General features: G+C 44.0%; 1 protein-coding gene across 1 annotated transcript; it reads right to left on the minus strand.

Annotated features, from left to right (window-relative positions):
- Positions 1-22,744: 22,744 nt before the first annotated feature.
- LOC139312110 (regulator of G-protein signaling 2-like) lies at positions 22,745-70,188 on the minus strand. Its single transcript, XM_070936649.1, has 7 exons — positions 70,010-70,188; positions 51,255-51,671; positions 42,948-43,033; positions 37,977-38,042; positions 33,409-33,470; positions 29,224-29,390; positions 22,745-25,216 (listed from the first exon to the last, which is right to left on the minus strand). Exons 2-7 carry the CDS (start codon positions 51,669-51,671, stop codon positions 25,025-25,027), a joined length of 990 nt encoding a protein of 329 aa, XP_070792750.1. The 5' UTR covers positions 70,010-70,188; the 3' UTR covers positions 22,745-25,024.
- Positions 70,189-144,179: the final 73,991 nt, after the last annotated feature.

A 144,179-nucleotide genomic window follows, 5' to 3' on the forward strand; every position in this document is an offset into this window, starting at 1 on the left:
GACTGACTGACTGACCGACCGACCAATTGACTGACTGAATGACTGACTGAATGACTGTCTGAATGACTGATTGAATGACTGACTGTCGGAATGACTGACTGACTGTCTGAATGACTGACTGAATGACTGACTGTCGGACTGACTGACTGACTGTCTGAATGACTGACTGAATGACTGTCTGAATGACTGACTGAATGACTGACTGTCGGACTGACTGACTGACTGTCTGAATGACTGACTGAATGACTGTCTGAATGACTGACTGAATGACTGACTGTCGGAATGACTGACTGACTGTCGGAATGACTGACGGATGGAATGACTAACCAACCAACCAACTGACTTACCGACTGACTGACTGACTGACTGACTGACTGACTGACTGACCGACCAATTGACTGACTGAATGACTGTCTGAATGACTGACTGAATGACTGTCTGAATGACTGATTGAATGACTGACTGTCGGAATGACTGACTGACTGTCTGAATGACTGACTGAATGACTGACTGTCGGACTGACTGACTGACTGTCTGAATGACTGACTGAATGACTGTCTGAATGACTGACTGAATGACTGACTGTCGGACTGACTGACTGACTGTCTGAATGACTGACTGAATGACTGACTGTCGGACTGACTGACTGACTGTCTGAATGACTGACTGAATGACTGTCTGAATGACTGTCTGAATGACTGACTGTCGGACTGACTGACTGACTGTCTGAATGACTGACTGAATGACTGTCTGAATGACTGACTGAATGACTGACTGTCGGACTGACTGAATGACTGTCTGAATGACTGACTGAATGACTGACTGTCTGAATGACTGACTGACTGACCATATGACTGACCGACTGACTGACTGACTACTGACTGACTGAATTGGTTACAATAGACATAGTGATGGAGACAAAGGGGCCAGATTGCTCATTGAAGTCTTTCCTGATAAATCTTCTTGTAGGATGTTTGATTCCAGTCTGGGCAGTGCTTGTAACAGCTGCTGTTGCCGTCTTGTTGCTGCTGGCAATTGTGGTCCTCTCCATATGCCTTTGCCGGGTCTATAAAAGAGGTGAGTATCTCTTTTATTGGGGGGGGACTCTTTAAATATGGCCCCACAAAAGATGGGCATAAAATCTTTTGAAACACAGAACACTTAATTTTTCACTGCTCAGTGACCACAATGAAACCTTTTCTGTTCTTTTCTGTTCTGAAGTCCCTTTTTAAAAATTTTGTTAAAAAGAAAAGGAATCAGAGTTTTTTTCATTGAGTCCTCAACAGGGGTGGGCTTCAGATCCTTTAGCAACAGGTTTGCTGCTCCGTTGCTGGCTGGCTGGGTGTGGCCTAGTCAGCCGCCTGCACCACAGTGGTGGTGGGGACATGTTTTTTGCCCTCCCCAGGCTCCGGAGGCTTTCCTTGAGCCTCCGGGAGGGCGAAAACTCCTTCCCCTGGCCTCCGGATGCTGGAAACAGGCCCATTTCCAGACTTCTGGAACCAGACCCTTCATGCGGCCCCTGCACTTACCTGGAATGATGAACAGGCTGCGTGGGGACTCCTGGGAGGGGCAGGGTGGGGTGGGAGGTGCGGGGTGGGGTGGGGCAGGGTGGAAGGGGCCAGCCAGGGGTGGCATCTGGGGGTTCGCTGAACCCCGGCGATCCTTGGCTAGAGGATCGCCCGAACCCTGCCGAACCCCTAGGAGCCCATCCCTAGTCCTCAGTGAAAAAACAGGAGCCCAAATTGGAAAAGTTTTCTTTCGTGCGGATACTTTGGAATCAGAAAACGGATGTGCATCAGATAAAAAGATTTCTAGCACCATGGAGGTAAATGTGTGATTCTCACGTGAAAGATTTGTAATAAGAGAAAAAAATTGAGAAAAATGATTGGGAAACACTAAAGATGGAAGTTCTCAACATCTGAACTGCACTCAGTTGGGCTTGGTGATCTAGATCAGGTGTGTCTAACGAATGACCCAAGGGCCGCATGCAGCCCTGGACAACTAGTGTTGGAAGAAATATCCATCTGGTTTAGTTCCAGGTGGGGAGAAAGACACTGGAAATATGGAGGCTGATTGGAAAGATGGTTTTTAATGAAGCAGAACCATCAAGCACATTGTTCTGGTGCAGCTGAACACATGGAGTGGAGAGTGAGGTAGTGGCACTGGATCTATCCAGCTTGCGTGATCCGGTAGGGCCGGCAGTGGGAGGCTCCACCCACCCACCCGGACGTCATCATGTCCCATTTTTGACCCTCTGCACATGCACAGAAGACTCTGTGCATGTGCAGAAGAGGTGCACACTCACATTTCTGATCCGGTAGCGAAGGTAAGTGCATTTTACCCCTGGAGTGAGGGTTATTTATACCCTCTCCTGGACCTTGCCCTTGAGCTTCCTGTTCCTGTGGCAAGGGCATGTATTCTACTGGTTGCTGTCAGACTCCCATGGGGCTATGCAGGGGTCATAGCTGATTTTGTAGGTTATCTGATGCAATGAAGGGGCTTGTTGTGCAAGTCCTATTGTGACTGAATGGCTTTGCTTGAAGGATAATCCCATCATCCTGGAATTGAAGGTCTTTTGTTTTGTAGATACGCTGGCCCAGTCTTTCTTTTTTTCTTTTTTTTTTCTTTAAAATTTTTTATTATTAAAAAATACAAACAAACATACAAACGATAATAAAACATACAAAACAAATAGACATAAATCAAATCTTTACATCTTCATTTTAGACTTATCACATCAGTAATCTGTATTTATATTTATACTTTTTTCCTATCTTTTCCTAATATATCTTTTGTATCTATATTCTTAATAGGTCATCTCTTTACATTTCCTTACATATTTAATTTACTATGTTCCTTAATTAGTATTTTATCTATAATTTTTATCTTCTCGTTTATATCCTTATCCTTATTCTCCTTTTTTCTTCTCCAACCAGTTATACCATTTCTGCCATACTAAATAATAGTCCGTTTCCTCCTTTTCTTGCATTTCCTTTGTAAGTTTGTCCATTTCTGCACATTCCATGATTTTACTGATTATTTTATCTTCTATTGTATATCCACATTCTTCCAATGATGGGCAAAAACTATTCGTGCTGCCGTTAGTATATGAATAATTAGGTATTTTATTTCTCTTTCGTGTTGTCCTGTGATTATTCCTAATAAAAAGGTTTCTGGCCTCATCTCTATTTTCTGGTGTATGATTTCCTCTATTTGTATCTTGATTGCTTGCCAAAACTGTTTTGCTTTCTGACAGGACCACCACATGTGGTAGTAGGTTCCTTTTTGACGTTTGCACTTCCAACATATTGGGGAGGTGTTCGGGAACATTCTGGCCAATTGAGCGGGCAGGAGGTGCCACCTATAGAACATTTTGTACATATTCTCTTTGTAGAATATAGACATTGTTATCTTATAATTTACATTGCATAATTTTTCCCATTTTTCCAATTCAATATTATATCCGAATTTTTTTGCCCAAGTTATCATATTTTCTTTAACCACTTCTTCTTCTAATTTATATCTTAATAAATAATTATAGGTTTTGGTTATCAATTTATCATCTGCCACTTGTAAAATTTTATCTAATTCATATGGCTCTTTTTGGAATCCAAATTGTACCGAATCTGTCTTATACCTAGATTTTATTTGTAAATATGGCCATCAATCAATGTCTATACCCTGTTCTTTCAGTTCTTGTCTTGGTCTTAATTCTCCTTGGCTATTTAACAAATCTTTATATGTTCTCATTTTATCAATATACATAGCATTGGGGTAGATCTGTGCCTTCATGGCTGATAGCCATTCTGGAATTTTGTCATAATGTACTTTTTTTATCTCCTGCCAAGTTTGGAACAATGCTTCTCTAATAATGTGTCGTTGAAAGTATCCGTGTTGTTGTGTTTTCCCTCCCACAGAAATGCATGCCAGCCTCTTTGTAAATCAAAACCTTCTAATGTCAGTATTCTTTTGTTTTTGAGTTCTATCCAGTCCTTAATCCAAATCAATGATGCTGCCTTGCAGTACGTTTCCCAATCCGGTAATCCTAATCCTCCTCTCTCTCTTGTATCTTGTAAGTGTTTTATTTTGATCCTTGCTTTCTTCCCCTGCCAGATGTAATTTGCAATCATTTTGTTAAAATCTTTAAAGAAGTCTTTCTCCGGTTTTATCGGAATTACTTGAAACAGATAAAGGATTTTGTAGATAGGCTGGCCCAGTCTTTCTTAATGGGCACCAAATATCTGCTGGGGGCAGGGAGCTGTTTTCATGCGCAGGGCTTTCCATGCATGTGCAGAGTGTCAAAAACACGGATAAATGGGATGTGATTACGTCCAGGCATGTGGGAGGAGCCACCTGCAGCCACCGCTAGTGGTTCTCCCGAATACAACCACTGGATTTACGACTGTTTTTCACACTTTAGGACCATTGTAAGATCTCCATGATCATGTGATCAAAATTCAGATGCTTGGCCACTGACTCACAGTTATGACAGTTGCAGTGGCCCAGAATCATGTGATCCCCTTTTACGACCTTCTGATAAGCAAAGTCAATGGGGAAGTCAGATTCACTTTACAACCATGTTACTTAACAATTGCAGCGATTCACTTAACAACGGTGGCAAGAAAGGTTGTCAAATGGAGCAAAACCAGGGGTGAAATGCTCCCGGTTTGGACCGGATCACCTGATCCGGTAGCAATGGTGGCGGGTGGTTCGGAGAACCGGTAGCAAAAATCCCTGCCCCCCTTCCCCCTGCCCAGCTGAGCTGCGCGATCATCAGAGGCTTTTTTTTTTTTTTACTTTTAAAAGCATTTTTTCTACAACCTCTTCGGCCCAAAAAATGCTTTTAAAAGTAAAAAAAAACCCCTCTGATGATCGTGCAGCTCAGCTGGGATTGTCAGAGGCTTTTAAAAGCTTTTTTTTCCTGCAACCTCTTTGGCTGAAGAGATTGTAGAAAAAAAAATGCTTTTAAAAGCCTCTGACGATCCCAGCTGAGTTGCCTGATTGTCAGAGGCTTTTAAAAGTATTTTTTAACAACCTCTTCAGCCGAAGAGATTGTAGAAAAAATGCTTTTAAAAGTAAAAAAATAAAATAAAATTGGCCACGCCCACTCAGTCACATTAACCCCCCCCTCCCCAAGCCATGCCCACAGAACCGGTAGTAACAAATTTTACATTTCACCACTGGGCAAAACCCAGTTAACAACTATCTCACTTAGCATCAGAAATGCTGAGTTCAATTGTGGCCATACATTGAAGACTACCTGTATTGCTGAGAATTGGAAATAGATGTAATAAGTGATGGCAGGAAATTATATTGGGGAAGTTTTATTTTTATATTAGATTTAAAATTGTATAAAAGAAGAGAAGTTGATATTGCTCTAGATTTGAAGGCAACTAGATGGAAGTTAGGGACCCCGTGGTTCAGTGGCTAAGATGCTGAGCTTGTCGATTGAAAGGTCGGCAGTTCAGCGGTTCGAATCCCTAACGCCGCATAATGGGGTGAGCTCCCGTTTCTTGTCCCAGCTTCTGCTTCTACAGTTCAAAAGCACGTAAAAAATGCAAGTAGAAAAACAGGGGCCACCTTTGATGGGAAGGTAACAGCGTTCTGTGCGCCTTTGGTGTTTAGTCATACCGGCCACATGACCACGGAGACGTCTTTGGACAGCGCTGGCTCTTCAGCTTTGAAACGGAGATGAGCACCGCCCCCTAGAGTCGGGACGACTAGCACATATGTGCGAGGGGAACCTTTACCTTTAGATGGAAGTTATACAAATGGAAATCACTTCAATATCTAATTTTCATACTAGATGGAAGTCACTTCAATATCTCATTTTTTTAAAAAAAAATACTAGATATGGCAGATTGCACTCTTTTATTTATCTAAAAATTTTCACATATACAAGTAAATATCTGATAAATTTTGATAACACAACAGCTTTGTTGTCCGTAGCTGAAAGACATCAGAATTCTAATCAGAATAATATTGTTTTTCCCACCACTTTTTTGTCTTTGCAGTGAAGAAGCTAAGACTGTCACAGGTACGTATAATGAGATTTAAGAGCTGGGTGGGCAGAATAGGGAGGTGGAATTGGACAGATTTTGAAAACTTCCTGATATCCCACTTCTCTGAAGTTAATGAAAAAATATGAGGAATGCACTTTATCCCTGTCAGTGGTGGCTGATGAGAATTGTTGGGAGTTGGGTGGCATATAAATTTAATAAATGTTGATGAAGTTGGTGATGATGAAAACAGGAGATCTTTGAGGAAACCTAAGGTTGGATTTTTCCCCAGCTTTGACATCGCCCAAGGGTTTCTGGTCTTCCTGTTCTGTACCTTGTGCTAGTTGATGGATGCAGATGCCTGAAGTCCCAGATTAAATTCAACTTTCAGTTGTGGAAACTCACTGGGTGACTTTAAGCACTGGCCTCAGCCAAGCAATCCACAGGGCTTCTGTTGTAATAATAAAAAGAAGGGAGAGTTAAACCTAACTGCATCAGATCCTTTGATCCATGCCGGATTTAGAGCAATGATCAGAAAAACCTTTCCAAGCAGAAAGTTGCATGTTGCAGTGTATGAAAAAATTTTTTTTTAAATAAAATGAAATGCATGAAGCTTTGCAAGATAATCTTCCCAACTCCGTTCAAGATCTCACAGAAAAATAAATCTCACAGAAATTCCCATGGAGAATGACAAAATTCTCATGCTCAAGAGAACATCCTATTCTTTGAGAACTTCTAAATGCTAGCAGGAATTATCTGTAGGTTGAGTTCTCTCAAGCATTTAGTTGGGATTGTGAAAGATAAGATAGAATAGAATAAAATAACAGAGTTGGAAAGGACCTTGGAGGTCTTCTAGTCCAACCCCCTGCTTAGGCAGGAAACCCTACACCACTTCAGACCAGGCTCAAGGTTGACTCAGCCTTCCATCCTTTCTAAGGTAGGTAAATTGAGGACCCAGTTTGTGGGGGCAATAAGCTGACTTTGTATAAATATACAAAAGTATGAAGGCTATTGCTTAACGCATTGTAAGCCGCCCTGAGTCTCCGGAGAAGGGCGGCATATAAATCAATTTAAAAAAAAAAAAATGGTTATCCAACATCTTCTTAAAAACTTCCAATGTTGGAGCATTCACAACTTCTGGAGGCAAGTTGTTCCACTGATTTATTGTTCTCACTGTCAGGAAATTTCTCCTTAGTTCTACTGTAAGTTGCTTCTCTCCTTGATTAGTTTCCATCCATTGCTTCTTGTCCTGCCCTCAGGTGCTTTGGAGAATAGCTTGACACTCTCTTCTTTGTGGCAGCCCCTGAGATATTGGAACACTGCTATCATGTCTCCCCTAGATGATATCCCTCTTATTCATGTACTGTACCAAACATATTACAACTGTGGTGTGAGGGGACAACATCTTCCAGTACACCTGGAAGAAAGACCCTTCAGAAATGCAAGGCAGTCTACATAGCAGAGATAATTCTGTCCACCAGAAGGAAATGGATAAATAGAAGTTGTTTCTATTGTCCTTATATATAGCTTCTATTGTCATAGCAATAATACTCGCACTAGCATTTACATATACCTCCCCATAGTGCTTCACAGCACTCCCTGGATAGCTTGTCAGCATATTGTCCCCAACAATCTGGGTCCTCATATTACTGACCTTGGAAGGATGGAAGACTGAGTCAACCTTGAGCCAGTCAGCATCGAACTCGTGGCTGTGAGCAGAGTTAGCCTGCAATACTGCATTCTAACCACTGCATCACCACAGGTCATGGATACACCAGCAACCATCTCAGCTAGCCAAATGGTTGAGAAGACTCTATCTCGGTGCCATTTCAGTAAGGGGTGTATAAGGTGAAAAAAGACCATGGAAAGGGGGACAAAGAATGCCAGGAGCTGAAAAGGGCTGAAGGTAAGAAGAGTGGAGGTCTTTGCATCAACAGTTTGGGTTTAACCAGGAGAAAGGAGTCAGCCAACAGTGTAGCAGGGGAAATTTGGAAGTTGGAGTTGTCCTCCTTGTTCGAAGAGTTCAAACAGACGTAAGAACGGGAGCATAAGAGCAGGAGAATCAACCAAGGGGTAGCTGGCTCAGAAAAGTCAAATTGGTAACCACAATTAGCAGAGTAACAGAGTTGGAAGGGACCTTTTTTTTTTAAAAAAAAAAAGATTTATATGCTGCCCTTCTCCGGAGACTCAGGGTGGCTTACAATGCGTTAAGCAATAGCTTTCATACTTTTGTATATTTATACAAAGTCAGTTTATTGCCCCCATAATCTGGGTCCTCATTTCACCTACCTTAGAAAGGATGGAAGGCTGAGTCAACCTTGAGCCTGGTGAGATTTGAACTTGCAGTAATTGCAGGCAGCAGATGTACATGGATGTTAATTAGTCTGCTGAGCCACCAGAGCTCCTTGGAGGTCTTCTAGTCCAAATCCCTGCTCCAGCAGACAACGCTATACCATGTCAGACAAATGGTTGTCCCATCTCAAAAGCCTTCAACGATGGAGCTTTTCCACACAGCTTCTGAAGGGAAGCCGTTCCTTCATCAGAGCCTTGGTAGTACAGGGGTTTAAGGCACCCTGTTATTAAGCTGGTTATTAAGACCAGCTGCCTGCAATTACTGCAGAGTTCGAATCTCGCCAAGGCTCAAGGTTGACTCAGCCTTCCATCCTTTCTAAGGTAGGTGAAATGAGGACCCAGTTTGTGGGGGCAATAAGCTGACTTTGTATAAATATACAAAAGGATGAAGGCTATTGCTAAGCACATTGTAAGCCGCCCTGAGTCTTCGGAGAAGGGCGGCATATAAATCAAATTAAAAAAAAAAATCCCTTCTGTGATCAAAGCCCCACCTCATTTGATGTGTGTGAAGAGGCAGATAGCGAAAACAAACAGCTTCAATCGTACAGCTTGGCTTGCCATTTTGACTTTTCCCGCCATCCCTTTGAAAGCCCCTGCATGGAGCAGAGAGGAAATCAACAAACTCAGCTGAAATAATCTTCTAAAGGTGCTTTTTTTTTTTCAAGAGGCAACTAGACTTTCTGGCCAGACAGTCCAGTTGCCTCTTGAAAAAAAGCACCTTTGGGACAACCATGACCTAGATGACTGAGAATCTCCATAGACAATAATCTTCTAGCACCAACCTGTCGCTCCATCCTTTCCCAATTCCTCAGAGCGTGTCGGAAAACACCTATGAAGCTGATGTGCATTACGCCGAATTACAGAACCTCCCTGCCTCTGGCAGGGGCCAATGTGATGGCGGAACCAACCCGGATGCTCAGAACAGTGACTACGCAACGGTGGCTGTGCTGAAAGAAGATGCCAGAGAGGAAGATTTTGGCAGTCACCAGCAAACAGAGGACAGCGGGGTAGAGGATGGGGTGAGGGAGGAGCAGATATCTGTAGAACCAGAGTCAGCTTCATGTGACTTGGAATAAGGGGGTCAACCAAGGGACAGAAGCTTTGGGTGTTCCAAATGGATGGTAAGTCTCTTCTTGAGAAGCCCAATTCTACAGCTCTACAGGTAGCTCTTGACTTACAACTATTTGTTTAGTGACCGTTCGAAGTTACAACGGCACTGAAAAAATGTGACTTATCCCCTTCCCCCCACCCCCACACTTATGACCGTTGCAGCATCTCCATGTTCATGTGATGATCAAAGTTCAAATGCTTGGCAACTCGAGAGCAGGCCAGGGATGCTTTGCGAGTTGACATCATATTTATGACAGTGGCAGGAACCCAGGGGTTATGTGATCCCCTTTTGTGAACTTCTGACAAGCGAAGGGAATGGGGAAACCAGATTCACTGAACAACCGTGTTACTGACTTAACAGCTGCAGGGATTCACTTAACAACGGTGGTGAGACAAGTGGTAAAATGGGGCGTAACCCACTTAACAACCCTCTCGCTTAGCGACAGGAATTTTGGCCTCAGTTGTGGCCGTAAGTCGAGGACTATCTGTATTGTTTATGCACTTTGAGTATATATTCCTACGTCTTCTGGAGGTTCTCTCCCTTCTGGTCTCCAGCCATGATTGACAAATGGGATCAGTTTGGATGTTTGCAGGGAAAACAAGAGAGGGAGGAATAGAGATTTTTTTTCCCTCACAATACGTAGAATCATAGAGTCATCGAATCATGATGCTAGAGAGGACCACAGAAGGCTTCTAGCCCCAAACCATTTGCCCAAGACAAGAAACCAAATGCCATTTCAGACAAATGATTGTCTAATCTTTGTTTTAAAGCCTTGTGTGATGGAGCCCCCAGAAGACAGGCTGTTCTACTGGTTAATGTCTCTCAGGGTCAAGAAATTCCTTCTTATTTCAAGTTTGGATTTTCCTCTTATAAAGCTTCCACGCATTGTTTTTGTCCTATTCTGGGGGAGCGATGGAGAAGAAATCCTCCCCGCCTTTTGTCTGCGTCAACCCTCAAATACAATATTGGAAATATCTCTCCTTATCTTTTTCTTTAGCCTAAACATACCCAGTTCCTTTAGTTATTCTTATGATTTAGTCCAGGGGTGGCCTTTTTATCATATGTGGACGTCAACTCCCAGAATTCCTGAGCCAGCATGATCACTTTTGTGTACTCTTCAGAGCATTTTTGTGCAAATATGGTAGAAAAGGAGTAGAAAAGCACTTTGTGGAAAGATACTGCTGGAATTCATTCTGTACTAGTGCTGTAATTAGTGGCTTTTTCTAGCAGACCACTGATTAAGAAAGGGACAATCTCCAGAATTCAGAACTACCTAATAATAATACCCAACACACTTTTGTCATTCCTTGGACAACAACTGGCTGTATTTATTTTTATTTCATTAGTGCCTGAAAGGACATTTGGAGTTTAAGTGATAAGAGAATCTGAGAAGATACTGCAACCATCTAAAAGCAAAAGAGCTGGACTCGATCAGATTATAGCTCATCTAGTTTAGATTTCTTTTCATAGTTTCTGGTTTCCTGGTTCCTAATGCTTTAGAAGGCCTCACGAACAAGACATGGAAGCAGTATTGAAAAATATACTACAGTAGGCCTCTAATCTTAAAATATTAGATAGTGCATTGTGGTTCATAGGTATTGATAGCGTTATCTTTCTAAATTTGTTCAAGTGCTTTTCTAAACCATTGACATTGAAAACTGCTGTTCCAGCTTTCTGACTTTTGATATCAAAATGTTGATCTGGTAGGGAACCTGTATCCCAAGAAACATCACTGATGAGATGCCTGTGGAATTTTCGAACAAAGATTTAAAAATAAACTTGACTGCTTATGGGAATTGTGGATCTTAATTTATGGAAGTGGGGGGGAAAGGATTTTCACTCAAGTAGCAGAATAGTTTGGGACCAGTTTTACTTCCAATTTCCTCCTAAACATTTATAAAATTAAAAGGATGTCTTCTATCATCTACCAAAGATTAAGTTTATTAAAGTACTGATAAAATGGGTTTAGAATACTATTTCCAGGTAAAAATGTTTTAAAACAGTCCACCCCCAATAGATACCTCTGAAAACAGTAGAAAAGAGGTAACCTGGAATCTTGCTAAAGCTCCAAAGTGCCTATTCCTTGAAGGTTTTCCTAAGAAGGTATCTATATATATAAAAATGCCGCTTGTGTGTGTGTGTCTATATGTTCCAGCATAACTCTGGAATGCCTCAAGCAATTTCAACCAAATTTGGTACACAGATGACTTATTCTCTGTAAAAAGAAGTACTGTGGGGGCTAAGACACCCCTAACACCCCTTGAGATGTGTGTTCTGTTAAGATACAGCCTGTTGTGCCTTAAAATGGCTTCTACTGTACTGCCTTAAAATGGCTTCTACTGTACAGCACAGTGGAGTTGCCATGGTAACAGCTTCACAGTACTTCACAAGGGAGCTCCCTCTGGTAAGGGGGAAAATCCAACATTAGACATTATGTTTGGTCCGGACATTTTCAACAAGGCTTTGATTATTCTTGAGGACAAATGTATGGCCATGATACCACTACGAGACCGACACAACATACTTCACGTAGATTACCTACGCGAAAAGAACTACAATGTTGAACAGCTCAGTGCATATATCGCGGACAAGAAGCCACTTCTAAATCAGGATCAGAAAAAAGCATGCCAAATGATCATGGAAAACAACAAGGTGGTATCATTTTACTTGATGCTTCTGGGGGCACAGGGAAAACATTTTTAACTAATTTAATTCTTGCCGAAATCAGGGCTCAGGGTGAAGTTGCTCTCCCTGTCTAATGCAGGATTGGTATAAATAAATACCTGGGCAATGCCAGGTTATCAGCGTGTATTTATAAAAATTGGGATGAAGGTTAAGCAGAGCTGATGGGAACCACTGTAACATACATCCACGCAATGGTGGGATTCAGCCAGTTCGCACCACTTCGGGAGAACCAGTTGTTAACTTTCTGAGCTGCTTGGTGAACTAGTTGTTGGAAGAAATCATTAGGGCAGAGAACCGGTTGTTAAATTATTTGAATCCCACCACTGCATCCACGTTTATGCTGGAAGAGGTTGTACTGCATTTGCTTCCTTAATGGTATCAAATTATTCTTAGAAAAAAAGAAAAAGGTAAGTTTTGAGGAAAAGAAAGAAGCGCAAAACCCATTATTGGTGCATCTCTGTAGCGAAGAGTTAAAAAAAAAAAGATTACAACACTATTCAAAGCAACTTACTAGCAAAAACAAAGGAAGTGACATCTCACTGGTTTGAGAAAGTTATTCTCCCATTTCTTCCTCAAACAGAGAAGACAATGCAAAAATAGGAAATGGTCACAGTTCCTCTCTGTTTCTCTGTATGGTTTTAAAATGCAGAAGAAGAAAAAATATCGACACTTCCCCCTCATTGTTTCCTTCCTTCCTATCTCTTCTCTTACGCAAACAGACATGGTTGCACCCACATGTGTTCTGAAGATAAAGCCAGGTCTTCTTCATGAGCTGCTCCACACAAGCCTGCAGCAATAGGAGGCTGAACAAGTTTTCCCAAAGGCGCTTTTTCAAGAGGAGCTGGGTTTTCCTTTGTTTTTCCTTGAAGAGGTTTCACTTCTCATCCAAGAAGCTTCTTCAGTTGAATTGAACTGAACTGAATGAACTGAAGAAGCTTCTTGGATGAGAAGCGAAACCTCTTCAAGGAAAAACAAAGACTATCCTGTTGCCTCCTGAAAAAGCACCTTTGGGACAACTCTGACTGACTGATGACTGAGAATTTCCATAGTTATTTAGCTGAAAATGTTTCTTTGGCTTAATGCAGTGTCCACATATTAGCTATGGACAATGCAGTTAAGTACACATATAATTCTTTGAACTGACCTTCTCTTGTGTCTAGGGCAGTGGTTCCCAACGTGGGGCCATGCCCCACAGTGGGGCAATTTGATTTTTAATGGGGGCAATTTGGAACTTTGTTTAAACCAAGTTTAAACTTGTTTAAACTTCTGCTGCACCAGTGCGCCTACCGTCCCTGTCCTAATATTCCTTTTTACTTCTCTTTTCATGTATTCAAATTATGTTCATACTTTTACCTGTTATCTTAGTTACACTTGATAAATAAACTTATGATTATATGATTATGATTAAGTTAATGGCCTTTTAGACTTTCTCCGTGTGAATAGGAGTTCACTTTTTGAATAGTAAGAATTATATGTCACGGGGTGGTGGGGGGCATCAGGATTTTAGAGATGCTTAGGTGGGGCATGGCCAAAAAAAGGTTGGGAATCACTGGTCTAGGGATTGTGATCACACATTGTGCTAAATTTATGATTTTTTAAAAATCCTAACTTTGTTTAATTTTGGTTTATAAAATTTATAAGGTGCTCATCTTACCTCAAGATAACCCCAGGCAGCTTACAATCATAATAATAAAGATCAGTTGGTGAAATTTGTGCATTAAAATCTAAATCATGATTCACGAACATAGGAGGACTAGCTTGACACAACAGGCTAAGCCAAGATCCAGGGAAGCCATAATTCTTTGTGTGTATTGATCATCTCAAGAAGAATGCAGAGCAAGCCACCTGATGCTACCTACCGGTAGGTAGTTTGAACTGCAACAGACATGGAGTCCAGGTGTGATGGAGCTTGAAAATATCAATTGAGCATCAAATTGCAGAATTGTCTTGAGGAATTTTTTTAACTATCTATCTATCTATCTATCTATCTATCTATCTATCTATCTATCTATCTATCATCTATCCAACCATTTATTTATTTATCTCTTTTTTATTTGTTTATTTGTTTCGTGTGTATGTATGTATGTATGTATGTATGTATGTATGTATGTATGTACGTATGTATTCTCAGGGAATTGTGCAGCAGGTGTCCAACTGAAGTCAGAGGCGCTGACAGGAACTTATAGTTTTATATTAATAAATATATTTTATATCAATATATACAGCAAATTAGATAGTCAGGCAAACAGGAACATCAAGAGGTAATTCACAGAGCGTACAGGACACACAGAAGAAAAAGGGAATCTCCCCCTCCACACCAGTGGTGGGTTGCCTCCGGTTCGCACCAGTTCTATACAACCTGTAGTAAAACCGGCGGGAGGCTCCGTCCACTGACCCCGACATCATCAGAATGCTTCTGCGCATGCGGCCCCATTGTAAACCAGTAGTTAAGGTAAGTAGAACCCACCCCTGCTCCACACCCATAACAACCAATCACAGCGCAGACTGCCTCACGCAGGAGCCAGCACTTTCCAACCAATCAACCGCAACTCGGTGTTCTGGCTCACTGCAAAACCCCATTGCTCCAGCTGCTAAATTCAACTATCTTAACATTATAGAGACTAAATTTTGGGTAATCAATGGTCATGATCAATCAGGTAGCGCTGCAATCCTTTCATTCCCGAAAGCTGCACCATAAGAGAAAGCAAAGAGGATAAACACACATCTCTGTCATGTCCAGTTTTATTGTGAGGTTAAAAAAATACTACGCCCTCGATTGTTATTCAGTCGATGCAAACTTTTCATTGAGCTGTGGACATAAGAAGGCCTTCTTTTTGGCACAGAATAGTGCTCAGATCAGATTGCCTAGGATAGAAAATTGCTTGGTTTGTTCCAGGGGTGAAATGCTCCCGGTTCGGACTGGATCGCCTGATCCAATAGCAATGGCGGCGGGTGATTCGGAGAACCACTAGCAAAAATCCCTGGCCCCCCCACCCCCCATGCCCAGCTGAGCCACACGATCATCAGAGGCTTTTTTTTTTTACTTTTAAAAGCATTTTTTTGGCCGAAGAGGTTGTAGAAAAAATGCTTTTAAAAATAAAAAAAAGCCTCTGAGGATTGCACGGCTCAGCTGGGATCGTCAGAGGCTTTTAAAAACATTTTTTTAACAACCTCTTCAGCCGAAGAGGTTGTAGAAAAAATGTTTTTAAAAGAAAAAAAAGCCTCTGATGATCAGGCAACTCAGCTGGGATCGTCAGAGGCTTTTAAAAGCTTTTTTTAACAACCTCTTCGATCGAAGAGGTTGTAGAAAAAATGGTTTTAAAAGTTTATTTTAAAAAACAGTTGGCCATGCCCACTCAGTCACATTACCCCACCACCACCAAGCCACGCCCACAGAACTGGTAGTAACAAATTTTACATTTCACCACTGGTTTGTTCAGCTCTTCAAACAAGGGAAGAAAAAAACCCCTGCTCTACAATTATTCTTTTAGGAAATTCAGTTGCACTGAAAAACGTCGGTTTCAACTGGAGCTTAACATCAAACAACATGTTACAGGTAGACCTCAACTTATGACCACAATGGAGCCCAAAATGTAGGTTGTTCAGTGAGAAATTTGTGAGGGGAGTTTTGTCCCATTTTACAACATTCCTTGCCACATTTGTTAAGTGAATCACTGAAGTTGTTAAATTAGTAGCACGGTTGCTCAGTCAATCTGGCTTCCCCATTGATTTGGCTTGTTAGGCGGTTGCAAAAGGTAATCATGTGACCCCGGGACACTGCAACCCGTCATAAATTCGAGTCAGTTGTCAAGCATCCAAATGTAAATCGCGTGATCATACGGATGATGCAATGGTCATAAGTGTGAAAAATGGCCATGTCACTTTTTTTAGTGCCGTTATAACTTTGAACAGTCACTAAATGAACTGTTTTAAGTTGAGGACTACCTGTACTGTATACAGGAACAGAAAACCACAACTGTTGGAGCAATGTCTGAATTGTTTTGTTGCTGTCCATGGTCCTGCAGAACGTCCAAATATCTCAATTTCTTATTCCAAGATGGATCCTTCATGTATCTATGGCAGAAGGAACCAACTTTTCAAGAGGGCAGAATTAACTTCTTCAAAGATTATTTGACTGATTTTTTTAAAAAATGCAGATACACTCATTTCTAACAACCGCAACTTTGATGTGACACTTTCTGAAGTCTTTGAAATAAACAAACTGGCTTAATTTCCACACAAAGGCCATGTTCCTGCAATAGGGTCTCAACTTGAATCTAGCCAGAGTGAATAGTATAGGTTTCCATACATTGTACAATTCCAGAAAATGCATTTAATGAGATAAACCATAATGAACCCTAGAGCTATATATAGGAAAGCTGTCAAATAACATAGAGTTAAATACAAAAACAAATACAGTAGTAAAGTTGTCCAAATAAGTTATTAGGAACATCATGACAACTGGAGTGAGTAAGATGGATTAATAGACATATTTCACCCTAAACATGAAACTCAAATACTTTGGCCACCTAATGAGAAGGAAGGACTCCCTGGAGAAGAGCCTAATGCTGGAGAAGATTGAGGGCAAAAGAAGAAGAGGACGGCAGAGAACGAGGTGGTTGGATGGAGTCACTGAAGCAGTAGGCGTGAGCTTAAATGTGCTTGAGAGGATGGTAGAGGACAGGAAGGCCTGGAGGAACGTTGTCCATGGGGTCGCGATGGGTCGGACATGACTTAGCAACTAACAACAACAAAATCCTAAACATTTTTAATTGAGGGTTACCATTTGGAGAATGAAGATTTGCGATAAAATGATTTTTTTTTAAAGAGAAGGTGTTTTTTTCTTTCTCTTTTAACCTTACTCTGATGCCAAATAGTTCTCCAAAATTGTAGACTCCAGAACTCCAGAGAGTTTCTGCCCACCCCAAATTCCCACTCTATTATTTTCTTTGTAAGACTATTATTTGCCTCTGAGTAAGTTTTCATCAGCTTGGGGTAAAAGACCTTTTTGCAATTATGACTATGAGCTCAGCAGCCTCTGAGAGATATAATAAGCCAAGCAAGGAAGGAAGGTAGAACTTACTTAAAGAAAGGAAAACACTAAAACATTTGCATCGAAAAATGACTATCATTATGCAAATTATACATTTTTGATGCCAAAAGTGGAGGGGGAAATTTCTCAACTAACCGTAATTATTCAAATTATATACATATTTAAAGCTGACTAATCAAAATGACTAATCATTTGGACTCAGCAAGAAGTTTGCAGACATTTCTATTGGCTACGAAATAACTAGGTTTGTATTAATTTAGAGGAATGGGAAAAGGGTCATATTCCTGGATGAAGTTGACTGCATTAGACCTCGGGAGATCTCCAATACTTTTAGGCACATCATTTCAAGATCTATGAAGGACACTCTTGAATGGCTAGAAACCCCCATCCATAAGCCAGTGTAGCTATTTTCATCGTTAATGCTAAATCATTGTTTTGGTTAGTTTGTTGGACAATCTACATTGAGTCTCACAGACAGCTCAATTGCTCTATTGTGGCATGGCACCTGGAAAAAGGCCACGGTCAAGCCGAGTGCTACAATTACGATGTGTGATTAGGGCTTTGAGTTTGATTAGCTCACCTTAATCGCAGTCCACGGTATCATTCAAATCTAAACTAAGGGTGACTTTGTCATTCTTAAGCCTCCAGGAAAGTGACGTGGGGTACAAGAATAGGTGCAACGTGGAGCTGCTCCTCCACCAACAACATCTTCCCTGCCCCTATTTTCTTCTTACTCCCAAGGAGTATATGAAATACACAAAAGACATTTACTCTTCTGACTGAACATCATGGGCTTCTGTTCTTGTGGGGAAGCAAGCAAGCAAGCAAGCAAGTAAGCAGGAAGCACTGCAAATGTTGCTGAGATATTGTCCAAAGAGAAGGGAATTGATCCATATGTGTGGGTTAAGATTTCATGTTGGATCCTGTTTGGCATTATGCTCCCCCGACACACTCACAGAGCCTTTGTGGCTTGTTGGATTAATTCAAGATTGTTTTCCCTGATATTTAACAGTAGCAATAGCAATATTTAGCAATACTGATATTTACAATAGAATAGAGCTGGAAGGGACCTTGGAGGTCTTCTAGTCCAGTCCCTTACTCTAGCAGGCCCTATACCATTTCAGATAAGTGACTGTCCAGTCTCTTCTTAAAAACTTCCAGTGATGAAGCACCCACAACTTCTGAAGGTAAAGCTGTTCCACTGATTAATTGTCCTCACTGTTAGGAAGTGTCTCCATAATTCCAGGTTGCTCCTCTCCTTGATTAGTTTCCAACTATATTTAGCAATAGCAATTAGTCTTGTATACCACTTCATAGTACTTTACAGCCCTCTCTTAAGCAGTTTACAGAATCAGCCTATTGCCCCCCACAATCGGGGTCCTCATTTTATTTTATTGACTTCGAAAGAATGGAAAGTTGAGTCAACCTTGAGCCGGTGAGAATCGAACTGCTGGCAATCGGCAGAATTAGCCTGCAATGCTGCATTCTAACCACTGCGCCACCACGGCTCTAAATCATATCGAAATTTATTCACTGACTCTCATCCGCAGAAAAAGCCTAGCCAAAAGTAATATTGCACCGAGATGAATCTAGGCCACAGTTTGGAACATGTTGTGTGAATTAAAGAGGTTAATTAATTAATTAATTAATTAATTAATTAATTAATTTCCATTTCATATTAGAAACTGCCCAGCTCCTCCCAACAGAGCAACTCTGGGCCGTTTATGATTTATTGTTGATGCAAGTTAAAAGTAACACAGCTTGGGATGCTGTGTGAATGCAGCCAGCATGGTGGAATATAAATGCTAAACTGAAAGAACCATGTTCAGATACCCTGTTTCCCCAAAAATAAAACCCAACCTTAAAATAAGTCCTAGCATGATTTTTCAGGATGCTCGTAATATAAGTCCTACGCCCAAAATAAGCCCCAGTTAAGATTGTCAGCCAGATGGGTGCATTTGGTTCCGTATTTTCCCCAAAATAAGACCTAACCAGAAAATAAGCTCTTATGTGTCTTTTTGAGCACATAACCTCAAACCTTGGGGAAACACGGTATCTTCTTATAGAGGTAGTCCTCAACTTATGACCACAATTGAGCCAAGAGTCGCGGATCACCTGTATTATTATTATTATATTATTATATTATAATTATTAATTATTATTATTATTAAGAGCCTTAGTGGCGCAGCAGACTAAAGTGCTGTTAAATAGCACCAGCTGCCTGCAATTACTACAAGTTCAAATCTCACCAGGCTCAAGGTTGACTCAGCCTTCCATCCTTCCGAGGTAGGTAAAATGAGGACCCGGATTGTGGGGGCAATAAACTAATTTTGTATAAAAAAAGAACACCGCTTAGGGGGGACCGAAAACCCTACTAAGTAGGTATATACAAAAGTATGAAGGCTATTGCTTAACGCATTGTAAGCCGCCCTGAGTCTCCGGAGAAGGGCAGCATATAAATCGAACCAATAAATAAATAAATAAATAAGTATGTCCATTTAAAAATAAATACCACCACCCTTGTAATTGTACAGGTAACCACTGTGTTTCTGATGTGAAATGAAACACTCAGTGAAGTAACCTGCACGCAGAAATGCTGAGAAATTATTCCAGCTAAACATGTAGCGATAGCACTTAGACTGATATACCACTTCATAGTACCTTAAAGCCCTAAACGGTTTACAGAGTCAGCATATTGCCCCCAAGAATCTGGATCCTCATTTTACTGACCTCAGGAGGATGGAAGGCTGAGCCAACCTTGAGCCAGTCAGAATTGAACTGCTGGCAGTGGGCAGAATTAGCCTGCCGTACTGCATTCTAACCACTGCGCCACCAAGGCGCATGGACACACCAAGCTGCATGTCCCAGCACAAACATAATTCACCCTACAGGAAGAAACCATTGGCCAACCATCACCTGATTGGTGGGAGAGCTACCGATACCAAATCTGCAATATCCAATTATAATGTAATTCTCGGATCACTGTATTTCTGCTTGGCTTGTTGCTGTTGTGGCTTCTGGAAACTTTTAAGACTGAGGTAGTGTTAAAAAAAATATTTCAACACATAAACATCCTCCCCAATCTGTGCCACAACATAAGACAACAGCCCCTGGGAATGACTGGAGCTGTTGCTCAATATATCTGGCAGGCAGGTTGGGGAATAGGCCACCAGGTGTCATCTGTGATTGCAAGCAAAATAAGAGGACACTCATCACCCCCTACTGGCTTTCTGAGTAATGATATTCCCATTAAAGGACTTTAATAAGTACAACAGCAAGTGACATCTTTGAAACTCTGGCAAAAAATAAACCTTAGCAGAGTTTACCTTTGTAACTGAGTTCATTGCAAACCTGGATGTAGACCATGCAGGACCGTACTCAAAGACCGTACTCAAACGGAGATTGGGCTGGAATGTCTCTTATTCAACTGGATCATGAAGTGGCACTGGAATTGGTTGTATCTGGAGAAAACCAGGCTGTTCCTGGGGTGTCCAATGATTATTTAAGGTTCAGCTAGCTTCCTGACTGACGTAACCCACTGTCAGTTTTGGAAGACAATTTTCTTTTTTGCTTCTAAACTGCCACATATTTTAGCTGGGGAAGTTGGGAGGGGGTTGTTGTTGGAGCGGTAGAAAGTTAGTCATAACAACATTCCGTATTCAAGGACTTTTGCCTCCATCTGATGGAGACTGCCTGAAGATTCTATCCAGTTGAGTGTGAAGAGTTGATTGGACAACGTGATGAACTTGTGGGTGTGGGACAGGGCTGTGAACTGTTAGCTGGGTGGAGAAAACCTGGAAGCTTTCAGATTCGGGTTTTCCCAGATGTGCCAACATGACATCTCTAATAAATTGGAGCTTTGAGGAACCTCAGGCCTCAGAGCTTTATTTCGTTGGGGATGTTCCTTGGAACCCTGACACCCACATTTCCCTCCTGCCATCTCTGAGCTCATTTGAGTAAGCTAGCATCTTGCATTGAAAGCCAAAGTGAAATTAACATTGAGTTGGAAGGTATTTTTAAAGGTCTGTAATGGTGCATGAGAAAGGCCTTGGGAGACAGGGTGGGAGGAAGAGATGCTGCCTAGAGAATGGTCAGAGAAGAGAGGGCATAACCAGCAGCTGCATAATGGACAGAGAAAGAGGCTCAGAAGGGAACCTCCCTAATTTCTCAGACTGTAAAGGAGAGAGGGGGGTGGGAGATGTGTATTTTCAGACTTGCAAGATTCTGTTAATGTAGCATTGCAATAAATAGCTCATCCGGTTGTTTCTGGTGTACTTTATCTGGGAAGGCTGATGAGGTCATTTAATACAATTCTCTACCAATGGAAGAGAGGTCCATGATTACATTGCTTGCTTATCCTGCTCTAGCTGGCTCAGAAGATTACTAAATTTAGTAGACCTACTAAATTTGGCCCACCTCAGACTCTAACCTTCTTGCCAATTACTGTGTTTGAGAGCTTATTCATCCGGGTGGGAACTGAATCCAAGTTAACAAACTAGATTTAGTCCTCCGCAGTTCTTACACGTTAGATGCTACTGGAAGGCAGGACTTTCGGAGAAGAAATACCATGGCTGTTTCAGCTGTTACTGCAGTATCAAGAGAGAAGCAAATGTTTCTTCAGCTTAGCTAAAAAAGCGGAACACTATTCATTTTTATCTGACAGGCAAAACGAGGCATGAATTGTGAACCAGCAAATGTAGCGCATCTTGAAAGAGAAGAAGGTGGCCTGTCTTGAGGTACCTCAAAAACAGAGAATAACAATCTCAGATCTTCTTCAAGATAGCTTAGGCTCACATACTGGAAGGCCGCCATCCTTTTTTGTTCCGTTTTGGTGCTTCAGGAAGCTTCTGAGGTCCAAATGCAGGGGTGGGTTGCTGGGGGTTTGCAAGGGTTCAGGAGAACCTCTAGCTAAGATTCTGTGTAGTTTGGAGAACCTCCAAATCCCACTCCTGGCTGGCCCCGCCCACCCCATCCCTCCCCTCCCAGGAGTCCCCACGTGGTCCATTTTGGATGCAGGTAAGTGCAGGGCATGCGTGGCGGCTCGGGGAGGGAAAAAAAACAGGCCTACTGGAAGTTTGGGAAGGCCGGAAACGGGCTTGTTTCTGGCCTCTGGAGCCTGCGGAGGCAGTTTTTGCCCTCCCAGAGGCTCGAGGAAAGCCTCTGGAGCCTGGGGAGGGCAAAAACACACACACCCCGCCGTGGTGCAGGAGGCCAACTAGGCCACGCCCACCCAGTAACCAGGCAGAGATTCCCTTGCTAAAATTTTTGAAGCCCACCCTTGTCCAAATGCATACAGAAAGTCTGACCACGGAGTCCCTAGGCCAGTGTGAGGGGTTGTGTAAAGGCCGGGGAAGCAGTGGAAGATTTCAACGGGTGAATCAGTTGAAACCTTATCTCATCATCGGCAACTCAGTCCAGGTGAGGAGAAGGATGGCAGGAAAAGCATCTTCAGAGAGACTGATAATCAACGAGGCTGGAAAATTCCTAACACACTTTCCAAGGTTCCCTATTTACGCCAAACAATAAAGAGACTTTACTGAACCGTTTTTAATTCTTTGGTCGTGCCCAGCTAGGGCAGACTTGACAGCTACAGAGTCATGCTTCCAGCTTCTATTCACCTGGAAATTTGAAAAGAATCATGTACTGCATTCTTATGACATTCCTGCCATTCCTTCTTGAGGAATGTTCGATTGTCAATGCCAGACACCCCACCAAATTCCACACGGGCACAGTATGAACTTGGGGAGGGAACGGAGGCAGAATTTCCTTGGGAAGATGTTAACCGGCAATGTGCGAAAAGTTGGCATTGTATATAGAGTGCCGAGGAAATCTATAGAACGCATGACGTTTTCAGGCAAAGGATGAAAATGTCTGTGTTACTTTAAATATTCTATTCAGGTAGTCCTCTACTTATGACCAAAATGGACCCCCTGTTGTTGAGACAGTTGTTAAGCGAATGTTGCCTCATTTTATGACCTTTCTTGCCACGGTTGTTAAGTGAATCACTGAAGTTGTTAAATTACTAACGTGGTTGTTAAGTGAATTCATCTTCCCCATTGACTTTGCTCTGGAGAAGACTGCAAAAGGTAATCACATGATCTCGGGACACTGCAACTGTCATAAATATGAGTCAATTGCCAAATGTCTAAATTTTGATCATGTGATCGTAGGGGTGTTGCAACAGACACAAGTGTAAAAAATGGCCATGTCGCTTTTTTCAGTGCTGTTAATTTCTAGTGGTCGCTAAACAGCAATAGTACTTAGACTTATATACCGCTTCACAGTGCTTTACAGCCCTCTCTAAGCGGTTTACACAGTCAGCATATTTGCCCCCCAACAATCTGGGTCCTCATTTTACCGACCTTGGAAGGATGGAAAGCTGAGTCAACCTTGAGCCTGGTGAGATTTGAACTGCCAAATTTCAGGCAGCCGGCAGTCAGCAGAAGTAGCCTGCAGTACTGCATTCTAACCACTGCGCTGCCACGGCTCTTAAATGAAGTGTTGTACGTCAAGGATTACCAGTATAAATTTCCCAGGCATTGTATATAATACCTAGGCATTATGCAGACTGACAAAAACTATTTAGGCAAAGGATGAAAAAGAGAGTCACGAAAAGTCATGACTCTCCTTTCATACTTAACCCTAATCCTAACCCTTTACTGAAAAGACGTAGATCAAAATGATAGAAGACATGCAATGTACAACAGGACTTTTCCTACTGAAAAAACATAAATAAGAGAAGAATACCATTTCTGACCTACATGTTGCAATAAGGAATCCTAGAATGCCTTTTCAGTGGGAGTATTTTATCCTTTGCCTGTTTGCCTTTTGGCATTGCATTGAGTGCCCAGGAAATCTGTGAAACATTAAGCGTTTCATGCTTCGACGTCCCATTTTTGGCTTTCTATACATTTCCTAGGCCAGAATTCGCCAATGTTTCCAGCTTTGCTGACCGACAGGAGGGAGGGGGAGAAGGGATGTTTCCGTGTGAGCGGCTAGCAAGCGCGCATGTGAGCAGCTCCATTTGTATGAGTGGCATGCACACACACCTGCCGCTCAGGAGTGCACGCGCATTGGCCGTTTCGACAGCCCGGTTACAAACCCCTCACGGCCCATTAGTGGTCCGCGGCCTGCAGGTGGGAGAGACCCTGTTCTAGGCAGTCTATAAAATGCCTAATTTCACACACCGAGGGTGACAAACACACGAAGGTCCCAACCTCAATCCCAAATTATTTCTATAACGACAGGGTACGGAAAACACTCTTCTCTAAGACATTGGAGAAATTCTGCCCGTCGGAGGAGAAACAAGCTGAAACAGACTTATAAATACACTAGGCAGCTAACAATTTCATTTTTCCAACCTGAGCAATATCATCCCAGCAGCAGTGCAGGCATCACCCAGCTTTATAGGCCCTGACATAAAGTTGCTTTCGTTCGTTTTGGTACGAACAAAACGGGCACGATTTCCGCTTGTCCTTCTAGAATTCTAATATTTTACTGAAGTCCCCAAAAAAGCCACTTGTACTAGCACTGATGATGTTACCTAGTTTGGGGAATTAAAGGTCTACAAGAAAACAAGCAAGCTCAGAGAGCACCAAGGACCCCTCAAAGCCACTTATCCAGTGCCAAATGAGCAAGAGTCCATCATCTCTTTTATCCTCTATAATGTTTATGAACGGGGCACGTTCGCCATCTCAACAGAATAGGCAGTCCATTTCTCCCAAACTTCCTTGGCTTGTCCGTATCCAGAACAGCAAAGCCGTCTCCAAGTGTCTCCTTTGTTAGGTGGGCTTGAAAAGAAGAGGAAGGGCGAATACGGCAGGTTTACAAGGGGCCATTCGGCTGCTCTTTATCAGGCTGTACCAGATCTTGATAGACGAAAGAACGAAGGAATCTAGGATAAGAATCTTTCTCCATCAACCCGAAGATCCTCCTTTGGGCTTGGTCAAAGCAAGACCGGGTGGGGAGCAAAATGTTCCGATTGGTGACATCTCTGGTCTGGGAATCAAGGTTCACCTGAAATTAAATGCAAATGATTATCCACACGATACAAAGTGGCTGCAGCTGTGATTTGTTTAAACACGAATAAAACTTATTTGCAGGAGCCGGGGGGAAAAAAAATCCCCTCAGGGACTGGAAACTAAAGATGTTGTGAGTTCAAAATTTAGAAACCTGCAGATAAAGATTATTAATCAATAAATGCTGATCCAGAACACGTGTTGACTCAGCTGGCATGTTAGTGGGCCTCCCTCCCTTCAATTGCATCTGGTTGAAGAAATTCATTATTATTATTATTATTATTATTATTATTATTATTATTATTATTATTATTATTATTATTACCCTGTTTCCCCCAAAATAAGACATCCCCTGATAATAAGCCCAATTGGGCTTTTGAGCGCATGGAAATAAGGCCAAGTGCTTATTTCAGGGTTCAAAAAAATATAAGACAAGGTCTTATTTTTGGGGAAACACAATATTTATTTTTTATTTTATTTTATTTTATTTTATTTTATTTTATTTTATTTTATTTTATTTTATTTTATTTTATTTTATTTTATTTTATTTTCCATACTTCTAAACCTTAAAAATTTACAACATTTTTGCCAGAAATCGGTGTTTAATTCCAGTTTCTGCCAAACTTCATGATTGCCAAGTTTGCTTAATGACCGCTACAAAAAAGGTTGTAAAATGAGGCATGATTGTGTGGTGTGACCTTCTTATCAACTGTCTTGACACTGGTACAATAGGACTGAGTGTTTTGTTAATATGATTTATTGGGTTAGGGATTTTCTGTCTTCACTGTGAGTGGTATTGTGTTGGGGTGGGTGCACTGAGGGAGCTCAACCAATCTCATTGTACATATGTTGAATAAAGATTTGAATTGACTTAGGACCAAAATTGAAGTCATAAATCCAAGGAAAGCTGGATGTTTCCAAGTTAGATGTCCTGCAACTTTCAGTGACATACAGTATAGTCCTAAAATTAGCTGAGCAGTAGGAGGAACAGGTGCAATGATATGGCACTGTACTGTCCTCGACAACCCTGTCTGAGTATTAACGTCATTCTCTGACTTCCTCTTTGCTAATCTCTTGAAAACAACAGCAGAGCCCAGGGACTCTCTGGTTCAGAAAAACAACTGGAGAAATGCATTCACCTCCTCCATCATATCTGTCAGCGTTTCAAGTAATGCACCCATAGAAATCAGAACTCCGAGATAGGCAGGTTCCTCAAGGAACAGTTTATTGGACACTTCATATTGGCACAATTGGTGAAAGCCGACTCTGAATTTTCTCGTGGCTTTCACCTGATTAAAAGTAAAAGTTTCCCCTTTCCCCCCCAAGTCACTGGTCACGCTGTCCAATCTGGGTGCTGGCTGGTTGCTTGGTTACTTGCTCCTCCTCTGGCCAGCCACCTGTGAGAATGTCCTTGGTTCCCACAGGAAAACTTTATTGTTCAGGCTACAAAACCCCATCTAACTATTTCTCCCCTCCCACCGTTGCGTGGCAACCCTGAAGCCTCCAAGATGGCTTCAGCCAGGTTCACTTCAGGGTTGACAATGCCACTGTGAAGCACTGTTTTGAATCTTTCATTTCATTGGCATCCCTTCCTTTCTAGCTTTCCAAAGGACACACGGATCATGACAAAGCACTACAAAAAAGCAAGGTCAATATGAAAAGAAGGACTAGGGGAGACATGATAGCAGTGTTCCAATATCTCAGGGGCTGCCACAAAGAAGAGGGAGTCAAACTATTCTCCAAAGCACCTGAAGGTAGGACAAGAAGCAATGGGTGGAAACTAATCAAGGAGAGAAGCAACTTAGAACTAAGGAGAAATTTCCTGACAGTTAGAACAATGAATCAGTGGAACCACTTGCCTCCAGAAGTTGTGAATGCTCCAACACTGGAAGTTTTAAAGAAGAGATTGGATAACCATTTGTCTGAAGTGGTGTAGGGTTTCCTGCCTGGGCATGGGGTTGGACTAGAAGACCTCTAAGGTCCCTTCCAACTCTGTTATTCTATTCTATTCTATTCTATTCTATTCTATTCTATTCTATTCTATTCTATTCTATTCTATTCTATTCTATTCTATTCTATTCTATTCTATTCTATTCTATTTTCTATTCTATTTGATTGGCCACCAGCATGAATATATGAGATTTGTTCTGTGTGGCTTGGTACAGAGACACCCGTTTGTCTGGATTAGTACAAAGAAAAAAAAACTTTGTAAGAAAGGAATAAGAAAAAAAAATCTATTCAAATGATGAAATACAAAAATTTGAAATGCCTATATATCATGGGTGAAATGCTCCCGGTTCGGACCAGTAGCGATGGTGGCGGGTGGTTTGGAGAACTGGTAGCAAAAATCCCTGCCGCCCCCCCCCCCCCAATGGCCAGCTGAGCCACACAATCATCAGAGGCTTTTTATTTTTTTTACTTTTAAAAGCATTTTTTCTATAACCTCTTCGGCCGAAAAAATGCTTTTAAAAGTAAAAAAAAAAGCCTCTGATGATCGCGCGGCTCAGGTGGGATTGTCAGAGGCTTTTTAAAAGCATTTTTTCTACAACCTCTTCGGCCGAAGAGATTATAGGAAAAAAAATGCCTTTAAAAGCCTCTGACGATCCCAGCTGAGTTGCCTGATCATCAGAGGCTTTTAAAAGCATTTTTTTCTGCAACCTCTTAAGGTCGTAGAAAAAATGCTTTAAAAAAAAAAGGAAGTTGGCCATACTCAACCAGTCTCATTACACACACACACACACACACACACACCGCCATCAAGCCATTCCCACAGAACCGGTAGTAACAAATTTTACATTTCACCACTGCTATATATGCGGCAATACGTATGCAGGCATGCAGAGAAGAGCAACAAAGATGATTAGGGGGCTGCTGGAGGCTAAAACACGAAGAACGATTGCAGGAATTGGGATATGCATAGTCTGGTGAAAAGAAGAACTATGGGTGACATGATAGCAGTGTCCCAATATTTGAGGGGCTGCCACAGAGAAGAGGGAATCAAGCTATTCTCCAAAACACCAGAAGGCCAGGCAAGAAGCAATGGATGGAAACTAACTAAGGAGAGAAACAACCTAGAACTAAGGAGAAACTTCCTGACAGTGGGAACAATGAACCAGTGGAATTGCTTCCCTTCAGAAGTTGTGGGTGCTCCACAGCGGTGGGTTTCACATTTTGTTACCACCGGTTCACTGCACACACGTGCCTTCCACGTATGCGCCCAGCCTTCCACTCATGTGCTTTGCTTGTGTGTGCATCTTCTGCACACGCACCCGACTTAAAAAATGTGCCTAAATGGGACAGCATAGAGTGAGCGATTTCCGCTACCGGTTCGCCTGAACCCGTATGAACCGGCTGAATACGACCTCTGGTGCTTCATCACTGGAGGTTTTTAAGAAGAGATTGCACAGCCACTTGTCTGGAATGGTATAGGGTCTCCTGCTTGAGCAGGGGGTTGGACTAGAAGACCTCCAAGGTCCCTTCCAACTCTGTTGTTCTGTTATGAACTCTGTTGCAACATACCGTATTTTTCAGAGTATAAGAAGCACCTTAGTTTTTGGGGAGGAAAATAAGAAAAAAGCTGATTGGCAGGTGGATCGGAATACCCCCAATCAGCTGTTCCCAGAGGTGAACTTTAGCAACAGGTTCCTTGGTTGTGAGCTCTGCACCTTGCTTTTTTTTCTGCCTCTGAAACTTCTGAAACAGAGCTTCAGAAAAAAAGCCTCTGAAGCTCTGTTTTGGGGGCTTCTTTTCTGAAGCTTCTTTTCTGATGCTTTTTACAGCCTCTGAAACCTCCCTTTGAGAAGCTGGGTGGGGCTACATTCAGAGTATAAGACGCACCCAGATTTTCATCCTCCTTTTTGGGGGAAAAAGGTGCGTCTTATACTCCGAAAAATACGGTATGTGTATTGATAAAATGCAAAGCATGGAATAATGGTTTTCTCTAACAAGTCCATACCATTTCACACCGAGTCTATAAATTCAAAGGAAACTTTAATATTCCCCTACCTCTTTTGGAGCTTGGATGGTGATATATTGGTCAAAAATCTTTTTTGCACTCTCCTGGAGTTTGTCACACCCTCGGAGTTTTCGATAATCTTCACAGGCCATCCAGAAGTCCAGGTTCTCTTCGCTGAATTCTGATTTCAAGAAAGCATGGAAGGCAGCTCGACCATCTATAATGTGGAGATGAACAGACCAAAACGATCTATTGAAATCTTCCCCTCTTTTTCTTTTTTTTTTTATGTAAAATATTTAGAAATTCTATTAATTCCACTTGGAATAAATTCTGCATTTTATTGCATGGATTTTTTTCCCCCCTACTTCAGGTTACCAAGCGATAGTGGATGTTTTATGACAAGAGAAGATGTTAGTAGGTCGTCCTTGATTTACCGCAGTTTGTTTAGTGATGGCTCAAAGTTACAATGGAACTGAAAAAAGTGACTTATGACAGTTTTTCATACTTACGACCATTGCAACATTCCCATGGTCACGTGATTCAGATCTTGGCAACTGACTCATATTTGTGACGGTTGCAGTGTCCTGGGGTCATGTCATCCCTTTTTGCGAACTTCTGACAAGCAAAGCCAGATTCACTTAATAACCCTGTTACTGACTTAACAACTGCAGTGATTCACTTAACAACAGTGGCAAGAAAGGTTGTAAAATGGGGCAAAACTCACTGAATAACTGTCTCACTTACCAACAAAATTTTTTGGGCGCAGTTGTGGTCGTAAGTCGAGGACTACCTGTAGACTTTTTTTAAAATAAAACCTCTCTTGTCTCAAAGACACAAAACTTTTAAGAAATGAGTGGCGACATTCCGGAAGCATCAAATCCACATGAAACCCCCCTCTGAATTTTGGGAAGCTTACTACAGCGCAGTCTAGGGATAGGCATAGCAGATTGCTATCTAAATATTTGATTCTCTATAATTGTTGAAAATTATGCATTGCTCTGTGGATGATGAGCTCTTAAAAATCTGATCTGCAGAGGCTGCCCTTGAATACCTACTTAACACAGAGAGAATGATACTTAATAATGAGCCTCTTTATATAGATTTTTATGCTGTGTTTTTTTTCAATAAGAGTTATGATTTTTTTTTATTAGTGAACACTTGTGTGGTTTGGAGTTTCATATTGTAACCACCAGAAGGGAAAAAAAAATGAAATAAAAACAATGTATGAGGATAGCTATTAGCTGTAATAGCTTTTGTTAACCTCGCTACATGTAGTCCTCGACTTACGATCACAATTGAGCCCCAAATTCCTCTTGCTAAGCAAGACTGTCGTTAAAGTAAATTTTGCCCCATTTTATGACTTTCCTTGCCACAGTTGTTAAGCGAATTGATGCAGCTGTTAAGTTAGTAATGTGGTTGTTAAGTGAATCTGGCTTCCTCGTTGACTTTGCCGATTGGAAGGTCACAAAAGGAGGCCTCCCTGCAGCCTCCTGGGAGCAAAAATGTATCGCGGGGGGAATGCGCCGCACCCGCGTGCCCTGTTTTGGGCCTAGTAGGCCTCCCAGGAGCCAAAACGGGGCGCGGGGGGGACTCCTGGAAGGGGCAGGGCAGAGAGGGACGGCGCCAGCCAGCAATTTAACAATCGGTTTACCCGAATGAGCCTGAATTGGCTGAATCCCACCACTGGAGATGCCTCAATGGTTTACAACAATGGTTGTAAAAAGGTGAAAAAATGGTCATGAGACGCTTTCTTCAGTGTTGTTGTAACTTTAATGGTCGCTAAATGAACTGTTGCAAGTCAAGGACGACCTGTAGTTATGTTCGACTACAATGATCTCCAACCATAGCCAAAAGCACTGTGGGATGGGAATAATGGGAGGTACAGTATAGTTCAATCCAGAGAAGGAAGATTTTCTTCTAGCTCTGCTATGTATTAATGCCAAAGAGGGGGCATTCTCACCTATTCCTAGATCATAGCCAAAACATGTCCTGTTCAAGAAAATCATAACAGTATATTATTTAATCTAGAGCCCTAAATGAATAGAATAGAATAGAATAGAATAGAATAGAATAGAATAGAATAGAATAGAATAGAATAACAGTTGGAAGGGACCTTGAAGGTCTTCTAGTCCAACCCCCTGCTTAGACAGAAAACCGTACACCACTTTAGACAAATGGTTATCCAATCTGTTCTTAAAAACTTCCAGTGTTGGAGCATTTAAAACTTCTGGAGTCAAGTTGTTCCACTGATTAATTATTCTAACTGTCAGGAACAATTAAATGATTTCATTCCCCACTTCCAGGCCCCTCATGATGGTCTGCAGATCCCCTGAGAATTACAATAGTGGCCAAAATTGTGGAAACCTTTTGGGAAAAGTGTATTTTCTAAAACTAGCTAATAACGCCATTTTTTTTGGAGTAGTAGTACCATAAAATATATATCAATGGAAAGATAATTTAATCAAGAATGTAATGCAATAACATTTATGAAGGATTTGCTATTAGAATAGCAGTTATAAAGAAGAAAAGTGAAACACGTAGAAAAAATGAGATATACAAAAATTATCACCATAGAAAAAATGAGATATACAAAAATTATCACCATGTCATCTTTAGCATGAATGACGGCCTTACAACGTCTTCCCATGGAGTGAACCAAATCTTTTAGTTCTGCAGCTGTTCTAATGTGAAACCAAGATTGAAGGATTGCTTCTGTTAACTGGGTTTTACTGCTGGGTCACTTCTGACTAACAAGTTTCGTTAGCCGGCTCAATCGGGACTCGTTACGCACGGTCACTCACGCCCTTGTCACCTCACGCCTGGATTATTGTAATGCTCTCTACATGGGGCTCCCCTTGAGAAGCACCCGAAGGCTCCAACTGGTCCAGAATGCGGCCGCGCGGGTGGTAATGGGAGCAATGTGGCGCTCTCATGTAACCCCCCTCCTGCGCGAGCTGCACTGGCTCCCAGTGGTCTTCCGGGTGCGCTTCAAGGTTTTGGTTACTATCTTTAGAGCGCTCCATGGCTCAGGACCAGGGTACTTACGAGACCGCCTCCTGCCACCAATAGCCTCTCACCGACCAGTTCGCTCCCATAGAGAGGGACTCCTCAGGGTGCCGTCGGCCAAACAATGTCGACTGACGGTCCCCAGGGGGAGAGCCTTTTCTGTGGGGGCACCTACCATCTGGAACGGGCTTCCCCCGGAGTTACGAAACATCCAAGACTTACGCATATTCCGCCGTGCCCTGAAAACATTTCTATTCCAACAAGCTGGTCTGGCCTAACTCTCCCTTTTTAATTGGCTTTTAAACTGGCTTTTAAATTGGGTTTTAAACCTCTTTAGATAAATTTGGATGTTTTTTAATCTTTGAGCCTAAATTACTTAATCTGTTTCTTAATAGTTTTTAACTTCTATATGTATTTGTATTTATTATGGCTGTTCACCGCCCTGAGTCCTTCGGGAGTAGGGCGGTATACAAATATGAAAAATAAATAAATAAATAAATAAATAAATTGGGTTAAGTTAAGGTCTGGGCTATTCCCAGGCCATTCCAGCAGTGGAATATGATTATCTTGAAACTCCCCCCCAAAAAAGTGGAGTTATTAGCCACCAAACCTCAAAAATACACTTTTCCCAAAAAGGTTCCCACAATTTTGGCCACTACTGTAAAGCTCACATCACATCCGGACCTGAAAACAAAGAATTCGTAAAGCGACATGTCTTTTGGCCATCAGTCCTGTTCCTAGGAATGCGGAAGTTGCTGAATCTTGACCTAAAGAGGATGCCAGGTGGATATCCTGCCAAATAAGCCAGTTCATCGGAATTCAGCCATTCCAATTACTTTTTGCTCTGCTGTATGCTGGATTGTTCCTCTACTAATTTGGACTTTTCTTCATGTCCCACAGGATTTCTGAGAAAGCTTGATTCTGAGGAAAACAGGATTAAACTCATTTGGCAAGGGCCGGGCAATTGTTATGAACAAGGCTGTTATTTACATATTGGCCTTTGCTCTCTAGCAGTTGGAATTCTGGGAATCAACGTTAATGATTATGATTACGAAGCGGGCTGCATTGGTGCCAAGAAACCATCTGAAATAAACAAAGCTTCTCGGGATGACTAACTAACCTCCAAATTTTCGAACACCAGTCTGTGAAAAAGACACCCGCGAAATCTGTAAAAACTGTCTGTCAAACAATCCCTTTAAAAGGGTGACGAACCGCTTGTGTAAACTTACATGGGTGTAGTAGCAGTTTTTCTAAAGATTCTGCCCATTCTTGGGCTTCCTCGGGAGTTGGCCTGAAAAGAGAACAAACATGAGTGACTGGAAAACAGATGTGACAGATGAGAGAGATCTTTGCCCAAAGAATGTTAGTAAGAGTTATCCTATTGCAGGCAGTCCTCAACTTACAACAGTTCATTTAGTGACCGTTCAAAGTTACGACATCGCTGAATGGACTTATGGACGCTGAATGGACTTATGACCATTTTTCCCACACTTATGACTGTGACAGCATCCCCATGGTCACATGATCAAAATTCATGCTTCATGCTAGCAAGTTCTTCCAGCATCTTTCTGGAAATGACATAGGGTTTCCTGCTTGAGCAGGGGTTGGACTAGAAGACCTCCAAGGTCCCTTCCAACCTATTCTATTCTATTCTATTCTATTCTATTCTATTCTATTCTATTCTATTCTATTCTATTCTATTCTATTCTATTCTATTCTATTCTATTCCATTCCACTCCACTCCCATTCCATTCCATCCCATCCCATCCCATCCCATCCCATCCCATCCCATCCCATCCCATCCCATCCCATCCCGCTCCGCTCCACTCCATTCCATTCCATTCTTTTACTCCTCCTTTTCCCTCTTATCATTGGTCAGCTGATAGATATGCAGAGCTTTTGATTTCACTTTCTGTGGTTGAAAGACTTCCTGCTTCGGTCACAGTAACTTAATCATCCACTCCACAGCTATTCTTAGAGAATACCCTATCTGGTTCTTCTGCAGCCAAACATCCAGGTTATTCTTGACATCAAGTGAGGCGATCCGTGGATGAGGTGCAACCCATACAACCTCTTTTCTGGTAGACCTTGTGACCCCCGACCCCACCCCCCCTCAAAATCATGACCCAGAAAACCGATTGCAAACTTTGAAAAGCAGCAGAACAATTTCTGGTTAGTTCTCTCCAAACAGGAAAATCAGGTAGAATGCCATTACTGTCACCCTCTAGTAATGCCAAGAATTCACTGTCCTGTCTCTAGCCCCATATAGCCCTTAGCAATAAAGAGAAATTATTTGCAGGCCTCTGGATACAATAGTATTCCAGGGGTTGCCACAAAGAAGAGGGAGTCAAACTATTTTCCAAAGCACCTGAGGGCAGGACAAGAAGCAATGGGTGGAAATTAATCAAGGAGAGAAGCAATTTAGAACTAAGGAGAAATTTCCTGAGAGTTAGAACAATTAATCAGTGGAACAACTTTTCCTTCAGAAGTTGTGAATGCTCCAACACTGGAGGTTTTTAAGAAGATGTTGGATAACCATTTGTCTGAAGTGGTGTAGGGTGTTAGATAGAGGGGGCGCAATGAAGAGGCAGGATGCGAACAGTCTTTCAGCACCTTTATTATGGACTCGCGATCCCAGTAGATTCGCCGGCAGGCTGCCGGAGATCTCTTTTTAAAAAGTTCCATCAGCCTAGCCGGCCACTGACAGTGGTTTATTTTTTCCGCCACTAGATAGATAGATTGATTGATTGATTGATTGATTGATTTATTTATTTATTTATTTATTTATTTATTTATTTATTTATTTATTTATTTATTTATTTATTTATTTATTTATTTATTTTCAATTTATATACCGCCCTTCTCCCTCAGGACTCAGGGCGGTGCACAGCCAGAATTAAAAACATGAAATACAAATATTAAAAACAATTAAAATCTATATAAATTTGGCCCAAAATTTAAAAAACCACAAACCAATTAAACATTTAAAGATTTAAAAAATTTCTTCCTAAGCCAGCCCGGCTTGCTGGAAAAAGTGGGTTTTAAGGGCACGGCGGAAGGCACTGAGGTCTTGAATTCTCCTTATCTCTGGGGGGAGCTGATTCCAGAGGGTGGGAGCCCCCACAGAGAAGGCCCTCCCCCTGGGGGTCACCAGCCTACATTATTTGGCTGATGGCACCCTGAGGAGGCCCTCTCTGTGGGAGCGCACGGGTCGCTGGGAGGTCGTCGGTAGCAGCAGGCGGTCTCGAAGATAGCTAGGCCCTATGCCATGGAGCGCTTTAAAGGTGATAACCAACACCTTGAAGCGCACCCGGAAGACCACCGGGAGCCAGTGCAGCTCGCGCAGGAATGGTGTTACATGGGAGAGCCATGCTGCTCCCATCACTACCCGCGCTGCTGCGTTCTGGACCAGCTGGAGCCTCCGGGTGCCCCTCAAGGGGAGCCCCATGTAGAGAGCATTGGATGGACCAATCAGCGTCCAGTATGCAAATACGGTACTCCGTACGTGCGTACATAACACCGGGCATCCTGCCTAAGCAGAGGGTTGGACTAGAAGACCTCCAAGGTCCCTTCCAACTCTGTTATTATTATTATTATTATTATAGGTTGCTGGTTCCTTTTGCCTCTGCTACAGTTGCTGGCTGAATGAGGATCTGTCTTATTCTTTACAGCCCTCAGACTCATTGTGGATCTGGTGCTGCGAGGCTTCCCTCTGCTCACCTGTGGCTGTGGATGATGGAGAGTTTTAGTCCCACAATTTGGATGCTAGCAAAGTGGAGAAGGCTGGCAGAGATAGTACGTTATCTCAGGCTCTCCTCTAAATTGAGATCCATTCAGGAGACCATCTGTAGCCTCTAAAAGGTTGTTTCAACATACCGGACATTCAAACCACAGGTAATAAAATTACAGTAAATGTAGGCCCATTAGAATCATAATGTTGCCAGCTTATAACCTATCAAGCTTTCTAGGCTAGGGCACTCTCTTCCTCTCCATCTATCTGTTTATCATCGTAAGGGCCTTCCACTTGCTGCCCTGAGGCTCTATGAGCTCTTGGCATCCTTTCAACAGCACTCTGCAAGGAATCTAGCCCTGGAGAAAAAGCAATTTCCCCCTAGCCTCCCCTGTTCCTGGATATAAATAAAGGGAGATAGATGGAGGCACTGCCTCTTTTATGGGATGTCTCCTCTAAAAATCAGATTCTGCTGAGGGGGGGAAAAATGAACATTTGGTTTGGTAGCCTATCAATAGACCGGCATATATTTCCAAAATACATTTAACTAAGCTAGTTAATGACCCAGTGCAGTGATGGCAAACCTTTTTGCTGTCGTGTGCCAAAAGTGGGCGCAGCGTGGAGGGGGAGTGTTGCGTGTGCCCACATCCATAATGCAATGCCCCCTGTGCTGCTGCCCGACCCCCCGCACATGCGTGCTGTTTTCACCTAATTAAAAGAATAAAACTCCCCACTTCCTGGTGTCACTGATCACATTGTCCAATGAAAATGGAAGGCAGGCTCCTCTCATTTTCTAACAGCCACCTGTTTCAATGACCTTGGTTCCCATGGGAAAACTTTTCTGTTTTGACTATAGCCAGGCTATCTATTTCCGGCTTCCCTTCCCCTTCTCTGGCTTCGTGGCAACTATGAGGCAGCACAAGATGGCTTCAGCCAGGTTCGCTTCAGAGTTGACATAGTGGTTAGCAATGGTCTATTGCAGCAGCCCCCAACCTTTGGGGCACCAGGGACCAGTTCCATGGAGAGAGTTTTTCCATGGACCAGAGGGGTCAAGGTTTCATGTGCTACCTGCATCCCACAAATGGGGAATAGCTGGTTTGCTCGGCCCTGTTTCTGGCATGCTGCAGCCCAGTGTCGGTCCATGGACCGGGGATTGTTTCTAGAAAGCAATTGGTCTGGAGTCACAGAGACAATGGCTACAGATAGTTCTCCGCTTACAACAATTCGTTTAATGACCATTCAAAGTTACAACGGCACTGAAAAGAGTGGCTGACAACCGTTTTTCATACTTAACAACCGTTGCAGCGTCCCCATGCTCCAAGGAACAAAATTTGGATGCTTGACAACAGGCTCATAATTATGACGGTCATAGTGTCCTGGTAGTGTCCACGTGATCAACTTTTGCAACTTTCTGACAAGCAAAGTCAACGGGGAAGCCAGACTTGCTTAATAACCATGTTACTAATTGAACAAGTGCAGTGAGTCACTTAACAACTGTGGCAAGAAAGGCTGAAAAATGACGCAGAACTCACTTAACTGTCTCGTTTAGCAACAGAAATTTTGGGCTTAATTGTGGTCATAATTCGAGGACTACCTTTTTTTTTCTTTTTTTTTTTTTAATTTGATTTATATGCTGCCCTTCTCCGGAGACTCAGGGCGGCTTACAATGCGTTAAGCAATAGCCTTCATACTTTTGTATATTTATACAAAGTCAGCTTATTGCCCCCACAAACTGGGTCTTCAATTTACCCACCTTAGAAAGGATGGAAGGCTGAGTCAACCTTGAGCCTGGTAAGAATTGAACTCGCAGTAATTGCAGGCAGCTGGATGTTAAATGCTGCCTTAGGAGGCATTAGCCTCCTACGCCACTCAGGGTCCTGAACATAAATGTTCATAAACATAGTCTCTTATGTTCATAAACATAGTCTCTTAGCACTAATGCCAGCGTTTTCAGGAACGTGAAAAGTTTCTGACATAGTTATCTTTATATCTTTATTGCAGCTTGTCCCAACCACGATCTCTTGGTTCCCATTCCCAGTTGGGAAATCTGGTTTCAAGTGAGGTTACCTTAGCGACTGGAGGTCCTGATTTCCTGAGCTCCACAACCTTAGGAAATTTTTTTTGTTCTTCTTTCTAAGAAACAGAAATGAAATATGGGGAATCAGGGATACAGTCAAACTATGCACTAATTCAGGGCATGAAAGTTAAGCAACGGGGGAAGCCGGGGAGATGAATATGAAGGCCAGTTGGCCAGATGGATATGGCCAGTTTGGAAAAAGGGCCTCCAAAGTTGGGTTTAGCTGCTGCCCCAATCTATCCCCAGCACCAAGCCCAGTGGGGAAATTCAAATTTTTTTACTACTAATCTCCATTCCCACCCCACTCCAGGGGAAGATTACTGCAAAATCTCCATTCCTGCCCCACTTTAGGGGAAGGTTACTGCTCACCTGCCTGGAACCCTCAGTGTATTTCAGACATCAATACATTAGAGATATTTTACTAGAAGAGTACTCAAATCTTCTGCTCGAAATAAAATTCCCTATACCACCAGGCTTGAAATTTTAGGTCTGGATAACCTCAAACTACGCCGTCTACTTTCCGACCTATACTTAGTTCATAAGATTATTTACCAAAATGTCCTACCTGTAAATAAGTACTTTAATTTCAACTGTAATAACACAAGGGCTATCAATAGATTCAAACTGAAATGTAATTTGCTCTAATCTTGATTGTAGGAAATATGACTTCTGCAATAAGAGTAGTAAATGTCTGGAACACTCTACCTGATCCTGTTGTTAGTCTCGCTAATCCCCATACCTTTTACCTTAAACTGTCTACCGTGGTCCTTTCATGTTTCCTAAAAAGTCCCTAAGGGGGTGTCCAAACCACAATTTAACCATTTCTGCTTTCAACACAATATACAATTAATAGTATCTCAATAATTACAATTCCCTATTTAAATAGAGCTTTTTTTCTTTTGTGTTTTAAAATCTTGAACTCTCCTCTTTTTCCCTAAAGAGGAACTACCTCTTTAGGGAAAACTACCTTTCCACTAAAGGTAGTTTGCACCTACCTTTTTTGGTGAGGAAAAAGAAAAGAAATCTGCCTGCCTAATTTTCCAATGTTGCAGCAACAGTAAAGTAGGCTTTTACTTTCAGTTTCATTTTTCAGCATAGATAGGGGGAAAAAAATCTGCACTCTTTGCAAGCAAGCAGCAGAGCCCTGAGCAAAACAGCTGAGAGCAAATCAGCTGAGAGTCAGGAGGCCGATAGAATCAAGGGGCTAATTAGCCTATGCTGAAGCTCCGCGGGCCAATAAAATTACAAAAAAACACCGAACCGTTCGTTAAATTGCTGGCTCGCCCGCCCCTCGCCCACCACTATTTATTGGCAATAAATAGTGGTGCGGAGGGGCGGGGCAAGGGGCGGGGTGAGCCAGCAATTTAACAAAGGATTCGGCCGAACCCCCTAGAACCGGCAGAATCCCACCACTGGGTGTGCCTAAGCACACCAGCGTGCCTACCGTCCCTGTCCTACTGTCCCCATTTATATGTAAGCATTCTATGTGTTTATGGCTATGCTTTGCCTATTTATATCCTTTTATTTGTGCCAATTTTTTTCATGTGTCCATGTCTGTGTCTATACAGTTACTTGTTTCCTTGTACTTGTTGACAAAACAAACAAACAAACAAATAATAAAATCTCCATTCCCACCCCACTCCAGGGGAAGGATATTGCAAAATCCCCATTCCCTCCCCACTCTGGGGCCAACCAGAGGTAGCATTTGCCAGTTTTCCAAACTACTCAAAATTTCTGCTACCGGTTCTCCAGAACCTGCTGGATTTCACCCCTGACCAAGCCCTATTAAAGGAGACGCTTTTCAAAAGGCAAGTGGACTTTCTTGAATTTTTTTTTTCCTTACAAATGTTTTGTTTCTCATCCAACAAGCTTCTTCACTTCTTGGATGAGAAGCGAAACCATTTTCAAGAGGAAAAAAACCCCAAGAAAGTCCAGTTGCCTTTTTAAAAGCCCCGTTGGGACAACCATGACTTCGATGAGGGATGGGGAATCTTGGCTCCTTTATGACTTGTAAAAATCAACTCCCAGAATTCTTGAGTCAGCCATGCTCCGGGAGTTGAAGTCCACAATTGTTGAAGTCCACAAGTCATAAAGGGACCATATTTCCCAACCTCTGGCCTAGAGGATTTCAGAATTTCCATCCTTGTGGTCGTCAGCCATTCAGTCATATCAGACCAGGGGTGGGATCCTCCTGGTTTAAAAACCGGTTCGGTGATCGCACGCTTCGCTGTGTGCGTGTGCGCAGTTTGAAGAAATCTTCACTTCTGGGTTTCTTCGGAGGAGAAACACAGCTGATTCGCATGGCAATCGGCTTTGCCACGCAAATCAGCTGAGGAGATAAAGGTAGGAAAATAGCGTGGGCGGGCGGGCCCATCTGATCGTCAGGATGAACTGGTTGCTCCCAGCTGACTGTCAGAGCTACCGGTTCGCCTTAACCGGTTCGAACCGGTAGAATCCCACCATTGTATCAGACCCTCCATAGCCATTAAAATAGAGTTACACATTTGCGTATCAACCCTTAGTTGTTCCTCACAGGCCTGTGAGGTATAACAAGGATTGGCCACAGAAGATTAGATGACGAGAATGTCATTTCCTATCTGTAAGATTGTATTACCCTAGCAGTTATTGACTTAGTAATTTATCTACTTCCTCTTTCTTAGAAGCCACAAAGATGATAACCCGAATTACATTTATTTGTCCCAGTGTTTGATTTATATATCAGTTATCTACTCCTGAAGCACTCAAGGGCAAGGGCAGGGCTTCTATGTATCCAAAGTGCTTTGGTTTTGTTTTCCTAAAGCAACTTAAGATACCTAGAGTTTGTAAATCAATATCCAGGGTCACAGGTCAGATTGGGTTAAACACACACATCTAATATAGCTCCACATTGTTGCAAGATTGTTCTTTTAATGCATTGAAAGATTAAGGGGGAAAAAAATCCACACACAGAGCTCTAGATGTATTGTCTGCAGGTATATACAGGTATAAAGGTAAAGGTAAAGGTTCCCCTCGCACATATGTGCCAGTCGTTCCTGACTCTAGGGGGCGGTGATCAAAAGAGACAAAGGTTATTTGAGGTTGCAGAGAGCACTCCTGCAGCTGTTCAGGGTGGCAATAAGCAACTTCACAGGGTAAGGTAAAGGTAAAGATTCCCCTCGCATATATATGCTACTCATTCCTGACTCTAGGGGGCGGTGCTCATCTCTGTTTCAAAGCCGAAGAGCCAGCGCTGTCCGAAGACGTCTCCGTGGTCATGTGGCCGGCATGGCTAAACGCCAAAGGCGCACGGAACGCTGTTACCTTCCCACCAAAGGTGGTCCCTATTTCTCTACTTGCATTTTCTACATGCTTTCGAACTGCTAGGTTGGCAGAAGCTGAGACAAGTAACGGGAGCTCACCCTGTTACGCGGCACTAGGGATTCGAACCGCTGAACTGCCGAGCTTTCGATTGACAAGCTCAGCGTCTTAGCCACTGAGCCACCGCGTCCCTATATACACAGGTATATGTATGCATAATTTTCTATTTTTAAAAAGCAGAACTGAGAGGATTTAGGCTTTTCCTAGCAATGGGGAATGGTGGTCCTATGGTGGACGGAACCATCATTCTGTCGCAATCTCAAATAAAGTACTGTATGGTGAAATGATTCATTTGAGATATCTTCTATATCAGGAGGATTAATATTAGATATTCCAGGGCTGTTAGGAGATGGAGAGATAAACACTCATTTATCAAGCTGAAGGAAAATCTGCACTGAGGCCATTCACAGCAGGACGAAATGAGATATATTTACATTATCTTCCCCCTCCTCCCCAAAAAAAGAACATTCAAACTACTTTATCTACATCAGCCTTTCCTAAACTGGTGAATTCCAGGTTGTTTGGACGATAGTTCCCTTCAATCACATTAATGGGCATATCTGGCATAACCTAGTTGGACTAGAGGAGGTGTTTTTTTTCCCCACCCAGGTTTACAATCAGGTATAGCTTGGCCAGAACTGATGATTTCTGTTTTTACAGATACAGAATTTACAACTTGGAGGCTCAGAGATAAGAGGTGTAGCGGATATTTACAGGTATTCACCAGGCTAGGAACTAGGAGACTGGGAGTTCTAGACCTGCCTTAGGCCCAAAGCCAGCTGGGTGACCTTGGGCCAGTCCCTCTCTCTAAACTCTAGGGCAAAGTAATGTTGAAATTTTAGCAAGAAAAGAGAGAGGGGGAGGGAGGGAGGGAGGGAGGGAGATATGACAGAGAGAGAGAGGGAAAGAGATGAGAGAGAGACAGACAAAGAGAGGGGGGAGAGAGATGAGAGAGAGAGATGGGGGAAGAGAGATATGAGAGAGAGAGAGGTGAGAGAGAGAAAAAAAGAGAGAGGAGGGAGGCAAGGGGGAGGGAGGGAGAGAGATATGACAGAGACAGAGAGAAAGAGATGAGAGAGAAACAGATAAAGAGAGGGGGAGAGAGATGAGAGAGAGAGATGAGGGGGGAGAGAGAGGAGAGAGAGGGGGGAGAGAAAAAGAGAGAGGAGAGAAAGAGAGAGAGGGAGTTATGACAGAGACAGAGAGAGAAAGAGATGAGAGAGAGATAAAGAGAGGGGGGAGAGATGAAAGAGAGAGATGAGAGGGGGGAGAGAGATGAGAGAGAGAGGGCTGAGAGAAAAAGAGAGGAGAGAAAGAGAGAGGGGGGAAGGGAGGGAGATATGACAGACAGAGAGAGAAAGAGATGAGAGAGAGACAGATAAAGAGAGGGGGGAGAGAAATGACAGAGAGAGATGAGAGGGGGGAGAGAGATGACAGAGAGAGAGGGGTGAGAGAGAGAGAGAAAAAGAGAGAGAGGAGAGAGGAGAGAGAGAGGGAGGGAGGGGGGGAGAGAACACGCCCAGGAAGAAGACATAGTTTTAAAGGCTATTTTGAGGTTTATAGCTTGAAATCCAGCAATTAAATCCAGCTCCACTGACACTCACCGGGGACGTTTTTGCTTCTGCTGTGCGTTCTGATGGCTGCCATCGCAGTCTGACCCTATGTCCGATTCCACACTGGAGGCTAGTGACTGAAACACACACAAAAAAAAAACAAAAAACAAGATTTGAGCCTAAAGGGCATCTCCCAGCCAACTCTCAAGGCTACGGGATCCAGGCTGCAGATATCTGGATGACCAATAGGTGGGAACAGAGATTGAGTTTCCATATCTTGCTGCTGCCCTCTAGTGGCTCTGCAGAGGCCTACAGTCCAGATCTGGTAGTCTTTAAATGCCAACCTTGGAACTCCAAGGCACCTGCTGAAGTCAGTGTCTGATTTATCAAGACCCAAGCCGAGGGCATTTGTAAGTTGACACCATCTTTAGGCTTTTCCAAGTCTTTAGAAGAAGATGGCTCTTTGCAATAAATCAGGGAAGGCAAATACTTCCACCCCTCCCCTTCCTTGTCTTCCCTTTATGTCATGTCTTTTTAAATAGTTAGTCTAGTGGCAGGATCTGTGTCTCTTTATTTATCTTTACTTATCTAGCTGAAATGCAGGACATGCTTGCTTTGAATAAATAAACCCTTAAAAGAGACAGCCCCAGCACTACTCAATTAATAATTAAGCAAGTGGCCTGTCACAGACAAACTTCAGGCTTTGTTCAGATTTTCCAGACCTTGAAAACACGCAAAGTGGAGTTCAGAACAATGGCTGTCCAAGTACAGAGCTAGCTGAAGGACAGAGAAACTCACATGCCTCCCTCCAACCCTACAGAGACACATTGAAATGAAATGGTTTCAATAATACCAACTGAAAATTCTCTCCAATCAGGATTTAGAGACGTGTTTCTCAAACCTTGGCCTTGAACCTTGAAGAGGGGTGGACTTCAACTCCCAGAATTCCTTAGCCGGCCATGATGTCCTCAAAAGCTATTCGCAACCTGATTTCAGAGCTACAGTGGTGGCACACAAACCACCTTGCGGTCCCATGACAACATTTTCGACTCCTGGCAACTAGTTTGCCTTTACAGCCATTTGAGGCATCCCGCAGTCGTGTGGCCATGATTTTTAATGTTTGTGGTTTTTTTTTTGCTGGTTTTCAGCATTTACATCTGATTTCCAACCAAAAATGCCCATTGGGTAAAATGGAGTCACGTCACAACCGCGGCATTTATGATCGCCACAAAAAATGTCATAAAACATAGTCACGCGGTGACTTGCTTAATGACCACCCCAACAAAGAACCGTAATTCCTGGCTCAATTACAATTTTAAGTTGAGGATTACCTACCTACAGTAGTGGCTTAAAAGTGTGGAAACCTTTTGGGGAAAAAAATCTATTTTTGAGGTTTGATGGCTAATAACACCACTTTTTTTTTTTTTTTTGAGTTTTAAGATAATCCTATTCCACTGCTGGAATGGCCTGGGAATAGCCCAGACCTTAACTTAACCCAATTGAAAATCTATGGAGCGACCCAGCAATAAAACCCAGTTAACGGAAGCAATCATTCAATCTTGGTTTCACATTAGAACAGCTGCAGAACTAAAAGACTTGGTTCACTCCATGGGAAGATGTTGTAAGGCCGTCATTCATGCTAAAGGTTACCCAACTACATATTAACTGACATGGTGATAATTTTTGAATATCTCGTTTTTTCTACGGTGATAATTTTTGTATATCTCGTTTTTTCTACATGTTTCACTTTTCTTCTTTACACTGTAACTGCTATTCTAATAGCAAATCCTTCCTAAAAGTTATTGCATTACATCCTTGATTAAATTATCTTTCCATTGATATATATATAATTTTATGGTACTACTCCAAAAACAAAAGTGGTGATATTAGCTAGTTTTAGAAATTACACTTTTCCCAAAAGGTTTCCACAATTTTGGCCACTACTGTATAGTGGGAATTCAAACATTTTTACCCATCTACTAAAAACATACAAAGAAGTCGGCATGAATATCTTGCTGATCACCATGTGAAAAATCCTTGTGGATGAGATTCCTTTTCAAACATTCTGAATGAGAGCTCTTTCAGCAGATTACCAAAATGTATATATGTTCAGAATTTGCATCCAGTGCTCATTTGTGATAATTCACACATAATGGGCTTCCCCTGAAATTTACCGAGAATCACGTGGGTTATAAGGTTTTCACAGGGGTTTTGATTTACTGCCCTATGTTTCATTCCACAACAGAGATGGGCAATTGAAGGCAGCCTCTGAACAAATTTTTAATCAAAGTTGCTGAAAACTGCATCGTTTCCTGCCACTGTCAGGTGAGAAACATGAGCCTTAACTTGTAAACATCTTATTAGCTTAGGGAACGAGAAGCACAGAAAAATCTTTTCCCCTTGCCCCAAAATCTCCTTTGAGAAAAAGCTTGTCCCCACCCACCTTTTTCCATGCATACAATGCGTTGTCCCAAAGGTGCTTTTTCAAGAGGCAACTGGACTTTCTTGTTTTTCTTTGAAGATTTTCCATTTCTCATCCAAAAAAGCTTCAGCTCTGACTGGATGGTGGGGAATGGGAGGATGTATAGAGGGGGAGGGATACGGCATCATCTATCTCCAGTCAACAACGCAGACGTTTCAGCAGTTCCAAGAAGGCTCTATACCCATTTGCACTATTCAGGTGATCCTGAGGACACAGATAAACCTCCAAGTGGCCTCAACGGCTCCCTCAAAGAATGCAAATGACCAGCAGTCTGCAAGGAGTTTATAAATCCTTCCATTCCCCACCATTCAGTCAGACCTAAAGAAGCTTCTGGGATGAGCAGTGAAACATCTTCAAAGAAAAACAAGAAAGTCCAGCTGCCTTTTGAAAAACTATCTTTGGAACAACCACGGCCTAGATGACTAAGAATCTCTATAGACATAAAATACATTCATTTTCAGAAAACCACAGCAATCAAGGAATCTCAGTCCTGCTTGGGGGGGAGGAGGAGGGACATACAAATATGTGCCAATCTGTTGTGGCTCCGTTGCCTGAGCCTGGGCTATCGATGCAGACTCTGAGAGTGAGGGAGAGGAGTTGGCAAGGCCTCCCTCTCCAGGACCCTCCTCTCTGGCAATGCCTCCGGAGGACACCGAAGGCCAAAAGATAGGCCCAGAGCCAAGTACGTCCCCGCAGCCACAGGTGGACAGCGACAAGGGAGATAAGTGCTGGCTGGACCCTCGGCAGTGGCGCAGGGAGAAGCGTGCACAGCAGAGGGGAAGGCGTGCCAGAGATTAGCTGAATCACTGGACCACACCCCACAGGATATAAATGTGGGTGTGGTGGCCGGTTCAGTTTGTGACGAGCAAAAACTAGAAATAATCCATGATCTCTGCGTTATTGGACTTCTGCCTGCCTTGTCGGACTGCATTTGGACTAATCCTTGTATTGCGGAAACTTTGACTGCTTTATCGGAATGCTTGCAGTCTAATCTTTGTTTTGTGTGAGTAAAGTCTGAATTGGCAGCTAACCACTGGGTTACTGCCAGCTTTATCTTCAAAGATTTTGTCGTGTGGCTTATTAACTCCGGGCTGTCTGTGGGGGTGCGTGTGTGGGATGGGGACAGAACACAATCCATTCATGTTAGAAATGTTAGTCGCTGCTCTCTTAGAATAACAAGAGTTGGAAGGGGCCTTGGAGGTCTTCTAGTCCAACCCCCTGCTTAGGCAGGAAACCGTACGTCAATTCTGCTCTCCCAAACTCTTTAAGAGAAACTCGGCTTTCTAAACCTTGCAAAGAATCCCATCTTGGATCGAGATTTTGCAGATCGAGATTAAAAGCAATATTGCAACACTTTCCTTTTGACAAGAAATCATGACCCACAGGCCAACTTAAAGAAAAAAAAAGATAGCAGTGTTCCAATATTGGAGGGGCTGCCATAAAAAGGAGGGGGGGAGGGTCAACCTATTTTCCAAAGCACCTAAAGGCAAGGCAACAAGCAATGGACGGAAACTAACCAAGGAGAGAAGCAACCTAGAACTAAGGAGTAATTTCCTGACAGTGAGAACAATTAACCAGCAGAATGACTTGCCTTCACAAAGTGGAGGTGCTCCATCACTGGAGGTTTTTAAAAAGAGACTGGATAGACATATGTCTGAAATGGTAGGGTCTCCTACTGAGCAGGGGTGGGACCAGAAGACCTCCAAGGTCCCTTCCAACTTTTGTTATTATCCAGCTGGGAACTTACTTTATAGAAAAAAATGGCTCAACCTTTTCCTTAGACTGGTCAGTAGTCAGATAGTTAAGGAACCAATTTAGACTCTGGGTTCATTCTCAGATATGAGTTGTGTTATAAATGATTTAGGTCTACTCTGAGCAGGGTGGATAAAAATCAATGATTTTTTTAAAAAAATCAAAAAATCAGATTTTTTTTGATTTAAATCGGATTTTTTTGATTTAAATCAGATTTTTTTTTATTTTTATCAAATTTATTTTAATAAAAAACTTTTGGGGTAAAAATCTATCGTTAAGATAGTTTTCTATTTAAGATACATAAATAATTTAGTTTATTCAGCATGAAATGGAGCTTAGTTATGTAGCATGAGGCTGTATATTCTGCAACACTGGGACTATCGGTGAGTCAACAGTGGGTCAAAGGAGGAGCAGAGATGACAGTTGCTCTTTAAAAATTATGATTTAAATCGAGTCGATTTAAATCAAGCCTTTTTACTAGTGATTTAAATCATGATTTAAATTGTGATTTAAATCAACTCGATTTAAATCAAATCCACCCTGACTCTGAGTAAGACTGAAGTATCCTTTTATTCTTGAAGTTATGGAAAAATATCATTTGAACTTCGTACCTCTGGCGCGCACACACACACACACACACACACACACACACACACACACACTGCCTTGAGCTAGCAAGGAACTGCTTTGCTTCACAAAGGACTGGCCATGGTAGCCACACAACAAATGCCAAATATAAAATGGGGGCCGAGAATCATAGAGTCCCAGGGGCAGAATGGTTCCTCCACTTACGTGATTCCCCCCTGGCTTGAAAATGATGGCTTTCAATTAGAGGGTTTTCATTTGGGACCTGAAAGCTCAAAGCTCTGCGTGACAGGAAATTATGCAAGTTGAAATCCAATTTTTTTTTTTTTCCTTTGCTCTGGGACCAGACCTGTTTTTCCTTTAGACGATTTTTTTTTTTTTTTTCCATTGGCATCTCCTGGGGTAAAGTGTTTTCAGGAAAGCAAAACTGAAGTCCTTTTGTAGTGCATTAATATTGCACGGATGTACACAGGCAGGGCTATAAACATACTGCCATGACTACCATCTTCTTGCCGTTTTCGATCCCCTTCCCCGCACTGGCTTCTTTCCACTGAGATTTCTACCTTGCATCTCTAAAGAAACCCTGTTTGAGGATACCTTTGGAATTGTGACACAACATGAGCATCTCGCAGATCTGTTGGGCCTGGGGCTTTTCTATTCATCGCATCGTTGTCAGTGACGTGGTGCATACGGCTGGCACCAAAAAACCTGAAATTACCCTGGGAAGTAGGGACGCAGTGGCTCAGTGGCTAAGACGCTGAGCTTGTCGATCGAAAGCTCAGCAGTTCAGCGGTTCGAATCCCTAGTGCTGCCTAACGGGGTGAGCCCCCGTTACTTGTCCCAGCTTCTGCCAACCTAGCAGTTTGAAAGCACATAAAAAATGCAAGTAGAAAAATAGGGACCACCTTTGGTGGGAAGGTAACAGCGTTCCGTGCGCCTTTGGCATTGAGTCATGCTGCCCACATGACCACGGAGATGTTTTCGGACAGCGCTGGCTCTTTGGCTTTGAAACGGAGATGAGCACCGCCCCCTAGAGTCAGGAACCACTAGCACATATATTTGAGGGGAATCTTTACCTTACCCTGTGAAGTTGCTTATTGCCACCCTGAACAGCTTCAGCAATGCTCTCTGCAACCTCAAATAACCTTTGTCTCGTTTCTTGGTCCTTGGTGCCATCTGAGCTTGGTTGTTTTTCTTGCCGACGTTCGATTACCCAACTAGGTAACATCATCAGTGCTAGCCTAGGACCCCTCATTTCAACCCTAAATTCTCCTTTATTGGTACCACATACAGGCGTCAAACGAAGGCACGCGAATGGGAATACTAGCCCAGATGATGTTACTTAATTTGGGTAATGAAATGTCAGCAAGAAAGCAACCAAATTTAGGGAGCACCAAGCACCCCACCCCCACCCCATTTCAACCCTGAGCTACAAATCCCAAAGGTGTTTCCCCACCCCCACAAGAGGGTTTTTTTTTTCTTTGAAGACGTTTCACTTCTCATCCAAGAAGCTTCTTCAGCTCAGAGCCAGGAAGTCCATTTGCCTCTTGTAAAAAAAGCACCTTTGGGACAACCATGACCTGGATGACTAAGAATCTCCATTGATTTGAGCTACCAAATATTCTCCTTGACTGACACCTATGCAGCAAATTTTCTTTGGTATAAATGCTTGTGGCAGCATGGAAGCTTCCGGCCTAAAATGGCTTCCAAGGCTGACAGGGGTTTTCTGGAACGCTGACAGCTTGAGGGACACAGTCATTTTGGCTGATGAAGATTCTGCTGGAGGGGAACCCTTTGTTCTGCAGCATGTCGGCTTCTTGTTTATTATTAATTTTTTAAAACTAAAATATTGTTTTGAAACATCATCAGGTGTGGGGGAAGGAAGGCTGGAGAATGGCAAGAGAAGGCGTCACGGTCTCTCTGAGTAATCCACTAGCCTCTGCGGGGAAAACCTCCGAGTTCTGTATCCCAGGCCCTCGACCATAACCTTTTCCTTGATCATTAATTATGAGCTATTTAATCTTAACAGGATACATTTTACACAGCAGCAAATTCCAGAGATTAAAACCAGTGGGAATAAAGACACTTGGATGTTTAGACAAGCAAACTAAAACAAAATAAAATAATGGATAGGCCAAAAAAAAAAAGATCTGGGCTTGAATTTTTTTGGGGGGGAGGGGTTTGAAAAGGAGAAAGAAAGCATTAGAAAGATGTCCCAAAGGTGCTTTTTCAAGAGGCTTTGAAGACGTTTCGCTTCTCATCCAAGAAGCTTCTTCAGCTCTGACTGGATGGTGGGAAATGGAAGGATTTATACTCCTTGCAGACAGCTGGTCGTTTGCATTCTTTTGACAAGTCGTTGAGGCCACTTGGAGGTTTAAATTAAAAGAATGCAAACGACCAGCTGTCTGCAAGAAGTATAAATCCCTCCATTCCCTACTATCCCGTCAGAGCTGAAGAAGCTTCTTGGATGAGAAGTGAAACGTCTTCAAAGAAAAACCAGAAAGTCCAGCTGCCTCTTGAGAAAAGGGATGGCCAGGATTGAGAAACAGGATTGGGATGGCCAGGATTGTTCTAGCCGGATCAAAAGGAGCTTCCCTCCTTCTTATAGAACAGTGTTTCTCAACCTTGGCTGCTGGACGATGTGTGGACTTCAACTCCCAGAATTCCCCAGCCAGCAGAGCTAGCTGAAGAGTGGAGTTGAAGTCCACACATCGTCCAGCAGCCAAGGTTGAGAAACACTGTTATAGAAGGAGACAAACGACCTGGTTCAGACATTGCACTAAGCACGAATTAGCTTAACTGGAGGCAACTGGACTTCCGTTTTTTCTTTGAAGACGTTTCGCTTCTCATCTAAGAATCTTCTTCAGCTCTGACAGGATAGTGGGGAATGGAAGGATTTATGTTCCTTGCAGACAGTTGGTCATCCTGTCAAGAGCTGAAGAAGCTTCTTGGATGAGAAGCGAAACATCCTCAAAGAGAAGAAACCAGAAAGTCCGGCTGCCTCCTGAAAAAGCAGGCATGGGACAACCTTTGGGACAACCATGACCTGGACGACGGAGAATCTCTACAGACTTTTAGCTATCCAATTTGGGATGAGCACCCTTTGAATGGTGTGGGAGTAGGAATGGATTTCCAGAGGAGGAAAAATTGCAGACTACAGGAACCATTTGCACTACTTCAGGTGACCCTGAGGACACAGATAAACCTCCAAGTGCTTCAACGACCCTCTAAAAGGATGCAAACGGCCAGCTTGTCTACAAGGAATATAAATCCTTCCATTCCCCACTATCCTGTCAGAGCTGAAGAAGCTTCTTGGATGAGAAGCGAAACATCCTCAAAGGAAAAAACAAGGAAGTCCAGTTGCCTCCTGAAAAAGCACCTTTTTTTTTTTTTAAATTTGATTTATATGCCGCCCTTCTCTGGAGACTCAGGGCGGCTTACAATGCTTTAAGCATTGGGGACAGCCGTGATCTGGATGACTGAGAATCTCTACAGACCATTAGTAAGAGGGTTAGTAAGAAAGCATAAGTTCCACTGACTTTGCTTGATCCTCCAAAGAAATTCCTTAGGTGTTGCTTTGCTGCTGCCACTTTCTCGCCCAGTTGCCGCTCTTTCCTCAAAGATTTGGGGGATGGCAAGCTCCACCCACTTCCTGTTTTGTCCCCTTCCTCAGTCCCCCTTTGGCATGGTGCCCCTTGTTGATCCAAACGTCCCTCGCTTCGAGAGCGCCAGAACCCTCCTGGGTCTTGAAGCGGGAACTGAGGACAGTTGACCACTTCGGTGTCATCTAAACGAATGCTTGGGGTGGAAGGTTTCTCCTGATTTTCACAGTCGTTCCTCGGCTCCGGATCCTCACAGCTCTGATGTTGCTTCCGAAGGCCGCTCCGGTGCCATGGCAGGAAGTCACATTCTAGGAGACAACCTTCCGAGCCGCACTTCTGGAGGGGACTCAACATCTAGATGGAGGAGAACAACGTTTTAGTACGGTACTTGAACATCCTCAAAGATGGAATAACAGAGTTGGAAGGGACTTTGGAGGTCTTCTAGTCCACACACACACATGTTCCAGCAGGAAACTCTGTCTGCAAAATGGGGTACACACCAGGGGTGACATCTACTTACCTTCCTTACCGGTTCAGAAGCTCACACACTGCGTGCATACGTAGAAGGTAAAAAACACATTACTTCCTGGTTAAAACCAGGAAGTAATGACACCCGGGTGGGTGGGTGGAGCTTTGCTCCACCATCGCTACCGGATCGCCGAACCACCAGCCAAGATCTCTACCAGATTGGGCGATCCGGTCTGATCCGGGAGCATTTCACTCCTGATACGCACTTACCAGGGGTGCACAAGATGACCCACTGGGACGTGGGGAAAACATTCGAATGCCTACTTCTATTTATCGGGGATGCAAAAATAAACAAGAAACCTGTGAGGTGGCTAAGAGCTGGCACAGAATGCACAAAATGTAATATTGTATCTATGGGAGTGTGCTGTAGATTAAAAATAAGTAAGAATTTAAGATAGATTAATATTTAAAGCACAAAATATACACAAGGTAATATGTTGGGGGGGGTCTCTTTTATAATGTAAATGATATTAATGTAGTACTAGACATATATAAATAATTTATAAATAACAGAATAACAGAGTTGGCAGGGACCCTGGAGCTCTTCTAGTCCAATCTCCTGATCAAGCAGGAAACTGTATACCAGTGATGGCGAACCTTTTAGGCACAGAGTGCCCAAACCGGAAGGTGAGTTTGTCCATGTGCGCGCGAGCGCCAGAAACCTGATGACCAGCTGGCTGGCGTGCATGCACACGTTGGAAACCCGACAACCAGGTGGCTGAACTGGGGCGACAGCGCGCGTGCCCACAGAGAGGGCTCTGCATGCCATAGGTTCGCCATCACGGCCCTATACCATTTTTGACAAATGACTGTCCAGTCCTTTCTTTAAAAGCTTCCAGTGTCGGGGAACCCACAAGTTGATCCACTGGTTAATTGTTCTCTGTTCGGAAATTTCTCCTTAGTTCCAGGTTGCTTCTCTCCTTGATTAGTTTCTATCAGCTTCTTGTCCTGCCTTCAGGTGTGTTGGAGAATAGATTGACCCCCTCTTCTTTGTGGCAACCCCTTAGATTATATCTAATATCTAAGGGGTTGCCAAGGCTATCGTATCGCCCCCAGTCCTGATGGATATGTTCCTCTTGAGACTGTCACATTGGCTCATGATTCACCAAATAAGAATCCAGAAGAGCCATTCCTCATATAAGTGCCTGAGTTATGGAACTCCCTGTTCGCTTATTTGTGGCTGGCGCTGAGCCTCAGAAGCTTCCAGTACTTGCTAATGACATATCTGTTTACCCAGATCCTTGATATTGGCATTGTGGCTTGTTTTTATCTGGCCGTGTCCCTGCTTGCACTTAAATCATGCCACAAACACTCCCTGTTTGTGATATCACTGTTTGTAATTCTGCCTTTGGAGGTTGCCTTCACCTTTTGCTTGACTCATGAAGGAGACATCCCAAAGACTCCATTAGCTGTGCAGGTGCTGAAGTGGTATTTCTCTCCTTACTCCAACACTATGCACAGTCAGCCTCAAGGTGTATCAAATGGGCCAGGCTTCATCTATCACTATTTTGAAGGGGAGTCAAGTGACTGCTAATGACTGAGAATAGAAATAACAGAGGCACGAAAAGGACTGGCAACAGGGAGAGCCAGTTTCGTGCTATCTAGTTCCCCAACAACTCAAGGATGGGCAGAGAAAGCCATAATTAATAGTACTGTGCCATTGGAATCTCACTAATGGAACTCTGTTGGCTTTTTCGGCAGCTGCAGCACACCGCTGGCTCAACAGTTATAAAATATTATAATATAAAGGTAGAGGTTCCTCTCGCACATATGTGCTAGTCGTTCCCAACTCTAAGGGGTGGTGCTCATCTCCGTTTCAAAGCCGAAGAGCCAGCGCTGTCCAAAGACGTCTCCGTGATCATGTGGCTGGCATGACTAAATGGCAAAGGCGCACGGAACGCTGTTACCTTCCCACCAAAGGTGGTCCCTATTTTTCTACTTGCATTTTTTACATGCTTTTGAACTGCTAGGTTGTCAGAAGCTGGGACAAGTAATGGGAGCTCACCCTGTTATGCGGCACTAGGGATTCGAACTGTTGAACTGCCAGCCTTTTGATCAAGCTCAACGTCTTAGCCACTGAGCCACCATGTCCCTTTTTATATTATATTAATTATATTATATTATATTATATTATATTATATTATATTATATTATATTATATTATATTATATTAATTATATTAATTATATTATATTATATTATATTATATTATATTATATTATATTATATTATATTATATTATATTATATATAATATATATATATATATATAATGTGTAGGTCTTTGGTTATTCGGGTTTTCTCCCGCATAAAATTGGAGGTTTCTTGGCAACGTTTCGACGAAGTCTCATTCGTCATCTTCAGGCTGGTGTCTTCAGCTTCGTGCTTCTAGGAGCAAGAAGCCGAAGACACCAGCCTGAAGATGACGAATGAGACTTCGTCGAAACGTTGCCAAGAAACCTCCAATTTTACACGGGAGAAAACCCGAATAACCAAAGACCTACATACAAACACCCGCGAAAACCTCAGAAAACAAATATATATATATATATATATATATATATATATATATATATATATATATATATATATATATATGTAGGTCTTTGGTTATTCGGGTCTTCTCCCACGTAAAATTGGAAGTGTCTTGGCGACGTTTCGACGAAGTCTCATTCGTCATCTTCAGGCTGGTGTTCTCGGCTTCGTGCTTCCATTGCTCCTGGAAGCACGAAGCCGAGAACACCAGCCTGAAGATGACGAATGAGACTTCGTCGAAACGTCGCCAAGACACTTCCAATTTTACGTGGGAGAAGACCCGAATAACCAAAGACCTACATACAAACCCCCTGCAAAACCTGAGAAAACAAATATATATATATATATATATATATATATATATATATATATATATATATATATATATATATAATATAAAAAATATTATTATATAATATATATTATATATAATATAATATAAAAAAGTAATAAAAATATTTTACTGACTGGTAATAAAATGGCAAGGCACCCCCCTGGCTATTAATCGCTACTAATCAAACTGGCCTTTACTTCAGGCCTAGGGGCCATATACTAAGGCAGTGTTGGCAAACCTTTTCGGCACCAAGTGCCGAAACAGGAGCACGCACACATGCACAGGGGAGTGCTGGAAACTGGACGAGCAGCTCCCCGGCATGCACATGTGGGAGTGCCAAAAACCGAAAGAGCTGAGCTTCTGTTTTCCGGCATGCACATATGCGCTGGTCACCTGGCTTCTGGCGTGCATGTGTGTTTGAAGACCAGATGGCCAGCGCAGATGTGTGCACCAGAAACTGGAAGTTTAGTTTCCCGGCACGTGTATGCGCGGCAGGGAGCTGCTTTTCCGGTTTCCGGTGGTCCCACATGCCCAAAGACCGTCTTGCCGGCGCGCATGTATGCGCTGGAATCCGGAAGAGCAATGAGCGATGGCTGGCATACCTAGAGAGATGGGTCTGCGTGCCATTTCCGGCACGCATGCCATAGGTTCACCATCACGGTACTAGGGCATATGGGTGAAGGTTACTGATGACCATTATGGGAACAGGATGATGAGCTAGCTGGTTCTTTGGTTTGGTTCAGCAGATTCCTTACATTGTTTTTTGAAGGAACCCCCTGAATTGAATGGGAATGTGGTGCTATGGAGATGGGCCATAAAATTATTCCTAGTAATATAGCAAGAACTCAACTTGATAGCAAAAAAGACGCAGCCCTTGCTTGAGGGAGCTTAGAGTTAAAAATCCAAAAATGGAAATAAGAAGAGAGGAAAGAGAGGGGAGAAGGATCCACAAGGAAAGAATATAAGCGCACACATTTAAATATAATCCTATGAAAGTTTCCTCTGAGACATTTGTCCCCATAAAATACAAGTAGTCCTCGACTTTCAACCGTTCATTTAGTGACTGTTTGAAATAACTAATGACCATTTTTCACACTTACGGCCATAGCAGTGTCCACGTGGTCACACAAAAACAGAGACTTAAGGACCGTTTTTCACACTTATGACCATTGCAGTATCCGCATGGTCACATGACCAAAATTCAGATGCTTGGCAACTGGTTCATATTTATGACGGTGACAGCATCCTGGGGGGGTCACTGCGATCCCCTTTTACGACCTTCTCACAAAGCAAAGTCAATGGGGAAGCCAGATTCACTTAGCAACCGTGCTACTAACTTAACAACTGCAGTGATTCACTTAGCAACTGTGGCAAGAAAGATTGTAAAATGGGACAAAATGTAACAACGGTCTCACTTAGCCACGGAAATTTGGGGCTCAATTGTGATCGTAAGTCGAGAACTACCTGTACAGGGAAAGAGCAGGAAAAGGCACTGTAAGAGCTTGGCTTTCCAGAGTGGAAAGAAATCCTTGCTTTTTTGATATCTTCTTTAATGGGGTGCAGTGGCTCAGTGACTAAGACGCTGAGCTTGTCGATCGAAAGGTCGGCAGTTCAGCAGTTCGAATCCCTAGTGCCACGTAATGAGCTCCCGTTACTTGTCCCAACCTAGCAGTTCGAAAGCACGTAAAAAATGCAAGTAGAAAAATAGGGACCATCTTTGGTGGGAAGGTAACAGCGCTCCATGCGCCTTTGGCATTTAGTCATACCGGCCACATGACCACGGAGACATCTTTGGACGTCTTTGGCTTTGAAACGGAAATGAGCACCGCCCCCTAGAGTCAGGAACGACTAGCACATATGTGCGAGGGGAACCTTTACCTTTACCTATTAATGTGGACACCAGTGGCGATGTAATTAAACAGTGTCATCCACATGCAAGAGAGGCATTAGCAGAGTTAGGGCGGATAGGTTCAGCTTGTGGACTCTTTTGAGAAAACAACAGAAAAACACACTCACTCCAAGGAAGGGGAAAGAGACAGAGTTCCTGGGAAAGGGCAGTGCTGGCTTCCAGCCTGAACAGAGACACTTCACGCTGCACGATGTTACTCTGGTTATGCGTGTTGTTGGATTCCTAACCCCAAATACTGGTAGTCCTCAAGTTACGACCACAATGGAGCCCAAAGTTTATGTCGCTAAGTGAGACATTTGTTAAGTGAACTTGCTCCATTTTACGACTTTTCTTGCCGCGGTTGTTAAGCGAATCACCACTTTTGTTAAACTAATAACACGGTTCTGAAGCGAATCTGGACTCCCCGTTTGACTTTGCTTGTCAGAAGGTCACAAAAGCCAATCACGTGACTCCGGGACACTGCAACCGTCATAAATATGAAGCGCTTGCCAAGCATCTGAGTTTCGATCGCGCAACCATGGGGATGTTGCAACAGTCGTTAAGTGTGAAAACTGGTCATAAGTCCCCTCTTTTGGTGCCGTTGTAACTTTGAACGGTCACTTAAATGAACTGTTGTAAGTGGAGGACTACCTGTACGTGCAGAAAAAAGGGAGCTGAGTGGCACTGTGTAGAAACTCAGAGGCTCCCTTATTTCATCGGCCGGCTGCCAACTTTGTGCAAAGCCTGAAGACGGATGCTTAGAAAGCTGGGACAATTGGACTTGTTCAAGCTACGCTCCCTACCCTGCCTCTAAATTGTCTCTCTTCTGGGAAAGAGTCATACAAATTTATGGCCTGCAAGGAGTCCATCCATTTGCTCTTATGATGGGAATCGGTCCAAAGCAGCGACTCCTTCCAGAAGCTAATTCAAAAATTATTTGGTGGAATCTTGGCATCTGAAAAACATTTCGAGCGGAATTATATTCCACTCATTATCAGTATTATTTTTTCTTCTTCTTTTTCTATTGCGCTCTGATACACACTCTAATAGATGTGCGGTGGAGCTGGGAATGATGGGGAAAGTAATAAATAACTGTGTGACTCAAAATCAAAAAGGGATGACATGATAGCAGTGTTCCAATATCTCAGGGGCTGCCACAAAGAAGAGGGAGTCAAGCTATTCTCCAAAGCACCTGAGGGCAGGACAAGAAGCAATGGGTGGAAACTAATCAAGGAGAGAACCAACCTAGAACTAAGGAGAAATTTCCTGACAGTTAGAACAATGAATCAGTGGAATAACTTGCCTCCAGAAGTTGTGAATGCTCCAACACTGGAAGTTTTTAAGAAGATGTTGGACAACCGGTGGGACCGGAAGTTGGCAAACAGGCCATTTTCGGCCTCCACAGACTCCTAGAAAGGGTCTGGAGGCTGGGGAGAGCAAAAAACAGGCCTTCCGGTCCCACCAGAAGGTGGCAAATGGGTTGTTTTTGGCCTCCATAGGGCCTCTGGGGGCGGGGGGGGAAGGCCATTTCCCCTTCCCCAGACTCCTAGAAAGGCTCTGGAGGCTGGGGAGACCAAAAAACGGGCCTACTGTGCCATCACGTGCCAGGAGCGTGGGGAGTGTGTGTGGGGGTCATCTATGCATGCGTGGGGGGCAGGGTGCATAGAATTATGGGTATGGGCACATGCGCGCACGACCTCCCGCCCCCCGCTCCTGGCACGCAGTGGCAAAAATTTTAGCCATCACTGGACTAGAAGACCTCCAAGGTCCCTTCCAACTCTGTTATTCTGTTCTGTTCTGTTCTGTTCTGTTCTGTTCTATTCTATTCTATTCTATTCTATTCTATTCTATTCTATTCTATTCTATTCTATTCTATTCTATTCTATTCTATTCTATTCTATTCTATTCTCCACTCACCCAGCAATCTTAATTCAATCTGGTATTTTAGTTGCCTAGTGGGCATCTTACATCAGCCCCTCAAGGCCAAAACAGAGCCAGATTATCTTCAGAGGTTGGGAGAAGATGGTTCTAAGCTTAGCCTACCCTTCTTGGGTGGACCTGAACATGACAATCACAATCTCTGAAGGGGCATCTGACTCCAACATGTGTGAGACAAGAGGGTGTCTCTTCTAAAATTATGCTGGCTGCTTCCACACTTAAATCCTCCCAAAAAGACTTTAGCGTGATTGAAAGCATTAATCCCCCTGGTATGAACATGTATATATTATATATTTATTATATATATATATATTATTTTGGTTTATATGCCACCCTTCTCCGGAGACTCAGGGCGGCTTACAATGCGCTAAGCAATAGCCTTCATTCTTTTGTATATTTATACAAAGTCAGCTTATTGCCCCCACAAACTGGATCCTCATTTCATCTACCTTAGAAAGGATGGAAGGCTGAGTCAACCTTGAGCCTTGGCGAGATTCAAACCTGCAGTAATTGCAGGCATCTGGTCTTAATAACCAGCTTAATAACAGGGTGCCTTAGACCACTGCACTACCAAGGCTCTAGGTAATCCTCTACTTACGAAAGTTCATTTAGTGACCGTCTGAAGTTACAGTGGCCCTGAAAAAAAGGTGACTTGGGACCATTTTCACACTTAGGATCGCTGCAGCATCCCTGTAGTCACATGATCAAAATTTCGATGCTTGGCAACTGACTCATATTTATGACGATTGCAATGTCCCCGGATCATGGGAACACCTTTTGTGATCCTCTGACTAGCAAAGCCAATGGGGAAGCCAGATTCACTTAACAACTGTGGCAGGAAAGGTTGTAAAATGGGGCAAAATTCATTTAACAGTTGTCTTGCTTAGTGTTGTGGCCCGTCAGCGGCTTGTGCAGTTGGAAGCTGATTCCAATAGCGAGGAGGCTGGTGTGGTGCTGCGCCAGCAGCCTGTGCAATTGGCGCTCGAGTCGGACAATGAGGAGGTTGGAGAAGATGTGGTGCCAGAGGCGGAGATTCAGCCAGGGCCTTCAGAACCTCCAGAAGCTCCCATAAGTGAAGAGGAAGAAGAGGGGGAGCCTCTTCTTGATGCACGAGCGCGCAGAGCTGTTAAAAGGCAGGAGTGGCTCCTCAGGAGGAGGTCTCCTCGAGAGTAAGGCTTGGGGCTAATTGGCCACTCCCTTAGTCCATTTAAGGAAGGACACGACTGATGCAATTTGCAGGAAACAACTTTGTTCATATTCCTTCACGTCTTGATTCCAGAAACATTTGATTCGGCTCTTGTTTCTCTCTTGTCAGTTTTCCTACAAATTGCTTCTGGGCATTCTGCCAACCACAGTAAGATTATGGTTATCTGAAATACCATACCTCAGAATTGAGTTATTATTCTTTGGATTCTTGTAGGCTGTTAATGAAGTTAAATTAACAGCCTTTGTTCAGAAAAGACTGATTTAAACTGTATTTGTGTTCAAACAACTACTAAGAAAGCTCATTAGTAGTCTTTAATTAGTAAACTAAGGTTTATATGTTGTGTGTGCTGCGTTCTTTGGGGTCTGTAGCTGGGGCAGAACACTTAGTAATTGAAATTTTGGGCTCAATTGTCAATGACTACCTGTGTATAGCCACCTTATCAACACAGAATCCTGGTTGGTTAACGCTCAATAAAATAACCACAGTAATGATTAAAAAGGAACAATTAAAAAACAAAACAAAAACAAAATCCAACAGAACAATCGCCCCAGCAAATGGGCTATCCCAAATTCAGGCTGAATGGGTTTTTTAGTGCCTTACACAAAGCTAGTCAGTTAGAATATTGTTACTAAGCGAGACAACTGTTAAATGAATTTTGGCCCATTTTACAACCTTTGTTTGAATCTGGCTTCCCCAAAATCTCTTATGTTAAATAATGCCACCTAATGGGAACCAGGAACGGTGCATCACTTCGGTCTGGGGCTGTTCTCCCCATTTAAAACCAGAGGGTCCCTAGCTGAAGGAGGTCTACATTTCCATAGAAAACGTATGAAGATTTATATGAAGATTTAATCTATCAACTAAAGTTCATATATACAACTAGCTTTCCACCTTGTGGCTTGTTTGGTTCTTTGTAGGAATTTTGCGTGCAAAAAACCCAACCACAATGGTTTATAAACAACAGCTTATGGTTTGACATGCAGCATAGGCCCAGAATATAAGACAGGTGGTGCTTGTTTAGTTACCACAATTAGCTCTGGCAACTTGGTCATTAAGCAAAGGGGTCCCTAAGTGAATTTCTCAGCTGGGCGTATGATCTTAGGGGGGCAAGCAGCAAAGAAACACAATTTTCTCATTTTCCATGAATCAAAATTAAAAAGGGGGACAAGAGACGGAACAACCCATGTTTTTCTCCTGGCCCACAAGGAAGAAAAGGTATTTATCCAAATCTAGTCCAGAAACGCAGTAAACTGGCTGAGAGGAGGAGAACACCCTTGGACCTGTCAGCTTGTCTCGTCAATTATTATGGAATTCTTCTTATCTATAAAAACCTAAGACAAGGCTGAGTTACGCAAACAAGTCCTTTACCAGTCTTATAGGTACACTCCAAGTGTGTGGTACGTCAAGGCCCACAAGTAGTAATGTCACAAGGGCTTCTAGAAGTTGAACTCGTACTTCTCCAGAGGGCACTTGGTTGAGGAGAGCTGCGGTTGACCCTGGTCAGCTGTCGAAACTAACACCTGCGTGGCTGTGCCGCAATATTGCACAGAGACCTATTTTTGTTCTTTGGCGATCCGTGCAAATCCATCGGCTTTTCCTTGTCGGTTTATCAATAAAGGAGAACGTTTGTAGCTCAGGGTTGAAACGAGACGTCCTCGGTGCTCTCTGGGCTTGGTTGTTTTCTTGCAGACGTTTCAGGGGTGAAATCTACTTACCTTCCCTACTGGTTCGTCACGTGCGTGCGCGGATCCTCTGCACATGCGCAAAACCTTCTGTGCATGCGCAGAGGGTAAAAAACAGGTTACTTCCTGGTTAAAACCAGGAAGTAATGACGACTGGGAGGGTGGGCGGAGCCTCGTGCTGCAATCACTACCGGTTCTCCGAACCACCTGCCGCCATCGCTACCAGTTCGGCTGAAACGGGCCGAACTGGTAGCATTTCACCCCTGAGATGTTTCATTACCCAGATTAGGCAACATTATCAGTGCTAGTGGCGTCATTACCTAATCTGGGTAATGAAAAGTCTGCAAGAAAACAACCAAGCTCAGAGAGTATCAAAGATCCCCTCACTGTGGTTTATTGAAGGAATCATAGTTAAACTAATTCGTGCTTAGTGCAATGTCTGAACCAGGCCATTTGTCTCCTTCTGTAAGAAGGAGGGAAGCTCCTTTTGATCCGGCTAGAACAGTGTTTCTCAATCCTGGCCATCCCAAAGATGCTTTTTTCAAGAGGCAACTGGACTTTCTGGTTTTTCTTTGAAGACGTTTCACTTCTCATCCAAGAAGCTTCTTCAGCTCTGACGGGATAGTAGGGAATGGAGGGATTTACGCTTCTTGCAGATAGCTGGTCGTTTGCATTCTTTTAATTTAAACTTCCAAGTGGCCTCAATGATTTGCTAAAAGAATGCAAACGACCAGCTGTCTGCAAGGAGTATAAATCCTTCCATTTCCCACCATCCAGTCAGAGTTGAAAAAGCTTCTTGGGTGCGAAGTGAAACATCTTCAAAGAATAACCAGAAAGTCCAGTTGCCTCTTGAAAAAGCAGCTTTGGGACAACCATGACCTGGATGACTGAGAAGCTCCATAGACACTCAATCCTGGCCATTCACAGGTGTGTGGAATTCAAATCCCGGAATTCCACAGCCAGCATGTCTACTGTTGGGAATTCTGGGAACTGAAGTCCACATATCTGGAAGTTGCCAAGACAGGAAAACAATGGGCTAGGGACTAAACGAGAGAAGCGACCGGCCTCAGATTCCTGAGTTCCATTTCTGAATGGAGATCTGGACTCTAGTCCTTAAGCCCCATCCACAACCACATCATATCAGTTCTCAATTACACGCATGTTGCGGTTAAGAGTTTAGTATCGTTGGTTAAAAATCTGGCAGACTCTCCAAAAATCTGCAGGATATGAATGCCTCACGTTGAATATCTGTAAGTTGACCGGGGCCCTGCAAAATACAGCTTGGCTAGCTTGTTTGAGTCACTTAATAAACTCTTTGTGGTGCACTTGTTCTCTGCTGGTGGTACACAAGCATTTTATTATCCACACCATGAGGAGGAAACGGAACAGGCTGGAAAGGAATGTAAATGGAATGTATTTAGTTATTGTTCTGGGCCACCCACTACTTTTTAGAGGGCAGCTCTTGGCATGCCAGAGTCTTGGGTCCACAGAACAAAACAAAAGTACATCCCAGTTTTAATCGGTGCCTCTAGACAGAAACTACCAAGCCTTTCAGCTGTTACGTCACCTTTCCCTCCAGAAATCAAACAAGTGAGAAATTCCTGGAAGTTGGAAAATGTCTTCTAGGCCTCCTGGTTTTTGTTTTGTTTTTTTTAAATATTAAAGCAGAGAGCACAATTGTATTATTAAAATTTCACCGGGAGGCGCAGAAATTAAGCAGCCCCTGCCTGAGCTTAATCTTGTCGGCTGAGGCCACCAGGCAGGGGGAAAAAAGAGTTAAATCTCCAAACTCTGTTTGCAGCCCAAGGGAGAGCCAAAGGTCAGGGATGCGTTTCTGGCTTATGTCTCAGTGGAGATGTAAATCGAGAGCGCCGCTTGCAGAAAATAGAGAAGGGAAAAAAAGACCTGGCTCTTAAGCTCTTTCCAAGCCGTCCTTCTTCGGTCTCTCTCTTTCTCAAAATACACTTCCGTGCCAAACGCCATCGCTTTTCCTTGTCATCCTGGCACTGCCAGCAGATGCTAAGCCATCCATCTGGAGAGCTTCCCCCCACCCCCCTGCAGCCCTCTCCATCCAGGCCATCCATCCATCCCAAAATCAGAGGAATGCCCAGCGTGTGTAAACAGTGGCAGGCCAGGGACCAGAAGATCTGCTTGCTGGGAATCTCTAGCAAAGCTGTAGGCAAAGAGATAGGAACTAACCAACCAGCCTCCTAAACTGGGAAAAATCCCCAAAGGGGACCTCGAAGTCTTTATTTTATTTTTTTCCCCCTCCTCCTTGTGTGGAGAAGAGACCACGAGCCTCAAGGGGGCATGAAAATGTCATTTTGGCTCTGGGGATACTATCATTCAGCTGCTCTCTCTGCCTTTGAGTGGAGAAAAGAGCCAAATAGCGACAGGGCGAGGAATTAAAATACAAAACTAAGCGAGGAAAGCCAGAAAAATGGAGACAGAAAAGAAAAGAAATTAGGGACGCCTGCTCTGGGGGAGGGGGGGTAAAGGGGGCAATATGAGATTGGGGAGGATAGGGGCTGTAGTCCAACGACCGCAGAAAATACAACTTCAGCAACAGAGAGGTCAATGCCTGGAATGCACTACCTGACTCTGTGGTCTCATCCCAAAATCCCCAAAACTTTAGAGCCTGAGTGGCGCAGCAGACTAATGCTACTGTTCAAAGGTAGTATTTAGCCTGCAATTACTGCCAGTTCAATTCTCACCAGGCTCAAGGTTGACTCAGCCTTCCATCCTTTCTAAGGTAGGTAAAATGAGGATCCAGTTTGTGGGGGCACTAAGCTGACTTTGTATAAAATATACAAAAGTATGAAGGCTATTGCTTAACGCACTGTAAGCCGCCCTGAGTCTCCGGAGAAGGGTGGCATATAAATCAAAAAATTAAAAAAAAATTTTTTTTTTTAAATTAAAACTTTAACCTTAGACTGTCTACTGTAGACCTCACCCCATTCCTAAAACCTCTGTAAGGGGTTTGTGCATAAACGCACCAGCGTGCCTACCGTCCCTGTCCTACTGTCCCTTTTTTACTGGTATCCTTTTCATGTATTCAAATTTTATCTGTTATCTTATATATGCTTGAGAAATAAAACAAATAAAATAAAAAAGTATCTAACACCAGCAAGGCAAGCCCCCCCCCTCATAACGTGTGTGCACGCACCAATGCTGTGTGTCTGTGTGTGAGGGGCTCATTTGAGGACCCGCTGTCCTAAAAGACAAATTGGGGAGGTGGGTGTTCGTTTCGGGACCCCCCTTCAAGGGGGCTAATTGGAGCGGGAAAAGTCCGCCCGGGTCGTTGTTTCAGGTGTCACTCCAGCGTTTTGCTTTACCCGGTCAGAAAGCGGCAGGAAAGGGGGCGGGTGGGAAATCAGCCGATTAAAACAGACTGAAGAAAGTACCTCCGGAGCCCCCAAAACGGGGGAGAGAAAGGGAGAAAGGGGGGGATGAGAGAAAGGGAGGGAGGGAGGGAGAGAGAGAGAGATCAAGGGAGGGAGGGAAAGGAAAGGAAGCCACGACCCGGGGCAGAGCTGCCCTTCGGCCTTCGCTCACCTTCCCCGGCCGGTTCTCGCGGGCTGGCCGGCGACACTCCCGCCCCGCTGCCTCCCAGCAGGAGCGCCCGAGTGCCAGGCGGGCGGCTCCTCCGGCGCAACCCGTCCGCCACCACCAGCAGCAGCCGCCGCAGCTCCCTAAGCAAAGCCGGTCCCTCCTCCGTCGAAGGGAGCGGCAGAAAGCCCCGCGGGCTGAGCGCGAGGCGTGGGCGGCTACGGGTGGCCCGGTCCTTGGAGAGTGAGAGAGCGCGTAAGAGCAGAGAGGGAGGGAGGGAGGGAGAGAGGAGGAGAGGAAGAAGAGGAAGAAGAAGAGGAGGAGGAGAAAGAAAAAGAAGAAGAAGAAGAAGAAGAAGAAGAAGAAGAAGAAGAAGAAGAAGAAGAGGAGGAGGAGGAGGAGGAGGAGGAGGAGGAGGAGGAGGAGGAGAAATAAGAAGAGGAAGAGGAAGAAGAAGAGGAGGAGGAAGAGGAAGAAGAGGAGGAGGAGGAGAAAGCAAAAGAAGAAGAAGAAGAAGAAGAAGAAGAAGAAGAAGAAGAAGAAGAAGAAGAGGAGGAGGAGGAGGAGGAGGAGGAGGAGGAGGAGAAATAAGAAGAGGAAGAGGAAGAAGAAGAGGAGGAGGAAGAGGAAGAAGAGGAGGAGGAGGAGAAAGAGGAAGAAGAAGAAGAGGAGGAGGAGGAGGAGGAGGAGAGGAAGGAGGAGGAAGTGGAGGAGGAGAGGAAGAAGGAGGAGGAGGAGGAGAGGAAGAAGGAGGAGGAGGAGGAGAGGAAGGAGGAGGAGGAAGAGGAGAAAGAAGAAGAGGAGGAGGAGGAGGAAGAGAAAGAAGAAGAGAAGGAGGAGGGGAAGAGGAGGAGGAGGAAGAGAAAGAAGAAGAGGAGGGGAAGAAGAAGAGGAGGAGGAGGAGAGGAAGGAGGAGGAGGAAGAGAAAGAAGAAGAGGAAGAGGAGGAGAAAGAAGAAGGAGAGGAGGAGGAGGAGGAGAGGAGGGGAGGAGAAGAAGAAGAAGAAGAAGAAGAAGAAGAAGAAGAAGAAGAAGAAGAAGAAGAAGAAGAAGAAGAAGAAGAAGAAGAAGAAGAAGAAGAAGAAGAACCCACAGTGGGGAATTCAGCCGAGGAGATAACCCACAATAAGGGCTTTTTTTGAAAAGTACAGGTAGTCCTCAACTTACAACAGTTCATTTAGTGACGGTTGTAAGTTACAACGGCACTAAAAAAAGCGACACTCACACTTTCGTCTGTTGCAGCATCCTCAGGGCCACATGATCCAAATTTGGAAGGTTGGCAATTGACTTGTATTTTAGGACAGTTGCAATGTCCTGGGGTCACTGTCTCACATTTATGACCGTTGCAGTGTCTAGGGGGTCACCTTTTCGGCCGAAGAGGTTGTAAAAAAAAAATGCTTTTAAAAGGCTCTGACAATCCCAGCTGAGCCGTGCGATCATCAGAAGCTTTTTTTTTTTTTACTTTTAAAAGCATTTGTAGAAAAAAAAATGCTTTTAAAAGTAAAAAAAAAAGGCCTCTGATGATCGCATGGCTCAGCTCAGCTGGCAGGGATTTCTGCTACCGGTTCTCCGAACCACCCACCGCCATTGCTACCGGATCGGACGATCCGGTCCAAACCGGGAGCATTTCACCCCCAAACAAGCAAAGTCAGATTTCATTTAACATCTGTCTTACTAACTGAACAACGGCAGCGATTCCCTTAACAGCTGTGGCAAGATGTCGTAAAATGGGGCAACATTCATTTAACAACGGTCTCACTCACCAACAGAAATTTTAAGCTCGACTGTGATTGTAATTCAAGGACTACCTGTGAAAACCGAGGATCAAGTTGTAGTTAAAGTTACCTGAAAGGGACACAATCAATACCTACCATGATACTTTCACAATTGCAATGAAAACAATGTAATGTGGATATGAAAATCTAGATCTACCTACCTTCTGCCTTTACTGATAAACAGAGAAACATTGCCAACATGTTTCCAATGCAATGCTTGCAACATGCTTGTTGACAAAACACAGGCAGTCCTCGATTTACGACCACAATGGAGTCCCAATTTATGTTGCTAAGCAAGACATCTGTTAAGTGAATTGTATTGTACCCCATTTTATTAATATCATTAAGTGTTGTACCTTATGATTCTTGAGGAACGTATCTTTTCTTTTTATGTAGATTGAGAGCATATGCACCAAGACAAATTCCTTGTGTGTCCAATCACACTTTTGGCCAAAAAAAAAAAAATGACCATTTACGACATTTCTGGCTACAATTTGTTAAGTGAATCACTGCACTTGTTAAGTTAGTAAGCTTGGTTGTTAAATGAATCTGGCTTCCCCCTTGACTTTGCTTATCGGAAGGTCCGCCAATGGGGGGAATCACGTGACACACACCCCTCCCCGAGGACACTGCGACCGTCATAAATATGAATCAGTTGTCAAGCATCTGAATTTTGATCATGTAACCATGGGGATGCTACGGTGGTCATAAGTGTGAAAAATAGCCATAGCACTTAGACTTATATACCGCTTCACAGTGTTTCATAGCCCTTTCTAAACAGTTTTACATAGTCAGCCTATTGCCCCCCCCCAACAACCTGGGTCCTCATTTTACCCACCTCGTAAGGATGGAAGGCTGATTCAACCTTGAGCCAGTCAAGATCGAACTCCTGACGGTGGGCAAAATCAGCCTGCAATACTGACTTCTAACCACTGCGCCACCATGGCTCTTAAAAATAGTAATAGCAATAGCTCTTAAACTTATATACCGCTTTACAGTGCTTCACACAGCCCTTTCTAAGCGGTTTACAGAGTCAGCATATGGTCCAGTGGTGGATTTAAATTTTTTTTTTACTACCAGTTCTGTGGGTGTGGCTTGGTGGGCGTGACATGGCTTGGTGGGCGTGGCAGGAAAAGGATACTGCAAAATCCCCATTTCCTCCCAATCAGCTGGGACTCAGGAGGCAGAGAATAGATGGGGGCGGGACCAGTCAGAGGTGATATTTACTGGTTCTCCTAACTACTCAAAATTTCCGCTATCGGTTCTCCAGAACTTATCAGAACCTGCTGAAACCCACCTCTGATATGGTCCCCAAGAATCTGGTCATAAGTCATTTTTTTCAGTGCTGTTGTAACTTTGAACGGTCACTAACTGAACGGTTGTAAGTCGAGGACTACCTGTAATAACATGTGCAGCTTTAGTGGTGCACCTGCCAGACTCTAAACTCTGTCTACAAAACCCCAGATATTAAGAAATGGAACCAAATGAGGATGGGAGCAAGAGCCCTGCCACCGTGCCTAAGCCAACCTCCTTTTAAAATGTCACTTGCAGGAACTCTGGCATGCAAGTCTCAGGGGTACCTGCCTACTCCAGTCCTACCTGTGCTACTTGGGGTGCCCCTTTTCTCCTGTGGTTTTGAATGCCGGACAGAGGGAGGGACTGAAGGAAAATAACAGATCTTTTAACGTTCTTCTGCCTCTTGTGCCTTTCTCCAAAACTCACATTCACATCCGCTGGGAAAAGGCAGCGAAGCCTAGAAGCTGGAAATTTACCAAGCCGAGTTAAAGATTAGTGTGAGAGCTGCTCACTCGCAAAATATATCCCGCAGAAGAACTGTTTTAAAATGGTGTACAATAAAATAACAGAGTCGGAAGGGACCTTGGAGGTCTTCTAGTCCAACCCCCTGTTTCTAGCAGGAAACTCTGTCTGCAAAGTGGAGTGAGCGCTTACCAGGGGTGCACACAAGATGACCGACTGGGACGCACCAGTATGGAAGAATGAGGACTTACCAACGGACTCAAAAATAATTTATAAAATTATGGAATGTGCGGAGTCCGACAGACTTACAAAACTGATCAAGGGTAAAAGAGATTCAGATTTTTATAGTAGTTGGAACATGTGGTATGATTGGATCCAGAAACGATGGGAGAGAGGTAAAGGATAATGTTGGATTATAATTATAGATGATGGTATAATTATGGTAATCAATAAGTATTGGAAATGTAAATTTGTATATAAAAATATGTAAATAATTCCTATTTTTACTTTCTGATTATTGGTGTATATATACATGGATATTTTGGTGATGTTACACCATGATAAAAAAACTATTATACATTTGTGGGTTTTTTGTGTGTGTTTTTTTGAACTATAATAAAAATTTAAAAATAAAAAGATGACCAACTGGGATGTGGGGAAAACATTCCAATGTCTATTTCTATTTATCGGGGATGGAAAAGTAAACAAGAAATCTGTGAGGTTGCTAAGAGCTGGCACAGATTATACAGAATGCACAAAACGTAATACTGTTATCTATGGAAGTGTGCTTTAGATTAAAAACCGGTAAGAATTTAAGCTAGTTTAATATTCAGTGCATAAAATATACAAAAGGTGATAAGTTGGGGGGGGTGTCTCTTTTATAATGTAAATAATATTAATGTAGTACTAGACATATATAATAATTTATAAATAACAGAATAACAGAGTTGGCAGGGACCCTGGAGCTCTTCTAGTCCAATCTCCTGATCAAGCAGGAAACCCTACATACCGTTTTCGACAAATAATTATCCAGTCCCTTCTTAAAAGCTTCCCATGTTCAAACACCCACAACTTCTGAAGGCAAAGTTGTTCCACTGGTTGATTGTTCTCACTGTTAGGAAATTTCTCCTCAGTTCCTAGGTTGCTTCTCTCCTTGATTAGTTTCCATCCATTGTTTCTTGTCCTGCCTTCTGGTTCTTTGGAGAATAAATTGATTCCTTCCTCACTTTTTTTTGTGTGGCAGCCCCTCAAATATTGGAACACTGCTATCCCTAATCCTTCTTTTCACTTGTTTAATGAAAAGAAATGAACAAGCATGTATTGCGGAAGGCACACTGAAAATAGTTTTTACTGATAAAGGCGTGCGATCATCGGAGGAAAACATCGTGTCAGTTATTCTTTAACAATGACTGACAGCCCTCTTTTGAGAGTGAAAACCCTCTTCAAGGCAACTTGCAAAAAACTTCTCATAAAAACGAGATATCAACTGAAGCCACTCACCTTTTAGGAAGCTTGGCATACGGAGTCGGTAGTCTCCGTGAGTCGATGCAGAAGTCTCTCTTGCCTTCCTTCGGTTCCCTCCAGGAAGAGAAGCAACAAAATAAAAATATAAAAATAAAAATGTCAGGACACTGGCACTGTTTCATGCAAATGGGAGATTGAGAGAGAGAGAGAGAGAGACGTACTCCCCAACTGAAGTGAGTAACACCTGACTCAGGATGTGACGTGTGACAGGGGAGTGAGTATCAGATGTGTGGGAGACAGGAGTAGCCCGAGACGGTCAGATATCCAGCTTGTCTAAATGCTGCGGCATAAACACAAACGTGGGGGAAAGGAAAGGTCACACGCATTCGCCTTCAAGCCCTCCGCTTTCAAGATGCAAGAGGAGCTCTGTCTGCCAGAGAGTTTGAAAGGCTCAGCTTTTCCAGTCTCTCATGTGGCGAAAAAAGAAAAAGAAAAAAAAAGAGGAACGCCACAAAATTCAGTGTGGAAATGGGTTTGTTATGGGCGGGCTTGATATGCGCAACGTCCAGACTCTCCACCACTTAAAACTATTCGTGTTAGGAACACGAAACAGTTCCTCAGGAGCGCCTGTGAATCACACAACAGGGCCGGCTGTGTTATGCTGAGGAGCGTTGACTTAACGATGGTTTTAGTTCAGTTTACAATAGTTTATAAACTAAAGTTTGTAACACCACCCTTGGCTGGAGAGGCAGGACACACAGCTGATGGGTTCTCCTCTACCATTCGTTTAGTGACCGTTCGAACTTAACCACGGCACTGAAAAAAACCCAACACCATCAGTTTTCACACTTACGACCGTTGCAGCATTCCCCATGCTCACGGGATTGAAATTCAGAGGCTGGGCGACTGATCTATACAGGTGGTCCTTGATTTACAACATTTCATTAGTGAACCGTTCAAAGTTATAGCAACATTCAAACAATGAGCGATGACCATGTTTCACACTTATGACCATTGTAGCACCCCCCATTATCATGTGATCAAAATTTAAATGCTTGGCAACTAACCCATATTTATGACGGTTGCAGTGTCCCGGGGTCATGTGACTTTCTGACAAGAAAAGTCAATGGGGAAGAAAGATTCACTTAATGACTATGTTAGTAGCTTAACCGCTACAGTGACTCACTTAACAACCATGGCAAGAAAGGTCATAAAATGGGGCAAAACTCCCTTAATGACTGTTTCACTTGGCAACAGAAATTTTGGGCTCAATTGTAGTCGTAAATCGAGGACTATCTATACAGTTAGGGCAAAAGAGTTCCCAATGAGGAAGCCAAAGCTTTTAGTTCTAATCACTCTGCCACTTTGCTGTGGGGCAAAGAATTCAGAAAAGAGGTTATTACAGGTAGTCCTCGACTTATGACCACAATTGAACCCAACATTTCTGTTGTTAAGTGAGACAATTTGTTAAGGGAATCTGGCTTCCCCATTTGACTTTGCTTGTCAGAAGGTCACAAAAGGCGATCACACGACCCTGGGACATTGCAAACGTCATCAATATGAGCCCGTTCCGTTGCCAAGCATCTGAATTTTGATCCACATGATCATGGGGATGCTGCAAAGGGTCGTAAGTGTGAAAAACGGTCCTGACTCTATTTTTTTCAACGATGTTGTAACTTTGAACGGTCACTAAATGACTTACAGTTGTAAGTCGAGGACTGCCTGTATAAGTAGAAATTGGGAATGCTGTAAACATGTTTTGGCCTCTGAAGCTGCAAAGTTGCTTTCAAACTCACCCACTTACCCACCCCCCCACCCCCAAGATTGGCAGGCGGTAAAATAAGAACCAGCCCGTTGCTTGTTCCCCTTTTCTCTAGTGGAATCGTTTAACCCCCGTTTAACTGGTTTCGCTGGGTTTCGCAATGCTCCCGGTCAAGGGTAACAGAATTCAGACTCACAGGATTGACTAGTTTGTGGCTAAAAACCCAAAGTCAACAAGAATAAGCACCAGTTGAAAAGGCAGGAGCAGAGCCCCTCTGACCAGCTGCTTCAGCCAAGGGATGTAAACACACCACAGCCAGGCCCAAAAGTTTCAAAAATTCCTTCCTCTCTTCAGATTTCCCCTCAGTTCTTTTGTTTATCACTAGAAGAACCTACAAGAAGAAAAAGCCTTAGGAGAATATTTACCTGATTATACATGTAATATCAGCTGCAGGAATTATTTATACTCAAAATTGGAAAGCAGAGAAAATGCCTTTGGAAGAAAAAGTAAGTAATAAAAAAAAAATTTTAGATTGTGCAGAAATGAATAGATTAAATTTGATGATTAATGATAGGGAAGAGTTAGAATATTTCAAGATATGGAATTATTGTTATTGTTGGTTGGAAAAGAGATATAAATGATTAATTTTATAATTATGTATAAAATCTTGATGATTAGAATATTGTTTTAGCAATGAATTCTTATAATGGTTTGGATGAAGATCAAGATAGAAGAAACTTATGGAAGAAGAATTTTGGAAGATAACACCGAGATGTTACAGGGAAGGGATGACTGATGTATTAAATGTTTGTTTGTCTTAAAAAATAAAAAAAAATTATAAAAAATAAAAGAAGAAGAAAAAGCCATGTTTTTATTATCAACCAATTAGAATTTTTTTTAAAACAGTAACAGAGTTGGAAGGGACCTTGGAGGTCATCTAGTCCAACCCCCTGCTCACACAGGAGACCTGTATTAGGGAGTCGAACTGCCGAACTGCCTACCTTTCTGTTCGACAAGCTCAGTGTCTTAGCCACTGAGCCACCTAGTCAGGTGTAACCTAGTCAGTAACACACTCTCGCTTTGAATAGAGCAGACTTCCCTCAGCCTGGTACCTTCTAGGTACAGGCAGGCCTTGACTTACAATCATTCATTTAGTGACCGTTTGAATGTTTACAACAGCACTGAAATAAAGTGTCTCATCGCTGTTTTTCACACTTATAACCCGTTGCAGCATCCCTCTGGCCACGTGATCGAAATTTGGATGCTTGGCAACTGGCTCATATTTATGATGCTTGCCATGTTTCCAGGGTCATCTAGACCAGCTAGAAAGTCCGAGCTGAGGTGGTAGAGCACACCCAGGCCCAGCAGGCAAAAGTCAGTTACCGGATCCCCATCAGTGCCATGGCCGCCTAGGCCCAGCAGAGATGGGGGGGGGGCATGTGATCTTGGCTGGGCCTAGGCAGCTCTGGCACCGACGGGGATCCAGCTTTCCCCACTCCCCATGGTCATATGATCCAAATTCAGACATTCAGCAACCGTCTCATATTTATGACGGTTGCAGTGTCCCGGGTCATCACTTTTTGCTTGTCATTTCTTTTTTTATATATATATATATATATATAGTTTTATTTATAAACATTTTTGAATATGGTGTATTGTCATTGTATACCATTTACAAGAAAAAAGACCCCCCAAAAAGACAATAGTAAATATCAACACATAAACAGATAACAATAATAATAATAATACAATAACACATGTACTAATCACAATAGTAATAATATAACCAAATAATGTTAACTAAGTTTCTTTTTATATTAGCTTATTTCTGACAGGCAAAGTCAATGGGGAAGCCAGAGTTGCTTTACAACGGTGTTACTAGCTTAACATTTGCAGTGATTCACTTAACAACGGTGGCAAGAAAGGTCGTAAAACGGGGCAAAACTCAATTAGCAATTGTCTCACTTAGTAACAGATATTTGGAGCTCAATTGCGATCGTAAGCCTGTAATCCTGTAATCTTCAATTCGCAGAACACCTTAATCAGCATCGCTCTATCGGATAGGAGTTCTAGTTTCAATGAGCAATTAACTGCACCTTGCATAAACCTCATTGTTATGACAGGATGTGATTCAACATCTCAAGTGCTCCTAATTTATCTTCCACCCATCTCCAGCTTCAGATGGGACTAAATTTAAATGTAAAGACAGCTAATGACAAGTAGAACAACCAGCTTCAGAACTGGCAACGAAGACATCGAAGCGGTGGATAGCTTCTGCCTGTTAGGATCAGGAGTGGGCTGCTGGGGGTTCACAGGGGTTCGGGAGAACCTCTAGCTAAGATTCTGTGCAGTTCGGAGAACCCCCAAATCCCACTCCTGACTGGCCCTGCTCACCCCACCCTGCCTCTCCCAGGAGTTCCCACACGGCACGTTTTGGATGCAGGTAAGTGCAGGGTACGCGCAGAGCAGTGGTGGGTTCCTCCCGGTTTGGTCTGGTTCGGCCGAGCCGGTAGCGGTGACGATATGACATCACTGAACCGGTTCTCCCCCCCGCCCTCCCACCCCCCCCACCCCCCACCCCGTTATTCTTACCTTTTATTTGGTCCCACCCCCAATCTATTGCTGCCTCCTGAGTCCCAGCTGATGACTAGAGGGAAAAAAACTGTTTAAACTCTTGCCATGGGGCTTCAAAGGGCTGTCCTACAGCTGATCAGTGTTAAAAGCAAACAAATGAGTCGGGTCGTAAGTGTGAGGACTGGTCGTAAGTGCGAGGACTTTCCAGAAATGACTCTGACCAGCTAGCCACGCCCACCTAGTCACATGACCTCCAAGCCTTACCCACAAAATAAGCCATGCCCACAGAACCGGTAGTAAAAAAATTTAGAACCCACCCCTGGCGCAGAGGCTCAGGGAGGGCGAAAAACAGGCCTACTGGAAGTTTGGGAAGGCCTCCGGAGAGCCTCTGAAGCTTGGGGAGGCAGTTTTCGCCCTCCCGGAGGCTCGAGGAAAACACCACTGCACCGCTGCAGTGCAGGAGGCCAACTAGGCCACGCCCACCCAGCAACTGGGCAGAGAATCTCTTGCTAAAATTTTTGAAGCCCACCCCTGGTTAGGATCAACCATTGACAGGAAAGAAACAAGCAGTCAAGAAATATACTGCATATCAACACTTGGTAGAGCAGTCATGAAGGTCTTGGAAAAGCTGCTCAATGCGTCTATACCGACAAAGATCAGAATCATGCAAATCTTGGTCACACTTTATGGAAGTGAAAATTGGACTTTGAAGAAACAGGAGAGGGAGACTCTTGATGTCTTCCAGAAGTTGTGGGTGCTTCACCACTAGAGGTTTTTAAAGAAGGGTTTGGATAACTGTTTGTCTGAATCCCAAAGGTGCTTTTTCAGGAAGCAACTGGACTTTCTTGTTTTTTCTTTAAAGACGTTTCGCTTCTCATCCAAGAAGCTTCTTCAGTTCTGACTGAATGGTGGGGAAACGGAAGGATTTATATTCCTTGCAGACAGCTGGTCATTTGCATTGTTTTTGAAGATCGCTGAAACCCTTTCTGAAATTTATCTGAAATGACATGGGATTCCCTGCTTCAGCAGGAGGTTGGACTAGAAGACCTCTGAGATCCCTTCCAACTCTTGATATTCTGTTTTTGAATGCTGGTGTTGGAGAAGACAACTGAAAATTCTGTGGACAGCCAAGAGAACAAACTGATGGATTATATCATCATCATCATCATTATCAGAGTTTTCACTCAAGGCATTAATAATGACCCACCTCAAGTGATCCTATTTTGAACACATTCTGCAAAGTCTGTAGAGATTCTCAGTCATCCAGGTCATGGTTGTCCCAAAGGTGCTTTTTCAGGAGGCAACTGAACTTTCTTGTTTTTTCTTTTGAAGATGTTTCGCTTCTCATCCAAGAAGCTTCCATTCTATAAATCCTTCTATTCCCCACCATCCTGTCAGAGCTGAAGAAGCTTCTTTGGATGAGAAGTGGAACATCTTCCAAAAAAACCAACAACAAGAAAGTTCAGTTGCCTCCTGAAAAAGCACCTTTGGGACATTCTGCAAAGACAAAGGTCTCCAGAAAAGACACTAACACTGGGAAAGGTGGCAGGGAAGAGAAGGGGAGGACCAGCAGCAAAATATATAGATTATAGTGATGAAAAGCACCGTGTTGGGAGACATGAAAGAGGTTAGGGATAGATCATCATGCAGAACATCTATATATGTGATCACTACGAATCAAAAACGAGTTGATGGCACATAACCAAAATCAATCAGTCAAATCAAAAACCAATTATCTCTAGCTTCAGGCTATATTCTGGAAAACCCAAGTGTTTCCAACCACCATTCCTCATGAGAAATCTTCCTCCTCCTCCTCCTCCTCCTCCCATATCCATCATCGGACGTTGGCGATCATGTTGGCAATCCTATTTTTATCAGCAGCCGCACGAAAAAGTGCTGCTGAGTTTTGTCCAAACCAGTCCCTTAGATTTTGAAGCCATGATGTTCTTCTTCTTCTTCTGCCTGGACCTCGTTTGCCTTCAATCTTTCCTTGGAGGATTAAGTGAAGTATGACATATAACATGATTTTCCTAGGAGATAAATAGTGTAGTAGTCTTCCCTTTGCTTTCTACACCACTGCGCGCACGCTGTTCAAGTGGCTGCTCCCACATGAAGAGGAGGAGGAGGAGGAGGAGGAGGAGGAGGAGGAGGAGGAGGAGGAGGAGGAGGAGGAGAAGGAGAAGGAGAAGGAGAAGGAGAAGGAGAAGGAGCAGAAGAAGGTGGAGGAGGAGGAGGAGGAGGAGGAGGAGGAGGAGGAGGAGGAGGAGGTAATGAAGAAGAAGGAGGAGGAGGAGGAGAAGGAGGAGGTAATGAAGAAGGAGGAGGAGGAGGAGAAGGAGAAGAAGGAGAAGGAGAAGAAGGAGGAGAAGGAGAAGAAGGAGGAGAAGGAGAAGAAGAAGGAGGAGAAGAAGAAGAAGGAGAAGGGGAAGAAGGAGAAGGAGAAGGAGAAGGAGAAGGAGAAGAAGGAGGAGAAGGAGAAGGAGAAGGAGAAGGAGGAGGAGAAGAAGAAGGAGAAGGAGAAGGAGAAGAAGGAGGAGAAGGAGAAGGAAGAGAAGGAGAAGGAGAAGGAGAAGGAGAAGGAGGAGAAGGTTTATTGGCTTATGACATATTTTTCCTGTCCCCTTCCTAAAATTTATATACCAAATTATTGTAAGATGGTCGAAATTTGGGCCTGGGAGTGACCGAAGGCCAATATAATGTGTTTTAAGGAAATGCAGGTGCCATTTGGCCATCCTGATTCTGATGGACTTTGTAAAGGAAGAAGAAACCTCAAATTACTGTCTTGATCAAAGACAGAGAAGACTTGACCAGAATTGTTATCGCAAACATCAACTGGACAATAACCCCCATTGAGAGTAACATATCTTTAAGTGGGTCTGATGAGAAATATTTTCAACATGCTTTAAAAAAAACAACCCCTCAGGAGGATTACAAAGTCATTTTCAGGGTTTTAGCCGGCCATGCATTTTTAGTTACCGGTACTTTCTCTTCTGCAAGCCCGCAAGAATTATTCACAGCACGCTATTTCCTGCAAGTCCCCTACTACACAGTCATAAATTCCAGATGACTTTGTCAATTGCAGCCAAGCAATTCATAAGCCTGTTTTTATTCAAGGAAGACTTGCTACAGAGGTGGGTTTCAGCAGCTTCTGACCAGTTCTGGAGAACCGATAGCAGAAATTTTGAGAACTGGGAAATACTACCTCTGACTGGCCCCGCTCCCATCTATTCTCTGCCTCCCGAGTTCCAGCTGATCGGGAGGGAATGGAGATTTTGCAATAACCTTCCCCTGCCACACCCACAAAGCCACACCACGCCCACAAAGCCACACCCACAGAACCGGTAGTAAATTTTTTTGAAACCCACTACTGACTTGCTAACTTTCCAAGGTAGATTGCACTACAGTTCCAATAATTTCTTTTTAACTTTCCAAGGTAGATTGCACTACAGTTCCAATAATTTCTTTTTAACTTTCCAAGGTAGATTGCACTACAGTTCCAATAATTTCTTTGCACTACAGTTCCAATAATTTCTTTTTAACTTTCCAAGGTAGATTGCACTACAGTTCCAATAATTTCTTTTTAACTTTTTCATTAGATGTTTTTTACTGTTGTGAGCCGCCCTGAGTCCGGCTGGAGATAGGGCAGCATATAAATCTCAATAATAATAATAATAATAATAATAATAATAATAATAATAATAATATTCATCATCATCATCATAATTCACTCACAGTCGGCCAAGGGACTTGCGAGAGGTAGAAGTAACTATCACAGGGTGACTTTTAATATTGTATCCTGCAATAAGATTCGGTTTTGTGTCCCCAGGACCGTGGAATGAGGAAGTCAGAGGTTGTGTAATAGGACAAGTGAAGGCTTGCTGATTAAATAACCAATTGACAAAGATAGATAATAGGATTGTTCCCTCCCTTATAACCACAAAGACACTTTTTAATGCATGTGGGATGTGTTGGTAAAGATTCTCTAGCAATTGCCTAGCAGGCAGAAATATTCGGGTGGCCAAGAAGCTATTCCTGAATCAGAAAAGGCTTCTAGGGTTGCCAGGTCTGCTTCCAAAAAATAGCGGACAAGCGGGGGGGTGGGGAGTGGGTGTTAAGTAGTAAAATTTTTTTAAAAAAATTGCAATTAAATTATATATTTTCTTACAAACATTTTAACACGCCATTTTAGGTCAGTCGACACAAGCTACAATACATTTTAAAAATGTGAACTGTACATAATTTTATAATATATTTTTATCTTAATCTCATCATTAATTTTTTTCGGAGACTCGAGTTCAATGGATATTCGATCTTTGTCTCATTCTAACTTATGAAAAAAAAAGACAAAACGCGATTCTCCTATCCTTATTCTCTTAGACTGTACAGCTTTAGATTACGTACCATTTCATCATAAAGCTTTTGAATAAAAAAAAAATGTCCACTATTTTGTGAAAAAAAATAGTGAACATAATGTGAAAAAAGCGGACTGTCCGCTCAAAGAGCCTTGATAGTACAGTGGTTTAGTGCACCCTGTTATTAACACAGCTGCCTGCAATTTCTGCTGGTTCGAATCTCTCCAAGGCTCAAGGTTGACTCAGCCTTCCATCTTTTCTAAGGTAGGTGAAATGAGGACCCAGTTTGTGGGGGCAATAAGCTGACTTTGTATAAAATATACAAAAGAATGAAGGCTATTGCTTAACGCATTGTAAGCCGCCCTGAGTCTCCGGAGAAGGGCGGCATATAAATCAAATTAAAAAAAAAAATAGTGGACACCTGGCAACCTCCCCTGTTGAATTTCTGGTTGACGGTAATGGTATTTGTAGTAATCCCATAAAATGTGTATTTACGGTATCTATCACTCTCTCCTTCCAGATGGCAACAACAGTTCTACAGAGATCAGGTGAATAGGTTCTCCTATGTGCTAACAGGCACATTATTGGGGGGAAAATGCCACCTTTTCTGTGGAGTTTAATCTAAAATCCCAGAATTTTCCCCACATCTATAAACTACACATAGCACAGGAAACCAGTAGCACATTCAATCAATCAAAATAGAGCTAGAAGGGACTTTCAAGATCTTCTTATCCAACCGCCTGCTCGAGCGGGAGACCCTATACCATTTCAGATAGATTGCTGTCCAGTCTTTTCTTAAAAACCTCCCGTGATGGAGTACCCACAACTTCTGAAGGGAAAGCTGTTCCACTGGTTAATTGTCCTCACTGTTAGGAAGTTTCTCCTCAATTCCAGGTTGCTTCTCTCCTTGGTTCAGTTTCCATTCATGGTTTCTTGTCTGGCCTTCCGGTGCTTTGGAAAATAAGTTGACCCCCACTTCCTTGTGGCAGCCCCTCAAATACTGGAACAGTATACTCGACTTACAACAGTTCATTCAGTGACCATTCAAAGCTACAACGGCACCGGAAAAAGGTGACTTACGACCGTTTTTCACACTTACGACCATTGCAACATCCCCACGGTCATGCGATCCAAATTCAGACACTAGGCAACCGACTCACATTTAGGACAGCTGCAGTGTCACGGGGTCACGTGATCCCTTTTTGCGACCGCTTCTGACAAGCAAAGAAGCAATGGGGAAGCTGGATTCATTTAACAACCGTGTTACTAACTTAAAACAACTGCAGGGATTCGCCGAACAACTGTAGCAAGAAAGGCCGTAGAATGGGGCAAAAGTCACTTAACCGATGCGTCTCGCTTAGCAACATAAATGTTGGGCTCCATTGTGGTCGTAAGTCGAGGACTACCTGTAATTCTGAAAGCACTTCTTTTTCTTTCTTCTTTCTTTCTTTTCTTTTCTTTATTGGATTTCTATACCGCCCTACTCCCGAAGGACTCAAGGCGGTGAACAGCCACAGAATAAAACACATAAATACAAAAATTTAAAATAGAATAAAAACAAATTAAATAATTTGGCTGAGACAAATTTAAAATACCCAATAATTTAAAAACAAATTAAAATTTACATTTAAAAGGGGAGAAGATTAACAAGCCTGCCCTCAGCATGTTTGCAGAGCACACACAATTTCATTTTCAAACCACACACACACACACACACACACACACACACACACACACACACAAATGGCTTTGTGTTTTGAACCAAGGCAGTCTAAAAGCTTCCTTCCATGAGTCAAAGCTTTTTCTCACCCTTCCCCAGCCTTTGCATAAACAGGCAAGCCTCCTTCCATACCTTTGGAAGTAACCTTTTTTTTTAACTTACCATTAAGTGTGCAGGTCCGAGAACATGAACAGGCCCTGCATAACAGACGCTCCACCAACAAGTCCCTGGAACTGGATTCGCACCTCGCGCTAAGCCACAACGTGGACTGTTGCTTCAGCAAAGTTTTGCAATGTGGATTGGTAAAAGCCGTCACTACTGAGCATGGTGTGTTGGGTGAGCCTCGGCTTGTGGATGATTCATTTCACAGACTGTAGCTTTTTTTTTTTGGCTCTGTGGTATATAAATGTAACCTAAGCCTAGTGAAGAGAGGCAGGATTTTAAGAGCGGTCAGCTCTGAAATACAGCAAAAATACAACAGCCACAAGCGTTTCGGTGCAGAAGGAGCGGTGAACTCAGCCTGACAACCGCAGGGACTGTGTCAGCTGTCCCTTGGATTTAAGAAGGAATGAAGAGAGACAAAGTGCAGACAGACGTAGAATTACGCTTGCCTTCGAGTCCTTGAGAAGAGGCACATAAAACATTGGAAGCGTTTAACCCTCTGGAATTTTCCTTGCAAGTCACAAGTCATTCCCTTCTCCGCAGCCAAACTGCTGATCTCTGTTACTCCATTTTGTCCAGTCTAATTGGCAGGGACTCTCAGGGACTCTAATTGGTAGGGAGTCTTTCACTTTTATCCAGTATATTTTCCTTTTTCTTGGGTATCCTCAGAATAAGAGAGTTGGAAGGGACCTTGGAAGTCTTCTAGTCCAACTCCCTGCTCAGGCAGGAAACCCTACACCACTTCAAACAAATGGTTATTTTATTTTATTTATTTATTTATTTATTTTATTTCTATACCGCCCTTCTCCCGAAGGACTCAGGGCGGTGTACAGCCTAATTAAAAACACAAAGACAGGCAATATTTAAAAATAATTAAAATTATTCAATAATAGGCCCAATTTATAAAACCCCGACTTTAAAATCCCATTTAAAACCAATTAAAATCTTTATATTGATAGGCCAGCCTGGCGGAACAACATGGTTTTGAGGGCACAGCAAAATATACGGAGATCAGAGATTTTACGAATTTCTGGGGGGAGTTCATTCCAAAGGGCAGGGGCTCCCACAGAGAAGGCCCTCCCCCTGGGGATCGCCAGCCGACATAATTTGGCCGATGGCACCCTGAGGAGACCCTCTCTGTGGGAGCGGACTGGCCGGTGGGAGGCTACTGGTGGCAGAAGACGGTCTCGAAGGTACCCAGGTCCAATGCCATGGAGCGCTTTAAAGGTGGTAACCAACACCTTGAATCGCACCTGGAAGACCACTGGGAGCCAATCATCAGTGGAGATAACCACTGGTTATCCAATCTCTTCTTAAAACTTCCAGTGTTGGAGCAGTCCAACACTGGAAGTTCTGGAGTTCTGGAGGCAAGTTGTTCCACTGATTAATTGTTCTGTCAGGAAATTTCTCCTTAGTTCTAGATTGCATCTCTCCTTGATTAGTTTCTACCCATTGCTTCTTGTTCTACCCTCAACTGTTTTGGAGAATAGCTTGACTCCCTCTTCTTTGTGGCAGCCCCTGAGATATTGGAACACTGCTATCATGTCTTCCCTGGTCCTTCTTCAAACTAGACATACCCAATTCCAACAACCATTCTTTATATGTTTTAGCCTTCAGTCCCCTAATCATCTTTCTTGCTCTTCTCTGCATTATTTCTAGAGGCTCAACATCTTTTTTACATTGTGGCGACCAAAGCTGGAATACAGGTTGTCCTCGGCTTATGACCACAATGGAGTCATAAGCCTTGCCCCATTTTGCCATCTTTCTTATCACCGTTGTTAAGTGAATCGCTGCAGTTGTTAAGTTAGTAAGATGGTTATTAAGTACCTAAGGGCACAGCTTCTTGCATTGCGAGACTCCCCCCTCTCGCAAGCCTGGCCCTCCACGTTATCGAGGGCCTACCTCAATGACGGGTCTTGGAACCGAGAGAGGTGGCATGCGGCGAAGAGGGGGTTGAGGGGTTTTTTATGTAAATTTTTGGAAAAAATCTTAAGGGGTCCCAGGGGGGGGGGAGGCAAAATTGGAACTAGGGTAGTGGGTTTGGGGGATAACCCACCAAGGGGAAGGTCAGGCCTGGCCACTATATGCGGCGGGGGGGGTGGGAGTTCCGGAGGAAATGGGGGGGGTCGAGCTTGTCCAGATTGTGTTTTTACCATCGGTACTGTGAGGGGGAGGGGTAGATATGGCGGGAGCAGGGGGCCATATCATGTTAAGGGAGCGCGCACCCGCTGTCTTCATGCGGTAGCGTGCTCCGGCCCCCAAGGCTCCACTCGTTTTCCAGGTTGCACAGACCCTCAGGGCCCGGGCCTTCGGCTGATGTTGTGCAATGCCAGGTCCGCAGTAAATAAAGCCCCCCTCATTTGTGATCTTGTTCAGGAGGGGGGAGCGGACCTGGCAGGTATTACGGAGACCTGGTTGGGCCTGGAGGGGGGGGTCCCTCTGGTAGAAATGTGCCCACCAGGCTTCCACGCATTCCATCAACCGAGGTCTCAGGGGAGGGGCGGGGGAGTAGCGGTTATTATTAGAGAAGGTTTTAGGCCAAGGGAGGCCACTGTTCCTCAGACGGCCGGTTGTGAGACCCTCCTTGTGAAGTGGGGTCATGGGGTTCAGATGGGTTTGCTGATCACGTACCTGGCTCCCTGCCACGTGGCAGCAGCCCTGCCCGAGCTACTCAACGTTATCGCTGCGGTGGCGGTTGATACCCCCAGACTTATGGTCATGGGGGATTTCAACCTGCCGTCCGTGGGTGAGACGTCTGAGGTGGCTCGGGAGTTCATGGCTTCCATGACGGCTATGGATCTGACCCAGCTAATTCATGGCCCTACGCACATGGGGGGAAACACACTGGACTTGATTTTTGTCTCTGGACAGTGGCTGAGTGATCTCGAGATAGGGGACATAGCCATCGAGCCCTTGTCATGGTCGGATCACTCTCTCCTTCGCCTTGATCTTCGAACCGCTGCTCCCCGCCGCAGGGAGGCGGAACCGATAAGATGGTACCGCCCCAGGCGCCTGATGGAACCTGATAGGTTCCAGACGGAGCTTGGGCCAATGCCTGAGGTCCTGGCTCACGCCTTGACTGGAGACTTAGTGGCCGCCTGGGATAGGGCGGCCGCTGGAGCTCTGGATCGAGTCGTGCCTTTGCGGCCTCTGACCCGGCGCCGATCTCACCTGGCTCCTTGGTTTACTGAGGAGCTGAGGGAGATGAAGCGCCGGAAAAGACGCCTAGAGAGTAGTTGGAGGGCCAGTCGCACTGAATCTGACCGGACACTGGTAAGATCTCATATTAAGAATTACCTAGTGGCGATAAAAGCAGCAAAATGTACTCATCTTGCTGCTCTTATTGCGTCATCAGATAACCGCCCGGCCGCCCTGTTTAGGGTGACCCGCTCCCTGCTCCATCAGGAAGCGAGGGAGGACCCCTTGGAGGGAAGAGCCGAGGACTTTGTTCAGTATCTGTATGACAAAATCACTCAGATTCGGGAAGATCTGGACTCCGACTGGGTAGATCCAGGGGGGATGACGGGGGCAGGTCCTGAGAATGTTATCTGGGATGAGTTTGACTCTGTGACCCCTGAGGACGTGGACAGGATTCTGGGTAGACTGAATGCGACCACATGTTTGTTGGACCCGTGCCCCTCCTGGTTAGTGCTGGCTTCTCGGGAGGTGACGCGAGGCTGGCTCCAGGGGATTATAAATGCTTCATTGAGTGAGGGTGTCTTTCCCGCTGCCTTGAAAGAGGCGGTGGTGAGACCTCTCCTCAAGAAGCCTTCCCTGGACCCGGCAACATTGGCTAATTATCGTCCAGTCTCCAACCTTCGCTTTGTTGCGAAGGTTGTTGAGAGTGTGGTGGCACGACAGTTTCCCCGGTACCTGGATGAAACGACGTATCTAGACCCGTTCCAGTCGGGCTTCAGGCCTGGGTACAGCACGGAAACGGCATTGGTCGCGTTGGTGGATGATCTCTGGAGGGCTCGGGATAGAGGTTGTTCCTCTATCCTGGTCCTATTAGATCTCTCAGCGGCTTTTGATATCATCGACCATGGTATCATGCTGCGCCGGTTGGAAGGGTTGGGGGTGGGAGGCACCGTATTACGGTGGTTCTCCTCCTTTCTCTCCGACCGGTCGCAGTCTGTGTTGACAGGGGGGCAGAGGTCGACCCCGAGGCCCCTTATATGTGGGGTGCCACAGGGATCGGTCCTCTCGCCCCTTTTGTTCAACATTTATGTGAAGCCGCTGGGCGAGATCATCCGTGGTTTCGGGGTGAAGTACCATCAGTACGCTGACGACACCCAGCTGTACATCTCCACCCCAGACCACCCCAACGATGCCCTTGAAGTGATGTCCCGGTGCCTGGAGGCCGTACGGATCTGGATGGGGAGAAACCGGCTCAGACTCAACCCATCCAAGACCGAGTGGCTGTGGTTTCCGACGTCCCGATATAGTCAGCTGGTGCCATCGCTGACTATTGGGGGCGAAGCATTGGCCCCCACGGAGAGGGCTCGCAACTTGGGTGTCCTCCTGGATTCACGGCTGTCTTTAGAAGAGCACTTGACGGCCGTGACCGGGAGGATTTTTCATCAGGTTCGCCTGATTCGCCAGTTGCGCCCCTTTCTGGATCGGGACTCGTTACGCACGGTCACTCATGCCCTCGTCACCTCCCGTCTGGACTATTGTAACGCTCTCTACATGGGGCTCCCCTTGAGGAGCACTCGGAGGCTCCAACTGGCGCAGAGTGCGGCCGCGCGGGTGGTGATGGGAGCGACGTGGCGCTCCCATGTAACGCCCCTCCTGCGCGAGCTGCACTGGCTCCCGGTGGTCTTCCGAGTGCGCTTCAAGGTTTTGGTTATCACCTTTAGAGCGCTCCATGGCCTAGGACCTGGTTATCTACGGGACCGCCTGCTACCACCAATAGCCTCCCACCGACCAGTACGCTCCCATAGAGAGGGGCTCCTCCGGGTGCCGTCGGCCAAACAATGTCGACTGGCGGCCCCCAGGGGGAGAGCCTTCTCTGTGGGGGCACCTACTATCTGGAACAAGCTCCCCCCCGAGATACGGAGGATTCCGGATCTGCGCACCTTCCGTCGCACGCTTAAGACGTTTCTATTCCAGCAAGCCGGCCTGACTTAAACTTCTCCGTTTTTAAATGGGAATTTTAAATTCGGTTTTAAATTATTGGGGTTTTAAATATGGTTCAGCCAAATTTATTTAATTTGTTTTATCTCTATTTTAAATTTTGTATTTATATGTTTTATTTTTATGGCTGTTCACCGCCCTGAGTCCTTCGGGAGTAGGGCGGTATACAAATTCAATAAATAAAAATAAATAATAATAATAAAAAGTGACTCTGGCTTTTCTTGTCAGAAGGTTGCAAAAGGGGATCACATGACCCTGGAATACTGCAACCGTCATAAATATGAGACAGACATCAAGCACCTGAATTTTGATCACATGACCATGGGAATGCTGCAATGGTCTTAAATTTGAGGGACAGCTCAGCCTTCCCCAATCAATGGGCCGCATGTTTTGGACCACAGCCCTCATTATCCTCAGCCAGCATTGATTGTGCTTGGCTGGGAAGGATCAGATTTGTCATCCAGCCCATCCGGAAATTGGCCAGGCTGAGAAAAGTTACCCTAGAGCCATGATGGTGAACTTATGGCATGTGTGCCAGAGGTGGCACACAGAGCCCTCTCTGTGGGCACACACACCGTCACCAGCTGCTCTTCTGGTTTCTGAAAAAAGGCCCCAAAATGGCTGAAAAATGGCCGAAAAATGGCCTGAACATGGCCCCAAAAAGGCCCCAAAAAAGGACTGAAAACGGCCTGAAAAATGGCAAAGAAACAGGCCAGTTTCCGGGCCAAAAACAGCTGAAAAACAGCCTGAAAATGGCCTGAAAATCAACCTGAAAACAGCCTGAAAAATGGCCTGAAAATGGGCAGAAAAAAGGCCTGAAAACGGCCCCAAAAACCAGTCTGAAAATGGCCCGAAAAAGCCCCCAAAAATGGCCTGAAAATGGCCTGAAAAAGTCCTCAGAACGGCCCCAAAAAACGAGGCAGAAAATGGCCCAAAAAACAGGCATGCATATGGCAGCCAGCTGGTCTTCAGGTTTTCCGGTGCTCCAGCGCACGCACATGCACACACATACACGCGCGTTTCGGTTTGGGCACTTGGTGCTGAAAAGGTTCGCCATCACTGCCCTAGAGAGCTTTTCTTCCCCTTTATAGCTTTATAGCTTTTTTTTTTTCATACTTACAACCTTTATAGCATCCCCAGGATCACGGGATCAAAATTCAGATGCTGGGCAATTCGGTTCATATTTATGACCGTTGCTGTGTCCCAAAGTCACGTGATCTCCTTTTGCGACCTTCTGACAAGCAAAGTCCATGGGGAAGCCAGGTTCACTTAACAACCGTGTTACCAACTTATCCACTGCAGGGTTTCCCTTAAACAACTGTGGCAAGAAAGGTGGTAAAATGGGGGCAAAACTCACTGAACCAATGTCCCCCTTAGCAACAGAAATTTGGTGCTCAATTGTGGTCGTAAGTCGAGGACTGTCTGCAGTCTGAGCAAATGAATGCCTGGCTCCCAAATTGGCCTATGATTTCATGTGGACTTAGATCCCCAAAGAGTCTGGGTTTTTTTCAGTCTTCACGTATTTAAGCGCATTTTAAAACAAATGCTCTATAGAAGCCCAACCTCTACGGTTCGTTTATAGCAGGGGTGTCAAACTCAAGGCCCACCAGCCGAATCCGGCCCACGATGTGGTCGTTTCCGTCCTGTGAGGCCATCCTGGAAAATGTCAGGGGCCGGCCTGCATCACTTCGACCTGTCTACCAGCAATGAAATACAGTCAGATCTATCCGGCTCATGCGAACTGGTAGCGCTGGCGGCAGGAAACTCCACCCACCCGCCAGGACGTCATTATGTCCCGTTTTTGACTCTCTGTGCATGCACAGAAGAGGTGCGTGTGTGCTGGTAGCAAAGGTAAGTGGATTTCACTGCTGCCATTTACCCAATGCGAAGAAACATCGGGCCAGCATGGCTTCGGCCCGGTCTACCTAATGCAAAGAGGAAACATGCCAGCGGTTTGGGAAGTGGTGTCAAGATGGCCACGCCCACCCAAGTGGCCACACCCACCCAGTCGGCCATGCCCACCCAGTCCCCCAAGGTCAACCATAGCTCTGATGTGGCTGAAATTGAGTTTGACACCCCTGGTTTACCCTCTTTTGTGTGAGTGGATTAATCGTCTAATCTACCATTAATCTAACCTGGCTTGGCATGTCAGGTGAACCAAGCCAGAGAAAAAACTCCTCTTGCATTTCAGGAGCTTTTGGGGGCGGGGGTTACTCAACCTTATTGTTTGATTTCCGGACAGTCTGACCAAATGTTAAAAGCATGAGAAGTGAGGTACAGCCGGGTCTCTTGCTGTCTGAGCAGAGAGATTAATGAGGACTAGAAGCACTTATCAGCTCTTCACAACGCCAGGAGAAGGCACACGCCAGAGTGCCCTGCTGCTGAGTGAGGATGGGGGATGTTTTGCTTTTTCTCTTTGGCCTTCAAGGACAGCTTTTAATATTGATCGGAAAAAAGGAAGCCACTCTTTGTCTCTCTGGAGGGTTGCTATTGGAAACACAGCTGAGATCCAAGCCATTGTTCCAAAGTACTGACACTTGCCCTGGACGGCCGCAGATAAAAGAGGTGGCAATTGAAGCAAGGGGGGTTTTTTTTTTGATAGCTTTATTATTGTTATTGAAGAAAATCTTTCCCCTGGGCTTTTAAAAAGGGATCGGTCTGCAAACATTATGTGGCTGATTTCTTTGTCTCCGCTTTATGTCAGTTCTTAAGCCAAAGATTCAGAAGATGCTTACCCCAGATTGAAAAATGAAAATCAAACCATCCATTGAGATTGTGCAGAGAAATGACACCAGATTTAAGATATAAAATTATATACCGTGTTTCCCCAAAAATAAGACATCCCCCGAAAATATGCCCTCTACCAAAAATAAACCCTTCCCCAAAAATAAACCCTCCTCGAAAATATTGAAATGCATGCACAGCTGGTCTGGTTAGGATTAGGGCAGGGGTCAGTAACCTGCGGCTCTGGAGCCGCATGTGGCTCTTTCATCCCTCTGCTATGGCTCCCTGTTGCTGGTCGGCTCCACAATTGATAGGGCTTTCGGTTAGGACAGGTAAAGTGTTGGATGCTCATCCTACGGTTGGGTAGGTAATATATAGAAAACTATGTTCTGTAACTTTAACTGCTACAAGATGACTAATTGGCTGTGCTAAGCAACGTATCTATTCGCTGTCTGGTCCGTTGCACCACTTTGCAGAGGGCAGTTTTACCCTCAACACTGGTTATGGGCCCAGTACCAGAGTGTGTGTACCAGTTACAGCAATAAGAGAGTTGCGACACACATTACTGCTCCAGATGTTCTGATACGTAGTTAACATCCTGGTGAGGATGGCACAAGGTCAAGCTCCCAACATTGCTGGTTACCCAGCTGGATGGCACCAACTACAAATCCTGGTCTACCAAGTGCAGTCTCCTGTTGCGCAAAGAAGGGCTATGGGATGTAGTGCAGAATCCACCAGATGTGACCTCCTGGAATGCTGACGATGCCGAGGATGCCAGGAAGATAGCCGAGTTCCAGAGGAAGAATGAGAGTGCATTGTGTATTATTGGTTTGTCTCTAGACGATACCCAGCTTGTTCACATCGAGGGTGAACAGTCTGCTACAAGATGCTGGGGCAATTTGAAACGTCTTTATGTTCGTGACACTGTGGGGGTGCAAATTAACATTACACGAAGGTTGTTTCGCACACGACTCCTTAAAGATGGTGACATGTTAACACACCTGAATGGCATAAAAAACATTTTTCGAGAGCTACATCAGAAGGAGGTGATTTTTTCCGAGCAACAACAGGTTTATATACTGTTATCATTGCTAGATGAGAGCTACGACGACGTAGTAACATCATTTGAGGTTCTCTCACAGCAGGAACTAACTTTGGCCAATGTAACCTCACGACTACTAGAAGAGGCCAGAAGGAGAGAAGAAAGAAAACAACTAAGGGAAGAACCCGAGTCGATTAATGTAAATGTAAAGGCAAATAACCATGTATATGCTGTAAAACATTGTTTTAATTGTGGCAAGAAGGGTCATATAGCCAGGTTTTGCAGAAGGCTGAAACAAAAAACCATGGTTAAAGATAAAAAACAATGTAATGTAGCTATGTCTGATAAGAAACCGGTTAACCACGATTCGTGGGTTATTGATAGCAGGGCATCGCTATGCATTGTCAGAACACAAAACTATTTTGTGAAAATGTTGCCTAGTAATAATAAGGTTTCTTTAGCAAATGGGTGGAAGCTAAAGGCATGTGGTGAGGGAATGGCAATATGCCCATATGTAAAAGAAAAAATGCATATGTTATATGTTCCAAATCTAAACTTTAATTTGATTTCGGTTAGAGCAGCGGTTCTCAACCTGGGGGTTGCGACCCCTTTGGGGGTCGAACGGCCATTTCACAGGGGTCGCCAAAGCCCTCTCTCGCCCCCCCCCCCATCTTCACTCACCCTCACTCTCTGTTCTGTTGGATCGCCGGCCGTTCGCTTACCCCACCCACTCCCAATCTATTGCTGTCTCCGGAGTCCCTCTGATGGGTAGAGGGGAAAAAAACTGTTTAAATTCTTGCCACGGGGCTTCAAAGGGCCGCCCTACAGCTGATCCGTGTTAAAAGAAAACAAATGAGTAGATCGGTGCCTGCAAATATAAATGGGTAGACCCAGTGGTGGGATTCTACTTTGGTAGAACCGGTTGTTAAGTAGTTAAGCCAGTGATTGCCAAAGTGGGCGGTACCGCCCCCTGGGGGGCGGTGGGATGCCTTAGGGGGGTGGTAAGCGGCAAGGGGGTTGGCAGAGGGATGCTAGAGACAAAGGGGGTGACAGGGGGGCTAAGTGGCAAGGAGGGTGGCCCCCCCTTTTGACCTGTGCCTCTCAGCACTTACCTCCTTGCAAGCAAACAGCAAGAAAAAAACAGCCTCTTTCAGCTTCAGCATAGGTTAATTAGCATGATTAGATCGGCCTCCGACTCTCAGCTGATTCACTCTCAGCTGTTTTGCAGGCTCCTTTGCAAGCTCTTGTTTTGCAAGCTCTTTGCTTGCTGCAACGAGTGCTGGAGCAGATTTTTTTTTTCCCTAGCTAAAAGGAAACTGAAAGTAAAGCAGGCTCTGCTGCAACGTGACAAAATGAGGCAGGGAGAGAGATTTCTTTTTCTTTCTCCTCACCAAAAAAGGTAGGTGCAAACAATGGGAAATTTAGGGCAAAAGAGGAGAGTTCAAGATTTTAAAACACAAAAGAAAAAAAGCTCTATTTAACTAGGGAATTGTAATAATTGAGATACTATTAATTGTATATTGTGTTGAAAGCAGAAATAATTGGAATATTCATGTTCATATTGATTAATATACAAAAAAGATAGTTATGTAACTAATTGATCTATATTAAAATGTTGAATTTGTATTAAACAACTGTATTACATAATTACATAATTAAACAATGTGAGGATGGATATAAAAATAGATGACAATGGGAAGGGGTATAATATAGAATAGAAGGGAAAAATTGAATTTGATTAAGATTAGAGATGAGGATGAAGGGTAATATTGGTTTTTTTTAAAAAATAGATGAGGAATAAATATGGCAAAAAGGAAACATAGAAATTGTAAATTTAATTGAAATGACTAAACACTGTTTAAATTTGTGAACCGGCCAAATACTCTGTTCAAAGAAAATACATTGTATGTTTGTATGTGTGTTTCTAACTATTGTTATTTATTCATATTTGTTCTTTTTTATTCTTTAAAGTTTAACAATTCATTTTTTATCTTAATATCTTTATATTTGTTTGGGGTTGGTTTTCTTCCCATTCATCTTTTTTATTGTACAGCAATCTTTCTCCTCAAACCTACCACCTCTCTCTTTTCTTTCCTTTCTCCCCTCTTCTTCTCCTCCCTACTTCCTCTTCCTTTCTCCTTCTCCTCTTTTCCTCCCTTTCTTACCCTCACTCCTACTCTAATTTCCCTTCCCTTCCTTCATCCCTCTCTATTGCTGTATCCTTTTATGCATATGGACTACTCAGAGGGCTGAAAAAGTTATTTTTGACTGGTCCTCGCACTTTTGACCAGTCCTCGAATTTACGACTGTACTCACATTTTACATTTTTGCCCTATCTTGTCACCATGGTGAAGAGAAGCAGTTGTGAAATGAGTGACACGGTTGTTAAGAATGCTACAATGGGCATAAATGATGACCAGTCATAAGTGCGAAGACTGGTCAAAAGTGCGAGGACCTGTCAGAAATCACTTTTTTCAGCCCTCTGGGTAGTCCTTTTGTGCACATGGATTACTCAGAGGGCTGAAAAAGTTATTTTTGACTGGTCCAAAATAATAAAACCTCCCCGAAAATGCCAGGGATGGCTAACCTTTTTGCCATCGCGTGACAAAAGCTGGGGGAGTGCGGGGTAGTCACGCACGTGCGTGCCCACACTCATAATTCTATGCGCCCTGCCCCCCCATGCATGTGCATGCGACCACCCCATGCTCCCCCCACTTTTGGCATGTGATGACACAGTGGGCATGGTAGACCCTTTTTTTTGCCCTCCCCAGGCTCCAGAGTCTTTCTAGGAGCCTGGGGAGGGCGAAAACAGCCTTCCCCACCCCACCGGAGACCCTCCGGAAGCCGGAAACAGCCCATTGCCAACTTCTGGTGGGCCCACAAGGCCCAAAAGTCACCGGCCAGCACACACATGCATACTGGACCCGAGGTAGGGCAACGCTCGCGTGCCCACCAATATGGCTCTGTGTGCCACCTGTGACACACGTGCCATAGGTTCACCATCACGGCCCTATACCATTCCAGACAAATGGCTGACCAATCTCTTCTTAAAAACCTCCAGTGTTGGAGCACCCACAACCTCTGAGGGCAAGCCGTTCCGTGGATTAACTGTTCTCACTGTCAGGAAATTTCTCCTTAGTTCTAGGTTGGATCTCTCCTTTTTAATGTGTGACGTCCTTCTGGCTTTCCCTTTAACTTTGGTTGTCAGAATCCAGCTGGGATGATTGTAAATGGTAGTCACATCTCTCTGTGAGTCGCAGCAATAGTTGGAAATAGTTGGAAATGTGCAATGGTTGCCAAGCACCTAAATCTCATCCATGTGAGCATTAGGATAGCAATGGCAATAGCACTTAGACTTATATACTGCTTCATAGTGCTTTACAGCCCTCTCTAAGCGGTTTGAAGTTTGAAGTTTATTAGACTTCTATACCGCCCTTCTCCCAAAGGACTCAGGGCGGTGTACAGCCATATTAAAACACATAGATTTATAAAATTTAAAACCAATTAAAATCAAATATATAAAATTTGGCCCGCGAATTAAAACACACATACACCCACTATAAAATTCATATTAGGCCAGTCTGGCTTGCTGGAACAGAAGGGTCTTAAGGGCGAGGCAAAAAGTACGCAGGTCGGGGCTAAGACGAAGCTCTAGGGGCAGCTCATTCCAGAGGGCTGGTGCCCCCACAGAGAAGGCTCTCCCTCTGGGTGTCGCCAGTCGGCATTGTTTGGCCGATGGCACCCTGAGGAGCCCCTCACTATGGGAGCGTATTGGCCGGTGGGAGGTTGTTGATGGCAGAAGGCGGTCTCGTATATACCCCGGTCCTAAACCATGGAGCGCTTTAAAGGTGGTAACCAACACCTTGAATCGCACCCGAAAGACCACCGGGAGCCAGTGCAGCTCGCGCAGGAGGGGTGTTACGTGGGTGCGCTGAGTCGCCCCCATAACCACCCGCGCGACCGCATTCTGGACCAGTTGGAGCCTCCGAGTGCTCTTCAAGGGGAGCCCCATGTAGAGAGCGTTACAGTAGTCCAGACGGGACGGGACGAGGGCATGAGTGACCGTGTTTAGGGCATCCTGGTCCAGAAAGGGACGCAACGGGTGCATCAGGCGAACCCGATAGAAAGCTCCCCTGGCCACAGACGTCATGTGATCTTCCAAAGATAGCCGTGCATCCAGGAGAACACCCAAGTTGCGAGCCCTCTCTGAGTGGGCCAGGATCTCGCCCCCAATGGTCAGCGATGGAACCAGCTGACTATACTGGGACGCCGGAAGCCACAGCCACTCGGTCTTGGAGGGGTTGAGTTTGAGCTTGTTTCTCCCCATCCAGATCCGCACGGCCTCCAGGCACTGGGACATCACGTCAAGGGCATCATTGGGGTGGTCCGGGGTGGAGATGTACAGCTGAGTATCATCAGTGTACTGATGGAACCTCACCCCGAAACCACGGATGATCTTGCCCAGCGGCTTCACATAAATGTTGAACAGAAGGGGCGAGAAGACTGACCCTTGCGGCACCCCACATACAAGGCGCCTTGAGGTCGACCTTTACAGAGTCAGCATATTGTCCCCAAGAATCTGGGTCCTCATTTTACCGACCTCGGAAGGATGGAAACAGTGGTGGGTTTCTACCGGTTCACCCCAGTTCGTGCGAACTGGTAGCGGCGGCAGCAGGAGACTCCACCCACCTGCCCGGATATCAACAAGGATGGTCTGTGCATGTGCAGAAGGTTCTGTGCATGCACAGAAGCAGTGCATACGTGCTCAAAATTGCGAACCGGTAGTGAAGGTAAGTGGAGCCCACCACTGGATGGAAGGCTAGGTCACCTTTGAGCCGGTCGGAATCAAACTCCTGGCAGTGGGCAGAGTTTGCCTGCAATACTGTAGTCTAACCACTGCGCCACCATGGTACATTGCAAAAGATGCTGCAATGGCTATAAGTATGAGCACTAGCTGTAAATTACTTTATTAGCGCCATTGTAACTTTGAACAGTTGCTAAATGAATGGTGGCTATGAGGACTTCCTGCATTGTGAAGGTTTGAAAGAGGTTTCTGAATGATGCATAGCTATTTATAAGTAGAGTAGAGTAGAGTAGAGTAGAGTAGAGTAGAGTAGAGTAGAGTAGAGTAGAACAGAACAGAACAGAACAGAACAGAACAGAACAACAAAACAAAGCAAAGCAAAGCAAAGCAAAGCAAAGCAAAGCAAAGCAAAGCAAAGCAAAGCAAAGCAAAACTAAACTAAACTAAACTGTTAGATCAGGCGCAGGAACAGAAGACGTGACCAGCTCGATACATGTAACAGCTTTATTTACAATGTAACAAGTAAAAGAAGACTGCTGGCGCGCTGCCGGAGCTCTCCTTATATTCGCTCCCGGCAGACGCACCGCCCCTAGACAGGGATTCAAATCTCCCGCCCGATGGCTGGCAGCCAATCAGGGCGGATGTCCTTATAAGGACATAACACTCCTCCCCCCTTAGTCTGGACTGTCAAATCTCGTCCACAAAAGTCACGTAATCACGCAGGTACGTAGGACGCCTCGGCACCCTAGCTGACCTGCGCAGTCTCACTTGTTCTCCGTCTCCGACCTGGGTGGACGGGGCTCTGTCGTCTCCCGGCTCCCTCTCCGGAACCGGGCTTGGTTCGGCTGTCGAGTGAGCGGGGTCACCCCCAGCGCCTCCGGCCGGACCGCAGACCTTGGATGGCTGGTTCTGGTGGTCTTCTTCCTGGCCTGTGGATCTGTCGCCTCGTCTCGGTGGCTCGGTTCCGACCCGGGAAGAGCGTCTGAGTCTCGGTAAGTCCATTGTTTGCTCCTCCCCGGTCTCCCGGGCGCTGCGGTTCGGTTGTGGTTCGGCCTGGTGCCGGGTGGGTGGTGGTTCTGTTTGGTGCCCTCTGGACCGGCCCGCCGGCTGCGGGTGGTGCTGGCTTGTGTTGCGTTGTCCGACCTCGCAGGGGTGGTGTTGGTCTGCTAGGTCGGGCTGGCGTTGGTCTACCCCGTCTGGTCGGTGGTTGTCGACCTGGTCGGGCTGTTGTTGCGGCACTACCTCTGCGGGGCGGCGGAGGTCTCCCCTGCCGGGGTGGTGCAGGTCTACCTGGCCGGGTTGTTGTCGGCTTTCCCTTCCCCCTAGTCCCTGGTCTACCGTCGGGTGGTGCCTGGGGTCATCCGGGTCGGGGTGTTGTTTCCTGGCTGCCTCTTGTGATGGGCGGGGGTCCCTCTCGCCGGGGAGTCGATTGCCACCATTGCCCATGGGTCGGGGGGTGCCCGTCTTGGATGGGTCCCGGTCTACTCGCCTGGAACCGTGGTCTCCTTGGCTGGGCTGGCGTAGGCTGCTGTCACTGGTGGGGTGCGCCGCTCCTCCCCTGGGCAGGTACCGGTCTACTTGCGGGCTGGGTTGGTGGTCCCTGGCCCTGTTGTGCCCGGTGCCCACCTGACTGGGTTGGTGGTGCCATCCCCCGTGCGGTTGGCCCCGGTCTACCTCGCTGGGCTGTCGACGTGACAGCATCTGGTAGTGGGCTGGGCCGACCTTGTCGGGGTGTTGCTGCTCTGCCTCGCAGGGGTGTGGTAGGCCTACCTCGCAGGGGTGTGGTAGGCCTACCTCATCGGGGTGTTGTAGGCCTACCTGGTCTGGGTGTGGTAGGTCTACCTCGCCGGGGTGTTGGAGGCCTACCTCGTTGGGGTGTTGTAGGCCTCCCTCGTCAGGCTGGTTTTCATGTGCTCCCCCCCACCTTTTTCGGAGTTGGTCAATGTGGCGTCTCGTGAACTGTCCATCTTCCAACTCGACGATGTAGGATTTGGGCCCGGTTGTGCTGGCAATCTTCCCTTTCAGCCATTTAGGAGAGCCGCTGAAATTTAGCGCGAAGATTGAATCTCCGTTGCTGAAAGCGCGGAGCGGGCGGCTGGCGGTTGCGGTCACTTCCGGGCTGTATTGGGGGTGCAGCCGGTCCAAAGGTGACCTCAACCTTCTGCCCATCAACAGTTCGGCCGGGCTCTTGTGGGTGGTGGCGTGTGGCGTGATGTGCTGGGTGAGGAGGAAGTTGTCTATGCGCTCTTGCCAGTCCCCCGGGCCCATCTTGGTGAGGGCCTCTTTGGTCAGTCGGACCATGCGTTCGGCTTGTCCGTTTCCGGCCGGCCTGTAGGGGGCGGACAGGGCGTGGCAGATGCCCAGTCCTGCCAGGAAGGACTCCATGGCCAGGGATGTGAGCTGGGGGCCATTGTCTGAGACCAGCACATCCGGTAGACCATGTGTGGCAAAAAGGCGGCGCAGGGCTCGGATCGTTGCGTCTGTTGTGGTAGATGCCATGGGCACCACCTCGAGCCATTTGGAGAAGGCATCTACCACGATGAGGAGGTGTCGCCCTTGCATCGGACCCGCGAAGTCGATGTGGATCCTCGACCAGGGGTTGCTGGGGGTCTCCCACTTCGCGACTTCGGATTGCGGCGGCGCTGGGCGGACTTCTTGGCACGGGTCGCATCTGGAGACCCATTGTTCAATGTCTCTGTCCATGGCGGGCCACCAGACGTAACTCCGTGCCAGGGCCTTCATGCGGACGATGCCCGGATGCCCTTTGTGCAGGGTCTCTAGTGTTCGCCGTTGCAGAGTGCTTGGAATCAGCACCCTGTCTCCCCATAGCAGACAGCCCTTTATGGTGGACAGCTCCTTCTGCTTCCTGGCGAACGGGCTGAACCTCTCCTCCGTCTTCTCCGATGGCCACCCTCTGAGTATCCAGGACTTCACTTGGCGGAGTGTGGGGTCCTTTTGGGTGTGAACGGCCACATCTGCGGATGACACCGGACAGCTGGCGTCGTCATCAATATGGAATAGGTGGAGCGTGGGGGCTGGGTCTTCGACTGGGTTTTTCGACGGGCATCTGCTGAGCGCGTCGGCGTTTCCTATGGCTGTGCCTGGCTGGTGCACGAGCCGGTAGGAGTAGCCGGCTAGGAAGATGGCCCATCTCGTCATCCGTGGAGACATGAAGGTCGGGGTGGGTTGGTCGCCTGCGAGGAGTCCCAGGAGTGGCTTGTGGTCGGTGACTATGGTGAAGCGTCTTCTGTAGAGGTATTCGTGGAAGCGCTTCACTCCAGCCACGATGGCCAGGGCTTCTTTGTCCAGCTGACTGTAGTTCCGTTCTGCGCCGGACATGGTCTTTGAGAAATAGGCGATGGGGGCTTCCGTGCCGTTGGGCAGTTCGTGGCTGAGGACTGCCCCCACCCCATACGGCGACGCGTCACAAGTCAGCTTGATGGGCAGCGTCTCACTGTATTTAATGAGGACGCTTTTGGACGTCAATAGCCCCTTGATGGCCCGGAACGCTGCTTCCTCTTCCTGGCCCCACTTCCAGGACGCCGATTTCCCCAGCAGGCGGTGGAGTGGCTCAGCAACTGTGGCTTTCTGTTTTAAGAAAATGGCGTAGAAGTTGAGCAACCCAAGGAAAGCCTGAAGCTCCGTTTTGTTTTTTGGGCTTGGAGCTTCATGGATTGCTTCCACCTTTGATTTGGTGGGGTGGATGCCTGTGCTATCAATGAGGAAGCCCAGGAACTCGACTTCCTGTACTCCTATGATGCACTTGTCCCGTCTGACCCTCAAGCCCTTGGCCTTGAATCGCTGCAGGACAAGCCTGAGCCGCTCAAGGAGTTGAGCTCTTGAGCCACCGGAGATGAACACATCATCGAAGTATGGCACCACCCCTGGAACGCCTTGGAGAAGGCGTTCCATCATTGATTGGAAAATGCCGGGGGCAGCGCTGACTCCAAATTGGAGGCGGTTGCATTTGAATGCCCCCCTGTGCATGACAATTGTTTGTGCCTCCGCCATTTTTTCATCCACTGGCAGTTGCTGGTAAGCCTGGGCCAGGTCCAGTTTCGCAAAAATTGAGCCAGTTCCCAGGGAATGCAGCAGATGTTGCACCACTGGGACTGGGTATGCGCTCTGTGCCAACGCCTTGTTGATGGTACAACGGTAGTCGGCGCAGATGCGCACAGATCCATCATGCTTCAGTGGGGTCACAATGGGGGTCTCCCATGAGGCATGATCGATCGGTTCCAGGACGCCCTGGGCGATCAGCTTATCCAGCTGTTCGTCTACTTTAGGCCGCAGGGCAAACGGAACTCGGCGGGGCTTGAGCCTAATTGGGGTGATTCCCTTATCCAGATTAAAAGAGATTGGCCTCCCCACAAATTTCCCCAGCTTACCATCGAAGACTTCCTTGAACTCTTCGATGATGGTGTCGAGTTCGTCCCTGTGGATTTCGTGGATGCCCTCGATGGAAAGCCCCAGCGGCTTAAACCACTCCACACCTAACAGGTTCGGTCGGCTGTGCTCCACGATGGTGATGGGCAGCTCTCCGTTGAACTCGTTGTACTTGATGTGGATGGTGGCTCTGCCCAGGATTCCAATGGGGTTTCCGTTGAAGTCCACAAGCCTCGACTTTGGGGTTTTCAGCTGGGCCTTTTTGTAGGATGGCTTCAGCTGCTTTAGGTGCTGCCAGTCCATGATGGAGTAGGCGGATCCGGAGTCTACCTCCATCTTGCACGGGGACCCCTCTGCCAGCAGCGTCATGTGGAATTTGGTGGTCCCCTCGTCGCTTGTGTGCGCGATGGTGGTCTGGTGCACCGTTCTATTTCGGGGATAGTCCTCCTCCCCGCGCCGGAACTGGTTTGAGGATCGTTTGGATGTCCTCTGGTTGTCTTTGCGATTCTCCCGGAATCGTGGTCTGGGCGGTTCCGGGGCTGGATCGGTGGCTCTGCAGGCCTCTGCGATGTGCCCCCTCTTCAGGCATCGGCGGCAGGTCGCGTCCCTCCATCTGCAGTTTGCCCTGGGGTGGTCGCCTCTGCAGCTGCCGCATCGCTCTCCCCGGTCGCCATGCTGTGGGTCTTCCCGCCTGGGGGGGCGGGACACCTTGTGGACGGCCATTTCCTCATCAGACTCGGATTGAGTGGTTGCCTCGTCTGATGAGGTCGGGCCCGACTTGTGGATCTTATGGATCCCTCTTGCTTTTACCATTGCGGCGGCTGCTTGCTCGGACGTTTCAGCCGCTGTTGCCTCGTCGAGGACGTCTTTCAGCGGGATCCTCTTCCGGCTGAGGAATTTCTTTTGCAGCCCCACATCTCGCATTCCAAAAACAATGCGGTCCCGGATGGCATTGTCCACATTGTCGAACTCACAGTTGGCAGCGATTTGGCGAAGCGCTGCCACGAATTCTTTGATGGATTCACCTTCCCGCTGGTTTCTTTGCTGGAAGGTGAACCTATTTGCGATGGGGGTGCCTGTAGGTGCATAGTGCTCCTGTAGGACTTCCTGCAGGTCGTTCCAGGACATCTCCTCAATGTCCCTGGGTGCCACGAGGTCAATCGCCATCTCTAGGACGTCCGATCCGCAATGAGCCAGGAAGAGGGCTCTTTTCCTCTCATCGTCGAGGTTCTGGTAGCCATTACCTCGCAGGAATTGCCGGAATCGGACCATGTATGACCTCCACTTCTCCCGGGATGGGTCGAATGGGTTCAGCGCGGTCATCGGGGCTTGCGGGGTAGCCATTCTGGAAATCGCTGTGGTGTAGTGACTTCAGCTCTGTGGGCGATCGTGCCTTGAGTCTTTCTCAGGTTCTCTTCTCTAGTCCTTCGTCGCCAGTGTTAGATCAGGCGCAGGAACAGAAGACGTGACCAGCTCGATACATGTAACAGCTTTATTTACAATGTAACAAGTAAAAGAAGACTGCTGGCGCGCTGCCGGAGCTCTCCTTATATTCGCTCCCGGCAGACGCACCGCCCCTAGACAGGGATTCAAATCTCCCGCCCGATGGCTGGCAGCCAATCAGGGCGGATGTCCTTATAAGGACATAACATAAACTAAACTAAACTAAACTAAACTAAACTAAACTAAACTAAACTAAACTAAACTAAACTAAACTAAACTAAACAGAATTATTTATTGCCGAAGTGTGATAGGACACACAAGGAAATTGTCTTTGGTGCATAAGCTCTCAGTGTACATGCAAGCAACAAGTGATAAATCATGTTCATAATCATAAAATACAACCATCATAAATCATAAGCTACAACACTCGGTGATAGCCATAGGATACAAAATGAGCAATCAACATAAATCATAATAGGATGCTAAATAAAGGGAATCAACATAAATCATGAGATACAAACAACAAAGTTATAGTCATAAGGAGGAAATAGGCAATAGGAAAAATGAGAAGGATAATAGTTACACAGTCCTACTAGGTGGTTTGACATCCCAGGGGCATAAGACAGTGTTGTGGGAATTAGTTGTTTAGGAGAGTGATGGCATACGGTGGAAAACTGTCCTTGTGTCTAGTTGTTTTGGCATGCAATGCCCAGTAGCGTCGTCTTGAGGGAAGAAATTGAAATATTTAAGGTCCGGGATGTGTGAGGTCTGTTGATATTTTCACAGCCCTCTTTCTAGCATAATTAAACATATAGATGGGAGCACAAGCTCTTTTTTTTTTTTTTTACTAATATACCTGGAATTCATATTTTTAGAATAGTTTGTTATATATATATATAACAAACTAGAATAATTTTGTTGTCACTTTAAATGTACGCCGATCGGCTTACATTAAAATGAAATTTTGTTGTATGCAACTCTCAAAGGGTCAACACCTCCAATATAGGGTACAGAAACATGGCAAATAAATAAATAAATAAATAAATAAATAAATAAATAAATAAATAAATAAACAAACAAACAAACAAACAAACAAACAAACAAACAAACACAGAGAAACAAAACCGTCTTGTCTGGATGTATACATGTACATGGCGAGAAAAACGAATCTTACGAGTTTTCCGATGGATGGCATAGGGAACAAAGCTGTTACAGAATCTGACAGTCCTGCCAGAAACACTTCAAAACCTCCTCCCACAGGGGAGCAACAGAAACAGACTGTGAAGTGGGTGTATGTGGTCTCTAACAATGCTTTGAGCTCTAAACACATAGTGCCTATAAGCAGTATCCTGAATAACAGGGAGTGCGCTTCTTATAATCTTCTCGGCTGTCCTCACCACTCTCTGTATGGACTTTCTATCTGAGGCACTGCTACCACCAAACCAAACAGGGATGCAGTTTGTTAAAATGCCTCTCAATCGTGCCTCTGTAAAAAGTGGCCAGGACAGAAGGAGAGTGGAGTTGTTGAAAGAAAAAAAATAAGAGAAAATGCCCCCCATCCCGCCACCCCAGATCCCACAGGGGGAAACAGCTGGGCAGTGGCTTGGAATTTTGCTGACTGATCATTCTAAGCCCGCCTCCTTCCTGGTTATGTGACTCAGAATAGAGCATGCAACTCACCAAATGTTTCCCAATGTATACATACAAACAATTGCATACAAAGACAACGCAAAGGGAGGCAGAAACCCAGTTACATAGATGGAATACATTACTTCATTTTAGGTAGTCCTCGACTGACAGCCAATCGTTTAGTGACCGTTCAAAATTACAACAGCATTGAAAAAAGTGACTCACAATCAGGGGTGGGCTTCAAAAATTTTAGCAAGGGGTTCTCTGCCCAGTTGCTGGGTGGGTGTGGCCTAGTTGGCCTCCTGCACCACTGCACGGGGGGGGGGGGGTGTTTTTGCCCTTCCTGGACTCCGGAGGCTTTCTTCGAGCCTCCGGGAGGGTGAAAACAGCTTCCCCGGGCTCCAGAGGCCCTCTGGAGGCTCTTCCCTAACTTCCAATAGGCCCGTTTTTCACCCTCCCTGAGCCTCTGCGCATGCCCTGCACTTACCTGCATCCAAAACGGGCCGCGTGGGGACTCCTAGGAGGGGAGGGGCAGGGTAGCCGGGGCAAGCCAGGAGTGGGATTTGGGGGTTCTCCAAACTGAACAGAATCTTAGCTAGAGGTTCTCCCGAACCCCTGCGAACCACCTGTTCATGACCATTTTTCACACTTACGACTGTTGCGGCTTCCCCCATGGTCACATGATCAAAATTGAGACGCTTGGCAACTGGCATGTATTTTTGACAGGTGCCCTGTCCCTGTGCCCTGTCCCAGCAGGTCACATGATTCCCATTTGACTTCTGACAAGCAAAATCAATGGGAGAAGCCAGATTCGCTTAGCAACTGCATGATTCACTTAACAACAGTGGCAAAAAAAAAAAGGCCGTGAAATGGGGCACAACTCACCTAACAACTGCCTTGCTTAGCCATGGAAATGTTGGACTCCATGGCAGTCATAAGTCGAGGACTACCTGTATACAGAAGAAAATAGACTTTGTAAAGAAGTCCAGAACCTATGCTATGCATGCTTTATTTTGTTAGATACTAAGATCCATGAGCTTTCATTATTTCAGCAGCATATTTTAGTGGAAAAAGAATGCATTGTTGTTGTTGAGCTTAATGGAAGTCCAAATTCCTTTCAAATTAAGCAAAAATGACTACAGACAATTGTGCAGCTTCCGGAAATATTAGCTCTCCCCCCCCTCAATTTCTTCATAATTGCTATAATCGAACTAACTGCTAATTATTCAGTTCATTCTTTTATGTAACGTCTTTAAGGTCCATCTCACTCTTTCAAGTAGTGCGCATATAATTGCATTGCATACGAATGTGTTCTATGATCCTCTCCTCTATCAGCATAAAATCTTGACAACAAGGAACCTGAAAAAAGCAGGAACTACTAATCATTAAACAAAGCCTGTGTGGTACTTGCTTCCTGAGTCCGTTCTGCAGTTTAAGGGGATTGAGGTTGTCTATCTCAGCCTTTGTGAGCCTAGCCATCTAGTTTAGGGTTTCTCAGATTTGGCAACTTCAAGATGGGTGGACTTCAACTCCCAGAATTCCCCTAATGAATTACGGGAGTTGACATCCATACCATTTTAAAGTTGCCAAAGTTGAGAAACACTGAGCTAACTGCACCTTGGTTCAATACGTATATAGAGTAGAGTAGAGTAGAGTAGAGTAGAGTAGAGTAGAGTAGAGTAGAGTAGAGTAGAGTAGAGTAGAGTAGAGTAGAGTAGAGTAGAGTAGAGTAAAATTAAATAGAGTAGAATAGAATAGAATAGAATAGAATAGAATAGAATAGAATAGAATAGAATAGAATAGAATAGGAAGGGATCTTGAAGGTCTTCTAGTCCAGCCCTCTGCTTAAGCAGGAGATCCTATACCATTTCAGACAAGTCACTGTCCAGGCTCTTAGAAACCTCCAGGGATGAAGCCCCCACAACTTCTGAAGGCAAAGTTGTTCCACTGGTTAATTGTCCTCACCGTTAGGAAGTTTCTCCTCAATTCCAGGTTGCTTCTCTTCTTGATTAGTTTCCATTCATGGCTTCTTGTCTGGCCTTCCCGTGCTTTGGAAAATAAGTTGACCCCCTCCTCTTTGTGACGGCCTCTCAAATACCGTAATACTGTTATCATGTCAACCCCTAGTCCTTTTGTCTATTTTCTAGACTAACCAAACCCAAATCCTGCAACCATTCTTCATATGTTTTAGTCTCCAGGCTTTTAATCATCTTAATTGCTCTTCTTTGCACTTTTCCCAAAGTCTCAACATCTTTTTTGTAATGTGGTGACCATAACTGGATTCCAGGTGCGGTCTTACTAAGGCTTTATAAATTGGTACTAATACTTCATGTGATTTTGATTCTATGCCTCTATTTATACAACCAAGGACTGTATTAGCTTTTTGTGGCTGCTGCCACACATTGCTGGCTTGTGTATAAGTGATTGTCCACTGAGACTCCAAGGTCCCTCCCACAGTTACTGTTTTTGAGCCATATTCTACCTAATCTGTACTTGTACCTTTGGTTTTTCCTCCGCCCAGGTGTAAAACGTTGCCTTTCTCCACATTAAAATATTGTTTTGTTGGATAGGGCCCATTGTTCAAGTCTGTCAAGATTTTTTTTGGATCCTGAGCTTGTCTTCTGGGGTGTTGCCAATCCTGCCAGATTGGTGTCATCTACAAATTTGATGAGTCCCCCTTCTATTCCCCAGTGGTGAAATCCAAATTTTTTTACCCCCAGTTCTGTGGGCATGGCTTGGTGGCCGTGGTGTGGCTTGGTGGGCGTGGCTTGGGAAGGATACTGCAAAATCTCCATTCCCACCCCACTCCAGGGGAAGGATACTGCAAAATCCCCATTCCCACCCCACTCTGGGGCCAGTCAGAGGTGGTATTTGCCAGTTCTCCGAACTACTTAAAATTTCTGCTACCAGTTCTCCAAACTGCTCAAAATTTCCGCTACCGGTTCTACAGAACCTGTCAGAACCTGCTGGATTTCACCCCTGCTATTCCCTCATCTAAGTCATTTATGAAAATTTAGAAGGCCATCGCTGAAAGGGAATCAGGATTTCTTGTTTTTCTCTCACGGGTATGAAGAAACAAAGAACGCCCCTTGCTGAATTTTAAAAACAAACCACGGGTGTCCTCTTGATTTGGAAACAGTGTGATTCTTCTCGTTTTGTAATGGATTCACGAGTCTTTCTGCCAGTTTGGATGAGTCTCTACTTGCACAATGAGTGCTTGGAAGTGACCGAAAAATGGCCAGTCATTTAACCACCGCAGGAAAGCAATCAAGAACAGGAAATGCTTCTTAAATTTCCCATCTCTCCGGCTTATGGACAAAACCCAACTCCGTGCTTTGTCCAGCAAATGGGCTATAAAGGAAACTGCTGGAAAATTACAGAGGTAGTTTTCTTGCATTGCCCAACTTGGGGAAAAAAAGAAAGAAAAGAAACCTCAAGCAGATCTGACATTTTAAAAAAAAAAACTTGTGCATTTATTATGCCATTTAATTCTTAAGGGCTTAATAATTGACAGTAATCTACCGCAGCAGGTTCCATCTTTGCAAATTTTACAAGCCTGGCTCAGACGTATTCATGAAATGTCCTCCATAACTGGGTGGCTAAATATCAGAAAACAAAATGGTGTACTGGCTCCTCATTTCAGCTTTGGTCTCCAGCAGTGATGAAATCCAATTTTTTTTTACTACCGGTTCTGTGGGTGTGGCTTGGTGGGCATGGCAGGGGACGGATACTGCAAAATCTCCATTCCCTCCCCACTCCTGGGGGAAGGATATTGCAAAATCTCCATTCCCACCCCACTCCTGGGGGAAGGATATTGCAAAATCTCCATTCCCACCTCACTCTGGGGCCAGCCAGAGGTGGTATTTGCCGGTTCTCCGAACTACTCAAAATTTCCGCTACCGGTTCTCCAGAACCTGTTAGAACCTGCTGGATTTCACCCCTGATCTCCAGGATGATCCCAGACTTTTTTTTAAATTATTTTTATTTTTATTTTTCTTAATTTGATTTATATGCCGCCCTTCTCCGGAGACTCAGGGCGGCTTACAATGCGTTAAGCAATAGCCTTCATACTTTTGTATATTTATACAAAGTCAGCTTATTGCCCCCACAAACTGGGTCCTCAATTTACCTACCTTAGAAAGGATGGAAGGCTGAGTCAACCTTGAGCCTGGCGAGATTCAAATTTACTTTAATTGCAGACAGCTGGTGTTAAATTACCAAGAGCCTTGGTAGTACAGGGGTTTAAGGCACCCTGTTATTAAGCTTATTAAGACCAGCTGCCTGCAATTATTGCAGGGTTCGAATCTCACCAGGCTCAAGGTTGACTCAGCCTTCCATCCTTTCTAAGGTAGGTGAAATGAGGACCCAGTTTGTGGGGGCAATAAGCTGACTTTGTATAAATATACAAAAGGATGAAGGCTATTGCTGAGCACATTGTAAGCCGCCCTGAGTCTTCGGAGAAGGGAGGCATATAAATCAAATTAAAAAAAAAAAAAACAGTGCTTCTGTCTGTTGAGCTATCCAGGCTCCTTCAGCTTATATTTTTATATTTAAAACTTCCGCTTATATTTGTCTATTTTCGGGTTGGTGGGCGCATTTCAAATAAAATACCATTTCACAGCTATCCACCACTAGGCGTTCTTTTAGAATCTGTATACAGGTGGCCCTAACTTATTGTAACAACGGTCATTGTGACTGGCAGAAGGTCAAGGTTCCAAGTAATATGTCCCCAGCAGGGGTTCAGGAGAACCTCTAGCTAAGATTCTGTGCAGTTTGGAGAACCCCCAAATCCCGCTCCTGGCTGGCCCCGACCACTCCATTCTGCCCCTTCCAGGAGTCCCAACGCAGGCTGTTTCGGATGCAGGTAAGTGCAGGGTGTGCGCGGAGGCTCTGGGAGGGTGAAAAATAGGTCTACCGGAAGTTCGCGAAGGCCAAAAACAGGGCCGTTTTTTGCAGAAACAGAAACCCCCTGCACAAGCACCTACAACTTCTGGAGGCAAACCGTTCCACTGATGAATTGTTCTCGCTGTCAGGAAATTTATCCTTAATTGTTCTCGCTGTCAGGAAATTTATCCTTAAGGATCTCTCTTCGGTAAGTTTCCATCCATTGCTTTCTCATCCTGCCCTCAGGTGCTTTGGAGAATAGGTTGTTCCTCCCTCTCTTCTTTGTGGCAGCCCTGCTATCATGCCATCTCTAGTCCTTCTTTTTTGTTAGGGATGGGGGCATAATAATCAAAGTCCTGTGGTGTTTCTGAATGAGTAAATGAATGAGCCACACAAAAACAGAGTTTCACAGCTTTAGGGGAATAATAGCATTGCGTAGGTGTGATGCTTAGACAGACTAGATCTCCAAACCACAAATGTGGTTTTCACTGGCAATTTCCCCCAGTTAACACAAGACGGCATTGAGAAACAACAATAGCCAAAATGTCCGTTTGCTGAAACAGAGGCTGAATGGTGATGAGGCCCCCTAAAGTACTACTCTCTTCTTCTATGGGAGTGTTTCTTAACCTTGACAGCTTGAAGAAGTGTGTGGATCAGTGGTTTGCACCGGATCGGGCAAACCAGTAGCAGCAGTGGCGGGAAGCTCCGCCCACCCGCCTGGACGGAGCGAACCGGTAGTGTCGGGTTTTGAAACCTGCCCCTGGTGTGGACTTCAATTCCCAGAATTCCCTAACCTTCAGTGAGTTGATGTCCACATATCTTCAAGTTGCCAAGACTGAGAAACACTGTTCTGTGGGGTTGGACTACAATCCCATCATTCCCAGCCACATAGATTTGAAGACTCTCATGAAATTTCAGAGACAGAAGAATAATAATATAATAACAGAGTTGGAAGGGACCTTGGAGATCTTCTGGTCCAACCATCCGCTGAAGCAGGAGATTCTATACCATTCTGGACATATGGTTGTCCAATTTCTAATCCACAATTTCTGAAGGCATCCACAATTTCAGAAGGCAAGCCATTCTACAGATTAATTCGTCTGTCAGGAAATTAGTTCTCCTTAGTTCTAGGTTAGTTCGTTTCCTTCTTTAGTTTCCACCCATAGCTTCTTGTCTGTCTTCAGGTGCTTTGGAGAATAGGTTGACCCACTCTTCTTTATGGTAGCCCTTTAAATATTGGAACATTGCTATCATGTTACCTCTAGTCCTTCTTAAAGTAGACATGCCCAATTCCTGCAACTGTTCTTCATATGTTTTAACCTTCAGTCCCCTAATCATCTTCGTTGCTCTTCTCTGCACTCTTTCTAGTCTCAATATTTATTTTACATTACTGCGACCAAAACTGGATGCAGTATTCTAAGTGTTGTCTTATTAAGGCTTTATAAGATGTGGTATTAATACTTCATGTGATCTTGATTCCATCCCTCTGTTAATGCAGCCTAGGACTGTGTTGGCTGTTTTGGCAGCTGCAGCACACTGTTGGCTCATATTTAAATGGTTGTCCACTAGGACTCCTAGATCCTTCTTGCAGTTACTGGTATTGTGCCAGGTACCACCTATTCTATACCTGTGCATTGGGTTTATCTTGCCTAAGTATAAAATCTTACCCTTCCCACCACTGAATTTCATTTTGTTAACTAGGGCCCAGTGTTCAAGTCTGTTGAGATCCTTCTGTATCTTGAACCTATTTTCTGGAGTGGGTAAAGGAAGGATTCTTGCTCTGACCCTTATTCACCCACTATAAACAGAGGGATAGAATCAAGATCACATGAAGTGTTAATACCACTTTATAATGCCTTGGTAAGGCCACACTTGGAATACTGCATCCAGTTTTGGACTCCACGATGTAAAAAAGATGTGGAGACTTTAGAAAGAGTGCAGAGAAGAGCAACAAAGATGATTAGGGGACTGGAGGCTAAAACATATGAAGAACGGTTGCATAAACTAGTTTAATGAAAAGAAGGACCAGGGGAGACATGATAGCAGTGTTCCAATATCTCAGGGGCTGCCACAAAGAAGAGGGAGTCAAGCTATTCTCCAAAGCACCTGAGGGTAGGACAAGAAGCAATGGGTGGAAACTAATCAAGGAGAGAAGCAACTTAGAACTGAGGAGAAATTTCCTGAGAGAACAATTAATCAGTGGAACAACTTGCCTCCAGAAGTTGTGAATGCTCCAACTCTGGAAGTTTTTAAGAAGGTGTTGGATAACCATTTCTCTGAAGTGGTGTAGGGTTTCCTGCCTAAGCAAGGGGTTGGACTAGAAGACCTCCAAGGTCCCTTCCAACTCTGTTATTCTATTCTATTATTTCCTAACCTGTTGTAAAATACTCCAGAGGTGGGGGGAGTTATTTTTCCAAAGCTTTTCACACTTACGAGTGGTGAGGCAGTAGCCCTTGTTTTTTAGCTGAGGGTTTCCTAATGTCTTGTTTCATACAGGGACTGAAAGGGGAAAGATTAATCAAGGTGTCTCTTCTAATCCTATATTTTCCTGATAGACTTGGAGATAGCCTTCACTTTTTCCTTAAGCACTTAAAGTCTATTTTGCTTAATAGGGCCCCATACCGAGTTGCCCTTCATCCAATACCTGAACCAATTTGCTGGCATCTAATTTCTGTTCACAGCTGGATTGCTTTCTTTCTTCCCTTCAGGGAAACCCTGCAGGGAGTGTTAAAAAAAGAAGAGTCAAATTTGCAGTTTTAACTCTGCCATCAAAGCTCTGCATCATGCATTAAAATAGCAAGCAGCGCTTTCATTCTCACAACTTCGCAACCACTAGATTGACCATACACTGCAGACACTTCTGCTTCCCAACAACTGACACACACCTAGTTTCGATTATTGCAATTTACAGACTGTGCTAAACCACATCCTGGCTCCAAGCACCAGACTAAGCCATGGCTTGTTTAATAGTGGTTTATTCATATAATAGGTGCCATGGTGGCCCAGTGGTTAGAGTGCAGTACTGCAGGCTACTTCTGCTGATCACCGGCTGCCTGCAATTTGGCAGTTTGAATCTCACTGGCTCAAGGTTGACTCGGCCTTCCATCCTTCCGAGGTGGGTAAAAGGAGGACCCAGATGGTTGGGGGCAATATGCTGACCTTGTAAACCGCTTAGAGAGGACTGTAAAAAGCACTGTAAAAAGCGATATATAAGTCTAAGTGCTATTGCTAAACCAGTTTGGGCTGGGGTTGCACAACATCCAAAGCAAGAGATCTTTTGGGGCCTGGAACTAATCATAATCATATCATAATCATAAGTTTATTTGTCAAGCATATATAAGATAACAGGTAAAAGAATAAACATAATTTGAATACATAAAAAGAGTAAGCAAAAAGGAATATTAGGACAGGGACGGTAGGCATGCTGGTGCACTTATGCACACCCCTTACAGGCCTCTTAGGAATGGGGTGAGGTGAACAGTAGGCAGTTTACGGTTAAAGTTTTGGAGGTTTGGGGAAGAAACTAAAACTAAGATTGATTTTTCTCAGCAGTCTAGTGGGGGAAGGAAAAAGGTGGTGACCGATAATGTGATGATTTTTTTTTGCTCCCTTTTTGGCTTGTTGATGGTCTCTTTTGCACAGGGTAGATATTGTTTGTGTCTATGTGTCCATCGATGGCCAATTTGTCAGAGTGCCAGGCTTCTAGATTTGAGCCTGCCTTAGTAGTGGGTTCCTCCCGGTTCGGTCCGGTTCGGCCAAGCCGGTAGCGGTGACGACATGACGTCACCGAACCGGTTCTCCCCCCCCGCCCTCCCCCCCCATCCCCCACGTTATTCTTACCTTTTATTTGGTCCCACCCCCAATCTATTGCTGCCTCCTGAGTCCCAGCTGATGACTAGAGGGAAAAAACCTGTTTAAACTCTTGCCGCGGGGCTTCAAAGGGCCGTCCTACAGCTGATCAGTGTTAAAAGCAAACAAATAAGTCGGGTCGTAAGTGCGAGGACTGATCGTAAGTGCGAGGACCTTCCAGAAATGACTCTGACCAGCTAACCACGCCCACCTAGTCACATGACCTCCAAGCCACACCCACAAAATAAGCCACGCCCACAGAACCGGTAGTAAAAAAATTTAGAACCCACCCCTGCTGCCTTAGTAGAACATAAGAGGACGCGGTGGCTGTCCGAGCTGAAGAAGATGAGAATCTTGGATGAGAAGCGAAATGTCTTCAAAGAAAAACCAGAAAATCCAGGTGCCTCTTGAAAAAAAATCCCATTTTTGGGACATCCATTTGTTTATGTCTATGGTTTGAATACGTTGTTCCAAGTAAGCCCGGAATCAGCCACTCCTCTGGGATTCAGGTTGAGGAGAACTTTTGAATCCTAACTGATACAAGAACATTACCTGATTTATTATTTTTTTTAGGAAAATGTTTTCTGTCAAATTCCCCCGCAATACCTTCCATTCCTGATCTGAACTGAGCCATTAAGGTTATCATGACCTGCAAGTGGACTACAAATGCTACAATTAAGAAGATGGAAAAAGAAGAATACGCTATTCAACTCAAAAAAAAAGAGAATGGAACTGAAATTAGCAGAGAGTTTGGCACGTTGAATTCAAACAAGATAAAATGAGTTCAAGGAGTCGGAGAGAGAAGGGGGAAGTTTAAGCCACAAGTAATCCTCAACTTACAACCACAATTCAGCCCAAAATTTATGTTGCTAATCGAGACAGTTGTTAAATAGGTTTTGCCCCATTTTATGAGCTTTGTCGTTAAGCGAATCACTGCACTTGTTAAGCAAATCTGGCTTCCTCGTTGACTTTGCTTGCCGAAGGTCGCAAAAGGTGATCACATGACTCTGGGACACTGCAACCGTCATAAATATGAGTCAATGGCCAAGTATCCAAATTTTGATCCTGGGTCCTGAGAGTGAAAAGCAGTCATAAGTCACTTTGTTTCAGTCCCATTCAGGGGTGGGCTTCAAAAAATTTAGCAAGGGGTTCTCTGCTCTGTTCCTGGGTGGGCGTGGCCATGGTGGCCATGGCCTAGTCAGCCTCCTGCACCACGGGGGCGGGGGGGGGGGCGTTTTTGCCCTTCCCGGGCTCTGAAGACTTTCCTTGAGCCTCTGGGAAGGTAAAAACAGCCTCCCCAGGCTCCGGAGGCCCTCTGGAGGCTGGAAACGGGCCAGTTCCAACCTTTTCGAACTTCTGGTTGGCCCATTTTTTGCCCTCCCTAAGCCTCCGTGTATGCCTTGCACTTACCTGCATCCAAAACGGGCCATGTGGGAGGGGCAGGTTGGGCGGGGCCAGCCAGATACCACTGAGATATTGGAACACTGCTATCATGTCACCCCTGGTCCTTCTTTTATTAAACTAGACATACCCAGTTCCTGCAACTGTTCTTCATATGCTTTAGCCTCCAGTACCCTAACCATCTTTGTTGCTCTTCTCTGCACTCTTTCTAGAGTCTCCATATCTTTTTTACACCATGGCAACCAAAACTGGATGCAGTATTCCAAGTGTGGCCTTACCAGGGCATTATAAAGTGGTATTAACACTTCACGTGATCTTGATTCTATCCCTCTGTTTATGCAGCCTAGAACTGTGTTGGCTTTTTTGGCAGCTGCTGCACACTGTTGGCTTATATGTAAATGGTTGTCCACTAGGACTCCAAGATCCCTCTCACAGTTACTACTATTGAGCATGGTACTACAAATACTGTACCTGTGCATTTTGTTTTTCTTGACTAAATGTAGAACCCTGCTTTTTTCACCATTGAATTTCATTTTGTTAACAATTAACAAAAGGAAGACTGCGGATAGCTCTGCAAACTTTTTCCAGGGCAAACCACAATACCCAGTGCAAATGGACAGAGCTGAGGGGCCATATTTGTGCAATCTTAGTTTGGGGTCCCTTAATATAATTTGACTTCCATGTTGCTACTTGTAATGGGCTATATAACAATAACCCTGAGGAACAGGAGGAAGAGCCACAACCAAGACATCAGTCAGATAAGAGAAATCTGAGTCCAAAGCAGAAATGTAATTTGAAAAAATACTTGTTTTAAGATTAGTTGCTTAGCAAATGCTCCAAAAGCTACTTAGGACCCAGTTTTGAAATTATGATGACTGAACTGTGGTGGCACAGTGGTTAGAATGCAGTATTGCAGGCTGACTCTGCCCACAGCCAGGAGTTCAATCCTAACTGGCTCAGGGTTGACTCAGGACCTTCCATCCTTCCCAGGTCAGTAAAATGAGAACCCAGATTGTTAGGGGCAACGTGTTGACATTTGTAAACCTCTCAGAGAATGCTGTAAAGCATTATGGGGCACTATTGTTACTGCACTGCCCTTCCGGTCACGTAATTGCATTTTGACAACCAATTCACCATTATTGTCATTTTCAGTGCAAAAAAATCAGGTCCAATCATGTGATACCTCAATTTATGATCATAACGTCTTATGATGGGCTTTGTTATAGAAATAAATCGAGGACTAGCTGTATCTTTCTGCCCCCTCTTATATCAAACAGAATCAAAGTAAGGTTATCTTAGTCCCCATCCCCAACCATGATGTCTTATGTTTTCTCAGGATTGAGTTGTATTTTCCCCTTCCTGGTTCATCCATTTTCTCCACATTACAACCCATGCTGGACAAGGAAATTATTTCCTCAAGCATTACTTGCATTCAGACAACCTCCTAACCCAAAAGTAAAAGTAAAGGTAAAAGTTTCCCTGTCAGTTGTGCGTGATTCTAGGACACAGTGTTCATCTCCGTTTTCTCGGCTGAGGGAACCAGCGTTGTCCGAAGACAATTTCTGTGGTGAGGTGGCCAGAATGGCTATATAACAAACATGTATGGAACACTATTACATTCTCACCAAAGTGGTACCCATTTATTTACTCACATTTGCATGATTTCGAACTGCTACATGGACAGGAGCTGGGGCAACTAACGGAAGCTCACCCCATCTTGCAGCACTCGGCCTGACAATTCAACCTGAGGGAGAAGATACCTAGAATGAAGTGATCATATTTATTTATTTTATTTATTTATTTATTCGAATTTCTATACCGCCCTTCTCCTTTCGGACTCAGGGCGGTGAACAGCCAGATAAAAAACATCTATACAAACATCACAGTTAAAAAATAAAGTTAAAATAATTTATAAATTTGGCCCATAATTTAAAACTTGTCAATTAAAATAAATATTAAAGTTTTAAAACTAACCCTAAAATCAGGACAGACCGGCTAACTGAAAAAAATAAGTTTTTAGGGCCTGACGAAAAATCCGGAGGTCGGAGATCACTCGTATCTCTGGGGGTAGATTGTTCCATAGGGTAGGTGCCACCACAGAGAAGGCTCTCCTCCTGGGGGTCATCAGCCGGCATTGTCTGGCCGACGGCACCCTGAGGAGGCCCTCTCTGTGGGAGCGAACCGGCCGGTGGGAGGCTATTGGTGGCAGAAGGCGGTCCCGTAAGTACCCTGGCCCTAAGCCATGGAGCGCTTTAAAGGTGATCACCAACACCTTGAAGCGCACCCGGAAGTCCACCGGAAGCCAATGCAGCTCGCGCAGGAGGAGTCACATGGAAGCGCCCCGTCGCTCCCATAATCCCCCGCGCAGCCGCATTCTGCACCAGTTGGAGCCTATGGGTGTACCCCAAGGGGAGCCCCATGTAGAGAGCATTACAATAGTCCAGACGAGAAGTGACGAGTGCTTGAGTGACCGTGCATAGGGAGTCCCGGTCCAGAAAGGGGCGCAACTGGCGTATCAGGCGGACCTGACAAAAAGCCCCCCTGGCCACGGCTGTCATATGCCCCTCTAAAGACAGCCGTGCATCCAGGAGGACACCCAAGTTGCGGGCCCTCTCCGTGGGGGCCAATGATTCGCCCCCAATAACCAGCGATGGCGTCAGCTGGCTATACCGGGACGCTGGCAGCCACAGCCACTCGGTCTTGGAAGGGTTGAGTCGAAGCCTGTTTCTCCCCAACCAGACCCGCACGGCCTCCAGGCACTGGGACATCACTTCCAAGGCATCATTGGGATGGTCTGGGGTGGAAATGTACAGCTGAGTATCATCAGCGTACTGATGGAACTCCACCCCAAAACCACGGATGATCTCACCCAGTGGCTTCACATAAATGTTGAACAGGAGGGGCGAGAGGACCGACCCTTGCGGCACCCCACCAACAAGGCGCCTTGGGGTCGACCGCTGCCCCCCTGTCAACACAGATTGCGACCGGTCGGAGAGATAGGAGGAGAACCACCGCAGAACGGTGCCCCCCACTCCCAGTCCCTCCAGCCGGCGCAACATGATACCATGGTCGATGGTATCAAAAGCCGCTGAGAGGTCTAATAGGACCAGGATAGAGGAATAACCTCTATCCCGGGCCCTCCAAAGATCATCCACCAACGTGACCAATGCCGTTTCCGTGCTGTACCCAGGTCTGAAGCCGGACTGGAGCGGATCCAGATAGACAGCTTCATCCAGGTACTGGGGAAGCTGTCGCGCCACCACACTCTCAACAACCTTCGCAATAAATTTCCATATCACTGAAGAAGCCCCCACTCAAATAAACTCACCAGAAATGCAGGCTGGAAATTCCTTTTGCAATTTCCAAGTTTAGTATTCAATTAATCAATAAATCAGAATAAAGCTGGAAGGGACGTTGGAGGTCTTTTAGTCCAACCTCCTGCTCAAGCAGGAGACCTTATACCATTTCAGATAGATGGCTGTCCAGTCTCTTCTTAAAAACTTCCAGTGATGAAGCATCCACAACTTCTGAAAGCAAAGCTGTTCCACTGGTTAATTGTTCTCACTGTCAGGAAGTTTCTCCTTAATTCCAGGTTGCTTCTCTCCTTCCTTAGTTTCCATCCATTGTTTCTTGTCTTGCCTTCTGGTGCTTTGGAAAATAAGTTGACCCCCTCTTCTTTGTGGCAGCCCCTCAAACACTGGAATACTGCTATCATGTCACCTCCCTAGTACTTCTTTTATCTAGACTGGCCATACCACATTCCTGCAACCGTTCTTCATATGTTTTAATCTCCAGGCCTTTAACCATCTTAGTTGCTCTTCTCTGCACTTTTTCCAAAGTCTCAACCTTTTTTTTTGTAATGTGACCAAAGATGGATGCGGTATTCCAGATGTGGCCTTACTAAGGCTTCATAAAGTGGTACTAAATACTCCATGTGGTTTTGATTCTATGCCTCTGTTTATACAATCCAGGATTGTATTAGCTTTTTTGGCTGCTGCTGCACACTGCTGGCTCATGTTTAAGTGATCTCCGGCTGAGAAGCTCAGCATCTTTAACCGCTGAGCCACCGTACCCCCATCAACCCAAACTACAAATATCAACAGAACAATGATGCTAACATGGGACCCGGTTCCTGCAGCAAACTCAGACGTTTACATCATTTACATCACCATTCTGGGCGCTAACAACTTCACACACAAGATCAGAAGCTCTTCCATATGTTTCCGCCCACCACCCCACCTTTAATATGATATATCTTATCATTGTCCCTCCGGAAACTGCAGCACATTAGACACATCAGCCTTGGAACAAAAGAGTGAATGGAAACAAATTTGACATCAGAAAAAAATTAAATCAGAGCATTTTAATCTCCAGGACTCTTGATTTCAAAGCTGCTGCTTGAGAGCAATAAAACCAAGCTAAGCGAACTCACATCAAAAGACTTCAGGCTCCCTCAGTAGGTTTTCACAAACACAATAGGGTTTTTGTACATCACAATTGCCAACTGATGAAGTACTTGTAATCCAACTCATTGCATCTGCACATTTTCTTCCCCTCCTCCTTCCCTCTTATTTAAATCTTACCTCACTCCATGCCTTTGATGAAGTGAGCTGCAGCTCACAAAAGCTTTAATCCAATTTGTTGGTCGGAAAAGTGCTCCAAACTCTTTTCAATTTCTGCCCTGGTCAAAATGTACAGATTGCAACCCACAGGAGAGGGGTGAAATGCAGCAGATTTCTAACAGGTTCTGGAGAACCGGTAGTGGAAATTTTGAGTAGTTTGGAGAACTGGCAAATACCACCTCTGGCTGGCCCGAGAGTAGGGTGGGAATGGAGATTTTGCAATATCTTTCCCCCAGAAGTGGGGAGGGAATGGGGATTTTGCAGTATCCTTCCCCTGGAGTGGGGTGGGAATGGGGATTTTGTAGTATCCTTCTCCTGCCACGCCCACCAAGCCACGCCCACAGAACCAGTAGAGAAAATTTTTGAATTTCACCCCTGCACAGGAGCCTTCCCATATCCTCCACTCCAATGCTTTCCATACCTCGACAACTTTGGACTTCAACTCCCAGAATTCCCTCACCAGCATGAGGAATTCTGGGAGCTGAAGTCCAATTAGCCACTTACTACCACAATAATGGGGTTTAAATTATTTTCCAGCTGATTTTTAATGCTAAATGATACAGTTGGTACTTTTCTGGAATGTTTTCTGGAAAATCTCCTCCCACCAAATTGGTTAGTGGCTTCATTCATTCCTTCAGGTTAAGGAAGCTGTGTGAATTTCAACCGGGGGTCTGGCCTACAAAGCTATTGACATCTTTTGAGTCGTGATATTGGCCTTTATTTTCTGGCTAAGAGGGGGAATTTTGCTTTTCAAAATGGGCTTAGTTAATCAAGAAATGGTACAGGGTTTCCTGCCTGAGCAGGGGGTTGGACTACAGGACCTCCAAGGTCCCTTCCGTTATTCTGTCATGAGGTGAAAACAGGCATGCAATGAATTACTGTCACTAAAACTTGATGAATTAAGCCGGGAAAACTCCTTAACTGCAAAGGAAACCCAACCAGTAATGCTACTTTTGTCAGTTTCTACCACCCATTAAGCAATCTTCCGGAATTTAGTAACATGGCTACTTTCCTTCCACAGCTGCTGAGTCAAGCAAGAGCAATGCAACCATTTAAAGTTTTGAACTGGTTCCACTTTGGAGTGCGGAAACCAGCGTAGAACTTCCCAAAGCTAAAAGTTGAAAACCTTGATAAAAGTTGACAGACTTTGCTGGTGGACCAAAACGTCCACTGTGGCTCGCTTTGATAACTTTAACAGAATAACAGAGTTGGAAGGGACCTTGGAGGTCTTCTAGTCCAACCCCCTGCTCTTTCGGCAAATGGCAGTTTGAATGATTGAGGATTGCCCGTTGTTCGTTCATTATTGCAATTAATTCCCTGCACAGAGCGCTTGGAGCAGCTGAGAATCAAAAATAAAACATATAGGTAGAAGGCTCGTTTGAGGTAATGGTGAAGGTCCTGGCTTAGGAACCAGGAGACTCCGAGTTCTAGTTCTGCCTTAGGCATTAAAAACCGGCTGGGTGACTTTGGGCCAGTCACTTTCTCTCAGCCAAAGCCCATTTCATAGGATTATCATTGTGGAGAAAATAGGAGGAAGAAGGAGTTCAGGAAGTCCTCAATTTACAACCACGATTTCTGCCCAAAATTTCTGTTGCTAAGAGAGACAGTTGTTAAGTGAGTTTTGCCCCATTCTATGACCTGTCTTGCCACGGTTGTTCAACGAATCACTGTAGCTGTTAACTTAGTAACATGGTTGTTAAGTGAACCTAGTTCCCCCATTGACTTGGCTTGTCAGACGGTCGCAAAAGGGGATCACATGACCTTGGGTCACTGCAATCCGTCATAACTATGAGTCAGTGGCCACGCATCTGAATTTTGATCACATGATCAAGGGATGCTGCAATGATTGTAAGTATGAAAAAAAGGGTCATGAGACATTACAAGTCAGCGCCGTTTTAACTTTAGACGGTCACTAAGTGAATGGTATGTTCACCATCTTGAGTTACATATGAAAGCTGACTAAAAATCAAATAAATATATAACTATGTAAATAAAGAAAGAGTTATACACTGCATAAGCAGCTGAATGATTACAGATTGTCCTTGGCTTACAACAGTTCATTTAGTGACTACTTGAAGTTACAACAGCACTGAAAAATGTGACCTATGACCCTTTTTCACACTTATGACCATTGCAGCATCCCCGTGGCCACATGATTAAAATTCAGATGCTTGGCAACTGACTCATATTTATGACGGTTGCAGTGTCCAGAGGGTCATGTGATCCCCTTTTGTGACCTTCTGACAAGAAAAGCCAGATTCACTTAACAACCGTCTTACTAAGTTAGCCGCTCTGATGGGATAAATTATTTTAATTTGGTTTTAATGGGGTTTTAAAATTGGTTTTAAAAAGAGAGTTTTAAATTCAGCCTATGTTTTAATTATTTTAATCTGCTTTTAAATTCTATTCTTTGTACATTGTTTTTATTATGGCTGTTCCCCGCCCTGAGTCCTTCAGGAGAAGGGCGGTATATAAATAAAATAAAATAAATAAATAAATAAATAAACAACTGCAGTGATTTGCTTACCAACTGTGGTAAGAAAGGTTGTAAAATGGGGGCAGAACTCACTTAATAAATGTCTCCCTTAGCAACAGAAATTTTGGGCTCAATTGTGGTCATAAGTCGAGGACTACCTGTAGTCATCTAATTTAACAGAGCTGGCTGGAGAGTAAATCCTTAAGCTTTCTGAAAGATGGAAAAAGGGCAGCCAAAGGATCAATTGTTGTTAAAAGTATATAGGATGAGGGAGTTAATTCAGTTTGCAATAAATTTTCTTTGCTCTGAAGCTTTCTGGTTTCTGGTTTGGATGAATGAAACTCTCCATCCCTTTAGAAGTCAAGTCTCAAAGAAGAAGACTTTGAGATTACAAGTTTGTGGTGGCATCTTGACTGTTGTCGGTAGTCTTTTTAGAATTTAGAATAACAGAGTTGGAAGGGACCTTGGAGGTCTTCTAGTCCAACCTCCTGCTTAGGCAGGAAACCCTACACCACTTCAGACAAATGGTTATCTAACATCTTCTTAAAAACTTCCAGTGTTGGAGCATTCACAACTTCTGGAGGCAAGTTGTTCCACTGATTAATTGTTCTCAATGTCAGGAAATTTATCCTTAGTTCTAAGTTGCTTCTCTCCATGATTAGTTTCCACCCATTGCTTCTTGTCCTACCCTCAGGTGTTTTGGAGAATAGTTTGATTCCCTCTTCTTTGTGGCAACTCCTGAGATATTGGAAGACTGCTATCATGTCTCCCCTAGTCCCTCTTTTCATTAAAGTAGACATACCCAGTTCCTGCAACTGTTCTTCGTATGTTTTAGCCTCCAGTCTCCTAATCATCTTTGTTACTCTTCTCTGCACTCTTTCTAGAGTCTCCACATCTTTTTTACACCATGGTAACCAAAACTGGATGCAGTATTCCAAGTGTGGCCTTACCAAGGCATTATAAAGTGGTATTAACAGTTCACGTGATCTTGATTCTATCCCTCTGTTTGTGCAGCCCAGAACTGTGTTGGCTTTTTTGGCAGCTGCTGCACACTGCTGGCTCATATTTAAATGGTTGTCCACTAGGACTCCAAGATCCCTCTCACAGTTACTACTGTTGAGCAAGATACCACATAAACTGTACCTGTGCATAGCTGAACTTTCTCCCACAGTCTTGGAGGTTGGTTTTTTACGATATATTTGATTCTCGACAACTTCCTTGTAGCTCTGAATAGGGTCTGGAAAGAGGCCAGAAATCTGTGCTGCTCTTACTCTGTTTATTGATTAGATTAGATCAAACCTTTGTATGACTATAAATGACACAGTTTGGGCAAACAAGGCAGATTTATGAGCCTCAAAGGACAATTAAAAAAAAAAATTCTTCTGCTTCCTAGATTTTCTTTTGTCCGGGATTTTGTTTTGGAATTTGAACCAGTTAGCCTTCAGTGGGCTTCCTCCTCTGCATACAGATAGTCCTTAATTTACAACATTTCATTTAGTGACTGTTCGAAGTTACAACCACACTGAAAAAAGTGACTTATGATTGTTTTTTACACTTAACGATCCTTGCAACATTCTCCCGTGGTCATGTGATCAAAATTTGGATGCTATGAGCAATTGACTCATATTTATGATGGTTGCAGTGTCCCGGGGTCATTTTTTTGCGACCTTCTGACAAGCAAAGTCAACAGGGAAGCCAAATTCACTTTAATAACATTACTAACTTAACATTGGTAGGGATTCACTTAACAACTGAGGCAAGAAAAGTCATTAGGTGGGCCAAAACTCACTTAACAACTGTTTTGTTTAACAATGGTAATTTTGGGCTCAATTGTGGTCGTAAGTGGAGAGCTACCTGTAATATCCATCTAGCAAGAGGGATCAGAATTAGAACTGGGAGGGGAAAGCCAAAGGGCATCTAGTCTAGCCCACTATTAATAGCAAATAAAGGTAAAGGTTTCCCTCATGTGTATGTGCCAGTCATTCCCGACTCTAGGGGTCGGTGCTCATCTCCATTTCAAAGCCGAAGAGCCAGCGCTGTCCGAAGACGTCTCTGTGGTCATGTGGCCGGCATGACTAAATGCCAAAGGCGCACGGAACGCTGTTACCTTCCCACCAAAGGTGGTCCCTATTTTTCTACTTGCATTTTTAGGTGCTTTCGAACTGCTGGGTTGGCAGAAGCTGGGACAAGTGACGGGAGCTCACCCCGTTACGCGGCACTAGGGATTCGAACCGCTGAACTGCCAACCTTTCGATCAGCAAGCTCAGCATCTTAGCCACTGAGCCACCGCATCCCTTTTTAATAACAAATACCTTCTAGCAAATTGAAGGTCTCTTTCAGATCGCTAATGATTACACACCCATATTGTTTCATTGGCATCAAAACTGAGGAGCTTGCCACGGCCTTCTCTTGTAGTGTGTAACTTACTCTAACTTAGCCCCCAGCCTGCCTACTTGAACAGGCCCAGCCCCGGTGAGTCTGAACTTCTCCAAGTCCACAAGAAAAGCCCTTTTCCAAGGCAGCTTGTTCTTCATTGAACAAGGTATGAAGTCAGGAAGTCTTTTATTCTAAATTATAAATCTATTTCTTATCATCCGAGCTTTATGATTTGACTCCCAGCCTTTGGACTGCACCAGGGACAAACAAAGTTTGCTTGACGACAGCAACTGAAGTGAGCAAATCTAAGAGCATTCCCTTCTATTTATTTATATTTATGAGCAGGCTTCCTGTTATTCTGCCAGGTTTTTCAAACTTGGCAGCTTTAAGGATTTAACGTCCAAAGACGTGGTGGCTCAATGGCTAAGACGCTGAGCTTGTCGATCGAAAGGTCAGCAGTTCAGCGGTTCGAATCCCTAGTGCCGTGTAACAGGGTGAGCTCCCGTTACTTGTCCCAGCTTCTGCCAACCTAGCAGTTCAAAAGCACGTAATAGGGACCACCTTTGGTGGGAAGGTAACGTTCCGTGCGCCTTTGGCATTTAGTCATGCCAGCCACATGACCACGGAAACGTCTTCAGACAGCGCTGGCTCTTCGGCTTTGAAACGGAGATGAGCACCGCCCCCTAGAGTCAGGAATGACTAGCACAAATGTGCGAGGGGAACCTTTGCCTTTAGGCTTCCTGAATTTTCTGGAGAGCATACAATTAAAGGAGTAAAACCTGAATTTTCTGGAGAGCGTACAATTAAAGGTGTAAATTCAAGGCTATAGAAGTAATAACATGTAAGCAGATAATTAAAAAGCAAGTTGTACTATACTATACTTCCTATGCTAGGAAGAACATAAATTATACAGTGAGTGCAATCGATATAAAAATGCAAAGTTATAAGCCAGGATGACCAAATAGCTTGAGGGCTCATCTCCTTCTCCCTTTTCCTTCTTTTTTTTTCTGGTTTTTTTGTTTTCTTTCTCAGTCTCTTAAGAGGATGCTACAGAGTGCAGAAAACAGCAACAAAGATGATTAGAGGGCTGATATGAAGAACAGTTGCAGGAATCTGGTTTGTCTAATTTAGTGAAAAGAAGGACTGGGGTGACATGATAGCAGTGTTTCAATATTTGAGGGCCTGCCATAAAGAAGAGGGGGTCAATCTATTCTCCAAAGCATTTGAAGGCAGGACAAGAAGCAATGGATGGAAACAAATCAAGGAGAGAAGAAATCTAGAATGAAGAAGAAATTTCCTAACAGTGAGAACAATTAACCAGTGGAACGACTTAACACCAGAAAATGTGGGTGCTCCAACACTGGAGGTTTTTAAGAAGAGACTGGAGAACCATTGTTGGAAGAAATGTCCATCTGGGTTCAATTCCAAGTGGGGAGAAAGACATTGGAAACATGAAGACTGCTTGGAGAGATGGTTTAATGGTGGACAGGACCACATGGGTTTTTGGACAAAAAGAGCACATGGAGTGGAGAGAGACTGATATATTTATATACTCTCTTGGGCCCTGCCTTAGAGTTTCCTGTTCTTGTACAAGAAATGTATCCCATTGGCTGTCAGACTCCCAGGGGGTGGGGAACTTAGCTAATTTTGTAGGCTCTCTGTGTCCCAGGCCTGGTTGAATCTTGCTGGGTGATGATTTAATGAAGGGGCTTTGGACAATTCCTATTATGACTTAATGGCTTTGTCCTGGTTTGGATCTTGAGTGAGGGATAATCCTATCATGTCCTGAGGGCCATGTCTTTTGTGTTGTAGATAAGCTGGCCCAGCCTTTGTCTTGTAGATAGGTTGGCACCAAAATATCTCTGGTGGGGAGGTGGGGGTGGGTGGGTGGGAGGGAGCTGAGGCTCTGAGTTTGTCTTTAGAAACATGTTCCTCCTTTAGGGAAAATATAATATTCTGCCTTTTTAATATTTCCTAGAATATTTCATTTTCCTAGGAGAGGGGTGGGCGCTAATTTCCTACACCATCTGACTGAAATTGTATAGGGTTTCCTGCTTGAGCAGGCGGGGGGAAGTTGGACTATAGGACCAATGTCCTTTCCAACTCTGTTATTCTGTTAGGTTTTTCAAATTTGGCAGCTTTAAGGATTTAACGTCCAAAATTCCCCAGCCGGCATGTCAAGTCGACAGGATATGGGTGATTCTCTTAAATCTGTTTTTGCTTTCTAATGTTTCAATTGCGGTGTGGGTTGATTTGGATGGCATTTTGCATTTGCTGTTGTGTGCTGCCCTTTGGGATTGGGGAAGATTACCGTGATCCAGGGGTGAAATCCAGCAGGTTCTGACAGGTTCTGGAGAACTGGTAGCAGAAATTTTGAGTAGTTCGGAGAACTGGCAAATACCACCTCTGGCTTGTCCCAGAGTGGGATGGGAATGGAGATTTTGGAATATCTGTTGCAATATTTTCAGGATCAGACTCAATAAATTATATAAGAGTTAAGAGTTCAAATATATTTTCTTTTATTTACATAAGGCATTCTATATTCACTGAATATTCACAGATAGAAGCAAAGAAGAGAGTGTGTGCAGCTCCTTATATATACAATGGGTGGAGCTAGGTATGGGAGTGGTGAAGTATGAATACATTAAGAAGTGAAGAATAAATTAACCCCTGATATCCCGTTCATATACTATTTACACATTAGAGAATAAGGCATTTACATGTGACAAATCCCCCTCTAAATGCCGATTCGATATGCTACATTTATTACATTCAGATTCAGAACAATATAATACATATAATTTGGAAGTCAAGTATTTATGTTGTTTAGATGGCAAAGGCTTTGTCAATATGTCAGCTAATTGTTCTGATGTCTCACAATGCACTGCTTTAATAAATCCATCTTGAGATAATTGTCTCACATGTTTAAATTTTATGTCTATATGTCTAGATCTCTGTCCAATGGCGTCAGATCTAGATATTTCAATGGCTGCTTTATTGTCTTCATGCATGACAAAAGGTAGGGCAGTTTTTTTCCAAACATCAGAAATTAGATCATTAAACCATACAAGGTTATTTGCTGCTTTAGATAAACAAACATATTCCGCTTCTGTTGTTGAAGTGGCCACTAAATCTTGTTTGCCAGTGTACCAGTAAACTGGACAATCGTTTAGGAGAAATAAGTAACCAGATGTACTTTTTCTGCATGAAGTGTCTCCAGCCCAATCTGCATCTGCGTAACATGTGAGTTTCGGTTCCTTGACATTATTAGGTTCTAACATTAAGCAAAAATCTAATGTATTTTTTAAATATCTTAATATTCTTTTAACAGCTTCCCAATGACACATTGTTGGTTTGCTGACATGTCTGGACAATAAATTGAGGGGTAAAGCGATGTCAGGTCTTGTCCAATTAGAAATGTAAAGAAGTGAACCTATGATTGATCTATAGAACGTGTTATCTTTGAATTCAGGGGATGATTCATCAGCATTTCTTAGGAAATCAGTTTGCATTGGAGTGTCACAGGGTTTTGCATCATTTAGATTACATTTGTTCAAAAGTTCTATGATCCTATCTTTCTGAGAAAGCTTGAATCCCCTTCTAGTTTTACTAATTTGAACACCAAGATACTTATTTACTTTACCTAAAGATTTCAATGAGAAATGTTCATTTAACTTTGTTACAAATGTTTCTCTTCTTTCTTTGTGTTTACCTATATATAAAATGTCGTCCACATAGATCAATACAAATTCTATGTAATCATTACCCTTTTTAACAAAGAAACAATTATCAGCAGTAGTAGCATTGAATTCCATAGTTTTAAGTACTTTCACTAAACAATCATACCATCGTTTACCAGATTGTTTTAACCCATATAGACTTTTGTTTAATAACCAAATCTCATTCTTATTTGTGTATTGACTGTGAGGTGCCCTTACATATATTTCCTTATCTAATTTTGCGTGTAAATACACAGTCTGTATGTCATACTGGAATACATCGAGATTGAGTGCTGATGCTACAACTAGAGCCGTTTTTACACTTTCAGTTCTTACTGTGGGGGAGTATGTGTCAGTATAGTCCTCTGGATATTTCTGTGCATAACCTTGTGCAACTAATCTAGCCTTGTATAGAGTATTGCCTCCCTCTAAATTTTTAATTTTATATATCCACCTAGTGCCAATAATTGTTTTGTCCTTTGGTGCAATTGCAGGTGTAAATACATTTAACCCTTGTAAACTTTCCATCTCTTTTGCCATTGCTAATTCCCACTTTTCTTTTTCTTTAGGAGGAAGTTTTAACACTTCCTCATATGTGCTAGGTGTCATAGTTTCTTCATCCATATGCATTATATAATCTTTGTATTTGTTTGGCATTTGGTTTCTAGTGTTTCTAATTGTTTTCTCAGGTTTACTATAATTGTCATGCAAATATCTTGCTTCCTTTTTTGTTAATGTATCTGTCTTTATTTTGTGTTGACTGTTTGTCCATGTTTTGGTTTTGTTTCTATATTTGTTGTCATTTTGCTTTTCTACAGTTCTTTTCTCTTGGGATTTTGTATCTGTGCTGTTGTTTGGGAATATTTCATTAAGATGTATTCTAGACCAGTTGGCCTGTTCATGAAACACAGCTGTTCTGGAAACTATAAATTTGTTATTATTATCAATGAATCTGTATCCTTTTGTACCTGTCTCATATCCCATAAATCTGAGTCTTCTGGACACGTTCTCTCCCTTTCTTCTTAGTTGCTTAGGTATGTGTACGTCTGCAGTAACCCCAAATATGTGCATGTGTGCTAATTTTGGTTTCCTATTATACATCACTTCATATGGTGTCTTATTTACAATGCTGGACCAAGTTCTATTTTGTGTGTAATTGGAATATTGTAGGGCTTCTGACCAGAATTGTTTGCTTAAGCCAGCATCTTCCAATGTGCATCTAATCATGGTTTGTAATGTTGAGTTCTTCCTCTCTACAATTCCGTTCTGGAACGCGGAAAATGGGCTAGATGTGTAATGTAACATTCCTTTGTCCTTCAGCCATTGGGAGAATTCCTTAGACATGAATTCACATCCCCTATCTGTCATTATTTGTTTTATTTTGATATTGTGTTGTGTTTCTACGCGTTTGTAAAACTCTTTAAATTTCTGAAAGGTTTCATCTTTGTGTTTTAATGTGTAAACAAATCCATAGCGACTATAGTCATCCACAATAGTTAAGAAGTAACGTTTTTTATAAATGATTGATGGAGTCAGTGGACCAACCAGGTCCATGTGTACTAAATCAAAAATTTTGTTAGTTGACCTTGTAGATTTTCTAGGCCTGGGACTGGTTTTTAGTTTTGTAGATTTACATACTGAGCATTCCAAATAGTTTTCACAATTTTTTATTTTAACACCTTCTGCGTGTTCAGTCATTTTCTGTACTACAGGAAAACTGGCATGTCCTAACTTCCTATGTAAGACATGAGCACACTCATCATGAATTGGCTTACCTATTTTTGGTTTTTTCTCATTATGTGCATCCTTGTTATCATGAGCTATTTTACATTCATCATTGTCACTGTTGCTAATGTTTCCATTATCTGGTTCAATACAATCTTCCATATTTGAATCAATGTTGTGTAACCATTTCTCCTTAGTTATTAAATAAGGTAGGCCTCCTTTAATTATTACTGTACCTATATCTGTTTTATTTTTCTCCAAAGTTGCTTTTCCTTTTGAAAACACAATATTAATATCAGAATCTCTGCTTAGTTTTATGGCACTTAATATGTTATGAGGTATCTCAGGTATCAGTAATACCCCCTCTATTTTTCCTAGACCAGGTAAGGTTACATTCCCTCTACCTAATACTTGGACATTTTCTTGGTTGGCTACCTTTATTACACATTTATCTTCTATAAATGAAGATAGTATATCTTTATTATTAGTGGTATGATTGGTTGCTCCAGAAACAATAAGCCAATTGTTATCCTCAGTTTGCTGTATGTTAGTGTTGTCTTGCTTGTTTAGTCCATTTAGTGAACCAGATTTTCTGTCCTTTGAATTATCTCTGCCCCCTCTATACTCTTTGTAATTTGGTGGGCTTCTATATCTATGTCTATCAATGGAAGACTGTCTGTAGGTGTATTTGTTTCTGTGTTCTGACCTATGTCTTTCTTTTGTAATTTTGGGACAATCTCTTCTATTGTGTTCCCTGGATCCACAATTGTGGCATCTGAATGTTTCATTATATCTTTCTTGGAAAGCTACTTTTCTATATGGTTTGTGTTCTATGTGATTGTTAGAGCGGCTCTTCCTTGAATTGTCTTCAGCTATTAACTTATTGGATAGACTTTCTATGGATAAATATCCTAGATTGATTGTGTCTAAATGTGACATATAATTGTTCCATGATGGGTCAAGTGAGTTGATGATAACACTTTTCATTGTTTGGTCTGAAATCACCTCCCCCCTTAAATGCAGCTCAGCTCTTATTTTGTTTAAAGATATTAAATGTTCACTTATGGAAACCCCTGGTTTTATCCTAGAAGAAAAGAAATCTTTAGACATTCTTGTGGTGGTAGCTACACTATCACTGTGAAACAAATTGAACATGCATTGAATAATTTCTGAGACAGTCAGATTTTGCTTAATGCTGTGATACATGGCAGGAGATACACTAGAAATTAATAAGAAAAATGCTCTATGGTGTAAGCAGTCTAACTTTAAAGTCCAAGGTCTTTTTGGGGGATTAGTGATGAAAAACAGTAAGTTTTCTTTCATAAAGACAACCTGGAGCTGCTGATACCATTCTTGTAAATTAATGCCATCTATTCTCAGCTTTGGGAAGTCACTGGGCAAGTTTCCGACATTATTAGGTCCATTACTTACAACCGGAAGTAGTCCGTGGTCTTGTAAATGGTGGAAATTACAAAACGGCGTGGGAATGCTCGCGATGAGTCTGCAGGGTCCTTTCAGCAACTCATGTCTTCCCGGACCGTCTGCGTAGTCTCGCGCATGCACGTTGCTCATTTCGTTCATGGAGTCGTCGTGAGAGGTTCTCGTCGTTGCGGCTCGCTCGTTCAGCTCCTCCTCGGAAGAATCGGTCTCCGGCTCGATCTTAGGGGTTCTGACGATGGCGTTTGTTCTTTTTCTTCTCTTGAGAGCGTTGGTGCTTGCATCGGTCTGCGGTGTGGGACGGTATTTGCAGGGCTCTCTTGGTTCAGGCGTTGGTGCTCTCGTCGTCAGGATGGGAGCGGGTAGATTTTGAGACGTTGGCTTGCTCGTTCGTTTTCTGGTTGACTTTTTGGTAATTTTTAGTTTTGGTCCAAATGCAGCAAAAAGCGTCTTCATTGCTGACTTTATTTGAGTATCTGTTGAATCACCTTCACTTTCTGATTCTGATTCTTCTGAGGTGTTTGGTTTTTCTTTTTCGTTTTCATTATCCAGTAGTGCCTTTCGCGCCAGAAGTTTTGAATCAAGTTTTCTGATTGGCTCTGCTTCACTCACTCTGGAGGTCTGTTGGAACCAAGATGGCTGCCATTCAAAATTTTGCGCGGGATCACCGTTTTTCTTCTTTATAGTGTTCTTTTCTGTAGTCATATCACTTACTATTTTGGAGTCTTTTGACTTTTCGGTAGCGATGTGCTTCTCTCTCGCTGCTCCGCAGTTTTTCAACATGTCTTGGAGGTTCGCGATGAGGCTTTCATCGTTTTTCTGGCTCTTTAACAGTTTTAATATTTCTGACCTGAGTTCGTTGTTTTCTATTTTAATTTCCTCTCGGTCATCATCTTCATCTATTATTTCTTCGTTTTCAGTTGTGTATTCTTCGGATTCTCTCGAAATTGCATTTGTGGATTCATCTATTATTTCTTGATCCGTTTCCATTTCTTTGCTGTATGCCCTGGTGTTGGGCCTATCTCTCTTAGACATATTTAAGTTTTTATTGAGTCAATTCAACCATCCTCTGCTACCAGCTTGTTGCAATATTTTCAGGATCAGACTCAATAAATTATATAAGAGTTAAGAGTTCAAATATATTTTCTTTTATTTACATAAGGCATTCTATATTCACTGAATATTCACAGATAGAAGCAAAGAAGAGAGTGTGTGCAGCTCCTTATATATACAATGGGTGGAGCTAGGTATGGGAGTGGTGAAGTATGAATACATTAAGAAGTGAAGAATAAATTAACCCCTGATATCCCGTTCATATACTATTTACACATTAGAGAATAAGGCATTTACATGTGACAATATCCTTCCCCCAGGAGTGGGGAGGGAATGGGGATTTTGCAGTATCCTTCCCCTGCTACGCCCACCAAGCCACGCCCACAGAACCGGTAGTAAAAAAATTTGGATTTCATCACTGCCGTGATCAATTAATCAATCAATAAAACACGCAGAATTTCCTGAATTAAAACATCCCACAAATAGAGTTGTTGGAAGGGTGACAAGGAAGGAGAAGTCACTGCTTTTCTAGATAATGCATTCCATAAACAGCTTAGAGCAGGGGGCTGGACTAGAAGACCTCCAAGGTCCCTTCCAGCTCTATTCTCTTCTAGTTATGGCAAAACTATAACTTCCAGCAGGCCAAGCTAGTGAATTGGTACTTCTGAAACAGTAGAAGGCTGTAGATTGTTGTCCCTCTTGGTTTTCTAATATCAGATTTCCCTTTGGAAACCCAATAATGCTGTTGAGCTTCGCTCTTGATCTTTTTTTCATGCACATTTCTGGGGTTTTTTTCCCTGCTTATCTGTACATATTTTAGACTGTCCTTTAACAGCCTAAAGAAGCCCTCAGGAAACCTAAGACGCAAAATAAAAATAAAAAAATCCACAAAAATGTATTATCATAAAATGTGGTTTCCCTCCCAAAAACGCTGTTGTCCTTCTAAACAGTGGTAGAAGCCAAGAACTACAAAAATAGCAAACCTTATAAATTCCTTTAAGCTGAAAGAAAACTCCAGCCTGCTCTCAGGCTTCAGTTTGCGTGTTGTGGCATTTGGGGGGGGGTCATTTATTTATAAACAGAGCTATGAAGTTTTTGGCTGAACTCTGTTTTCCATTCTAGGCCAATCTGTTATTTGTGGTTCTCTTTATTCCTACTGTACATCGCATCTCTCCTTTTCTGAGTAGCTTGACCAATTTCCTTAAAGATCAGCTTGCTATGTTCCTCCTTTACAAATTTCTCTGTGCATTTTTTCCAGGGTTTGCATTTTTCAGGTAATGGGATTGTTCCAATACATACATACAGTGTATGTTGTGCGTTGGTTTCTGCTAATATAAGTTGTGTTCCTAGGTACACATTGTCCCCCCCATACTATGTTTTCCTACCCATAAGGTTTGAGTTGAGGATTGCATTGCAACAAATGCAAAAACAGAGATATCGGTGTATAATTGATATGTAGTTTAGAGACAGATTCGGGAAATGTAAATTATGTAATTTCATCCTGAAGTGCAAATTACATTTTACTTTCTGCATTTTCTCTATATAAAAAAAATCTGTCTGTAAGAATATTGGTTCATATAACTTTCATATAATGTTTGGCTGCCCAGCTCAGTGGTGAAATCCAGTTTTTTTTACTACCAGTTCTGTCGACATGGCTTGGTGGGAGTGGCTTAGTGGGCGTGGCAGGGGAAGGATACTGTAAAATCTCCATTCCCATCCCACTCCAGGGGAAGGATACTGCAAAATCCCCATTCTGACCCCACTCTGGGGCCAGCCAGAGGTGGTATTTGCCAGTTCTCTGAATTACTCAAAATTTCTGCTACCAGTTCTCCCGAACCTATCAGAACCTGCTGGATTTCACCCCTGGCCCAGCTTTTCCAATCTTGTCTTATAGGATTCTGTTCCCAGTCATTTGAACATTTTAGCAGTTGGTCTTGACTGATCTCACAAATTAAGCAGGCTGGAGGGATCAATAATGATGAAGATATTACATCCAGTTTTGGTCACCATATTATAAAAAGGGTTGTGTTTGACTCGGGTGGCCAGAGGTGGGCATGGCCAGCTCGACTTCACTCATGTCGGGGGCACTTGTGGTGGCCTGAGCACTCTGCCAGTGAAAATGGACTCCCAAGCTTCGTTTTCGGCTGGGACGGCTTCCTGCAACACTCTGCCAGTGAAAACAGAGCTCAGGAGGGCTGGGTATTTGCTTCTAGATTGACTGGATCATTGCCATTTGCTTGTTTTCTTACGTATCCATAGTATTCCCAAGAGTCTTCTCTAATGCCCAGAAGTGTCAAGAATATATTCTCCTGCTTCTGCACCGCACATCAGAACAACTATTTATTTATTAAATTTATTTTATTTATTAAATTTATATGCCGCCCCTCTCCAGAGACTCAGAGCGGCTCACAATACATTTAAAAAAAAACCATTCTAAAAACATTTAAAAGATTAAAAAACATTAAAAACCTTAGAATGCATTCACACCATTCATGGCCGGATCTCGCCAGATCGCAAAGCAAGATCAACGGCCCCAGGCCTGCCGGAAAAGCCAGATCTTCACAGCTTTTCGGAAGGCCAGTAGGATGGGGATGGTCTGGACCTCAGGAGGTAACCGGTTCCAGAGAGCTGGGGCAGCCACAGAGAAGGCCCTCCCCCACAGGCCCGCCAGCCGGCATTGTTTAGCTGACAGGACCCGGAGGAGACCAACTCTGTGGGATCTTACCGGTCACTGGAAGCTATGCGGTAGAAGGCGGTCTCGAAGACACAAGGACAGATTTTTCCTGAATGCCATCACTGTGCTAAACAACTAATTCCCACAACACTGTCAAACTATTTACTAAGACCGTATTACTATTATTCTCATCCTTCCTATTATCTGTCTCCTCCCACTCATGACTATAGCCATGTTGCTTGTAATTTTATGATTTATATTGTTCTGTTTGTTTCCTAGTATGATTTGATTGCTTATTAGTAACCTATGACTATCACTGTATTGTATCTTATGATTCTTGATGAATGTATTTTTTTTCTTTTTTCTTTTTTTCCTTTTATGTACACATATGCACCAAAGATAAATTCCTTGTGTATCCAATCATACTTGGCCAATAAAAAGTCGGGTCATTCCATGTCAAGTAATCTGATTTCAGAAAACTGCCCTGCTCAACCATCATGGATTTTGATGAAATTTTGTGTGAACATGCACACATGTCCCCAATGAACATTGGTAAAGTGTTTTATTTATTTTATTTTATTTATTTTACTTCAGATTTATATACCGCCCTTCTCCCTAGGGACTCAGGGCGGTGTACAGCCAAGTAAAAACACATAAATACATAATACATAGATTAAGAACAGATTAAAAGGAAATATCTCAATTTGACCCACAATTTAAAAAGACAAACGAATTTAAAATCATTTAAAATCATTTAAAAGGATTTGTTAGGCCAGCCCGGCTTGTTGAAAAAGGAAAGTTTTAAGGGAACTGCGGAAGGCACGAAGGTCTTGGGTTCTCCTTATCTCTGGGGGCAGTTGATTCCAGAGGGTGGGAGACCCCACAGAGAAGGCCCTCCCCCTGGGGGTCACCAGCCTGCATTGCTTGGCTGATGGCACCCCAAGGAGGCCCTCTCTGTGGGAGCGCACGGGTCGATGGGAGGTCGTCGGTGGCAGAAGGCGGTCTCGAAGATAACTAGGTCCCGATGCAATACTTGCAGAGATATAGTCATTTGTGTGACCCCATACCGCAGCCTTCTACAGTAGGTTCTTAGGTTCTCTTAGGTTCCAGCAACTTTGAGACATAATATCTCCGGCAATATTTTGTTGAGAGAAACAAAACTTGGCCATCTTGTACAACTTTTTGTGCTCTATTAAACAAAATAATAAAAACATTCTTGTGAGCAATCTCCATCTAGATAATTTGGAGCAAAGTTGGCCAAAAATATTGCAGCTCGAAGAAAAGGTTAACTAACGTTTGGCTTTTTATATCTCTGGAAGGAAAGGTAAGAGAAACGTGAAACTTTGTGCGCAATAACTTAGCAACACAAGGTTTTCAAATATAAAATTTCATTCTCCTACTGCTTTCCAATAGTTTACAAATTGAGTGTAAAGTTGACAATTTTTGTAAAAAATGCCAAAAATAGGGTATTTTCAGCCTGTTTTTTACAAAAAAAAGGCCTTCTGGAAACTCTGTTAAATTATTCTCATTAGAAAGAGCATGTTTCAATCCCCCTAAAAAAGTAGGGTTGGTTTTTCATCGCTGACGTATAAAGCCATAAAAGTAGGGACTAAGTTGAGGATGTTGCTATGGCAGCGTCACATGCATTCTATTATTGTTTCGTCTTGTTTGTTTTATATAGACATCATTGCTACTATTACATTGCGTTGGTCCATGGTGATATTGTCACTACCACAGGGGTGAAATGCTCCAGTTTGGACCAAATTGCCCGATCTGGTAGCGATGGCAGCAGGTGGTTGTAGAAAAAAAAAATGACTTTAAAAGCCTCTGATGATCCCAGCTGAGTTGCCTGATCGGCAGAGGCTTTTCAAAACATTTTTTTCTGCAACCTCTTAAGGTTGTAGAAAAAATGCTTTTAAAAGTTAAAAAAAAAATTGGCCACGCCCACCCAGTCACATTACCCACCCGCCCACCAAACCACGCCCACAGAACCGGTAGTAACAAATTTTACATTTCACCACTGCACTACCAGTTCAGGCATTTGACCCAGCAACCCCATCACCATAGGGGTACACCTGATAGCCATGCAATACCAGCCACGAGTGGGTTTCTTGGTTCAGGATCCCAAGGCTGTAGTTTGGTTTCTTCCTCGAGGTTCCAAAGCTTTGTGGGGTATCTGTCAGGTTTCCAAACTGACAATTGGGCAGCTTATCCTAGGTTCCCAAGCCTAAAGTGGGTATCTTATATGATTCCCAAGCCAAAGTCCGTACTGTTCATATGAACTGCCAAATTCCAACAATCGCTTATTTATTATTGAATTTACGTTCCATGTTCTTTAGTGTCACTTCTGGGAATTGATACTGTCGACCTGACAATGTAACTGAATGTGCTGGAAGCACGCAAATAAGATGTGATTCTGGAACCCAACAAACATCTTGTCTTTCAGGCCAATAAAATGAATGAGCAGGGCCTCGCGGATGCATAAATGTTACCAACACATCATTTTGTTCGATCAAAATTTCTACGACGTTGCCTACCCGCCATTTTTTGTCATAAATGCAGGCAACATAACAACCGGGAAATATGTCGGCCAATTTTAAATTCATATATATGGTTTTCTTTGGTTATTCGGGTTTTCTCCCACGTAAAATTGGAGATGTCTTGGCAACGTTTCGACGAAGTCTCATTCGTCATCTTCAGGCTGGTGTTCTCGGCTTCGTGCTTCTAGGAGCAATTGCTCCTAGATTGCTGGCCCATGTAACACTTTACCAATGTTCATTGGGGACATGTGTGCAGGATCACACAAAATGTCATCGAAATCCATGATGGTCGAGCAGGGACCCCCAGACAACTTGACATGGAATGACTCCTATTCTATTCTATTCTATTCTATTCTATTCTATTCTATTCTATTCTATTCTATTCTATTCTATTCTATTCTATTCTATTCCACTCCACTCCTGTTCTATTCTATTCTATTCTATTCTATTCTATTCTATTCTATTCCATTCCATTCCATTCCACTCCACTCCTGTTCTGTTCTATTCTATTCTATTCTATTCTATTCTATTCTATTCTATTCTATTCTATTCTATTCTATTCTATTCTATTCTATTCTTTGAAGTCCAATTTTGGCTTCCCTAAATGGTCACAGGCAAAACCATTGGTTGCCACAATTCAGAAGAGAAGAGCTGGTAGGCTACACTGAGAAATCTTCATGGAAGAATGTAAACTACTACTGAATTGTTTGTCAAGAAAAAATACTAGGGCATATCCATGAGATTTTACAGCATTTTAACTCAACAGGAAAAAAAGTATTTTGCTGTCAGATTCTCTTGGTTGCCAGTTCTTGAGATACCTTCCAGTTTAGTTTTGGTGACAGCGCCCTCTAGTGGGCTTTAAATATTGAATGATTTTAAAATGTGTTACGGAGATTCTCCGTCATCCAGGACCAGGTCACGGTTGTCCCAAAGGTGTTTTTGTTTTTCAAGAAGCCACTGGACTTCCTTGGTTTTTCTTTGAAGACATTTCACTTCTCATCCAAGAAACTTCTTCAGTTCTAACTGGAAAAGCTTCTTCATCCAGTCAGAGCTGAAGAAGCTTCTTGGATGAGAAGCGAAACGTCTTCAAAGAAAAACCAAGGAAGTCCAGTTGCCTCTCGAAAAAAGCACCTTTGGGAGAATGATTTTACAACTTTTAAAATTTCTCATATAGGTAGTCTTCGACTTGTAACTGTTTAGCAATCTTCAAAGTTACAACGGTCTTGAAAAGAAGCGACTTACAGTCAGTCTTCACACTCACAACCATTGCAGCAGCCTCACAGTCAGGTGATCAAAATTTGAATGGAAGGGACCTTGGAGGTCTTCTAGTCCAACCACTGTGCCTAGGCAGGAGACCTTATACCATTTTTGACAGATGGCTGCCCAGTCTCTTCTTGAAAGCCTCCAGTGATGAATAGAATAGAATAGAAATAGAATAGAATAGAATAGAATGGAATGGAATGGAATGGAATGGAATGGAATGGAATGGAATGGAATGGAATAGAATAGAATAGAATAGAATAGAATAGAATAGAATAGAATAGAATAGAATAGAATAGAATCAGTGGTGAAATTCAAATTATTTTACTACTGGTTCCGTGGGCGTGGCTTGGTGGGAGTGGTGTGGCTTGGTGGGTGTGGCTTGTAGATGTGGCAGGGGAAGGATACAGCAAAATCCCCATTTCCACCCCACTCTGGGGCCAGCCTGAGGTGGCATTTGCCGGTTCTCCGAACTACTCAAAATTTCCGCTACTGGTTCTCCAGAACCTGTCAGAACCTGCTGGATTTCACCCCAGAATAGAATAGAATAGAATAGAATAGAATAGAATAGAATAGAATAGAATAGAATAGAATAGAAGTGGAGTGGAGTGGAGTGTGGAGTGGAGTGGAGAGTGGAGTGGAGTGGAGTGGAGTGGAGTGGAGTGGAGTGGAGTGGAATAGAATAGAATAGAATAGAATAGAATAGAATAGAATAGAATAGAATAGAATAGAATAGAATAGAAGTAACAGAGTTGGAAGGGACCTTGGAGGTCTTCTAGTCCAACCTCCTGCTTAGGCAGGAAACCCTACACCACTTCAGACAAATAGTTATCCAATCTGTTCTTAAAAACTTCCAGTGTTATGTAACTGGCATGTGTTTACAATGGTTGTGCAGCATCCTAGGATCATCCGATCAATACAGGTGGTCCTTGACTTACAATAGTTCACTTAGCAACCGTTCACAGTTACAACAACACTTTAAAAAAGTGACTTACGACCATTTTTCACCCTTACGACTGTTGCAGCATTTCCATGGTCACGTGATTTACATTTGGATGCTTGGCAACAGACTCACACTTTATGACGGTGAGCCCCTTTTGCGACCTTGTGACAAGCAAAGTCAGTGGGGAAGCCGGATTCACTTAACAACCGTGTTACTAATTTAACTGCTGCAGTGATTCATTAAACAACCGTGGCAAGAAAAGTCATAAAATGAAGCAAAACTCACTTAACAAATGTCTCACTTAGCAACATAAATTTTGGGCTCAGTTGTGATTGTAACTCGAGGACTACCTGCTTTTGAAACTTTCCCAGCCAGTTCCACAAAGCAAAGTCCATGGGGAAAGGTGGATTTGCTTAGCGACTGCATAATGAAGAACTTCAGTGATAAATTTAACAACCATGGTGAAATCACCCAGGACTCACTTAACAATTGCCTTGTTTCCCTACTTCCAGGTGTCACCGGTCACATTGTCCAATTAAGATGGAAGGTGGGCTCTTCTCCTCCTTCAATGGCCACCTGTTTGTTTCTTCCTTTTTTAAAATATATTTTTATTATACAGTTTTCTTCATTTTACATCACAGTTTCAAACTTTGCAACAGCGATATACCGGTATACATCCGCATTTTTTTTTACATTATATATTCTATTATGTCTCCTAATATACAGTATCATATTCGTAGCTATTGTTTCCATATTTCTAACACAAATCTCTCTATAAAATTATCATTCTATGTATTTTATTTTACATTTTTATAACATCCTACCATAATATTATTTACAATAAATATTCTGTCTATCATTATACTTATATTTATTTCTAAATTCTAGTCTGTTGATCGAAGCAATTGTACCATACTTCCCAAATTAAATAGTGTTCTGTTTCTCCTTTATCTTTAATTTCCATTGTCAACCTATCCATCTCAGCACAGTCTATTATTTTCTTTATTACCATTTCTTCAGAGGGTATATTTCTATTTTTCCAATTTTGAGAATATACAGTTCTAGCTGCTGTTATTACAGGTAACATTAAGTATTGGATTTTTTAATTATATTTCCCTGTCACTATGTTTAATAGAAATAGCTCTGGTTTTAAATTTATTTGCTGTTTTATCATTTCCGCTAACCACTTTTTTATCCTTATCCAGTACTTCTGCCAAATTTCAATGACCTTGGTTCCCACAAGAAAGCATTTTGTTTTGACTGGAGCCTGGCTATCTACTTTCCCCCTTCCCTTCCCACTCTCAGGCTTCCTGGCAACTATGAGGCAGCACAAGCAGGGGTGAAATGCTCCGGTTAGGACCGGATCGCCTGATCTGGTAGCGATGGTGGCGGGTGGTTCGGAGAACCGGTAGCAAAAATCCCTGCCCCCCCCACCGCCATGCCCAGCTGAGCCGCACAATCATCAGAGGCTTTTTTTTTATTTTTAAAAGCATTTTTTCTCCAACCTCTTCAGCCGAAAAAATGCTTTTAAAAGTTTAAAAAAAAAAAAAAGCCTCTGATGATAGCGCGGCTCAGCTGGGATTGTCAGAGGCCTTTAAAAGCTTTTTTCTACAACTTCTTCGGCCGAAGAGGTTGGAGAAAAAATGCTTTTAAAAGTCTCTGACGATCCCAGATGAGTTGCCTGATCATCAGAGGCTTTTAAAAGCATTTTTAAAACAACCTCTTCAGCCGAAGAGGTTGTAGAAAAAATGGTTTTAAAAGTAAAAAAAAAAAAAGTTGGCCACGCCCACTCAGTCACATTCCCCCCCAAGCCACGCCCACAGAACCGGTAGTAACAAATTTTACATTTTACCACTGAGCACAAGATGGCTTCAGCCAGGTTCGCTTCAGAGTTGACATCATCACTCAGAATGTACATGGTGCATGGTCGTGCCTTGGAAGATAAATTTTAGGTCAGGTAGGCCAATACAATTTTGTGTGATGAAAGGAATGTTCATCTTAGAAAGCGAATAGTAAAAGTTGTCCACCTGAATTTATTTTTATGTTGCAGGATCCACTCTCGGTCAGTCATTGGAACCAGAGGTTTTGTCGTGCTGGAGCCCATCTTCAGGGAACTTCTCTCTAGCAGAGTGTCTGCTGTTCTGTGCGCGGTATTTATTTTTGTGTGTCCTGAGTCTTTAGATTAAAAAAACAAAGGTAGCTCTGAAGATCCTCCTTATGGGTTTCAGAGTGGCATCACTGGGACCAGTGTGGAAAATTAAGGTGGCAACTCTAAGCTGTCTAGCATAGGAAATTGAAGAAGGTCTCAGCAAACGATCACATATCCTAAGATGTCACCCTCAATGGTGTTGTGTTACTGGTCTAACTAATGAAAAAAGTTAAATGCTTACCATACCTTGAAATAATGTAATCATAAGAAATAAAACTGTGGCACGTCAGAGAAAAGGGAATTTTCCTACCTTACACCCAGGTAGACAAATCCACACTTCTCAATGCTCTCTCTCTCTTCTTTTGCTCTGCAGGATATACGCACATTTCACTGAGTTGTATTTCTCATTTGGGTCACCAGAGGATGCAAGAGTTTTGCAGATTGAAGCTCTAGCATTTGGTGTTGTTGCACTAAGAATGAAAAAACAGCTTTCTTCAGGGTGAACTGGGATCCTAACAGGATAGGATCTGAGTAGGCCATGTAGCTTTGTTGGCAACAAGAGGGAAGTGGTTTGAATTTGTGACTTCTCTGGAAATTTTATGGAATTTTTGTGACTTTGCTGGCAAGTTTATGGGATTTTTTTTGGAGAGTCTCTAATCTGAATACTAACGAGGCCAAGTAAATGAGTAGCCTAATTTGGGGGTTATGATCAGGGGTGGGCTTCAAAAATTTTAGCAAGGGGTTCTCTGTCCAGTTGCTGGGTGGGCGCGGCCATGGTGGGCCTGCACCACGGGGCGGGGGGCGTTTTTGTCCTCCCCGGGCTCCGGAGGCTTTGTTCGAGCCTCCAGGAAGGCGAAAACGGCCTCCCCAGGCTCCAGAGGCCCTCTGGAGGCCTGAAACAGGCCTTTCCTGAAGTTCCAGTATGCCCTGCACTTACCTGCATCCAAAATGGGCTGCATGGGGACTCCTGGGAGGGACGGGGTGGGGTGGGCGGGGCTAGCCAGGAGTAGGATTTGTGGGTTCTTCGAACTGCACAGAATCTTAGCTAGAGGTTCTCCCGAACCCTGCGTTATGATTCAAATTGGTCTGGCTTGGAAACTGACACGGAATATTAAAAATAAAGATCATGTGACCCAACAAAGTCGTAGCAGCCAGTAGCAATGAAGCAGTGGAAGCTTTCCAAAATTTCATTTCCTCGGGCATCATGGGTTCAGGATTTTGGACACATTCTGTACAGGCAGTCCTCACTTTACAACAGTTCATGTAGTGCAGGGATGGCAAACCTTTTAGACACCGAGTGCCCGAACTGCGCGCAAGCACATGCCCAAACTGAAAGGTGGGCATGCGTGGGGACCTGTGTGAATGTGCGCATTCATGGACATGCACGCATGTGCAGCAGAGACCCAAAGACCAGCTGGCCGGTGGGGCATCCCAATACAGGCAGCGCAGCAAGAGGTAAGGTCGTTTTCTTTCATGAGCGTCTGTTTCGTCATTTACAGGGAAAAAGAAGCTCACGAAAGAAATGCCACGGAAATCTGACCTGGGGCGACGGTGCGCGTGCCAGCAGAGAGGGCTGTGCATGCCACCTCTGGCACGCGTGTTAGAAATAACAACAGCACTGAAAAAAAGTGACTCATGACCATTTTTCACATTTATGACCATTGCAGCATCCCTGTGGTCACGTGATCAAAATTCAGATGCTTGGCAACGGACTCACATTTATGACGGTTGCAGCATCCCAGGGGAAGCCAGATTCACTTAACAACCGTGTTACTAATTTGACACCTGCAGTGATTCACTTAACAATTGCAGCAAGGGAAGTCGTAAAAATGGGGCAAAATGCACTTAACAAATGTCTCATTTAGCAATAGAAATTTTTGGGCTCAATTGTGGTGGTAAGTTGTGGACTACCTGCAATTTAGTCCTTTTGGGCACCAGAGATGAGTTCTGTGGAGAGAGGTTTTTCCGTGGACAGGAGGGGGCGTGGATTCGTGTGTTGCCTGCATCCCACAGATGAGGCTTTGCTTGTTTCCACGGCCTGGTTTCTGGTGCCGATTATGGTCGTAAGTCGAGGACTACCATGTTTCCCCAAAAATAAGAACGGGTCTTATATTAATTTTTGCTCCAAAAGATGCATTAAGGCTTATTTTATGATTAGGTCTTATTTTTGGGGAAATACGGTACTAAATGCATCCATCTGGCTGACAAACTTAACTGGGGCTTATTTGGGGGGTAAGGCTTATATTATGAGCATCCTGAATAATCATGCTAGGACTTATTTTCCGGTTGGGTCTTATTTTCGGGGAAACAGGGCACCTGTGTACAAACTTCCGGTGACCAAAAAAAAAAACAAAAAAAACCCCAACCCCAACCCATGACGAATCTCAACCTGCCTTTAAACCCACAGCAACTGTGGATATCCTCTTTGCCTACTTGTATGACTTCATCCTCTCTTCTTTCCCCAGCTGTTTGGCCTCCAGGTGCCAACTAGTCTATTCTTCTTTAACCACGGACCACACATGTTTTTTAAAAATTGCCTTCTTCCAGAAAGAACTTGCCCTGACAACTAAGATAATTGGATTTGCAATCCTGTTCCATTTGGGATGAAATGCATTTACTGACTGCATTAAAAAACAAAACAAAAAAAACAGAACAGGTGTCTGACCTTCTCCGCGTGGGCACAGCCTTTGGGGGAATGCTTCCTTTTCAAGGGCAGCTCCTCTGGCCTTATATGTAGGCCTTTTTTTGGGGGGAACATTTTGCAGCCACGTTGAGAAAGTTTCAGGGTGTTGCTTCCTACTTTCTGTATGACTCGGTGTAATTAAGTGGTTTGTTTCTCTTTCCTCTGGCGACGGCAAACTTCGTCTGTCCCGCTGCCAAGAAAATGAACTGATAAAATCATAGCGTTGGAAGGGATGGCATGGATCATCTGGATTCCATAAAATCATAGAGTTGGAAGGGATGGCGTGGATCATCTATGTTCCATAAAATCATAGAGTTGGAAGCAGTAGTGGGTTTCAATTTTGGCCGCTACTGGTTCACTTGTGGGCATGCGCAGAGATGTCTGGGCAGGTGGGCGGAGCCTCCCACCAGCGCTACCGGTTCTCCCGATCCGGGGTGAACCGGTAGCAACCCACCACTGGTTGGAAGGGATGGCGTGGATCATTTGCATTCCATAAAATCATAGAGTTGGAAGGTATGGCGTGGATCATCTGCGTTCCATAAAATCATAGAGTTGGAAGTGGATCATCTGTGTTCCATAAAATCATAGAGTTGGAAGGGATGGCGTGGATCATCTGCATTCCATAAAATCATAGAGTTGGAAGGGATGGCGTGGATCATCTGTGTTCCATAAAATCATAGAGTTGGAAGTGGATCATCTGTGTTCCATAAAATCATAGAGTTGGAAGGGATGGCATGGATCATCTGCATTCCATAGAATCATAGAGTTGGAAGGAATGGCATGGATCATCTACGTTCCATAAAATCATAGAGTTGGAAGGGATGGCATGGATCATCTGTGTTCCATAAAATCATAGAGTTGGAAGGGATGGCGTGGATCATCTGCATTCCATAAAATCATAGCGTTGGAAGCAGTAGTGGGTTTCAATTTCGTCTGCTACTGGTTCGCTCGTGAGCATGCGCAGAGACGTCCGGGTGGGCAGAGACTCTTGCCGCGGATGACACGGATCTTCTGCTTTCCAACCTTCACCATGGGCAGGAGAAACAATTCAACCGATCACGAGAGGCTTCCTCTGAAAAACCTCCATAGATGAAGAACCCACAACCCCCGTAAGCGGTTGACTAAGATTTTCACGATCACCTTGAAGAAGAGATTACAAGTAGTCCTCGATTTACAACATTTCGCTGAGTGACTATTCAAAGTTACAACGGCACTGAAAAAAGTGACTTAGGACCATTTTTCACACTTTTGACCATTGCAGCATCCCATGGTCATGTGATTTACATTCGGACGCTTAGCAAATGACTCACATTTATGATGGTTGCAGTGTCCCGGGGTCACGTGACCATCTTTTGCGACCTTCTGAGAAGCAACATGGGGTCCATGGGGAAGCCAGATTTGCTGAACATGTTACTAATTTAACCACTGCAGTGATTCACTTAACAAAAGGGTGTAAAACTCAATTTCATTGAGGGCCACATCAGGGTTGTGTTTGACCTCAGGGCCAGGGGTGTGTATGGCCAGGGGGCGTGGCCAGGCAGGCGTCACCAACTCGACATCACTCATGTCGGGGGCACTTGTGATGGCCTGAGTGCTCTGGCAGCGAAAATGGGCTCCTGATCTCCGTTTTTGGCTGCGATGTCCTCCTGCAGCCCTCTGCCAGCAAAAAGGGAGCTTGGGAAGGCCACCTGCGGCTCTTGTGAGCTCCGTTTTCGGCTGCGAGGGCCTCCTGCAATCCTCTGCCAGCGAAAATGGGCCCTCCTGAGCTTCATTTTTGCTGGCAGAGGCACTGTGGGCCTTTGCTGTTTCCAAGGCAGCCCCATAAACCAGATCTAAGCATTTAATTTAATTTAATTTAATTTAATCCCATGGGCCGGATCCGGCCCCCGGGCCTTAAGTTTGACACCCCTGATTTAACAAAATGTCGTACAATGGGGCAATATCAGCCTGGATAGCTCTGCAGACTAAAGCACCGTAATTTAACACCAGCTGTCTGCAATTAAAGTAAGTTCGAATCTTGCCAGGCTCACGGTTGACTCAGCCTTCCATCCTTTTTAAGGTAGGTAAACTGAGGACCCAGTTTGTGGGGGCAATAAGCTGACTTTGTATAAAATATACAAAAGTATGAAGGCTATTGCTTAATGCACTGTAAGCCGCCCTGAGTCTCCGGAGAAGTCAAATTAAAAAAAAAAAAAAAATACTCACTTAACAAATTTCTCACTTAGCAACGTAAATTTTGGGCTCAATTGTGGTGGTAAATTGAGGACTACCTATACCCGCATTTTGGCCATTTCCAAGGTAATCATTTTAGAACGTCTTCTAAGGTGAGGTGGGGAACGATGTCCCTGTTAACGACTTGTGGACTTGGCTGACTCAGGAATTCTGGGAGTTGAAGTCCACAAGTCGTCAAAGGGCCGTTATTCCCCACCCCTGTTCTAAGCCAATCCGACCAAGCTGAGTTGGTCAAACAACAGTCAAGCAGGTCATCGTCTCATAATGATAATCACAGAACGTGCTATGAACCTTTCCAAACAAGGCAAATGATGTTTTTTTTCCCCTTTGTTTCTTGCTATGTTCGCTTTTGTTTTGTCATCAGCCCACGAAAAAGTTTGATGTTGTCATTGGCTACATGAGTAGTGATGTAATCCTCTCCTTTTAGAATATGGTGTCTCAACAGCCTC

The sequence above is a fragment of the Pituophis catenifer genome, unplaced genomic scaffold (assembly GCF_029215685.1).
Source record: "Pituophis catenifer annectens isolate HBS135680 unplaced genomic scaffold, rPitCat1.0.hap2 SCAF_2, whole genome shotgun sequence".
Taxonomy (NCBI): domain Eukaryota; kingdom Metazoa; phylum Chordata; class Lepidosauria; order Squamata; family Colubridae; genus Pituophis; species Pituophis catenifer.

What these genes read in the sequence shown, in the direction of transcription:
- LOC139312110 (XM_070936649.1), bottom strand. Translation starts at nt 51,671, where the DNA reads ATGTTGAGTCCCCTCCAGAAGTGCGGCTCGGAAGGTTGTCTCCTAGAA. An exon ending in TCTTTGGAGGATCAAGCAAA is followed by an intron (nt 43,034 to 51,254) that starts GTCAGTGGAACT and finishes TGTGTGTTTCAG; the next exon opens with TCACTAGCCTCCAGTGTGGA. An exon ending in AAAACTGCTACTACACCCAT is followed by an intron (nt 29,391 to 33,408) that starts GTAAGTTTACAC and finishes TCCACATTATAG; the next exon opens with ATGGTCGAGCTGCCTTCCAT.